Source organism: Chelonia mydas, chromosome 1 (genome assembly GCF_015237465.2).
Source record: "Chelonia mydas isolate rCheMyd1 chromosome 1, rCheMyd1.pri.v2, whole genome shotgun sequence".
NCBI classification, from domain to species: domain Eukaryota; kingdom Metazoa; phylum Chordata; order Testudines; family Cheloniidae; genus Chelonia; species Chelonia mydas.
In genome coordinates this window covers 4,691,330-4,835,508 of record NC_057849.1, presented here as the reverse complement: position 1 = coordinate 4,835,508, position 144,179 = coordinate 4,691,330, and the positions used below count along the sequence as shown (strand labels likewise).

Below are 144,179 nucleotides of genomic sequence, written 5' to 3'. Positions count from 1 at the left end.
TCCCTTCTCCTTCTGAGTCCAATACCAGGCCAGGAGAGCCCATGCAAATGCAGACTTCTTCTCCCCGGAGGCGGAAGCACAGTTTGGGGGGACAGACCCTAAAAGGGGTCATGGGGGGGTGAGCAGGGAAAGGATGGCCAGGCACCTCAAGGATTAAAGAAAGCCTCTGGGCCCAGGTAGCCCTGCCCCACTTTACCTGAAACCAGTGCCAGGCCTGGAGGGGGGAGAAAGGGAAAGAGCCTGGCTCAGTCAAGATCTAACTAGTGAGGAGGCAGGAGCTTGTCTTGGTGATCTGAGGACATGAACCAGAGCCTGCCAGCCCAGCAGCCACGGGAGCAAGTAAGCCCCCATTCCTACCCCTCTAGGTAACAAGGGGGAACCTATCGAGAGACCCCAACTAAGGGGAACCTGGATTCTTGGGGCCATGTCCCAAATTTAAGGATATGAGTAGGGAGTATCTCACAGTTCCTGGGCCAGGAACAAAGGGAAAAGGGGGAGCAGCATTTCCCCCCTTCCACCTAACCTACTCAATGATCTAGCCACTAGCTACCCAGCCCCTGGGGACCCAACTACAACCCTAATAAAAGCAAACATAATTCTGGGATGTATTAGCAGGAGTGTTGTAAGCAAGACACAAGAAGTAATTCTTCCGCTCTACTCCGCACTGATTAGACCTGAACTGGAGTATTGTTTCCAGCTCTGGGCACAACATTTCAGGAAAGATGTGGACAAATTGGAGAAAGTCCAGAGAAGAACAACAAAAATGATTAAAGGTTTAGAAAATATAACCTATGAGGGAAGATTGGAAGAATTGGGTTTGTTTAGTCTGGAAAAGAGAAGACTGAGAGAGGACATGATAACAGTTTTCAAGTACCTAAAAGCTTGTTAAAAGGAGCAGGGAGAAAAATTATTCTCCTTAACATCTGATGGTAGGGCAAGAGAGGTTTAGGTTGGACATTGGGAAAAACTTTCTAACTTTCAGGGTGGTTAACCACTGGAATAAATTGCCTAGGATGGTTGTGGAATCTCCATCATTGGAGATTTTTAAGAGCAGGTTAGATAAACACCTGTCGTGGATGGTCTATATGGTGCTTTGTTCATCATTGTAGTTGCTTTCTTTGTCTTTGGCAACCATAGCTGTAGTTCATCAATCTGATCAAGAACCATGTTCACACAGGGTCAAAAGGAAAGCCATCTTGCTTCTCAAGTTGCAGTGGGGGAGGTTTAGGTTGGATATTAGGAAAAACTTTTTCACTAGGAGGGTGGTGAAACACTGGAATGTGTTACCTAGGGAGGTGGTAGAATCTCCTTCCTTAGATATTTTAAAGGTCAGGCTTGACAAAGCCCTGGCGGGGATGATTTAGTTGGGGATTGGTCCTGCTTTGAGCAAGGGGTTGGACTAGATGACCTCCTGAGGTCCCTTCCAACCCTGATATTCTATGATTCTATCATTCTATGATCAGAAAGCACCACTATATTCTCTTGGTGTGGAAGTCAAGGAAAGGCTGAGTTACAGGGTAGGTGGGGGCTGAAGGGTGATGCTGAAATACATCAGGTGATGGTCTCAGAGAGGGAACTCAGCAATGGAGAGAGCAGTGCTTGGTGATGGAGTGATAAGATGTTAGGTGTGAGGAGCGTCTCAGACTCTCTCCACAAAGATGAGCTCAGAAACAGGGACAGAGCGCCCTTGACTGATGAGGCAGTATTCTTTCCCCTCTTGTCAGGAAGGTTTAAAGTCAATGGCCCTAGACTAGCACATTCTACTGGTGTATTTGCTCACTTTGTCACAATGGTCTTTTGTTCTGATGCCATAAACGATAGGGTTGAACATGGGGAGGAGGAGGAAATAGAGGTTGGCCAAGATGACGTGAACTTGAGGAGCGGTGCCCTGACCGAATCGCTGTGTCAGAGTGCAGAAGAGGAAGAGAGGATATGCCATCAGTATCGCACATATATGGGCTGTGCAAGTGTTAAGGAGTTTCTGGTGGGCTTCCTTGGAGGAGATTCTGAGGACAGCTCTGATGATCAGACTGTAGGACAGGGCAATGAGAGTAAGGTCTAACACTATGACAACAAATGCTATCACCAAGCTGTACATCCTGTTGACTGTGATGTTCCCACACAACATCTTTGCCACAGCCATGTGGTCGCAGTACGCATGAGGTATAATGTGGTTGGCACAGAATTGCTGTCTGCTCAGGAGCAGGGGCATGGGCAGAATGAAGAGAACAGCTCTTATCAAACACGCTATCCCTAGCTTAGCTATTCGTGCATTGGTGAGGATGGTGGCATATCTCAGAGGTTTACATATGACAAAGTGATCAAAGGCCATTGTCACAAGGATAGCTGAGTGCATCATACAACCCATGGGAATGAAGAACATCTGAGTGAGGCAACCACCCACAGTAATTCCTTTGAAATTGAACCAAATATACACAGTGCATTCGGCATAATGGAGGTAGATGTGTTGATGTTTGTGAGTGCCAGAATGCAGAGCAGCAGGTACATTGGCTTGTGCAGGGTCTGCTCTTTGCCGACAACAATCACAAGTGTGAAATTTCCCAACAGGCCAATAATGTAGAACACAAAGAAAGGAAATCCAGATATGTGGAGCTTCCATACTGGGGATCCCCATTCAAATAAGTGTTGAAGGGTCAGAGGTGGTGATGTTGAAAGCTGTCATGAGGTGGTTGATGTGTTAAATTAGCTTCAGAAATGCTCAAGGTGCCTGTAAAGGGAGAGAAGCACATTGAGAAAGGTTATACACTTTATTAAAATGGTTTGGCAAATATTTTTATAGTAATTTACAATCCAGGAAGGGGGATGAGCAGTGAGGTGGCAACATTTATAGATGGCACCACATTATTTTGGTCATAGTCAACTCCAGAGAAGTTCTCAGAGGGAGCTAACCAAGCCAGTTGAATGGGCAGCATGATGTCAGATGAAGTTCGATGTGGTGTATTCCCATTGGAGGCAAAAACTTGAACTGTTCAAACACCTAAAATGTTCTAGTCTAATGGTATGAACTCAGGCCAGGGTCCTGGGCAGCATGGTACACAGCTCTGTGAAACCCTGTTCAAAGTGCAAACATGGAGAGAAAAAAAGCAAAACATTTGGATCCAGGAGGAGTGGGATGGGGAGTCATACAGCAAATACAATACCATCAGAACTGGCAGTTGATGTTTCACCCTCCTGTGGACCCTTCTCACCCAGGATATAACAGAGCTAGAGAGTTTCATGGAAGGGCAATGAGAATGATCAAGGGCTTGGGGAAACTCTCAAATGGAGAGAGCTTGAAAAGACTGGGATTGTTACTTTATGTCATAAATATAAAGGGAAGGGTAAACACCTTTAAATCCCTCCTGGCCAGAGGAAAAAAACCCTTTCATTTGTAAAGGGTTAAGAAGCTAACACAACCTTGCTGGCACCTGACCAAAATGACCAATGAGGAGACAAGATACTTTCAAAGCTGGAGCTGGGGCGGGGGGACACAAAGTGTTCTCTCTGTCTGTGTGTTGCTTTTGCCGGGACCAGAGCAGGAATGTGGGTCAGAACTCCTGTAAAAAGTCAGTAAGCAATCTAGTTAGATATGCGTTAGATTCTGTTTTGTTTAAATGGCTGATAAAATAAGTTGTGCTGAATGGAATGTATATTCCTGTTTTTGTGTCTTTTTGTAACTTAAGGTTTTGCCTAGAGGGATTCTCTATGTTTTGAATCTGATTACCCTATAAGGTATTTACCGTCCTGATTTTACAGAGGTGATTCTTTTACTTTTTCTTCAATTAAAATTCTTCTTTTAAGAACCTGATTGCTTTTTCATCGTTCTTAAGATCCAAGGGCTTGGGTCTGTGTTCACCTATGCAAATTGGTAAGGATTTTTATCAAGCCTTCCCCAGGAAAGGGGATGTAGGGCTTGGGGGGGTTTTGGGTGGAAAGACGTTTCCAAGTGGGCTCTTTCCCTGTTATTTTTGTTAGACGCTTGGTGGTGCCAGCAATAAAGTCCAGGGACAAAAGGTAAAATAGTTTGTATCTTGGGGCAGTTTCAACCTAAGCTGGTAAAAATAAGCTTAGGGGGTTTTCATGCAGGTCCCCACATCTGTACCCTAGAGTTCAGAGTGGGGAAGGAACGTTGACACCTTACAAGGAGATGAATTAGACGGGTCATGAGAAAAGTCTATAAATTACTGACTGGTAGAGAATTGATCAAGAATGTGTTCTCCCTGTCTCATAACATAAGATGATCAAGGGGACATTGAATTAAACTGAAACGTGGCAAATTCAAAACATATAAAAAAGAATTCTTTCTGCACTCAATGCCTAATTAGACTGAGGAACTCCTTACTACGTGAGGTAGTTGAGGCCACAAGCTAATCAAGATGTTAAGTGAAAAGTATAAGCAGAGTCCCTTCTCATGTCTGAATACTGATGAAGTTTGCAGATCAAATGAAAATTACGAGACTGTAGATAATGAACAGGACAGGTCACTGATTCAGAGAAATCTCAATTGGTTGTTAAACTTGGTTTAATCAATCAATGTGTGTTCCTATATAGCCATGTAGACATCTACATATAGGAACAAAGAATGTAGGCGATGTTTACACGATGGGGGACTCTCATGGGAAGTGCAGTGACTCTGAACAAGATTCGGGGGCTTGAAGTTATAATTATCTAAACATGAGCTCCCACTTTGAATTGGTGGCCAAAAGAGCCACTGTGATCCTTGGATGATATCCAGGGGAATCTCAAAGAGAGATAGAAAAGTTACTTTACCTCTGTATTTGGCATTGGTGAGACTGCAACTGGAATCCTGTGCCCAGTTCTGGTGTCCATGATTAAAAATGGATGTTGGTACATTGAAGAGGGTTCAGAGAAGAGTCATAAGAATTAGTAAAAGATTAGAAAACCTGCCTTATAGTGACAGACTCAAAGATCTCAAGCTATTTAGTTTAAAAAAGGTGGTTATGGGGTGACTTGAAAATAGTCTATAAGTACCTACATGATGAACGGATACTTAATAATAGACTTTTCGGCCTATCATCCAGAGGTGTAATGTGATACTTTGACTGGAACTTGAAGATAAAATGTGAGGAGGAAAATGCACACCTGTGGTCCAACCTGAGATCCCCCCAGCCAGACACTTCACTTAAAGGCCTACTGGGTTTAAATTAAAACATAAAATAAATTTTATTAACTAAAAAAGATAGATTTTAAGGGATTATAAGGGATTGCAAACAGATCCAAGCAGATTTCCAGGCAAATAAACAAAAGTGGAAACTAATACAAACACACTAGTTAGAATGACTATGAATTAGCAGTTTCTTACCCTGCTTGATAATTCAAGCAGGCCAGTAGATTCAAACACCACAAGCTGCATGTGCTTTGCAGTGTGGGTTTCTCAGGTTTCCATACACAAACTAGACATCCCTTTAGTCTAGGTCCATCACTTTCCCCAGTTCAGTCTTTTTCCTCAGATGTTTTGAGCCATCCTCTTGTGTGGGGAATGAAAACCCACACGAGAGAAAAGTGATCAGGAACAGTCAGCATGGATTCACCAAGGGTAGGTCATGCCTGACTAATCTAATAGCCTTCTATGATGAGATTACTGATTCTGTGGATGAAGGGAAAGCAGTGGATGTATTGTTTCTTGACTTTAGCAAAGCTTTTGACATGGTCTCCCACAGTATTCTTGTCAGCAAGTTAAAGAAGTATGGGCTGGATGAATGCACTATAAGGTGGGTAGAAAGTTGGCTAGATTGTCGGGCTCAACGGGTAGTGATCAATGGCTCCATGTCTAGTTGGCAGCCGGTGTCAAGTGGAGTGCCCCAGGGGTCGGTCCTGGGGCCGGTTTTGTTCAATATCTTCATAAATGATCTGGAGGATGGTGTGGATTGCACTCTCAGCAAATTTGCGGATGATACTAAACTGGGAGGAGTGGTAGATACGCTGGAGGGCAGGGATAGGATACAGAGGGACCTACACAAATTGGAGGATTGGGCCAATCCTTGGGAGGATGAGGTTCCATAAGGATAAGTGCAGGGTCCTGCACTTAGGACGGAAGAACCCAATGCACCGCTACAGACTAGGGAGCAAATGGCTAGGCAGCAGTTCTGCGGAAAAGGACCTAGGGGTGACAGTGGATGAGAAGCTGGATATGAGTCAGCAGTGTGCCCTTGTTGCCAAGAAGGCCAATGGCATTTTGGGATGTATAAGTAGGGGCATAGCGAGCAGATGGAGGGGCGTGATCGTTCCCCTCTATTCGACATTGGTGAGGCCTCATCTGGAGTACTGTGTCCAGTTTTGGGCCCCGCACTACAAGAAGGACATGGATAAATTGGAGAGAGTCCAGCGAAGGGCAACAAAAATGATTAGGGGTCTGGAACACATGACTTATGAGGAGAGGCTGAGGGAACTGGGATTGTTTAGTCTGCAGAAGAGAAGAATGAGGGGGGATTTGATAGCTGCTTTCAACTACCTGAGAGGTGGTTCCAAAGAGGATGGTTCTAGACTATTCTCAGTGGTAGAAGAGGACAGGACAAGGAGTAATAGTCTCAAGTTGCAGTGGGGGAGGTTTAGGTTGGATATTAGGAAAAACTTTTTCACTAGGAGGGTGGTGAAACATTGGAATGCGTTACCTAGGGAGGTGGTAGAATCTCCTTCCTTGGAAGTTTTTAAGGTCAGGCTTGACAAAGCCCTGGCTGGGATGATTTGATTGGGGATTGGTCCTGCTTTGAGCAGGGGGTTGGACTAGATGACCTCCTGAGGTCCCTTCCAACCCTGAGATTCTATGATTCTAAGATGATGTCACTCCCTGCCTTATATAGCTTTAGCATATGGCAGGAACCATTTGTTTCAAAACTTGGTTCTCAGACCACTTTGTTGGAAAAATACAGAGTCCCCGAGATGGAGTCCAGATTTATGTAGCCTTGTAACATGCAGTTGTAGAGTCATAATGTAAACCACAAACCTCCTGGGTGTGGTGTTATCTCCCATCTAGTGGCACTGAGCCCACCGAGAGAGAGAGAGAGAGAGAGAGAAATGAATCTGCTCTACAGCCTGAGCTAAAAGTGCTTCAAAATGGATTCCTACTCCATCATTTTTCCAGGGATTGCGGTGATGCTGGCAGGTCTGTAGTTCCCCAGAACTGCTATTGTGCTATCGTGGGTTGTGCTATTGTGTGTCCGAAGTAGTAGTGTGGGGCTTCTCCTTCACCAATGTGATTCCTTCACCAGTACAAGGACCACCACACTGAACAAGGGTACAGCCACGGTGTTTCCCTACTCTGACGCCCTGGGGTCATTTCAGTGTGATGGTATTTTAGGTAGATGTGCCCTGCTGGGGTGAGAACACAGCGGTAAAGGAATCAAACAACTGCTCCATGTGTATATTATATTTGGGCTACAGTCCGTCCCCCATGCTTGGTGGCCTAATTCTTTCTTGGGAGAATATGAATGTTACAGGTTGTCACCCCTGGGGTGCAGTCTGGGTGCGGTGGGAACTGCTGTACCCATCTAACCACCCAGCTGGGTTGGCCCTTTTTCATACTTCTTTGCTGGTGATTCAGCCTCTCCAGGCCCTGGTATCACCCAACTTGACAGCAGATGATTCCAGATACTCAAAAGGCATTTTCTGAGGGCTTACCTAAGCCACCCAAGTGAAAACAGCAGACATCGGGGGTTAGAGGGCTTTCCCTTCACCCTCTCACCTGGATCTTGTCATGAAGACAGAAAGCAGGAGACCAGAAGTATGAAATACAGGCAATGCAATCTTTGTTCGAGTTAGTTCCCAGCAAGCATGTGTACCATAAATCTGACACCTTGTTTCCCAGAGTCCCAACCTCCCCCTTCCTTAGCATTACACTAATAAATGTATCCGGCCAGGTAGAAACTACACAGACAGTGTTTTTGTTCTTTGTTCACACTCACTGGCATAATAATAGCTAGATATAAGAGTATCAAATTTGAAATGGGCAAACAAGACCCAAAATTCTATCTGAAGCAAAACTACAGGCCTGAATCCTACATGATCACTAGCACTCCTAACACTCCTCCCCCCTTTTTTCCTTTTTTTTTTTCTTGGACCCTCCAGCCCAGGTGTCCTGGGAAAAAGGTGGAATGTGTCGATACTCCATTGTGCCCCTGCCCCTGCGTGGTATGATGCTCTGCAGCTTCCCTTGTACAGGCATACCGCAAGGATTCCAATTAGTGTTCAGACTTCCCATAGCAATGGGCTTGAGAAGGTTGGGGCTGGGTTGTCAGTTACACTGTGGTGGAGGGCCTACATTGCTTTATGTGTTCTCATTAGTGGTTGTGCATTATGGGTCTGTGCCCCCCTTAACCACATTGCATGATTAGTATACATCGCAATAGGCCTACAGCCAAAATGCTACACAGTAGCAATGAAGGTCCTGACCATTGTAATACTGTCCAGCATTTGGGCCCCCACCAGAAACACGGCTTCTCCTCCTTGGAGAGCGTTCAGATTCTTTTAACACCATTCTGGAGAATATATTGTAAATGTGTCCACAGAGAAAGGGGGTATTGTCCAAACCAGCTCCATGACTTGGTATGGAACCGGGTAGTACAGGTTGTACCTCTTTAATCCGGACTTCCCTAGTCCGGCAACATCCGTTTTCTGGTATCCTTTGCGACCCTGTGGGTGTTCCGGGGCTGGAGGACTTATGGGAAAAAGCCGGCAGACCTGTCCTTAGCAACTCCTCCCCTGCCCTCCCAGAGCTTTTGGAGTGCCGCATGCAGCCTTCAAGCTCAGGGAGGGAGCGGGAGGTGCGGGGACTGGGGGTGCTCGGAGGAAGGAGCGGGGCAGCTGTGGAGCCCCAAGGCCCAGGGACCAGGAGCACAGCCCGGCGGGCGGGAGCACCCCTGCCCCCAAATACCATTGCCAGCCACGGGGCTCTGCAGCTGCCCTGCTTCTTCTCCCAAACGCTACCCTGTCCTCGCTCTGTCAATGCCGGCCACTCTGCTGCCAGTGCCCCGGAGACCCGCAGCCGGCAGCAGCAGAGGGGCTGGCTTTGACCAGACCTCTCCTTGTCCTGCAAATTCCCTGGTTCGGGACTGGTCAGGTCCCGAAGGGATTGGACGAGCGAGGTAGAAACTGTATGCACTGGTTTGATTGTTCACAGGAATGAGTTCCACAGATCCATTTATGCACCATAGTGCCAATGACAGCGTGTAGGTGTGTGTGATTTGTCCAGACGCTGGTGCAACTCTATCCCCAAGTGTAATATTACAGAACTGTGTACATTCCCAAAACAAAACTACATACCCCATACACATTACAACTATTTGACCCCTTCTTGCAACAAACCATTGGGTCTGCTCCTCCATGGCCAATGGGGAGGGACACATTCAAATATTTACCTTGGACAAGCAATTATTTAACTTAATTTGTGACCAATTTATGCCATTCTTTCCTCCCCATCTATTAAACCATTAAGATTGTTGTTTCTCCCCATTTATGTATGTACTGTAGAATCATAGAATATCAGGGTTGGAAGGAACCTCAGGAGGTCATCTAGTCCAACCTCCTGCTCAAAGCAGAATCAATCCCCAACTAAATCATCCCAGCCAGGGCTTTGTCAAGCCTGACCTTAAAAACTTCCAAGGAAGGAGATTCCACCACCTCCCTAGGTAATGCATTCTAGTGCTTCACCACCCTCCTAGTGAAAACATTTTTCTTAATATCCAACCTAAACTTCCCCCACTGCCACTTGAGACCATTACTCCTTGTTCTGTCATCTGCTTCCATTGATTCCTTGAGGACCTGCTCCATGATTTTGAAATTCTGTGCAATCACATCCACTAACTCCTTTAGCACTCTTGGATGCAGCGCATCCGGCCCCAGGGACTTGTGCTCGTCCAGCTTTTCTGAATAGTCCCGAACCACTTCTTTCTCCACAGAGGGCTGGTCACCTCCTCCCCATGCTGTGCTGCCCGGTGCAGTAGTCTGGGAGCTGACCTTGTTCGTGAAGACAGAGGCAAAAAAAAGCATTGAGTACATTAGCTTTTTCCACATCCTCTCTCACTAGGTTGCCTTCCTCATTCAGTAAGGGTCCCACACTTTACTTGACTTTCTTCTTGTTGCTAACATACCTGAAGAAACCCTTCTTGTTACACTTAACATCTCTTGCTAGCTGCAACTCTAGGTGGGATTTGGCCTTCCTGATTTCACTCCTGCATCCCCGAGCAATATTTTTATACTCCTCGCTGGTCATTTGTCCAATCTTCCACTTCTTGTAAGCTTCTTTTTTGTGTTTAAGATCAGCAAGGATTTCACTGTTAAGCCAAGCTGGTCACCTGCCATATTTACTATTCTTTCTACACATCAGGATGGTTTGTCCCTGTAACCTCAATAAGGATTCTTTAAAATACAGCCAGCTCTCCTGGACTCCTTTCCCCCTCATGTTATTCTCCCAGGGGATCCTGCCCATCAGTTCCCTGAGGGAGTCAAAGTCTGCTTTTCTAAAGTCCAGGGTCCGTATTCTGCTGCTCTCCTTTCTTCCCTGTGTCAGGATCCTGAACTCGACCATCTCATGGTCACTGCCTCCCAGGTCCCCATCCACTTCAGCTTTCCCTACTAATTCTTCCCGGTTTGTGAGCAGCAGGTCAAGAAGAACTCTGCCACTAGTTGGTTCCTCCAGCACCTGCACCAGGAAATTGTCCCCTGCCCTTTCCAAAAACTTCCTGGATTGTCTGTGCACCTCTGTATTGCTCTCCCAGCAGATATCAGGGTGATTGAAGTCTCCCATAAGAACCAGGCCTGCGATCTAGTAACTTCCGTGAGCTGCAGGAAGAAAGCCTCATCCACCTCATCCCCCTCGTCCACCTCATTCCAATACAGTGGCTGGTTGCTCACCTGCTGTGGAGAAAGGGTGTCAGGAAAAATGACTCTCAAGATGTCTTTAGAGGACTGCTCCAAAGTACACTGTATTTGCAAATTTTTATATCTTCTACAAAACATATAGGTCATAGTGACCCCTACTCAATCATCACTTTTCCAAACTTTCAATAAAAATATCAGAGGCATCTAGATCCAAGGTTTTAATCTACTTATCTTCTTTCATTATCACTCATTTACTAGTCTGCCCACTCCTCCCATTCTGATGAGCAGAAACTGACAGCTAGATTTTGACCTTGAATTTAAAAACCTGCTTTCCAATTAACCCTTAGCTATGTGGTGTTTATTTTAGTAACTCATAATGGCTGAGTGAACATCATACAGTTGCTACCGGCTTGATCACATTCTGGGGTACACACCCCTCAGGGTAACAATGTTCAGTTCTCCAAAACACAGTTTCACAACGCTCAACAATAAGCTCTAGTAGGATGTCCTCATTTCCTGCAGCAGCTTTCTTCTATTAGTACTTTCCAATAGAAACATTTGTTTGTCCTCCAGGCTTCCTAAAGTATTGGGCATGGAAAACTCAGGAACATTTTAGTCACTGGATCATTGCACGTGTGATAAATAAGTTCAACACTGTAGTTTATTTCTTTTCTTTGGCTATCTGAAAGTGCAGCTTTAGTTAGTCGAACTGATCAAGAATCATGTTCACACAGGGTGTAATAGAAGAACACCTTAAATCAGAAAGCTGCAGTATATTATCTTAGTATGGAAGTCATGGAAACGCCAAGAGACAGTCATGGAGGGTTGTAAGCAGTGCTTGGTGATGGAGTGATAAGACATTACGTGTGAGGAATTTCTCAGACTATGAAATTGTACAATTTTGAGCTCAGCCAAATTGGGAGAGAGCACCCTTGATTAACAAGGAGATATCTCTTCCCAATCTTCTCATACAGGTTTAAAGTCAGTGACCCCAGCGATCATCTTCTGCAGGTGTATTTGCCCATTTTGTCACGAAGCTCTTTGGTTTTGACCCCATAAATGATTGGGTTGAGCATGGGGGGGACGAGGAAGTGGAGGTTGGCTAAGATGATGTGCACGTGGGGAGCAATGCCCTGACCGAAGCGGTGTGTTACAGTGGAGAAGAGGAAGAAAGTACAAGACATCAGCATGACACAGATGTGGGCTGTGCAGGTGTTGAGTGCTTTCCGATGAGCTTTCTTGGAGGAGATTCTGAGGATGGCTCTGGTGATCAGACTATAGGAGAAGACAACGAGCCACAGGTCTAACCCTAAGACTACAAATGTGACTACCAAGCCATACGTCCTGTTGACTGTGATATCCCCACAGGACATCTTTGCCACAGCCATGTGCTCGCAGTAGGTATGGGGGATAATGTGGTTGGCACAGAATGGCTGCCTGCTCAGGAGCAGGGGCAGGGGCAGGACGAAGAGAACAGTTCTTATCAAACCCAAAAGCCCGAGGTTAGCTATTCGTGCGTTGGTGAGGATGGTGGCGTATCTCAGAGGTTTACATATGGCAATGTAGCGATCGAAGGCCATTGTCACGAGGATGGCTGACTGCATAACAGAAACTGCATGAAGGAAGAACATCTGGGTGAGGCAGCCACCCACAGTAATGCCTCTCAAATTGGACCAAAATATACACAGGGCTTTTGGCACGACTGAGGTAGACGTGGCAATGTCTGTGAGTGCCAACATGCAGAGCAGCAGGTACATCGGCTTGTGCAGGGTCTGCTCTTTGCCTACAACAAACAGAACCATGCAATTTCCCAACAGGCAGATAATGTAGAACACAGAGAAAGGAATGGATATCCACACGTGAGCAGCTTCCAGGCCAGAGATGCCGGCAAGGATGAATGTTGAAGGGGCAGAGGGGGAGAGGTTGAAAGCTGCCATTTGGAGGTTGATGCGTCGATCAGGCTCCAAAATGCTCAACGTTCCTGTGAATCAAAAGAAACACAGTGAGGGTCTTTAAACACTTTATAACAAATAGTTATTATGAATCTAGAAAGGGGGCTGAGCAGTGAGGTGCCAACATTTACAGATGGCACCAGATTATTTAGGTCATAGTCAAGTCCGAAGAACTCCACAGAAGGAGCTAATCAAGTCAGATGAATGGATGTCACAATGACAGATGAATTTCCATGTCAATAACTGCAACTTATATGCTCATTGGAGGGAAAATATTGAACTCCTCAAACACCTTAGAAGGTTCTAATTTAAATGTATGCACTCAGGACAGGGATCTGGGCATGAAGGTACAGAGCTCTGTGAAACTCTGCTCACAGTGAAAGCATGGACAGAAACTAAGCAAAACATTCGGATCCAGAAGCAATGGGATATGGAATCATACAGAAAATTCATTGCCATGAGATCTGTCAGTCAATGTTTCTCCCTCCTATGGACTCCTCTGTGTAGTACTGGGCACCCTTCTCACACACAATATTGCAAAACTAGAGGTGTTCAGGCAAAGGCAACTAGAATGATCAAGGGCCCGGTGAAACTCATATGAAGAGAGGTTGAAAAGACTGGGGTTGTTACCTTACAAAGGAATCGAAGAAGAGGGGACATAGGAAAAGTTTATAAAATACTGACTGGTAGAGGGGAAATGGAGAATGTGTTCTCCCTGTCTCATATCAAAAGATCAAGAAGACATTCAATTAAACTGAAATGTGGCAAATTCAAAAGAGGTAAAAAAGAATGCTTTCTCCACTCAGTGCCTAATCAGACTGAGGAACTCCTTGCCACAAAAGATAGTTCAGGCCATGAACTAAGCAAGAATCAGGAAGGGTTTGGACATACACATGGATAGTGAAGCTATCCAGTTTCAATAACTACAGCTTAATGAATATTTCGGGAAGCCTAGGCCCACATATTTCAGGGGACAAGCCTATCTGCAGCTGTTAGGCATCAGGGTGATACAGTCAGGAAGGCCAAATCACCACCCACCACATGAGCCTGCAGCTAGGTTTCTTACACCTTCTTGTACAGCCCCTGGAACCGTCACTGTCAGAGAGAGAGGACACTGGACTGCATTGGAACATAGGTGTGACTCATGATTCAATTCCTATGTTGGAAAGGAGCCAAGTTTCCCCCATGGAAACAGACATTTTCATGAAATAGCACCTAACAGAAAGGGCATGAAACTACAAGGATTTGGGTATTTAGGTATACAAGCCTGCACATCTGGGAGATCATAGAAAATGTGTACAGGTCACTGATTCAGAGCAATCTGGATTGGTTGGTAAACTAGGTCGAAGCAAACAATGTGCGTTCTAATACAGCTGTGTAGGTATGTTAAGGAAAAGTTAGCACATGTGACTCCATTTTGGTTTGGGGCCCACCATTGTTTAAATGCCAGCACATCATACACCAGGAGGAGTAATCCTTAGATACTGAATCCCTGTGAAAATCCTCCTCCTTGTCTCCAGCCTGCCTTGATTCCCAGTATCTGGTTTTTGTCAGTCTCTAACTCCCTGTCTCTTGGCCTTGATGTGTGGCCTCCCATCCTGATAATAAAAATTACTGATGCATGGCTTTAGAACCATGCTGTGTAATTAACATACTGGTATAGCACGAGGAATGCAACAAGCAGGGATAGGTGGTAGATAAGACAAGGGTTTGTTTATTGGCTAAGGATTCCGATGCACGAGGGCAACATGCTTTGCTAAAAGGTATATAACCTTTGTATAATTTGCCTTCAGGGTCCCCTCCTGGCTAGCAGGGGGGCACCACGCTCGAGCGTAATAAACTTAGTGTCTTTTGGGAACTCTGCAGTTGTGGACTTTATTTTTGTGCCTCAGCCTAGATTCGAACTGTGCGTGACCTATCAGGTATAATTCGCAGCATTGGTGTGCGTGTCCTATCAGGTATAATTCGCAGCACTTGTGTGCGTGTCCTACAAGGTGTAATTCGTAGCACTTGTGTGCGTGTCCTACCAGGTGCAATTCACAGCAGTTGTGTGCGTGTCCTACAAGGTGTAATTCGTAACAGGTATCTACATCTAGGGACAAAGAATGTAGGCGATGCTTACATGATGCTGGACTCTCGTGTAAAGTTCAGTGACTCTGAACATGATTTGGGGGTGTGAAGACATAATTATCTAAACTTAGCTCCCAGCGTGAGCCTGTGGCCAAAAGAGCCACTGTGATCCTTGGATGAAACCAGGGGAATCTCAGGGAGACTAGAGACGTTATTTTAACTCTGTATTTGGCACCGGTGCACCTGCTGTTGGAATCCTGTGTCCAGTTTGGTGTCCATGATTAAAGATGGATGTTGATACATTGAAGAGGGTCCAGAGAAGAGTCACAAGAATTATTAAAGGATTCGAAAACCTGCCTTATACTGACAAACTCAAAGAGCTCAATCTATTTTGTTTAAGAAAGATGGTTAAGGGATGACTTGATAACAGTCTGTAAGTACCTACACAGGGAACAAATATTTAATAATAGGCTTTTCAGCCTCTGTACAGAGGAGTAATATGATCCAATAGCTGGAAGATGAAGTTAAAGAAATTCAGACAGGGAATAAGGCGTACATTTTTAAATGGTGAGAGTAACCATTCGAACAATTTACCAAGAGTATGTGGATTCCCCATCACTGATAATTTAAAATCAATTTTGGATATGACCCCTGGATCTCGGGTACAATTGATCCCTCTGACTCACCAACCTGGGATCCCTCTCCCAATGTCCTGTTGGGACAAACTGCAAACTGCTCCTCGTCCTACTCCTCCACCAGCATTTGTACAGGGAGCGACCCTTCCAGCTGCAGATACATGCAGGCTCTCTGACCAGCCACTGCATGAACCAATAACAGAGAGGCTACAGCCAAAATAACCACCAGCTCCCTAGCCTAGCACCCCAGAGCTGTACCATCCGGCCCTGGTCCAAACCCCGACCAATATGAATTTGTTACCCTGTTCGCTCCTCCCTCAATGTGGGGAGGACAATAAAACATATAACAAGTTTCAATAACTACAAAAGATAAATCTTAACTTATTATAAGGGATAGCAAACAGATCAAAGTAGATTACTTAGCAAATAATCAAACATGCAAACTAAGTTTAACACACAAGTTAGACTGACTATGAATTAGCAGTTTCTCACCATGATTGATGATACAAGCTGTCTGGAAGAATCTCAAGGAACAACCTGCATTTGCTTTCTGGCTTGGGTTTCTCAGGTTTCCACACACTCTTTTTTTTTTTTTTTTTTGCAGGTGTTTCCAAGAGTCCTCTTACGTGAGGAGTGAAGAACCACCCATGATGTCTCTCCCTGCCTTATATAGCTTTAGCATACGGTGGGAGCCCTTTGTTTCAAAACTTGGAAAAGTACAGGCATCCCAAAATGGAGTTCAGATTCATGTGGCCTGGTCCCATGCCTCTCACGAGAAAAATAAGCCACCCTGCCTTTCAGAAGGAGTCCAAGCCACCCAAAACAACCAATCCCGTTTTGCCTGGCATGCCTTTGCATCCATAGCACCACCGGTTGACCGCCAATACAGTCATAATGTCACCACCCCCCAAAAGACCCAGACCCGGTGATGTACCGCACCACCAGAAATGCCCCGAGTCTCTGACCAACAACAGCGGCACAGTGGCAGTCCATTTCCCCACCAGGCTTGTGGAGCCCCCACTCCAACTTTGCCATCCCCTGCCCCCTCCCCCACACAACCCCCCCACAGCCTGCATCCCCCTTGCCCCTCGCATCCCCCCCAACAGATATCCCCCCGCTGGTGCAGGGGCAACAACATCGCCAGATGTGCACCACCGGAAAGACCACTAACCACAGCTGAACTTTTAATAATAATAAAATAATAATGATAATGATAATGATAATGATAATGATATATATATATATATATATATATATATATATATATATATATATATATATATATATATATATATATAAAACCACAAGCACTGCACTACCAGCAGCCAGCCGAGTGCAGGGAAATTGCAGTCTGCTGCTTTGCAGCTGGCCAGCCTCCTGTTATCTGTACCCACCCCTGTACCAAACCAACCAACCCCCCTGTAGCTAGTAGTCCAGGCAGGAGGCAGCCCGTGGAGGGAGGGTAGGCACTGCAGGGAATGAACGCAAGAAGCCCTGCCGCAAGCAAGCACGTGCATCAATCTCATGGTGGTGACAATGACTCTCAGGGGAGAAAGGAACACAATTAATTTCCCAAACCCAAGATCACTGAGCTCCCCCTGGCAGGCCCTCGCCCCCAGGCTCTTGTTTCCCTCATTGAACTGCAGTACCCTATAAATTGGGTTGACCTGGAAAGTGGGCCTCTCCCCATTGGCCCTGGGGACTGTCAGTCTCCAGATTCTTTCTTCTGGATTTGGAGCGATTTTGCAACCGGGAGCCAATAAGACTCTCTGGTGGGGGGAAGAGAGGGGAGGAAGGAGCAGCCACTCCCAGAAGCCCAAAAGCAAGAAACAAGCCACTTAAAAAATTATGCACCCGGTCTGCTAAAAACAAGCAGAAATACTATCCTCTAGTTATAGGCTGTTCTCAGGAAGGCTCATAACTTTCTCTTAAGGCCTATTGTATTCCCTAATGGCTCAGTGACCTGAATAGGCCCATCCCAAACAGTTATCTAGGCCGAAAGCATCTTGCCTAGCGGGCGTTACCCAGGTGTAACTACATTTGAAATACAGATCTGTATTCAATATTCATAACTTCAGATACAAGAATGATACATGCACACACATAGAATTATCTTATTCAGAACTTCATATCTTTTCCAATGACATCTTACAGGACTCGCTTTGCATGAAATGCATCATAAGTATGCTAATCATATCAAAATAATATCATGAGGAAGAATACGGGGTGCAGTGTCACACAAAGATCAATGGTTCTTTCCATCGATGAAAAGTCTGAAGTTACATAATAAGAACAAGAAGGGTTGGAAACACAACTGAGTAAAGGTTGTGACCCTCAGGCTGCAGTTCTGTGCCTTGCCAGGGCAAAAACCCCTGACACCTTGTGCAAAAGCACTCAGGGCCAAAAAAGGTCCCAGCACTGGCCTAGGACCAACAATCACAAAGAAAAAATTAATGTCGCAGTGCTTCCCACCTGTCCGTGTACATGACGCTCTGTGGCGCCACGGCACCCAATACCACTCACCTGTCCCTGTACACCCTCTGCCTGACCCATAACCTCCAACGCTGTCCACCTCTCCATGTATATCTCCCTCCCTGCCCCCACAACCCTCAGTGCTGCCTGCCTGTCCGGGTACACCCCATGCCTGCCCCCACAAACCCTAGCGCTGCCCGCCTGCACATGTACATCCTGCGCTCTGCCCCACGACCCCCCAGTTCAGCCCACTTGTCCATGTAGGTCCCCCAACCCCATAACTTCCAGCCCTGCCACACCGTGATACCCCTCACCCAGGACCAAAACCAGGGGCCAGACCCCATAGCGACAGCTCCCAGGAATACCTCCTCAGACGAGGTTAAAGTCAGTGTCTGCCTGCACTGTGGAAAAGGGGGAGATCAGCCTGAACTGCCTTTCTGGGGCATAGTGAACCCCAGCAGCAGCTCAGCCTGTCCATGGAAGGAGAGAGGGACAGACCAGGGGGGAGGGAGAGAAGACATGGAGACTAGAAGGAGCCAGTGTGAGTAACTCTGCCTCAAAACAACACAAAGCTTTAACGTATGGCAGTCTGCTAGAAACCCAGACACCCCTTCCTGAGGCTGCCGATGGGGGATGGTGTGAGAGACACTCTGCTTCAATGCAGTCCACGTTATGTTACAGTCTGAGACACCCCCTGCCCCAGGAGGCCTTGTTATGCCTGTTTGGTCTGAGCATTAGGCAGGATGTGCATTCCCCATTTCACCTGATTTTAGGACTCCACGCCGCTGTGATCTGGATACTGCATGTCCCCCCGCTCTCCCCCATTGTGTGTTCCCAGATCACCCCGGTGAGATTTCCAACACTGCCTGGTTTCCGCTAAGTTAGAAACATGCTTTTCCTTTTGCTGCCTTTTGCTGCTTCTCGTCCTTTCCAGAACCAGCATGTAGACCTCTCTCTCATCCTGCAAAAATGTTTTATCCTCATTATTTCGAACCTCTAAGCCTGTGAGTTTGATATTTCCTGTCAGTTCTTCTTTGGTCCAAATGAGCTCACCCATCCATAGCGGCCACAGGACAGCTCCAGTGGAAGTCATTGGAACCTTGTGGCTGGTGAAATTCAGGTGATTCATTTAAGTCTCTGTATGTGGATTTAGGGTATAACACTGGCCGTTTTGGGAGTTTTGTTATTCATCTCAGTGGGACCAGGATTTCACTCTCAGTGTTTAACATTCAACTCCTGGCTGTGAAAATCATGGCTTTTGGTTCAGCGATAGAGAGCTCTGAAAGGGTCTTGAAGGAAATCCCCAGTTTATGTGGTGTTCTGAGAGTGGATATGAAAGATGGGGATTCCAAAACACAATCTTGTTGTGAACCTTCTGGTAACTAAACTACTCCCTATACATTTGTAGTTCCAGTTTTATCAGGTAAATCCTTTCCTGTTTCTGACAATACTGAACACTTCAAGTCACAGTACTGGTGAATTCCTGCCCAGATGATTTTTGGATTGAATCCTTGAACCCTTCCTGAGCCCTTAGCACTAACTTTAATGCAGAAAAAGTCAACTCACCAAAATCTCACTCAGCAGAGACTGGAAATCTCCTTAGGGCAGCAGGAAGGCGGAGCCCTGAGAATCATCATATGAATCTCACAGGTCTGACACTCGGCTTGCCAAACAGCAACCTTTATGATTCCCTGTACAGTCCCTGAAGACTCTCAGGTTGGCCAGGACTCCCGGACAATTCCCTCAGCTCCATCAGCAGTGGAGTGAAGAAATGATTTGCCGATCCCAGGGGTTCAGATTGTCAGGGCAAATTGAGCTTTGCAGACTGTTCAGCCTAGCAATTGACGATGGCTTGCTTTTCAGTGTGTAACGTACTGCCACCTGCACTTTATGTGGCAATGCTGCCACAAGACCAAACCCCATTTTCTATTGATCGCAGCAGCATACCGCTGCATACCACACATGAATTTCTAATGTCCATTTCATTAGCGTCCAAAAAGTCTCTGTTACCCTGGGAAGACCAAATGACATGATCATGAATCGCTGCAAGCCAAAGGACATGGAAAAGTCTTCCTTCTTCCAGGATTCTGGCATCAACAGTATGTGCCAATGTCTTTTGTGAGGTGGATACATGTCTGGCAGCACCCAACCATTGTAATAATTCATCAGATCTCTAAATCAGATAAGAATCAAATGTCACTACTGTGTTGATCTTTCAGAAATCGATGCAGAAACAGGTTGTGCTATCCTGGGTCAGAATTAACACAGTGGGAATTCTCCACTCACTGTGTGATTTCTTCACCCATCCCAGGGCCAAAATGACCTGGAGTTCATCTCACATGGAATCCCACATTTTACAAGTGAACAGCCATGGAGATTCCCTGAAATGTTGCCATGAAGCCATTTCAGTGTGGTGGTATTTTAGGTAGGTGTGCCATGCTGGGGGCATGACATGGTGGTAAAGGAATCAAACAACTGCTATACCTGGATCTTTTCTTTGGGACATAGTTCCTCCCCCATACATGTGTCACAGGGACAAATTTGGGCTCTAGAAGGTATGTGTTTGATGTTTTGTCACTCCAAGTTTTCAAACTGGGAGCCATGGAAACTCCTGCATCCTTAGAATAATAGAATATCAGGGTTTGAAGGGACCTCAGGAGGTCATCTAGTCCAACCCCCTGCTCAAAGCAGGACCAATCCCAGCTAAATCATCCCAGCCAGGGCTTTGTCAAGACTGACCTTAAAAACTTCTAAGGAAGTAGATTCCACCACCTCCGTAGGTAACGCATTCCAGTGTTTCACCACCCTCCGAGTGAAAAAGTTTTTCCTAATATCCAACCTAAACCTCCCCCACTGCAACTTGAGACCATTACTCCTCATTCTGTCATCTGCTACCACTGAGAACAGTCTAGATCCATCCTGTTTGGAACCCCCTTTCAGGTAGTTGACAGCAGCTATCAAATCCCCCCTCATTCTTCTCTTCTGCAGACTAAACAATCCCAGTTCCCTCAGCCTCTCCTCATAACTCATGTGTTCCAGACCCCTAATCATTTGTGTTGCCCTCCGCTGGACGTTTTCCAATTTTTCCACATACTTCTTGTAGTTTGGGGCCCAAAACTGGGCACAGTATTCCAGATGAGGCCTCACCAATGTTGAATAGAGGGGAACAATCACGTCCCTCGATCTGCTGGCAATGCCTCTACTTATGCAGCCTAAAATGCCATTGGCCTTCTTGCCAACAAGGGTACACTGTTGACTCATATCCAGCTTCTTGTCTACTGTAACCCCTAGGTCCTTTTCTGCACAGGGACTGAGGTGAGGCTGAGACGCCTATAGTTCCCAGGATCCTCCTTCTTCCCTTTTTTTAAAGATTGGCACTACATTAGCCTTTTTTCAGTCATCCGGGACCTTCCCCAAACCACTTAAATCCCACTTTTTGTATTTAATACAATCACTTTTTTACTTATTAATTAACCCAGAGTATGTATTAATACAGGGGGAGGGGGTCAAACAGCTATGCGTATCTCTCTATCAGTGCTATAGAGGGTGAACAGTTTATGAGTTTACCCTGTATAAGCTTTATACAGGGTAAGACAGATTTATTTGGGGTTTGGACCCCATTGGGAGCTGGGTGTCTGGGTGCTAGAGACAAGAGCACTTCTCAAGCTGTTTTCAGTTAATTCTGCAGCTTTGGGGTGCATGGATCAGACCCTGGGTCAGTGGTGGAGCAGACTAGCATGTCTGGCTCAGCAAGGCAGGGTTCTGGAGGCCTAAATTGGCAGAGAAATTGGGCTCAGAGGTAGTCTCAGCACATCAGTTGACAGTCCCAGAGGGGTCTCTGTGACCAAACCCGTCACAGAACAGCCACTTGATGTTGCACTCCACTAATGGTCTCCAACAGCTGGCACGTGTAGTGGTCTATTTGCACCCTAGCCTGATAATTGTGCAGTGGGACCTCACCCACCCATTGGAGTTCAGGTGTCCTCATCATGTTCCCTGTTAACACTTCATGTGGAGAGTACCCATGGGTAGTGCGAGTAGATCTCAGAGCCGTAAGCATGTACAAAAGCTATTGGTCCAAATCTAGCCCATGCACATCAATTAACTTTTTTAGTGCTACTTTGATAGTTTGATTGGCTTGCTCCACCTCGCCTGAACTTTGGGGATGGGCAGCTATGTGCAGACCATTGTTTAATGTTCAATGCTGCACATAATGTCCTTGTGAGTTCACCCACAAAATGTGGTCCGCTGTCAGAATTGATTTCAGCTGGAAGCCCAAACCGGGAAAATTTTGATGGTGGCTGCTGTGGCATTTTGAGTGAGGTATGCCTCCAGCCAGTGTCTGAAGATAGCCACCGTAACCAGGCAATACACGTTACCACTCCTAGACCTCAGCATGGGCTCAATGAAATCAATGTGCAGGCAGTGCCACTGCCCTTCTGACAAGTAATGATACATGGGATGTCTGATAGGCCTCGTGTCAATGTTCTTTTCTGCACATCGAAGACATGACCGGATGTGATACATCACATCTTCCTTTACAGTTGGCCACCATGCTACCCTTAAGATCCTCTCCGAGGTCTTGGGAGCTCCAAAATGTCCCTGGCTGTGAGCCAGAATAATTTGTTCTTTACGCAAACAACTGGGCATTACTAATACCGGTATATTATTATCTTGGCTCTTGAATTTGGCCAGAATGACAGAACAAGGAGTATTGGCCTCAAGTTGCAGTGGGGGAGGTTTAGGTTGGATATTAGGAAAAACTTTTTCACTAGGAGGCTGGTGAAACACTGGAATGCATTACCTAGGGAGGTGGTAGAATCTCCTTCCTTAGAAGTTTTTAAGGTTAGGCTTGACAAAGCCCTGGCTGGGATGATTTAGTTGGGGATTGGTCCTGCTTTGAGCAAGGGGTTGGACTAGATGACCTCCTGAGGTCCCTTCAAACCCTGATATTCTATGATTCTATGAGGTCTTGGTATTTTGCCACTACATTTGAGAGCTGTGGCATGACTCTATTTAATTCCCTGTAGTCTACAGCGAGTCTCCAAGTTAGGCCATCAGCCTCTTCCACAGGCCACATTGGAAGATTACAAGGGCTACTGGTAGTCATTAACATACCTTGTTGTTCAAATGATTCAATTGCCCTACTCACACTAGGAGTTGCCTCTTCTGGAAACTGATACTGTTTGAGTGGTCGGGGGTCTGGTCCTGGTATGCTGACATTCCCTTCAACTAAGCCACAGTGGAGCTTGTGTTCTATGAAGGCTTTAGGATATTTCCACAGGATGTTTTCTACGTCCGGGTCTTGGGCCGGTGGACAATAGCTCTCAGGGGCTTTAATTGTGGCTACTCAGTGTGAAGCCGGCACCATGGTTCCCATCTGATCTACATCTATTGTAGGCCATAGTTGTCGGTTGGGCAAATTGACAACCATTTGAAGTTTTCTTAATAGGTTGATTTCCAAAATTCTGATGCTAATTTACTGGCAATTTACTGTCTCCTCCTGCATAGCCTTCCACCATTTGGTGAAAAGCCACAGGAATAACAGCTACCTCTTTGCTATTGTCTAGACCAGGGATGGGCAAACTTTTTGGCCCAAGGGCAACACTGGGTTGTGAAACTGTATGGAGGGCTGGGTAGGGAAGGCTGTGCCTCCCAAAACAGCCTGGCTCCTGCCCTCTAACTGCCCCCTCCCTCTTCCCACCCCCTAACTGATTCTATGATTCTACGACTGCCCCCCTCAGAATCTTCAACCCATCCAACCCCCCCACTCCTTTTCCCCTGACCACCCTCTCTCGAAACCCCCGACCCTAACCACCCCCAAGGACTCCACCCCCATCCAACGCCCCACTGCCCCCTGTCCCCTGACTGCCCTCACCCCTATCCACACCCCTTCCCCCTGACAGGCCTCCCAGGACTCCCACTCTTATCCAACCTCCCCATTCCTTGTCCCCTGACAGCCCCCCCAAACCTCCACCCTTCAGCCCTGGTTCCCCGTTGGCACAGCTGGTCTGTGCCGACCCAGCTCCCGGTTCTGGTCTGCTCCAGCTGCAGCTCCCCAGCTCTGCCTGAGCTCTGCTTCTCTGCCTCCAGCCCAGCTCTGGTTCTTCTGGCTCAGTGCTGCTTCCCTGGCTCCAGCCCAGATCTGCCTCCTGGGCTGCTTCTCTGGTCTTCTGGATCTGGCTGGCCTGTGGTTGTCAGATTTCTACTGCATTAATAGCCCAAAGTCACTCAAAAACTAATGTAAAAGTAGCCCAATCACTTTCTTCAACCAAAGAAATCTATTTCTTGAAAAAAAAGGTTTCTTTTATTAACACATTGATCTATACATTGAGTAAAAAATGAAAGCTTTCTTTAGATGCCCAGTACAGATTTGATTAAAAGAAAAATACAAGCCCCAGCAAGAGTTGGTCCATGTGAGGATGTGACACCCTGACAAAATTTCTCGTTAAGCAGTTGTATATCCAGAGGAGGAATATGGATGTGCCCCTCTCCTATGACTATGGAGAAGCAGGATCAATGGCTGATTGCAAAGGGGGCAGGGCATTTAGGGGTAATGTATATGGGGTACGGTGTATTCTGTTGGGAATGCATGCAATCCTGCAATATAACACTAGGAGGCAAAATCCTTCCAGTATATGACCAAATTATGAACTTCTCTACACTGCCACCTGGACTATGGTGCACCAATGGATCAGTGGACTTAATCGTTGTAAACAATCGAACCAGCACCTACTACCCCATACCATACCAAGTAGTTGAACTGGTTTGGATAATACCAAATTTCACTGCAGATATTCAATGGACACACAATATGGACAAAAGTACACAAAGATTACAAGAGCAACTTGCTGCAAGTGCCAACAGTTGGATACAGTTACAATACACACTACAGGATGGTGCTGACAAACTTTTAACCCTATCAAAGGAGGAGAAGCAGTGTTTGTGGTAGTGGGCAGGATGTTGGACCATACTGCAGTGGTCAGGACTCTCGGTGTTGCTGTGGATTATAGCAGCTGGTGTATTGTTAACTGTATTTGTGTTATGTTGCATATGGAAATGATCAAGGGGGACCCACCCGCTAGCGAACAGCCACTAATTATAACCTATAACCTGTAAGTAATGTAGTAAGCCCCCCCGCCCCCCAGCCCCAGTGTAGTGGGTGTAGTGTTAGGGGAGGGGGTGTAGTGTTAGGGGAGGGATAGCTCAGTGGTTTGAGCATTGGCCTGCTAAACCCAGGGCTGTGAGTTCAATCCTTGAGGGGGCCATTTAGGGATCTGGGGCAAAAATTGGGGATTGGTCCTGCTTTGAGCTGGGGGTTGGACTAGATGACCTCCTGAGGTCCCTTCCAACCCTGATAGTCTATGATATAGATGTAAAGGCCTGTACTTTAAGAATTTAGGTATATGTTTATTATTTAGCTAGTTATAGAGATATAAAAGAAAGAATCTGTGTAAGGGCCTTCTCTTACTGTGACAGTCTGAGGCCCTGTTCTTGGGCTAAGGCCTTTGGCTAAGCCGCAGAGGCAGCCATAAGTTGGGAAGCGACCGGTCACCTCCTCACATTCCAAACTAGGCACATAGAAATGAGGCAATCTGGGGCTGTTAGGAAGGTGATCCGATCTATCACCTCCCGAGAAAGGGAAGAGCCTAGAAGATGTAAAAGGAAATTTCGTTTGATAGTTTTCTGTTTGGTAAGACCTCACTTATCAATAGACGCAGCTGGGAAACCTTTATGTCTTTATAGATGTAGTTGTGAAATCCTCACTTCTGTATTGTTTTGAAATTAGAGTTCCCACTTTGCTATTGTTTATTGGCATGGTCTCTGTCTGGTTCTGTGATTGTTTCTGTCTGCTGTATAATTAATTTTGCTGGGTGTAAACTAATTAAGGTGGTGGGATATAATTGGTTGGCTAATCATGTTACAATATGTTAGGATTGGTTAGGTAAGTAGAATGATTGGTTAAGGTATAGCTAAGAATATTACTATATAAATTAGGGGCAAACAGGAAGTAAGTTGGGATTCGAAAATAAGCAAAAAGGAACTTGAATTTAAGCTTGCTGGAAGTTCACCCCAATAAACATCGAATCGTTTGCACCTTCGGACTTCGGGTATTGTTGCTCTCTGTTCATGCGAGAAGGACCAGGGAAGTGGGAGAGAGAAGGAATAAGCTCTCTAACAGTCCACATTAGCATAAAAGCTGTGAGATGAAAAGCAAATTCAAAATCAAACATCCAGTATTGATACATGTATCTTGACTGAGTGTTAGCAAATGTTTCAAACAAAACACTGAAAGTGATGGTGTTAAAAATGGCCCCAAAATAGCCCAAAACATATGTAGTTTAAAAACAACAACATTATTGTATTTATTTCTAATAGCATTCAGTGATGGTATTGAATATTAGTCTCTAGAAGGCAACATTTCACCCTTGCTCCCGGTGTTGGAAGTAGAATGCTTCTGCTGCTGGTCATATATCAGCAGTTACCAGAGCAATCTTTTCTTTCTTTGGTGGAAAATGTTCACAACACATTTTGTGTTCTTGCCTGTATGCCCTAACATTAAGAATGTTTTCTAAAAGTTCCTCTTGCATCTTGTTGCACAGTTTAGATTTTATCAAGTTTATCTGAGAAAAAAGTCTGCAGCATTGGTAAAGTGTAGCAACAGCAATGAAAGAGCAAGCAAGCCAAGTTGACTAAAGTCTTTGTCCCCAGGAACATCCACGTGTTTGAGACCTTCAATCCAAAAGGGCTCTACTTTGTTGTTCTGAGTATGAGGCCAGTAAACTATAGGCAAACTCAACCCTGTTGCTCCAACAGTTCAAGGTCTCCACAAAACAATCACAAAAATGACATACTGGCCAATCTAGGTCATGATGGGCTGAGCACAATAGAATTTAGCACTGTAAGGGTGGGTAGGGTTGGGGGCTGACAAGCGATGCTGAAAGAAATCAGGTGATGGTCAGAGAGAGAGAATTTAGCAACAGAGAGAGCTTTGTGCAGAGCAGAGCTTTGTGATGGAGTGATAAAATTTTAGGTGTGAGGAACTTCTCAGACTGTGAACTTCCACAATGCTGAGAACAGCCAAACTAGAAGATAGCATCCTTGGTTACCAGGGAGATCTCCTTTCCCACTCTTGTCTGGCAGGTTTAAATTCAGTGGCCCCAGCTGATCACCTTCTGCAGGTGTATTTGCCCACTTTGTCACGAAGCTCTTTGGTTTTGACCCCATAAATGATAGGGTTGAGCACGGGAGGGACAAGGAAGAAGAGGTCAGCCAAGATGATGTGAACATGGGGAGGGATGGCCTGACCAAAGCGATGTGTCAGAATGGTGAAGAGGACGGACGTATAAGATGTCAGCATCACACAGATGTGGGCTGTGCAGGTATTAAGGGCTTTCTGATGGGCTTTCCTGGAGGAGATTCTTAGGACGGCCCTGGTGATCAGACTGTAGGACACGGCAATGAGCATCAGGTCTGACCCCATGACTACAAAGGCCACCATCAAGCCATATGTCCTGTTGACAGTGGTGTCCGCACACGACATCTTCACCACAGCTATGTGCTCACAGTGCGTGTGGGGGATAATGCGGTTGGCACAGAATGGCTGCCTGCTTAGAATCAGGGGCAGGGGAAGTACTAGGAGAACAGCTCTTATCAAACCCATGAGCCCTAACATAGCTATGCGTGTGTTGGTGAGGATGGTGGCGTATCTCAGAGGGTGACATATGGCAACGTAGCGATCAAAGGCCATAGCCATGAGTATGGCTGAGTGCAGAGCAGAAACCGCATGAAGGAAGAACATCTGGGTGAGGCAGCCACCCACAGTAATAACTTTTAAATTGAACCAAAATATAAACAGTGCCTTCGGCATGATGGAGGTAGTCGTGCCAATGTCTGTGAGTGCCAGCATGCAGAGCAGCAGGTACATTGGCTTGTGCAGGGTCTGCTCTTTGCCTATGACAAACAGAAGTGTGAAATTTCCCAACATTCCAATAATGTAGAATGTAGAGAAAGGGATGGACATCCATAGGTGCTCAGCTTCCAGGCCAGGGATGCCTGTTAGGATGAATGATGAAGGGACAGAGTGTGTGAGGTTGATTCCTGCCATGAGGTGGCCGATGCATCGATCAGGTTCAGAAATGCTCAAGGTGCCTGTAATGGTAGGGAAACATAATGAAGTGGGTTACATACTTTATTACACATAGTACAGTACATATTTTGTAGTTATTACCAGTCTAGAAAGGGAGATGAGCAGTGAGTTGCAAACATTTACAGATGACACCAAATTATTTAGGTCAGAGTCAAGTCCAGAGATGTCCTCACAGGGAGATCACCAAGCCAGGTGAATGGGCAGCATGATGGCAGATGAACTTGAATGTAGATACCTGCAGCGTGTATGCCCATTGGAGGGAAAAACTGGAACTCCTCAAACACCTAACAAAGTTCTAATTTAACTGTATGAACTCAGGACAGGGACCTGGGTGTTATGGTACACAGCTGCGTGACCCTTCTCACAGTGCAATCACACACAGAAATTGAACAAAATATTAGGATCCAGGAGGAGTGCAATGAAGAATCATACAGAAAATACAATGCCATGAGGTCATTGACTCAATGTTTCACTCTCCTTTAGACTCTTCTGTGTAGTACTAGGCACCCCTGTCACAGGATATTGCAGAACGAGAGGGGTTCAGGCAGGGGCAATCAGAAGATTCAAAGACCAAGGAAACTCTCATAAGGAGAGAGGTTGAAAAGACTGGGATTGTTACCTTACAATTGAGATGAATTAGGGGGGATATGAGAAAAGTCTACAAAATACATTCTGGTATAGAATAGATCAAGAATGTGTTCTCCCTGTTTCATAACACAAGATCGAGTGGACATTCAATTAAACAGAAATGTGGCAAATTCAAAAAAGATAAAAAAGGATTTTTCTTTATTCAGTGCCTAACTAGACCGAGGAACTCATTGCCACAAGAGATAGTTGAGCTGTGAACTATGTAAAAATCAGGAAGGGGAGGGACATTTGTATGGACAGTAAGACTATCCAGCTGCAATAGTTACAACTAAATACATATTTTAGAAAACCTATCCACTCACATGTTTCAGGGTAAAAAACAATCACTAGCTGTTCTGCAGCACGTGGGGCTGTCTCTATCAGAGAAGGACACTGGACCAAATGGACCACAGGTCAGATCCACGATGCAGTTCCTCTGTTGGAAAGGAGCCACGCTTCCCCCATGGAAACAGACATTATCATGCTGGTCTATGGAAGGGCACAGGGGTCTTGGTATTTAGGGCTACAGGCCTGCATCTCTGTTACTTTCCTTGGTTTTTTTGTTTGTTTGTTTTTGGTGAGACACTTTTGTGCAGGCACCCAGCTTTGTCTGAGACAGAAGATACAGTTGTTAACTTACAAGTGTAAGCAAAGTCTTGTCAGCCACTCAGTTGCTAACCCTTCCCATTCCTGAAGATAACTGAAATTTGCAGATTACACAGACATTGAGAGATTGTAAAAAATAAAGAGGACAGGTCATTGTTTCAGAGCAATCTGGATTGGTTGGGAAACTGGTTTGAAGAAACAATGTGTTCTAAAATAGCTGTGTAGATACCTACATATAGGAAAAATGAATGTAAATGATGCTTACCCGATGGGGGACACACGTGGGAAGCACCAAGACTATGTAGAAGATTTGGGGGCATGAAGGGATAATTAGCTAAACATGAGCTCCCAGTGCGACCATGTGGCCAAGGAACCAATATGATCCTTGGATATTAAGTAGGGGAATCTAAGGAGACGTAGAGAATGTATTTTAGCTCTATATTTGGTACTGGTGTGACTGCAGCTGGAATCCCCTGTCAAGTTTTGGTGTCCATGATTAAAGATGGGTGTTGATAAGTTGAAGAGGGTTCAGAGAAGAGTCAGAACAATTGATTATTAAATGATTGGAAAACCTGCCTTATACTGCATTTTGGTGACATCCTCAAGCTGGTTATGTCATCCCCCTATCCACCTACGCCTGGGTTCCTTATATCTTATTACAGCAGCACCTGGGGCTGTCACTGCCAGAGAGAGGACAATGGACTAGATGGACCATAGGTCTGATCCACGATGCCATTCCTATGTTGGAAAGGAGCTAAGATTCTCCCATGGAAAAATACATTATCATGCTGGGCTATGAATTTGCACTTGACAGAATGGGCACAAAGGGCACAAGGGTCTTGGTATTTAGGGCTACAGGCCTGTATCTCTGTTACTCCCCTTGTGTTTTTTGGTGAGACATTTTCTTGCAGACACCCAGCTTTGTCTGGGTCTATGTTCAGAAAAGAATCACAAGAATTAGTAAAAGATTAGAAAACCTGATTATAGTGATAGACTGAAAGATCTTAATCTATTTCATTTAACAAAGATGGTCAAGGGATGACTTGATAACAGTCAATAATTACCTACACGGGGAATCAATATATAATAATATGCTTTTCAGGTTCATATCCGGAGGTGTAAGAGGATTCAATGGCTGGATGTTGAAGTTAAAGGAATTCTGACTGGAAATAAGGTGGAAATTTTTAAATGGTGAGACTAATTAACCACTGGAACATGTTACCAAAGGTCTTGGTGGATTCTTCACCACTGAGAATTTTTAAATGAAGGTTGGATGTTTCTCTAAAAGATCTGCTCTAGGAATACTTTCGGGGTTATATTATACAGGCCTCTGTTAAACAGGCTAGAGAATCACAATGGTTCCTTCTGCCCTTGGAATTGCCGAATGTATCCCCAGGAGTCAGCTGGAGATATTACCCGTGCAAGCTCATGCCTGAGCTTACTGAAGGCAGTTTTTCTATTTGTGACCATGTTGCATTTAGCCCTCTGGGGAGAAAATCTCATGTGACTGCGGCCCCTTGGAAATGTATATTTCGCAGGGCTGAGGGATTCCATGAGGTACTGTATGGATGGATGCATTAGTGAAAAAAATAATGACTTGAGCCCATAAAATCTCCGGTCTGAGGAATGAATTGACAACCCTCACCATGAATGACTAATGGAGCTGTCTAGTAAATGGTCCCAGAGCATCCTGGATTGACCATCTCTGTCCTAGTGCCCCACTGTTTCAGTCAGCTACCAGTGGTTTCTGCACATGGCAGCTGTATTTATCTAGGCCCTCACTGTCCCAGAGTTGCCCGCTCTCATTATATAATGTGCAAATTTCACAGTTTGTGAGTAGTTTCTGTGTCACAGCCCTTGAAGCACCATGTGCTGTGTACTGGTGTAACAAGAGAAGCCACACAGATGCCTGCCTTTGCATTTGTCACTAGTGTGATATATCTCACCCAGAGCCGTGGGGAATATGGGGCAGCTTGGAGGTTGTAGGAGCCAGGGATGACTAGAGAGTATGGAAAAGACACTGGCAACCAGTGTGCTGTTGGAATCGGGGCAGCTTGTGATGGGGAAGGAGGATACGGACAGGGCGTCAGAGTATGATCAATGCCTCAATGTCTAGTGGGCAGCTGGTATCAAGCAGAGTGCCCCAGGTGTCAGTGCAGAGGACAAGTGCAGAGTCCTGCACTTAGGACAGAAAAATCCCATGCACCGCAACAGCCTGGGGACCAACTGGCTAAGCAGCAGTTCTGCAGAAAAGGACCTGGGGATTACAGTCGACAAGAAGCTGAATATGAGTAAGAAGTGTGCCCTTGTTGCCAAGAAGGCTAACAGCATATTGGGCTGCATTAGTAGGAGCATTGCCAGCAGATTGAGGGAAGTGATTATTCCCCTCTATTCACCACTGGTGAGGCCACATCTGGAGTATTGTGTCCAGTTTTGGGCCCTACACTACAAGAAGGATGTGCAAAAATTGGAAAGAGTCCAGCGGAGGGTAACACAAATGATTAGTTTCAGAGTAGCAGCCGTGTTAGTCTGTATTCGTAAAAAGAAAAGGAGTACTTGTGGCACCTTAGAGACTAACCAATTTATTTGAGCATAAGCTTTCGTGAGCTACAGCTCACTTCATCGGATGCATACTGTGGAAAGTGTAGAAGATCTTTTTATACACACAAAGCATGAAAAAATACCTCCCCGCACCCCACTCTCCTGCTGGTAATAGCTTATCTAAAGTGACCACTCTCCTTACAATGTGTATGATAATCAAGGTGGGCCATTTCCAGCACAAATCCAGGGTTTAACAAGAATGTCTGGGGGTGGGGGAGTAAGGAAAAAACAAGGGGAAATAGGTTACCTTGCATAATGACTTAGCCACTCCCAGTCTCTATTCAAGCCTAAGTTAATTGTATCCAATTTGCAAATGAATTCCAATTCAACAGTCTCTCGCTGGAGTCCGGATTTGAAGTTTTTTTGTTGTAATATCGCAACTTTCATGTCTGTAATCGTGTGACAAATGATTAGGGGACTGGAACACATGACTTATGAGGAGATGCTGAGGGAACTGGGATTGTTTAGTCTGCGGAAGAGAAGAATGAGGGGGGATTTGATAGCTGCTTTCAGCTCCCTGAAAGGGGGTTCCAAAGAGGATGGCTCTAGACTGTTCTCAGTAGTACCAGATGACAGAACAAGGAGCAATGGTCTCAACTAGGAGAGACCTAGGAGGTCTAGGTTGGATATTAGGAAACACTATTTCACTAGGAGGGTGGTGAAGCATTGGAATGGGTTACCTAGGGAGGTGGTGGAATCTCCATCCTTAGAGTTTTTTAAGTCCCAGCTTGACAAAGCCCTGGCTGAGATAATTTAGTTGGGGTTGATCCTGCTTTGCTCATGGGATTGGACTAGATGACCTCCTGAGTTTTCTTCCAACCCTAATATTCTATGATTCTTCTATGATGGGAGATTTAGCAGCTGAGGAGCCAAGTGTGACAGGTTGCCACCCAAGATGCCACCTGGAACTGGGGTACCACTGTGCCCGCTGATTCACCAGCCTGGGCTCCCTCTCTCAATGTGCTTCTTGGTCAAGATGCAGACCAGCTCACGGTACTTCACCTTCACCAGCATTCACACGGGCAGGGACACACCCAGATGCAGATACTTGAAGGCTCTCTGACTAGCCACTGCATAAACCAACAGTAGAGAGATTATAACCAAAATAACCACCAGTAGCCTAGGACCCCAGAGCTGTATGTCCTGCCCTGCCCTGGGCCAGAAAAGCTCACCAGATAGGAGATAAGTTTCTCCAAAGGTCTACCATTTTCCCTATTGGCTCAATGACCTGAATAGGCCCTTCCCACTCAGCTATCTAGACTGAAAGCACCTTGCCTAGTGGGCATTACTCAGGTGTAACTACATTTGAAATACTGATATGAAGACAATATTCATAATTTCAGATAAAAAATGGTACTTGCGTAGAAATAGGATAATCATATTCAGAAGATCATAACTTTTCCAATTACATCTTACATGAGCCATCTTGCATAAAATATATCATAATTATGCTATAACCATATCAAAATAATATCACTATGAAGAATATGGCATGCAGTATCACACAAAAAACAATGGCTCTTTCCACTGGGGACATGCCTGAAGTTACATAACAAAAACAATAGTTGGAAACAAAACCAAATAAAGGTTGTGACACCCAGGCTGCGGTTCTGTGCCTTGCCAGGACAAAGAGAACCCGACCCCCACCACAAACGCACACAAATGCACCCAGAGCCAAGAAAGGTCCCAGCACTGTCCTTGGATTAACAATCACAAAGCAAAAATCATTTCAGCAGCACTGCCCGCCTGCCCATGTACATTCCGCTGTCAAGGCCCACCACCCCACAGGTTTGTACACCTACCTCCCTGCCCCCAAAACCCACCTGGCTCTGTATACCCCGCTCCCACAACCCCCATCAGTGCCTGCCTGCCCATGTAGGTCCCCCATCATCACAATCTCCACCCTGCCACACAGCGATACCCCTCATCCAGGACCAAAACCAGGTGTCAGATCCCACGGCAACAGCTCACAGAAATATCTCCTCAGACTAAGTTAAATTCAGTGTCTGGCTGCACCAGGGAAAAGGGGGAGATCAGCCTGAACTGTCTCTCAGTGGGCAAAGGGAACCCCAGCAGCTGCTCGGCCTGTGCAGGGAAGGAGAGAGGGATAGACCAGATGGGAGGGAGAGAGAACATGGAGACTAAAAGGAGCCAGCATGAGAAACTCTTCCCCAAAATGACACAAAGCTTTAATGTATTGCAGCCCATTAGAAACCTGGACACCCCTTCCTGAGGCTGCTCTTCTGTGTTGGTAATTGCTGACGTTACCGCGAGGCTGTAGTGGGGTTACTCACAGGAGGAGGGATGGTCTGGATGTGGGAAGGTGTCAGAGACAATCTATTACAGTTTGATCCACATTGCGTTACAGTCTGAGACACCACCACTGCCCCAGGAGGCCTTGTTACACCTCTTTGGTCTGTGCATTAGGCAGGATATTCATTCCCTATTTCACCCAGCTTCAAGAATCTGTGCCACTGTGATCTGGATACTGCACAAACTCTCATCCCCAAAACACACACACTGTGTGTTCCTGGACCATCCCTGGTGAGATTTCCAACTTAGCATGGTTTCCTTTCCCCCAGAATCACACTTTTATTTTTCAGAGTAGCAGCCGTGTTAGTCCTCAAACTCACATGCTTAGAGGTTTAAATGAATCAGGATAACAGGTTTTTGAAGGCGAGAGAGGCATCATCTCTCTCTGCACCCCTGCATCTCTGATTCTGGAGAGGACAAGACTCACTAAAAGGAAAGAAAAAGAAAAGAAAAGGAGTACTTGTGAAGGTGCCAGAGAACTTTTTTGCAGAACTGCCGCTTAGCCAGTCGGTCCCCAGCCTGTTGCAGTACATGGGATTCCTCCTTCCTAAGGGCAGGGCTCAGCACTTGTCCTTGTTGAACCTCATCAGATTTCTTTTGGCCCAATCCTCCAATTTCTCTAGGTCACTCTAATATTTGTCTAAAATTTACAATTTAGCAAATCCAAATTTACAAGGTAAATCCCTTGGTTTTTCTGACAATACTAAACAGTTCAAGACACTGTGCTGCTGAATTCCTGCCCAGCTGGTTCTTGACTTTAACCCTGAAACCCTTCCCGAGCCCTTAGCACTAACTTTAATGCAGAAACAGGCGACTCACCACAATCCCGTTGAGCAGAGAGAAGAAATCTCCTGACAGCGACAGGAAGGCAAAGCCCTGAGAATAAGCATATGAATCTCACATGTCTGACACTCAGTGTGCTGGACAGCAAACTTTATGATTCCCCTATACAGTCCCTGCAGACTCTCAGGTTGGCCAGGAGTCCCAGACAATTCTCTCGGCTCTGTGAGAAGAGCAGAAAATTGAACCTGAGAGCCTCCCTCGGGAGTAAAGCAATTATTCTCTAATACCAGAGGCTCAGATCATTAGGGCAAAATGAGTCTTGCAGTCTCAATAGAGTGGGCTGTCATTACTGAATCCCTGGAGAGAAAAGGAAGAGCAAATTGTTAGATGTACTCATTTATTTATCAGAATTTCTGCGCTTCTGCCCATCATCATAGAATCTGAGCATCTCCTCCTCCTCCTCCAGAATGATGAGCCCTGCTCTGAATCTCTGAGAACAAGACATGCACATGGAAAGTCTCTCGCACATCCATGTTTCAAACACAGATTAGCAGGCACTCTGATCTGATAACTTCTCTCTGACAATGGGCAAAACAGATTGCCCCTCCTTAGTCATAACCCCCCATAGTGCAGTATCGTGTCATGGGCAGGAGCAGCTACCTGAGCCCCCTTCAATGATCAGCATGTGCCCTGGAACCTGTGCACTGCTAGGCTGTAATTAGAACAGGGAGGGTGGAAGGAGATGTGAGTTAGGTGCCCAATGTCCATCCACATTCAGTGGGACTCAGCCTGTTAAAGGCATAAAGGCAGTAGGCACCAATTATATTCTTGGTGTTCACAGCATCCTCTGGCTAAGAGTTCCACAGGATAGGTCCAAAGAGTTCCTTGAGGATCGGTCTATCAAGGTGTGTTAATCAGGAAGGACTGGGATAGAGTCCATAGCCTTTCTTTGCCAGAAGCTGTGAATGGGTGACAGGGGATGGATCACTTGATCATTACTTGTTCAGTTCATTCCCTCTGAAGCACCTGACATTAGCCGCTGTAAGAAAACAGGATACGGGGCTAGATGGACCTTTGATCTGACCCAGTATGGCCATTCTTATGACTAAGAGGAATATGATATAGATCTATAAAACTGTGACAGGTGTGTAGAAAGTGAATATAGAAGTGGGTTTTTTTTTATTCCTTCACATAATAAAAGAAGGTTTCAGAGTAGCAGCCGTGTTAGTCTGTATTCGCAAAAAGAAAAGGAGGACTTGTGGCACCTTAGAGACTAACCAATGTATTTGAGCATAAGCTTTCGTGAGCTACAGCTCACTTCATTGGATGCATACTGTGGAAAGTGTAGAACATCTTTTTATACACACAAAGCATGAAAAAATACCTCCCCTCACCCCACTCCCCTGCTTGTAATAGCTTATCTAAAGTGATCACTCTCCTTACAATGTGTATGATAATCAAGTTGGGCCATTTCCAGCACAAATCCAGGTTTTCGTCCCCTAACGCTTCTACTCTACTTGTGCTATATTGATGACATCTTCATCATCTGGACCCATGGAAAAGAAGCCCTTGAGGAATTCCACCATGATTTCAACAATTTCCATCCCACCATCAACCTCAGCCTGGTCCAGTCCACACAAGAGATCCACTTCCTGGACACTACAGTGCTAATAAACGATGGTCACATAAACACCACCCTATACCGGAAACCTACTGACCGCGATTCCTACCTACATGCCTCCAGCTTTCACCCTGACCACACCACACGATCCATTGTCTACAGCCAAGCTCTGCGAGACAACCACATTTGCTCCAACCCCTCAGACAGAGACAAACACCTACAAGATCTCTATCAAGCATTCTTACAACTACAATACCCACCTGCGGAAGTGAAGAAACAGATTGATAGAGCCAGAAGAGTTCCCAGAAGTCACCTACTACAGGACAGGCCTAACAAAGAAAATAACAGAACGCCACTAGCCGTCACCTTCAGCCCCCAACTAAAACCCCTCCAACGCATTATTAAGGATTTACAACCTATCCTGAAGGATGACCCAACACTCTCACAAATCTTGGGAGACAGGCCAGTCCTTGCCTACAGACAGCCCCCCAACCTGAAGCAAATACTCACCAGCAACCACATACCACACAACAGAACCACTCACCCAGGAACCTATCCTTGCAACAAAGCCCCTTGCCAACTGTGCCCACATATCTATTCAGGGGACACCATCACAGGGCCTAATAACATCAGCCACACTATCAGAGGCTCATTCACCTGCACATCCACCAATGTGATATATGCCATCATGTGCCAGCAATGCCCCTCTGCCATGTACATTGGTCAAACTGGACAGTCTCTACGTAAAAGAATAAATGGACACAAATCAGATGTCAAGAATTATAACATTCATAAACCAGTCGGAGAACACTTCAATCTCTCTGCTCACGCGATTACAGAGATGAAAGTTGCCATATTACAACAAAAAAACTTCAAAACCAGACTCCAGCGAGAGACTGTAGAATTGGAATTCATTTGCAAATTGGATACAATTAACTTAGGCTTGAATAGAGACTGGGAGTGGCTAAGTCATTATGCAAGGTAACCTATTTCCCCTTGTTTTTTCCTACCCCCCGCCTCAGACGTTCTTGTTAAACCCTGGATTTGTGCTGGAAATGGCCAATCTTGATTATCATACATATTGTAAGGAGAGTGATCACTTTAGATAAGCTAATACCAACGGGAGAGTGGGTTTGTGTGTGTGGGGGGGGGAACCTGGATTTGTGCTGGAAATGGCCCAACTTGATTATCGTACACATTGTAAGGAGAGTGATCACTTTAGATAAGCTATTACTAGCAGGAGAGTGGGATGGGGGGAGGTATTTTTTCATGCTTTGTGTGTATAAAAAGATCCTCTACACTTTCCACAGTATGCATCCGATGAAGTGAGCTGTAGCTCACGAAAGCTTATGCTCAAATAAATTGGTTAGTATCTAAGGTGCCACAAGTACTCCTTTTCTTTTTATATATACACACAGACCATGAAAAAATATACATTGTTAAGGAGAGTGATCACTTAAGATGAGCTATTACCAGCAGGAGAGTGGGATGGGGGGAGAGAAAACCTTTTGAAGTGATAATCAAGGTGGGCCATTTCCAGCACATTTCCAGGAGTTAATAAGAACACTCGAGGACCGGGGGGGGGGGGGGGGGGGGGGGTTGAGGAATAAACAAGGGGAAATAGTTTTACTTAATATAATGACTCAACCACTCCCAGTCTCTATTCAAGCCTAAGTTAATTGTATCCAATTTGCACATTAATTCCAATTCAGCAGTCTCTCTTTGGAATCTGTTTTCAAAGTTTTTTGTTGAAGGATAGTCACTTTGAGATCAGAAATCGCGTGAGCAGAGAGATTGAAGTGTTCTCCGACTGGTTTATAAATGTTATAATTCTTGGCATCTGATTTGTGTCCATTTATTCTTTTACGTAAAGACTGTCCAGTTTGACCAATGTACATGGCAGAGGGTCATTGCTGGCACATGATGGCATTTATCACTTTGGTAGATGTGCAGGTGAACGAGCCTCTGATAGTGTGGCTGATGTTATTAGGCCCTGTGATGGTGTCCCCTGAATAGGATTTCCAGGTTTATGGATCTTGGATAGCAGATAGAATACCCTAGGTCGGGGTTCCAGGGGTGTGTCTGTGCGGATTAGTTCTTGTGCTTTTTCAGGGAGTTTCTTGAGCAAATGCTGTAGTTTCTTTTGGTAACTCTCAGTGGGATCAGAGGGTAATGGCTTGTAGAAAGTGGTATTGGAGAGCTGCTGAGCAGCCTCTTGTTCATATTCCGACCTATTCATGATGACAACAGCACCTCCTTTGTCAGCCTTTTTTGATTATGATGTCAGAGTTGTACCTGAGGCTGTGGATGGCATTGTGTTCTGCACGGCTGAGGTTATGGGGCAAGTGATGCTGCTTTTCCACAATTTCAGCCCGTGCACATCGGCAGAAGCACTCTATGTAGAAGTCCAGTCTGCTGTCTAGACCTTCAGGAGGAGTCCACCTAGAATCCTTCTTTTTGTAGTGTTGGTAGGAAGGTCTCTGTGGATTAGTATGTTGTTCAGAGGTATGTTGTAAATATTCCTTTTGTCGGAGACGTCGAAAATAGGATTCTAGGTCACCACAGAACTGTATCATGTTTGTGGGGGTGGAGGGGCAGAAGGAGAGGCCCCGAGATAGGACAGATTCTTCTGCTGGGTTAAGAGTATAGTTGGATAGATTAACAATATTGCTGGTTGGGTTAAGGGAACCATTGCTGTGGCCCGTTGTAGCATGTAGTAGTTTAGATAATTTAGTGTCCCTTTTCTTTTGTAGAGAAGCAAAGTGTGTGTTGTAAATGGCTTGTCTAGTTTTAGTAAAGTCCAGCCATGAGGAAGTTCATGTCGAAGGTTGTTTTTTTATGAGAGTATCCAGTTTTGAGAGCTCATTCTTAATCTTTCCCTGTTTGCTGTAGACGATGTTGATCAGATGGTTTCGCAGTTTCTTTGAGAGCGTGTGGCACAAGCTGTCAGCATAGTCTGTGTGGTATGTAGTTTCCCAGCTGTGTCTATTGATAAGTGAGTTCTTACCAGACAGAAAACTATCAACCTAAATTTCCTTTTACATCTTCTAGGCACTTCCCTTTCTCTGGAGGTGATAGGCATTATCAGGACAGGATTGTATCCTAACGGCTCAATAGCACCTTCTTTCAATGTGACTAGTTTGGAATGTGAGGAGGTGACCGGTCACTTCCCAGCTTATGGCTGCCTCTGCTGCTTAGCCAAAGGCCTTAGCCTAAGCACAGGGCCTCAGACGGACACAGTGAGAGAAGGCCCTTACACCGGCAGACAGTGATTTTGATTCTTTCTTTTATACCTCTAACTAGCCAAGTGATAAGAATACACCTACATTCTTAAAGTACAGGCCTTTGCAGACAGGCCTGAATATCTGTATCCTAACAGGTATGCTGCTACGATCAATTGAAAATGGGTTTTAGAAATATTTACAAGACTCAGTTTGCCTTCACAATGTGAGCCCCTGTTATCAGCGAATTATTTCTTCCATCCCAGGGGAAGATCTCAAGCTGTAGTTCTCCAGGGTCTATTTTTTTACTTCTCCCAGTGGCCAGGGAGCCGAGGGAATTGTCTGGGAATCCTGGCCAACCTTAGAGTCTGTAGAGAATGTACAAGGGAATCATAAAGCTCACAGTCCAGCGCAGTGAGCATCAGACGTGAGAGATTCATGCACTGCTTCTCAGGATTCTGCCTTCCTGTCTCCATAAGGAGATTTCCTCTCTCTGCTGAGCGAGATTTCGGTGAGTCACCTGTTTCCGCATTAAAGTTAGTGCTAAGGGCTCAGGAAGCATTCAAAGGTCCAATTCAAGAACCATCTGCACAAGAATTCAGAATATGGAAACTTGGACTATTTAGTACTGTCAGAAATGCAGTGATTTACCAAGTAAAATTGGAACTGCAAATGTATTGGAAATAGTTTAGACTTTCTGTGTCCTTCTATCTGTCTCAGGAGGTTCCTGTTTGGGTTTTTGTGGATTTTCCTCTAGTTCGCTCAAGTTTTCCAATTCAGCAACTTCACTGCTCTGTTAGGCAGCCAAGGCCTCCGAAGTGAGGATCCCTGTTACCAGAGCAGATTAAAGGGTGAAATATTGACCCCAATGAAATCACCATAAATTTACATGTAGGGACTTAAATAAATGGCCTGATTTACACCAGCCATGAGCCTCCAGTGACTTCAACTTGAGTCGTCCCGTGGCCTCTAACAATGGGTGAGCTAATTTGGACCAAAGAAAAATGGACAGGAGAGTTGCTGAAATCTCAAACCCACAGGCTTAGAGGTTCAGAACAATTAGAATTACAATTATTTTGTGGGGCGGGATCTGCTCTCTCCGTGCCCTGGCATCTCTGGCTCTGGAGAGGATGGGAAGAACCAGTAAAAAGAAAAGCATGTTTCTGTTTTAGAGCAAACCAGTTGGGTTTGGAAATCTCACTGGGGGAGTTCCAGGAACGCAGTGTGTGCGTGTGCTGAGGGGATGGAAGGGACGTGCAGTATCCAGATTACAGTGGGATGGATTCCCAATGCTGGATGAAATAGAGAATGCACATCCCACCTAATGCACAGATCAGAGAGTCATGACGAGACCTCCTGGGGTAGGGGGTGTCTCAGACTGTAACGGCATTTGGATCACACTGCAGCAGATTGTTTTTGATGCCATCCCACATCCCAACCATCCCTCCTCCTGTGAAGAACCCCACTACAGTGTTGTGGTGACATCAGCAATTGCCAACATGGAAACGCAGCCTCAGGAAGGGGTGTCTGGGTTTCTAGTGGGCCACAATACGTTAAAGCTTTGTGTTACTTTGAGGAAGAGTTATTCACGCTGGCTCCTTTTAGTCTCCACGTCCTCTCTCCCTTCTGCCAGGTCTGTCCCTCTCTCCTTCCCTGCACAGGCAGAGCTGCCGCTGGGGTTCCCTTCATCCCCAGGGAGGCAGTTCAGGCTAATCTCCCCCTTTTCCCTGGTGCAGGCAGACACTGAGTTTAACCTTGTCTGAGGAGGTGTTTCTGTAGGTGTGGGGTCTGACACATGGTTTTGGTCCTGGGTGAGGGGTATCATGGTGTGGTCGGGCTGGAAGTTGTGGGGGTGGGGAACCTACATGGACAAGTAGCCAGCACTGGGGTTTCTGGGACCTGGAGCGGGGTGTTCATGGGCAGGCGGGGAGCACTGAGGGCTATGGAGGCAGGGAGGGACATTTATTGTCCCAGAGTGTGTTGCGGGGGGCGGTGTTGTCAGAATCTTTTTGTCCTGCCAAACCACAGAACTGCAACCTTTACTCAGTTTTGTTTCCAATGGTTGTTGTTGAATGTTAATTAGGTAAATTCACTGGTGAAATGCCTGATCTTTGCTCATCAGTTGAATCAATTCCCCATCATACTCTGATCCCGCTGCCCGTACTCTCCTTCCCCATCCCAGGCTGCCCTGACTCCAACAGCACGCTCGTCTCCAGTGTCTTCTCCATGGCCTCCAGTCATCCCTCTCTCCCACAATCTCCAAGTCGCCTCACACTCCCCACAACTCTTCCTCTTCAGGGGTGAGGTGCCTCCCGTCACACCTTCTCCCTTGCTGCAGGGTAATCAGTGACTGTGTCTCACTGGTCAGAAATATCAGGAGTGGTAAATGCCAAGGCAGGCATCTGGGCAGCTTCTCTTGTTACACCCATACACACCGCAGGGTGCTTCAAGGGCTGCTACACAGGAACAACTTGGAACCTGCGAGGCATGCACACTATATAATGAGAGCAGCAACTCTGGGAAATATGGGGTCTAGATAAGTACAGCTGCCTTGTGCAGGAATCCCTGGTAGCTGATGGAAAGTGTGTGCCACTGGGACGGAGACGGTAAAGAACAGATGGTCTAGTACCATTAGCCAGCCGACTCTGTTAGTCAATAATGGCAAGGGTTGTACATTTATTCCTCAGTGCCGAGATTTCGTGGCTCAAGTCATTATTTTCCTCACCTAAAATGTTCATCCATGCAGTGCATCATGGGATCCCTCAGACTCATGAAACACACAAGTAGTGTAATGCTTCAAAGGCGCCGCAGTCACATGAGAATTTCTCCCCATGGGGCTAAATTCAAAATGGTCACGAATAGAAAAAATGCCTTCAGCTGACTTCTGGAGACATGTTTGGAGATCTCAAGGTCAGAACAGACCATTGTGATCATCTTGTCTGTATAACACAGGCTTGTATAATATACCCTCAAAATTATTCCTAGGGTAGATCTTTTAGAGAAACATCCAACCTTGATTTAAACTTTCTTAGGCCTGGTCCACACTAGGGGGTGGGGGGATCAATCTAAGTTACGCAACTTCAGCAACGTGAATAATGTAGCTGAAGTCGATGTACTTAGATTGACTTACCGTGGTGTCTCCACTACGGTGAGTCGACTGCTGCCACTCCCACGCCGACTCTGCCTGTGCCTCTCGCTGAGCTGGAGTACAGGAGTTCACGGGAGAGCTCTCGGGGGTCGACTTATCACCTCTAGACTAGACGGGATAAATCGACCCCCACTGGATCGATCTCTGCCCACCGATCCGGTGGGTAGTGAAGACATAGCCTCAGTGATGAAGAATCCTCCAAGACCCTTGGTAAATTGTTCCAGTGGTTAATTACTCTCACCCTTTAAAAAATGTATACTTTATTTCAAGTGAGAATTTCTTTAACTTCGACTTCAAGACATTGGATCATTTTACACCTCTGTATGCTAGGCTGAAAGGACTATTATTAATATTTGTTCCCCGTGCAGGTACTTACAGACTGTTATCAAGCCACACCTTGACTATCTTTGTTACACGAAATAGATTGAGATCTTTGAGTCTATAACTAGGAGGCAGGTTTTCTAATATTTTACTAATTCTTGTGATTCTTCTCTGAATCCTCTTCAGTGTATCAACATCCATCTTTAATCCTGAACACCAGAACTGGACACAGAATTCCAGCAGCAGTCGCACCAGTGCCAAATACAGAGGTAAAATAACTGTGCTCCCTGTCCTTGAGATTCCCCTGGTTATCATCCCCGGATCACATTGGCTCTTTTGGCCACAGGGTCACACTGGGATCTCATGATTAGCTAATTATCCCTTCAAATCCCAAAATTTTCTTCAGAATCACTGTGCTTCCCACGATAGTCCCCCATCATGTAAGCATCGCCTACAGTCTTTGTTCCTAGATGTATATATCTACATGGCCATACTAGAATATGTATTTTTTGCTTTGACCCAGTTTACCAACCAATCCAGACTGCTCTGAATCAGTGACCTTTCCTCTTCATTATTTACCATCCCCCAATTTGAGTGTCATCAGCTAACTTCATTGATATTCATCCATGAGAAGGGTAAGCTGAATGTCTTTTCTCAGTTAATACCTGTAACTTATGTCTCAGACAAAGCTGGGTGCCGGCAAGAAAGCTTTCACCAAAAGACACAGGAGAAGTAACAGAGGTGCAGGCCTGTACCCAAAAAACAAAGATCCTTGTGACCTTCATGTCTATTCCTTTGAGCACAAGGTCATAGCCCAGAACAATAACTGATTACCTCTACCTCTGCAATACCCTGTGTGACAGGGGTGCCCAGTACTACACAGACGAGTCTAGAGGAAGGTGAAACATTGACTAAGTGACCACCTGGTATTACATTTTCAGTAGGATTCTCCATCCCACTCCTCTTGGATCCCAATATTTTCCTAATTTTCTGTCCCTGCTTGCACTGTGAGCAGGGTTTCACAGACCTGTGTACCATGATGCCCAATTCCCTGTCCTGAGTTCATAATTTAATTACAACCTTTTCAGGTGCATGAGGAGTTCATGCTTTTCCTTCCAATGGCCATACAGGTTGCTGTTATTGACCTTGAAGTTCATCTGCCACCATGCTCCCCATTCACCTGGCTTGGTTAGCTCCCTCTGACGACTTCCCTGGACTTGTCTATGAACTAAATAATCTGATGCATCTGTAAATGTTGTCATGTCACTGCTCACCCCCCTTTCTGGATTTTAAATAACTATATAATATTTACCATACCTATTTGTTATAAAGTGTGTAACCCCCCTCTCTGTGCTTCTCTCCCTTCATAGTCACCTTGAGCATTTTTGATTCCAGACAACACATCGACCACATCATGGCAGCTTTCAACCTCTCCCGCTTTGACCCTTCAACATTCTTCCTTACAGGCATCCCTGGCCTGGAAGTTGCCCATATCTGGATTTCCATCCCTTTCTCCATGTTCTATGTTATCAGCCTATTGGGAAATTTCACAGTTCTCTTTGTTGTAGGCAAAGAACAGAACCTGCACAAGCCAATGTACCTGCTGCTCTGCATGCTGGCGCTCACAGACATTGGCATGTCTACCTCCGTGGTGCCAAAGGCACTGTGTATATTTTGGTTCAATTTGAACAGCATTACTGTGGGTGGCTGCCTCACCCAGATGTTCTTCCTTCATGTGGTTTTTGCTGTACAGTCAGCCGTCCTTGTGACAATGGCCTTTGATCGCTACATTGCCATATGTAACCCTCTGAGATACTCCACCATCCTCACCAACGCACGAATAGCTAAGCTCGGGCTAGTGGGTTTGATAAGAGCTGTTCTCTTCATTCTGCCCCTGCCCCTGCTCCTGAGTAGGCAGCCATTCTGTGCCAACCGCATTATCCCCCATACGTACTGCGAGCACATGGCTGTCGCACAGATTTCATGTGGGGATACCACCGTCAACAGGATGTACGCCTTGGTGGTAGTGCTTGTATGCACTGGGTCAGACCTGACGCTCATTGCCCTGTCCTATGTTCTGATCATCAGGGCCCTCTTCAGAATATCCTCAAAGAAAACCCACCAGAAAGCCCTCAACACCTGCACAGCCCACATTTTTGTGATGTTGATGTTTTATCCTCCCTTCATCTTCTCCTCTCTGACACACCGGTATGGTCACAGCATTGCTCCCCACATTCACATCATCTTGGCCAACCTCTATTTTGTTGCCCCTCCCATGCTCAACCCTATCATTTATGGGGCCAAAACCAAAGAGCTTTGTGACAAAGTGTGCAAATACAGCTGCAGAAGGTGATCGCCTGGGACCACTGACTTTAAACCTGCATGAGAAAAGGCGGAAGGACTACCTCCCAGTTAATCAAGGGTGCTCTGTCCCAGTTTGGCTGAGCTCAGCATTGTGGAAGTCTAAGAAGCTCCTCATGTCTAACATCTTATCACTCCATCATCAGGCATAGCTCTCTCTGGTGCTCTTTCCTCTCTCTGCCCGTCACCTGCTCTCTTTCAGTATCACCCATCAGCCACCACCTCCACGCAACCTGTCACTCACCATTTCCATAACTTCTAGTCTACCAGAAGATATTGCAGTTTTCTGAAACAAGGTGGTGTTCGATTAGGGCCTGTGTGGACAGGGTTCTTAATGAGTTTGACGAACTGAAGCTTTGTTTTCTGATAGCCAAAGACAAAGAACTCAACTACAATGGTAAACTTTTAAATCATATGTACAGTGATGCAGTGAACAAAATTTATGTGATATTTCTAAGTCCAATCCATCAAAAAGCCTGGAGGAGAAACCAAATGTTTCTATCGGAAAGTGCTCATACAGCAAGACTGCTGCAGGAATTGAGGATATTCTGCTAGAGATTATTGGTGAAAGTTGTGAAATTGTGTTTTTGAGAACTGGAATGTATTACTCTGGATTTGAGGTGTGTTTACCTCACATTGAGATGAAACCTATTGCAACAAGAGGGTATACACTCAACCACTATGAATTAACACCACATAGTTCAGGGTTATTTGGAAATTTGCTGGCAGTTTCTGCTCATCAGAATAGGAGGAGTGGACAGACAAGTAAATAAGTGAGAATTGAAGAAAATAAATGGATGAAAACCTTGAGTCTAAATCCCTGTGATATTAGAAGTTTATTGTAAGTTAGGAATAGTGATGCTCCAGTGGGATCACTATGGGTTTTGTAAAAGTTATAAAAGATTAGCTTATACTGTGCACTTTGGAGCAGTCCTTTGAAGCCATCCTGACAGACCTTTTCCCTCACACCCTTTCTCCCCAACTGCTGAGCAACTGGCCACTGCGAATCTGCTGTTAATTACTCATTAATAATTACTCATCTGCTGTTAATACAATTCCAGATGTTAGGTAAATATCCGGGATGTTCTAAATCAATTGCTTATGTCTGTGTGTGCTTCAGTCTAATGAACTGTGGTGTTAGACAAGACAAAATTTCTGTGTTCCCATTGATTGATTCCTGACACTGCCTCAAGTGAAATACTTAAGTTGCCCCTGCTGGGGTTTCTGAAAAATCTGGACAACAGATTGCTGTGTTAACCAAAACATCGCTTTGGAGTCCAATAACTTAACACTTGGCACAATCAATTTTGGATTTGCTTCCAGCTGAAACTTTCAAAATACACACTAACCATTCCCATTGTCCAAGATGTGAATAGTAGGTGTCAACATTTCATTCTGGAGTTTGTGAAACAGATGAAACAGAGATTGCCACCAAATGTTCAGGAGATTGAGTCACTTGAAATACCAAGTCCTTCACGTCCTCGACTGGCTGATATCTCATTCTTGTCACTGTATTGTGCTCACTGGCCTCATGCTCAAAGCAGCCAAGTAGAGCAGTTTTTGGGTTGAAGGTCTCGAACCCATGGATGCCGCTGGGGCCAAAGACTTTAGTAAACTTGGCTTCTTTGCTCTTTCATTGCTTTTGCTAGTTTTTAGCAACACTGCGGGTGAAAGACTGTTTTCTCAGAGGAACCTGATTAAAAAAAAAACTATGCAACAAGATGCAAGAGGAATTTTAGAAAACATTCCTCACGTTAGGGCGTACAGGCAACAACACACAATCTGTTGTGAAGAGTTTGCATCAATGGAGGAAATGTTTGCACTGGTCACTGCTCTTATTCATGACAGCAGCAGAAGCATTCTATTTCCAGCAAAAACAGCCAGGATGAAATGTTGTCTTTTAACAAACTCAATCAACACGAAATATGGTGACTTTCTACCATCGTTGAATGCAATTAGAAATAAATAATATAATAATGTGATTGATGTTTTTACACTACGTAAGTTTTGAGCTCCTTTGGGGCTATTTTTAAGCACTATTAGTCATGGTTTTTTTCTTTGAAAACCTGCCAACCATCAATCGAGATATAATCAAGTTCTGGGGTTTTGACTTTGAATTTCAGTGTCATCTCATAGCCACATTTGTGGCTGTTATAAATATAAAGAATAACCACCTTTCTATATTCAGTGCTATAAAATCCCTCCTGGCCAGAGGCAAAATCCTTTCACCTGTAAAGGGTTAAGAAGCTAAGGTAACCCCGCTGGCACCTGACCTAAAATGGCCAATGAGGGGACAAGATTCTTTCAGATCCAGAGTGGGGGAAAGACTGGTGTGGAGAAGGTAAATAATATTCTAATTACTCTTTCTCATAACACAAGAACTAGGGGTCAAAAAATGAAATTAATAGGCAGCAGGTTTAAAATGAGCAAATGGAAGTATTTCTTCACACAATGCACAGTGAACCTTTGGAACTCTTTTCCAGGGGATGTTGTGAAGGATAAGACTCTTACAGGACTGAAAAAAAAGAACTAGATGAGTTCATGGAGGATCGGTCCATCAGTTGTTATTAGCCAGGATGGGCAGGGATGCAAAACCATGCTCTGAAGTGCCCCTAACCTCTGTTTGCCAGAGGTTGGGAAGGGGAATCAGGGGGTGAATCACTTTAAGATTACTTGTTCTGTTCATTCCCTCTGAAGTATCTGCTATTGGCCACTGTGGCAGGATGGAATACTGGGCTAGATGGACCATTGCTCTAACCAAAGATGCCCATTTTTATGTTCTTATAAAGAGTAAATTGTGTCAGCGGTTCCTTTTCAGAGGTTTTCATTACTGCTCTGGAGACCTGTCATGATGGGAAGGTATTTCCTGAGCCTGATGCTATTGTGAATATTTAGCTAATGCATATTACTGTATTGTTGATAGGATATAATATATCAGTGTGTATTTGCATGTAATTATATTTTGGATGTAATCAACACCAAGTTCTCTTTGGACAAATAAAGTAATTCTTGTATGGAAACTTTGTTGTGCTCAACCTTTATAAACTTCTTAGGTAAATTATTTCCAACATCTGGCCTTTCTGGTCACAAGGAATCACTTTGGTGAAGTCCTGACAGAAGGGGGGGAACAGCTGACTGAGGAGACGGAGGCTGACTCCCTGGTGAGACTCTGCTTAGAACCATCAGAATTGATAAGAATAGGGGAGGGAAAAGATGATGCTGTGGAGGACATGTCCAGACAGGTTAGCTGCCCTGTAACAACCATAGCCCTTGACAGCATCTCAGATGCATTCATCCAGGGTGTGGCTATCCTGGGCAGCAACACGATTCAGGAACGAAAAGCAGACCAGTTGATCAGTCATTCCTAAAGTTAAGAGTTTCAGTAAAATCACAGACAGATCACAGGCAAAAAAAAAAATTTATGGAAGCTCGTGGCCTGTCTGTGACTTTTACTGAAAATGGTGTTGGTGGGGTGCGGGGGACTGACAGGGAGACAATTAAAGCCAAATCAGGAAGGTGCCTCAGGACGGTGCTTCAAGCCCCCAAGGTTTCTTCTTTTGAACTGCTGTCTGGGAAGCAGCTTCAAGGTTTTCCAGACATGCTTAAAGAAACATGGAAGAGCAAAGTCCCCATTCAATGAACATAATCCAGTACATTCTTCAGTTAAGAAATAGCCCCAATTGTTTGTTGGTGTTTGCTAGAAGAATTTTACTAAATGCACAACAGGAACAAGAGAAGGCCTGTAACAAAGGGGTTCATCTAGGAGTCTTCAGACTGGGTGATTGAGAGTTATGGTTACTACCAAGCCTGCTGTTCAAATTACTGTTTCAGTGGCAGGGACTCCTTGAGGTAGCGAGGCATGTGCACCCTGTCGACTATGAGGAGCAGCACCCAGAGAAGAAAAAGGAGACACAACTAAAAACATAAAAACAGCCATACTGGGTCAGACCAATGTTCCATCTAGTCCTGAATCCTGACAGGGGCCAGTGGCAGGTGCTTCAAAGGGAAAGAACAGAACAGGGCTATTACCAAGGGATCCATCTCCTGTCACCCAGTCCAAGCATCTGACAGTCAGAGGCAAGGGTAGAATCATAGAATCATAGAATATCAGGGTTGGAAGGGACCTCATGAGGTCATCTAGTCCAACCCCCTGCTCGAAGCAGGACCAATCCCCAATTAAATCATCCCAGCCTGACCTTAAAAACTTCTAAGGAAGGAGATTCTACCACCTCCCTAGGTAACGCATTCCAGTGTTTCACCACCCTCCTAGTGAAAAAGTTTTTCCTAATATCCAACCTAAACCTCCCCCACTGCAACTTGAGACCATTACTCCTTGTCCTGTCATCTGCTACCACTGAGAACAGTCTAGAACCATCCTCTTTGGAACCCCCTTTCAGGTAGTTAAAAGCAGCGATCAAATCCCCCCTCATTCTTCTCTTCTGCAGACTAAACAATCCCAGTTCCCTCAGCATACACTCAGAACATGCAGTTGCAGAACATGCGGTTGTGTCCCTGAACATCTTGGCTAGCAGCCATTGATGGACCCATCCTCCTTGAACATATCAAGTTATTTTTGAACCCCATTGTCTTTTTGGCCTTCAAAACATCCCCTGGCAATGAGTTCCACAGGTTGACTCTGTGTTATATATAGTACTTGCTTTTCTTTGTTTTAAACCTGCTGCCTTGAGTGACGCCTGGGTCTTGTGTTATATGAAGGAGTAAACAGGACTTTTGTATTCACTTTCTCCTCACCATTCATGATTTTATAGATCCTTATCGTATCCCCTATTTGTCATCCTTTTTCCAATCTGAAAAGTACCAATGTTTTTAATCTCTGCTCAAATGGAAGCAGTTCCGTACCCCTACACATTTTTGTAGCCCTTCTCTGTACCGTCTCCATTTCTAATCTATCTGTTTTGAAATGAGGTGACCAGAACTGCATGCAGTATCCATGGTGGGGGATTGAATAGTGGCATATTTTTATATTTTGTCTTCTTATCTCTTTCTTTCCTAATGGTTTCTAACATTCTGTTTGCTTTTTTGACTGCTGCTCCACACTGAGCAGATGTATTCAGAGAATTATCTATCATGACTCCAAGATCTCTTTCTTGAGTGATAACAGCTAATTTAGACCCCTTCATTTTATATATATATATAGTTGGGAATATGTTTTCTAATGTGCTTTACTTCTATCATTTGAATCTTCCAAAAGCCTAGGTGGGGATCCTCCTAATAAATGCATTGTGATGCTGCACTCCATATTCTTCAGAGTTATAGGATTATGACATAATTATGATACATTTTGTACAAGATATGACTTGTCAGGATTGGAAAACTGTGATTTGGAGAAAAGGATTATCCTATTTGTGTGCATGTAACATTTTTGTATCTGAAGTTATGAATATTGACCATGAATCTGTTCTTCAGGTTCTCACCCCAGCCAACACACCTACCTAAAATACCACCATACTGAAATGGCTCCAGGGCAACACATCAGGGAAATTCTGTGGCTATTCCCTGGTAAAATGGGGGATACCTTCTGAGATGAACTCCAGGTCATTTTGGCCTGGGGACTGGTGAATGAATCACACGGTGAGTGGACAAATTCCATTGTACTACTTCTGATGCAGAATAGCACAACCCTATTCTGCATCCATTTGTGAAATTTCAACACAGTATTCAGATTTGATGCTTCCCCGATGCAGAGAGTAGATGAACTATGAGAACAGTTTGAGCTGCCACTTTAGACCTCACAGATGGAAACTGGCAAATACCTTTGATGCCAGAATGCTGGGAGAAGAAAGCACTTTGCGTTGCATAAATTCAAGATCACGTCATTTGGCCTCTACAGGGTGGCAGTGACTTTTCAAGGGCTAATGGAATGGATATTACAGCTGCATGGGGCGTACGCATCATTACACTGCTATGATTAATTGAAACGGTTTTTGGTCCTGTAACTTGTGGTGTCATTCCCTCACATAGTGCAGATGGCAGTACGTTACACATAGAAAAGAAAGTCATCGCCTATTGCTAGGCTAAACAGTCAGCAAGACTCAGTTTGCCCTGGCAATCTGAGCTCCTGGTATTGGTGAATCATTTCTTTGCTCCCAGGGGAGACTCTCAAACTGGAGTTCTCCGGGGTCTATTTTCTGCTCTTCCTACTGCTCACAAAGCCGAGGGAATTGGCTGGGAGTTCTGCCAACCTGAGAGGCCACAGGGACTGTACAGGGAAATCATAAAGGTCACTGTCCAGCACACTGAGTGTCACACATGAGATTCATACACTGATTCTCAGGGCTCTGCCTTCCTGTCACCAAAAGGAGATTTCCTTTCTCTGCTGAACAGGATTTTGTTGAGTTGCCTGTTTCTGCATTAAGGTTAGTGCTGAGGGCTCAGGAAGGGTGCCAGGTTTCAAGTCAGGAACATCTGGGCAGGAATTCACCATCACGGTGACGTGAACTGTGTTTTATTATCAGAAACACCAAGGGATTTACCTGGTATAATTGGAACTATAAATGTATTGGAAATAGATTAGACATATTTTTTTTAAGATCAATTTCTTGGGTCTTACTGTGTCCTTCTATTTGTCTCAGTAAGTCTCTTTCTTTGGGTGGAGTCATTTTTCCTCTGGATCGGTCAAGTTTTACAGTTCAGCAAATTCATTGTGCTGCCAGGTAATACAGCCAAAGCCTCTGCAGTGGGTCTCTGTTTCACCAGAGAGTTCACAACAAGAACTGGGCGCACAGGAGTTCACACAATGGTCAGCTTCTGTTGTCACATTCTGCCATCAGTGGACCTCTCCTTCAGACTCATTCAACACCCTAACACAATGGTGCTCTCTGTGGCAGGACCTGAAGCCGTGATTATCACAGCTCAGAGCCAAAAGTTAAACAGGTTAAAGGGTGAAATCTCGGCCCCATTGAGATCACCCTAAATCCACATGTAGGAACTTAAATAAATGGCCTGTTTACACAGACCATGAGCCTTCAGTGACTTCAACTGGAGTTGCCCCGTGGCCTCTAAGGATGGGTGAGCTCGTTTGCACCATAGAAGAACTGACATTAGAGGAGAGGGGGGGAAGGATAGCTCAGTGGTTTGAGCATTGGCCTGCTAAATCCAGGGTTGTGAATTCAATTCTTGAGGGGCCATTTGGGGATTGGTCTGCTTTGAGAAGGGGGTTGGGCTAGATGACCTCATTTGGTCCCTTCCAACCCTGATATTCTATAAGAGTTGCTAAAATCTCAAACTCACAGGCTTGGAGCAGTGGCTCCCAAACTTGCTCCGCCGCTTGTGCAGGGAAAACCCCTGGCGGGCCGGGCCAGTTTGTTTACCTGCCGCGTCTGCGGGTTCGGCCGATCGCGGCTCCCATGGCCGCAGTTCGCCGCTCCAGGCCAATGGGAGCTGCTGGAAGCAGCACGGGCCGAGGGACGTACAGGACACTTTGGGCTGGGGACTGGTGAATGAATCACACAGTGAGTGGACAAATGCCATTGTATTACTTCTGATGCAGAATAGCACAACCCGAGGGATGTACTGGCCGCCACTTCCAGCAGTTCCCATTGGCCTGGAGCAGCGAACTGCGGCCACTGGGAGCCGCGACTGGCCAAACCTGCAGACACGGCAGGTAAACGAACCGGCCCGGCCCGCCAGGGGCTTTCCCTGCACAAATTGTAGAACAAATTTGGGAACCACTGGCTTAGAGGTTCAAAACAATTTGGACAACACTATTTTCAGGGATGGGGAGGGATCTGCTTTCTCTGTGCCCCTGCATCTCTGGTTCTGGAGAGGACGAGGAGAACTAATATGCACTAAAAATAAAAGCATGTTTTTGGCTTAGAGGAAACCAGGCAGTGCTGGGAATCTCACCGAGGGAGGTCGAGGAATGCACGGTGTGTGTGTGTGCGCTTGGGGGAGGAAGGGGGAGGATGTGACAGCAAGATATGCTGTCTCTAGATCACAGAGGCACGGAGTCCTGAAACCGGGCAAATTATGGAATGCACATCTTGCCTAATACACAGACCAAAGAGGCGTAACGAGGCCAACGGGTGCCTCAGAGTACAATTGATCACACTGTATCAAACTGTCTCTGACACCTTCCCCCACCTCGACCATCCCTCCTCCTGTGAGCAACCCCACTATACCCTCGTGGAAACGTTGGAAATTGCCAACACAGAAAAGCAGCCTCAGGACGGGGTGTCTGCATTTCTAACGGACTGCAATACGTTAAAGCTTTGTGTTGTTTTGAGGAAGAGATACTCACACTGGCTCCTTTTAGTCTCCACGTCTTCTCTCCCTCCTGCCAGGTCCATCCCACTCTCCTTCCCTGCACAGACAGAGCGGCTGCTGGGTTCCCTTCGCACCCAGAAAGGCAGTCCGGGTTGACCTCCCCGTATTCCCCGATGCAGGCAGACACTGAGTTTAACCTACTTTGAGGAGACATTTCTGTGGCTCCCGCTGTGGGGTCTGGCACCTGGTTTTTGTCCTGGATGAGGGCGGGAAACACTGGGACATGTCAAGTCAGAGATAAATACAGCTGTCATGTACAGGAACATACTGGCAGCTGCCTGAAAGAGTGGGTCACTGGGACACAGACATTAAACCCAGGATGCTCTGCGAGACTTTCTAACCATCTCTATTAGTCATTCATGAAGAGGACCGTGCATACATTTTACTGTGCGGAGATTTTATGTGGTGAAATCATTATTTTTCTCACCTAAAATGTTCATGCATGCAGTGCCTTATGGGATACCACAGACTCATGAAATACACACCGTAACCATCTTTGTTAAACAAAATAGATTGAGCTCTTTGAGTCTCTCTCTATAGGGCAGGTTTTCTAATCTTTTACTAATTCCGGTGATTTTCTCTGAAACATCTACAGTGTATCAACATCCATCATTAATGGTGGACACCAGAACTGAACAGAGGAATCAAGCAGCAGTTGCACCAGTGCCAAATACAGAGGTAAAATAACTTTGCTCCCTCACCTTGAGATTCCCCTGGTTATCATCCCAGGATCACATTGGCTCTCTTGGCCACATGGTCACACTTGGAGCTCATATTTAGCTAATTACCCCTTCACACCCAAAAATCTTCCTTCAGAATTATTTGGCTTCCCACAATGTTTAAGCATCACCTGCATTCTTTGTTCCTAGATGTATATATCTACATAGCTATATTAGAAAATATATTGTCTGCTTCGACCCAGTTTACCAACCAGTTCAGATTGCTCTGAATCAGTGACCTGACCTCTTCATTATTTACTCCCCCAATTGCTGAATCATCTGCAAACATCACCAATATTCAGACATGAGAAGGGCTAGCAGCTGAGTTGCTAATACGTGTCTCTGTTTGTCAGGTAACAACTGTAACTTATATCTCCGGTAAAGCTGGGTGCCAGGAAGAAAGCGTCTCAACAAAAGAAACAGGGGAAGTAAATGAGGTGCAGGCCTGTAGCCCTAAATACCAAGATCCTTGTGCCCTTCATGCCCATTTTGTTGAACACAAAGTCATAGCCCAGCATGATAATGTCTGTTTCCATGGTGGACGCTTGGCTCCTTTCCCACATAGGCATGGCCTCGTGGGTCAGACCTTAGGTCGATCTAGTCCAGTTTCTTCTCTCTGAGAGGGACAGACACAGGTGCTGCAGAAGAAGGTGTAAAAAACCCAGCAGCAGGTGGATGGGGACAGTAACTTGATCATCTTGAGGCGTCACCCTAATGCATAACAGTTAGAGATTGTCTTGTGCCCTGAAACACCTGGATATGTATGCTTTCCAAAATATTTATTTAGCTGTAACTAATGTAACTGGATACTCACTATACATGTAAATGTCCAAATCCTTCCTGATTTTTGCTTATCTCATGGCCTAAACTACCACTTGTGGTAAGGTGTTCCTCAATCTATTTCGGCATTGAGTGAAGCAAGCATTCTTTATTTATCTGTTTTGATTTTGCCATGTTTCAGTTTAATTGAACGGCCACTTGATGTTGTGTTATGAGACACGGAGAACACATTCTCAATCTGCCCTCTAACAGTCAGTATTTTATAGACTTTTCTCATGTCCCCTCTTATTCATCTCCTTTGTAAAGGTAACAATCCCAGTCTTTTCAACCTCTCTCCATATCAGAGTTTTCCCAGGCCCTTGATCATTCTCATTGCCCTTCCCTGAACCCCTCTAGCTCTGCAATATCCTGTGTGCCCACTACGACACAAAGGCATGTAGAGGAAGGTGAAACATTGACTGACTGATCTCATGGCATTGTATTTTCTGTAGGATTCCTCATCCCACTCCTCCTGGATCTCAATGTTTTGCTTAGTTTCTGTCCCTGCTTGCACTATGAGCAGGGTTTCCCAGAGCTGTGTACCATGATGCCCAGGTCCCTGTCCTGAGCTCATAGTTTTCAATTAGAACCTCGTAATGTGTTTGAGGAGTTCAAGCTTTTCCTTCCAATAGGCATATACACTGCAGTTAGTAATATCAACGTTTATCTGCCATCATGTTGCCCATTCACTTGGTTGGTTAGCACCCTCTCAGGACTTCTCTGGACTTGAATATAACTAAAATAATCTCTATAAATGTCCCCACCTACTTCTCACCCCCCCCTTCCTAGACTGTTAATACAGTAACTGTAAAATGTTTATTTATTTTAACATGTGTAACCCGCCTCCCAGTGCTTCACTCTCTTCACAGTCACCTTGAACATTTCTGAGCCTGATCAGCACATTGAAAACTTCATGGCAGTTTTCAACCTCACCCCCTCTGGTCCTTCAACATTCCTCCTAATGGGCATCCCTGGCCTGGAAGCTGCCCATATCTGGATTTCCATCCCTTTTGCTATGTTCTACATTATCGGCTTGTTAGAAAATGTTACACTTCTGTTTGTTGTAAGCAAAGAGCAGACCCTGCACAAGCCAATGTACCTGCTGCTCTGCATGCTGGCACTCACAGACATCAGCATGTCTACCTCCATTGTGCCAAAGGCACTGTGCATATTTTGGTTCAATTTGAAAGACATTACTGTGGCTGGCTGCCTCACCCAGACTTTCTTCCTTCACGTGGTTGCTGTCATGAACTCAACCGTCCTAGTGACAATGGCCTTTGATCGCTATGTTGCCATATGTAACCCTCTGAGATACGCCACCATCCTCACCAATGCACGAATAGCTAAGTTAGGGTTTGTAGGTTTGATCAAAGCTGTTCTCTTCATTCTGCCTCTGCCCCTGCTCCTGAGGAGGCTCCCATTCTGTGCCAACCGCGTTATCCCCCACACACACTGCGAACCTATAGCTGTGGCGAAGATCTCGTGTGGGGATATTACAGTCAACAGGATGTACGGCTTGGTGATAGTGTTTGTAGTTGTCGGATTTGACTTGATGCTCATTGTCCTGTCCTACAGTCTGATCATCAGAGCCCTCCTCAGAATCAACTCCAAGAAAGCCCATCAGAAAGCCCTCAATACCTGCACAGCCCACATCTGTGTAATGCTGATGTCTTATACTCCAGGCCTCTTCTCCCCTCTCATGCACCGGTTCGGTCAGGGCATCGCTCCCCATGTTCACATCATCTTGGCCGACCTCTATTTCCTCATCCCCCCCATGCTCAACCCTATTATTTATGGGGTCAAAACCAAAGAGCTTCGTGACAAAGTGGGCAAATACACCTGCAGAATGTGATCGCCTGGGACATTGAATTTAAGTCTGTGTTACAAGAGCAGGAAAGGCTATCTTCTTGTTAATCAAGGGTGCATTGTCCCAGTTTGACTGAACCGAGCATTGTGGAGGTTCACAGTCTGAGAAGTTCCTCACACCTAATCTCTCATCACTCCATCACCAAGCACTGCTCTCTCCTTTGCTGAATTCCCTCTCTCTGACCATCACCTGACTTCTTTCAGCATCACTTGTCAGTGCCCAACCCCTAGTCCCCTCTCACGCAGCTTTTCTGTAACTGTTACATTACCAACTCTTAGCTGCTACTGCAGCTTTCTGATGCAAGGTGGCTTTCCATTAGTCTCTGTGTGAACAGGGTTCTCTCATAGGTGGCATCTCATAGGTGTGTTGCTAATGTGGACAGAATCCTGCTGGGGCTTGTCAATTTTCTTTTTAAATCAAATCTGTAGTAGGTGTGTAATGAAAGCTTTCATCTTTTATTTTATGTATAGACAAATGTGTTAATAAAAAAAAAACTTTGTTTGGAGAAAGTGATGGGGCTATTTTCAAGTGAGTTGTTAAGTGACTTTGAGCTACTAATGCAGTGGAAATCTGGCAACCCCCACCAGATCTAGAAGGGCCAGAGAAGCAGCCAAAGCTGGGCCAGAGGCAGATCAACCAAGCTCTCTGGAGGCTTTCATCTGCTTCCTGTTTGGTCTGGAACTGTTCCCTTGATTCTGGAGACATCAGTTCCTCATTGGATTGTGGACCTGGACTTGGTCCCTCTGGAAGAGATTCAGGTGATGGGACTGTTTCCTTTGACTGTGAACTGCTCTCCTCTGGGGTACTATGTTGGTGTTCAGGCTCCTTCTGAGCCTCTTGTGTAGGGTTATCTGCTGCTGCCATTGCAGGTTCGGTGGGGCCCTCTGGTGTTGGGGTTCCAAGCACTGGATTCAGTGCTGGCAATGGGTCTGGTCCTGGCTGTTCTGCAGATTCCGGTTCTGGGACTGGCTCTGTCTGGGTCTCTGGGGCTGGATCCACTACTGCTGTTGCAGACGCTGGCATGGGGTCCGGTTCCAACACCTCTGACTGGGTCCTGGTAGAAATCTCCAGAACAGAGCTAGGTGTGACAGCTTTCTTAGCCTGGCTGCTGTCGATGATTCCCACCCTCTTGGCTAGCTTCACATGATTGGCCAAGTCTTCCCTCAACAGCATGGGGGCTGGAACTTGGCTGTAGGCAAGTCAAAAGAGTTTGACTTGAAGGATTGAATCATCACTTGGACCTCTGGGTCGATTAAATTGGGGTCCACTAAGGAAGCATGGATAGCTGACACTTGTACTCCGGTATCCCTCCACGCTGTAACCTTTTTCCCGCCCACACTCACAGTTTCCCTCTGCTCTGAATGGTGTGATGGGATGATAAGGTGTCTGGAGTGTTCCTTGGGGTGTAGCTGGTGTTGGAGACCCCAGGGTATGGCCACTAGTTAAGTCGAGGGGATGGAAGGCCATAAGGGTCGAGGAAGTCTCCCTACTGTAGGCCTAAGGGCTTCTTTTCAACCCCCCTTAATAGAACTCAGGCCTGGCTGGTTTGAGTAAGCTTTTTTGCTCTTAAAACAATGTTGCAGTTGTAGATAATGCCTTATAGTGTAAGCTTTGCTGACGCCAAGTTAAACATAACAGGAGAGACAGCTACAAGGCCAGACAGGATGTGCTCGTTGTTTAAGTTGCTAGGAATGCTTGTTAGAGGTTGCAGGAAATAAACATTGTTGTAACCCATATAAGGAAGGCAGAGTATTTGTGCAAAGCTTTGATTGGCTGATGTGTAGTGCAGTAGCATTAAGGAATATAAAAGTGTGTGTAATGACCTAGAATCATAGAATATCAGGGTTGGAAGGGACCCCAGAAGGTCATCTAGTCCAACCCCCTGCTCTGACGTGCAGGATTTGAGATTTCTCTCCCTGTACCTTTCTTTGGAATTCCAAATAAACTTTTCTGCTTCTCCACCCCGTTGTTTTTATTGTGTGACGCACAACGGTAAACGAACCCCTGCTGTTGTTTTGCCTCTGGGCACTGGGTGCCGGCAACACTGTGGCCTTGGGCTGCCCCCGGTAGTAAGGTGTGGTCTGGGGGTGTCCCTTCTGGTATCAGCTCCAACTGTGACCCGGGTTGTTTCTCTCTCCTCCTTCCACCCGTTTTGTTCCGGTTTGTCCTGCATCTGTCGCGGTCTGTGACTGCTCGTATTGATCAGCATAAGAAGCAAGACTTCCTGCTGAGTCCATTTTCTGATCCGATAAACACTGTTTTATATCCTCCTTGGACATATTCAGGAATTGCTCCTCTATCTTCAAATCCCACATTCCTCCAAAGCTAGTTACATCCCATCCTTTGAGCCATTTATCAAACAGATCTGTCATCTGATTTACATGAGCCACATTAGTTAGTCCAGGCCCTCTCTTAAGGGTTCGAAATTTTACTCTGTAAGTTTCAGGTGTAACTTGAAATTGTTTTAAAACCAAATCCTTGAACTTATCATAGTCAGAAGCCTCATCAATAGGCATCTTATTGAATATGTCCAGAGCTCTTCCAGTCAATGTTGTGATCAATGCGGTCATTTTGTTAGCATCAGGAATTTGATGGAGTGTGCACAGTCTCTCAAAGGTGAGAAAATATTCAGAAATATCACTGGATTGGTCATACTGTGGACATAGTCGCTCCCATTTGTGGATTGTTGTGGAAAGATAGTTAGGGTTATATTCTTCTGAGCCCTTACCTTCTCTATCTCCAGTGCGTGCTTCCTCTCCTTTTCCATCTCCTCCATTTCTTTTTCTTTTGCCTCCATAGCTCCCTGGTGGGCAGCCTCCTGGGCTTTCTTTCCCTCTCTCACAGCCTCCATAGCTCTCTGGTGCGCAGCCTCCTCTGCCTCCTTATGGAGTAGATTTATTTGACCAGTCTCTGGTGTTCCTTTTCTCTCTCTTCTACTTCCCGTCTGTCTAACTCCAGTTTCTTTGGGCATTGCTTTCTGTCATCTTAACCTCTCTGTTTTTAACCTGCTATACCCGAGAGTTAGAAAGAAAAAAAAAACTAACTTGTAAATTTGCTGTGCTCTAACCTGATACGTTTGTCTCTGATAGCTGTTCTCAGCCTACAGAAAAATCCTTTTGTTATGGAGCTGCTCTGTCCGCAGGCAGAGAGACCGAATCTGCAGCTGCAATCACCTTGTACAAAACCTTTTAAAATCCTGCTGTGCTCCTGGTTCAAAATGATCCCACCGCTCTGCCACCATGTCAAGGTTCCTTCCCCACTCTGAACTCTAGGTTACAGATGTGGGGACCCGCATGAAAAACCCCCTAAACTTATTTCTACCAGCTTAGGTTAAAACTTCCCCAAGGCACAAAGTCTTTTCCCTTGGATTAGGTAAAACGCTGCCACCACCAAGCAATTTAGACAACGAATAGGGAAAGGACCACTTGGAGTTCCTATTCATAGAATCATAGAATCATAGAATATCAGGGTTGGAAGGGACCTCAGGAGGTCATTTAGTCCAACCCCCTGCTCAAAGCAGGACCAATCCCCAATCAAATCATCCCAGCCAGGGCTTTGTCAAGCCTGACCTTAAAAACTTCCAAGGAAGGAGATTCTACCACCTCCCTAGGTAACGCATTCCAGTGTTTCACCACCCTCCTAGTGAAAAAGTTTTTCCTAATATCCAACCTAAACCTCCCCCACTGCAACTTGAGACCATTACTCCTTGTCCTGTCCTCTTCTACCACTGAGAATAGTCTAGAACCATCCTCTCTGGAACCACCTCTCAGGGAGTTGAAAGCAGCTATCAAATCCCCCCTCATTCTTCTCTTCTGCAGACTAAACAATCCCAGTTCCCTCAGCCTCTCCTCATAAGTCATGTGTTCCAGACCCCTAATCATTTTTGTTGCTCTTCGCTGGACTCTCTCCAATTTATCCACATCCTTCCTGTAGGGTGGGGCCCAAAACTGGACACAGTACTCCAGATGAGGCCTCACCAATGTCGAATAGAGGGGAATGATCACGTCCCTCGATCTGCTCGCTATGCCCCTACTTCTACATCCCAAAATGCCATTGGCCTTCTTGGCAACAAGGGCACACTGCTGACTCATATCCAGCTTCTCGTCCACTGTAACCCCTAGGTCCTTTTCCGCAGAACTGCTGCCTAGTCATTCGATCCCTAGTCTGTAGCTGTGCATTGGGTTCTTCCGTCCTAAGTGCAGGACCCTGCACTTATCCTTATTGAACCTCATCAGGTTTCTTTTGGCCCAATCCTCCAATTTGTGTAGGTCCCTCTGTATCCTATCCCTCCCCTCCAGCGTATCTACCACTCCTCCCACTTTAGTATCATCCACAAATTTGCTGAGAGTGCAATCCACACCGTCCTCCAGATCATTTATGAAGATATTGAACAAAACCGGCCCGAGGACCTACCCTTGGGGCACTCCACTTGACACTGGCTGCCAACTAGACATGGAGCCATTGATCACTACCCGTTGAGCCCGACAATCTAGCCAACTTTCTACCCACCTTACAGTGCATTCATCCAGCCCATACTTCTTTAACTTGTTGACAAGAATACTGTGGGAGACCATGTCAAAAGCTTTGTTAAAGTCAAGAAACAATACATCCACTGCTTTCCCTTCATCCACAGAACCAGTAATCTCATCATAGAAGGCGATTAGATTAGTCAGGCATGATCTACCCTTGGTGAATCCATGCTGACTGTTCCTGATCACTTTCCTCTCGTGTAAGTGATTCAGGATTGATTCCTTGAGGACCTGCTCCATGATTTTTCTGGGTACTGAGGTGAGGCTGACTGGCCTGTAGTTCCCAGGATCCTCCTTCTTCCCTTTTGTAAAGATTGGCATTACATTAGCCTTTCTGCATTGATTTTGGAAAGATCAACACAGTATTGAAATTTCATGCTGATCGATCCAGAGACTAGAATATCGATTAGAACAGTTCAGAGATGATAGATAGATATCCTCTTTAGACTGCACAAAGGGATACTCGGAAGCACCTTTGATTTCAGAATCCTGAGAGAAGAAAGCCTTTTCGATGCCCTTCGGCTTGCATCAGTTCATCATCCTGTCATTTGGCCTCTACAAGGTGGCAATGAATGTCAGAGGCTAATGGACTGGATATTACAACTGCCTGGGCGATATAAAGTGGTACGCTGCTATGATGAATTGAAAACAGGCTTTGCTCCCATATCTTGTGGCAGCATTCCCACACATAGGGCAGATGGCAGGACATTAAAGAGCCACATACATTGCTAGGCTGAAATGTCTGCAAGACACAGTTTGCCCTGACCATCTGAGCCCCTGTTATCCGCAAATTCTTTCTTCACTCCCAGGGGAAGCTCTCAGGCTGAAGTTCTCCGGGGTTTATTTTTTTACTCTTCCAACTGTTCATGGAGCTGAGGGAATTGTTTGGGAGTCCTGGCCAATCTGAGCATCAGGGACTTCACAGGGAAATGATAAAGGTCACTGCCCAGCACTCTGAGTGTCAGAGATGTGAGATTCATACACTGATTCTCAGGGCTCTGCCTCCCTGTCGCTGTAAGTTTATTTCCTCTCTCTGCCAAGCAGGATTTTGGTGAGTTGCCTGTTTCTGCATTAAAGTTAGTGGTTAGGGCTCAGGAAGGGTTCCAGGTTGATGTCACGAACCATCTGGGCAGGAATTCACCAATACAGTGACTTAAATTGTTTAGCATTATCAGAAAGACCAAGTGATTTAGCAGGTACAATTGGAACATGTATTGGAAATAGTTTAGAAAAATATTTGTTTTTAAGATCATTTCCTTGTCTCTTAATGTGTCCTTCTATCTGTTCTAGTAGCTTTCTTTTTTTGGGGTGCTGTAGTTTTTTCTCTGATTTGCTCAGGTTTTCCAATTCAGCAACTTTACTACCCTATTAGGAAGTGCAGCCAAAGCCTCTGCAGTGGTTATCTCTGTTACCAGAGGCTTAATCACAGGAATTGGTCACACACTGGCCAGATTCTGCTCTCACATTCTGCCTTCAGTGGGTCACTCCAAATTGACACTGGCCCCCCTGAAAGCAAAATCAGGGCCCATGTGTTTTGGAATCCACATCTCTCATACCAGGTCTCAGAATGCTACATAAACTGGGGTTCGGGGGGAGGGTCCTTCATACTCTTTCAGCACCCTAACAGAATAGCTTTCTCTGTAGCCTGACCAGGAAATCTGTAATTTCCGCGCTCAGAACCAAAAGTTAAACAGTTTAAAGGGAGAAATTTTGGCCCATTGAGATGACCCTATATTCACGTGTAGGGACTTAAATAAATGGTCTGATTTACAACAGCTGTGATCCTCCAGTGACTTTAACTGGAGGTGTCCTGTGACCTCTAAGGACTGGTGAGCTCATTTGGATGAAAGAAGAACTGACAGGAGAGTTGCTCAAATATTAAACCCACTGGCTTAGAGGTTCAGAACAATTAGAAGAACAATTCTTTTTGTGCGGGGGGAGAGGGGTCTGCTCTCTCTGTACCCCTGTATCTCTGGTTCTGGAGAGGAAGAGAAGAATCAAAAGGCAGTAAAGAGAAAAGCATGTTTCTGGCTCAGAGGAAACCTGGCGGGGTTGAAAATGTCACCGGGGGAGACCCAGGTCTGTGTGTGCGTATGGGGGGACGAGGACGTGCAATATCCAGATCACAGTGGCACTGTAGCAGATTGTCTCTGACACCACCCCACATCTGGACCATCCTTCCTCCTGTTAGGAACCACACTACTGCTTCATAGTAACATCATCAATTGCTAACATGGAAAAGCAGCCTCAGGAAGGGGTGTCCGCGTTTCTAACGGGCTGCAGTACGTTAATGCTTTGTGTCATTTTGAAGAGGAGTGGCTCACACTGGCTCCTTTTAATCTTCCTGTCCTCTTTCCCTACCGCCAGGTCTGCCCCATTGTCCTTCCCTGCACAGGCTGAGCTGCTGGTGGGGTTTCCTTTGTCTCCCAGAAAGGCAGTCCAGGCTGATCTCCCCCTTTTCCGCAGTGCAGGCCGACGCTGAGTTTAACCTTCGTCTGAGGAGCTCTTTCTGTGAGCTGTCATTGTAGGGTCTGGCACCTGGTTTTGGTCTTGGGTAAGGGGTAGAACAGTGTGACAGGGCTGAAAGTTGTGGAGTGGGGAACCTACATGAACAAGTGGCCAGCACTGGGGGTTCTGGGGATGGAGCGGGGGGTACATGGGCAGGCGGGGAGCACTGAGGGTTATGGGGCAAGGAGCAGGGTTTACATCAACAGGCAGGCTGCACTGGAGTTTGTGAGGGCATGGCGGGACCTTTCTTTGTCCGGAGTGTATTTTGGGGTGGGTGTCAGAGTCTCTTTCTCTTGCCAAACCACAGAACTGCAGTCCAGGTGTCACAAAGATTACTCAGCTTGCTTCCCAATTGCTGTTGTTGAATGTTAATTACGTAACTTCAATTGATCTTCCTACTGGTGAAGTGACTGATCTTTGCTCTTCAGCTGGATCAATCTCCCATCAGACTCTGACCCTCCCCCCCGTCTGTATCTTCTTCCCCAGCTCCAATTCCAACTGCGCCGATTCCAACAGGACGCTGGTCACTAGTGTCTTCTCCGTGCTCCCCAGACCTCCCTGGCTCCCACCACCTCTGAGCTGCCCCACGCTCCCCACAACTCCTCCCCCGCTGTGGGTGAGGGGCCTCTAATCACACCTGTAGAGCTTCTCTTGTTACACCCATACTCACTGCAGGGTGCTTCAAAAACTGCTACACGGGAACAACTGGCAATTTGAGAAGTATCCACGTTACATAATGAGAGCGGAAACTATGGGAAATGTGAGGGCCTAGATCAATGCAGCTGTCATGTGCAGGAGCCCCTGAAGGCTGACTGAAAAAGTGCGCCACTTGGACAGAGACAGTAAAGAAAGGATGCTCTGGGACCATTTGCCAGCCACTCCTCTTAGTCATTAATAGCAAGGGTTGTACATTTATTCCTCAGTGCAGAGATTTCGTGGCTCAAGTCATAATTATAATAATTATAATTAAATATAATAAAAAACATAATCAACTCACCTAAAATATTCATCCATGCAGTGCCTCATGGGATCCCACAGCCTCATCAAATATTCAACCAACGTAACACTTCCAAGGCGTTGCAGTCTAATGACCATTTGTCTGTATGGGGCTAAATTCAGCATGGTCACAAATAGAAAAAAATGCCTTCAGTAATTTCAGGCACTAACTTTCAGGCAAAATACCTCCAGCTGACTCATGGGGACATGCTCATAGATTCCAAGGTGAGATGGGACTATTGCACTCTTCTTGCCTGTATAACACAGGCCTGAGAATTTCCCAGAAGAGAAGAGATCCCAGAAGTCACCTACTACAGGACAGTCTTAACAAAGAAAATAACAGAACGCCACTAGCCGTCACCTTCAGCCCCCAACTAAAACCCCTCCAACGCATTATTAAGGATCTACAACCTATCCTGAAGGATGACCCAACACTCTCACAGATCTTGGGAGACAGGCCAGTCCTTGCCTACAGACAGCCCCCTAACCTGAAGCAAATACTCTCCAGCAACCACACACCACATAACAGAACCACTCACCCAGGAACCTATCCTTGCAACAAAGCCTGTTGCCAACTGTGCCCACATATCTATTCAGGGGACACCATCACAGGGCCTAATAACATCAGCCACAGTATCAGAGGCTCGTTCACCTGCACATCCACCAATGTGATATATGCCATCATGTGCCAGCAATGCCCCTCTGCCATGTACATTGGTCAAACTGGACAGTCTCTATGTAAAAGAATAAATGGACACAAATCAGATGTCAAGAATTATAACATTCATAAACCAGTTGGAGAACACTTCAATCTCTCTGCTCACGCGATTACAGAGATGAAAGTTGCGATATTACAACAAAAACAAATTCAAAACCAGACTCCAGCGAGAGACTGCTGAATTGGAATTCATTAGCAAATTGGATACAATTAACTTAGGCTTGAATAGAGACTGGGAGTGACTAAGTCATTATGCAAGGTAACCTATTTCCCCTTGTTTTTTCCTCCCCCCGCCACCCCCCAGACGTTCTTGTTAAATCCTGGATTTGTGCTGGAAATGGCCCACCTTGATTATCATACACATTGTAAGGAGAGTGGTCACTTTAGATAAGCTATTACCAGCAGGAGAGTGGGGTGGGGGGAGAGAAAACCCTTTGTAGTGGTAAACACCCATTTTTTCATGCTTTGTGTGTATAAAAAGATCTTCTATACTTTCCACAGTATGCATCCGATGAAGTGAGCTGTAGCTCACGAAAGCTTATGTTCAAATAAATTGGTTAGTCTCTAAGGTGCCACAAGTACTCCTTTTCTTTTTGCGAATACAGACTAACACAGCTGTTACTCTGAAAAGGGTCACACTAGGAGCTCATGTTTATCTATTTATCCCTTCTCACCCCAAAATATTCTTCAAAATCATTTTGTTTCCCACGATAGTCCTCCGTCGCGTTAGCGTTGCCTACATTCCTATATATCGACATAGCTATATTAGAACATGCATTGTTTGCTTCGACCCAGTTCACAAAACAATCCAGATTGCTCTGAAACACTGAACTGTCTGCTTCATTATTTACCATCCCCCAATTTCTCTTTCATTGTCAAATCTCATCAATATTCAGGCATGAGAAGGATAAGCAGATGAAAGTCTCTGCTTACACTTGTCAGTTAACACCTGCAACTTATGTCTCAGGCAAAGCTGGATGCCTGCAAGAAAGTCTCTCACCAAAAGAAACAAGGAAAGTAAGAGAGGTGCTGCCTTTAGCCCTAAATACCAAGACCTTTGTGCCCTTCATGCCCATTCTGTTAAGCACAAGGTCATAGCCCAGCATGATAAAATAATGTCTTTCCATGGTGGAGACTTGGCTCCTCTCCAACATAGACATGGCCTTGTGAATCAGACCTATGGTCAATCAAGTTGAATTTCTTCTCTCCAACAGTGACAGCCCCAAATCTGCAGTAGTAGGTGGATGGGGTGGAATGACTTGACCATCAAGAGTCTGTGACCCTACTGCCTAACAACTAAAGTTCCGCGTGTGCTCTTTTTTGGATAGGCTTTAGAAAATACTTATTTAGCTCTCACTATTGCCACTGGAAAGTCTCACTATCCATGGAAATGTCCAAACTCTTCCTTATTCTTGCTTATCTCATGGCCTCAACTACTTCTTCAGGTAAGGCGTTCCTCAGTCTATTTAGGCACTGTCATAAATATAAAGGGAAGGGTAAACCCCTTCAAAATCCCTCCTGGCCAGAGGAAAAATCCTCTCACCTGTAAAGGGTTAAGAAGCTAAAGGTAACCTCGCTGGCACCTGACCAAAATGACCAATGAGGAGACAAGATACTTTCAAACGCTGGGAGGAGGGAGAGAAACAAAGGGTCTGTGTCTGTCTGTATGATGCTTTTGCCGGAGACAGAACAGGAATGGAGTCTTAGAACTTAGTAAGTAATCTAGCTAGGTATGCGTTAGATTATGATTTCTTTAAATGGCTGAGAAAATAGTTGTGCTGAATAGAATGACTATTCCTGTCTGTGTGTCTTTTGTGTAACTTAAGGTTTTGCCTAGAGGGATTCTCTATGTTTTGAATCTAATTACCCTGTAAGGTATCTACCATCCTGATTTTACAGAGGTGATTCTTTTCTTTTTACTTCTATTAAAAGTCTTCTTGTAAGAAAACTGAATGCTTTTTCATTGTTCTAAGATCCAAGGGTTTGGGTCTGTGGTCACCTATGCAAATTGGTGAGGGTTTTTACCAAACCTTGCCCAGGAAGTGGGATGCAAGGGTTGGGAGGATTTTGGGGGGAAAGACTTGTCCAAACTACATTTCCCAGTAAACCCAGATAAAGTTTGGTGGTGGCAGTGGAAATCCAAGGGTAAAATAATTTTGTACCTTGGGGAAGTTTTAAGCTAAGCTGGTAAAAGTAAGCTTAGGAGGTTTTCATGCAGGTCCCCACATCTGTACCCTAGAGTTCAGAGTGGGGAAGGAACCTTGACAGGCACTGAGTGAAGAAAGCATTCTTTATTCATCTATTGTGGTTTTTCCACATTTCAGTTGAACTGAATGTCCACTAGATCTTGTTTTATGAGACAGGGAGACACATTCTTGATCGGCTCTCTACCAGTCAATATTTTATAGACTTTTCTCATGTCCCCTCTTATTCATGTCATTTGTAAGGCAAGAATCCAAGTCTTTACCACCTCTCTCCGTATGACATTTTCCCCTGTCCCTTGGGCATTCTCGTTGCCCTTCCCAGAACCCCCACTATTCCTGCAATATACTGTGTGAGAAGGGTGCACAGTAGGAGTCCAGAGGAGGGTAAAACATTGACTGACTGATCTCATTGCATTATATTTTCTGTATGATTTCCCATCCCACTCCTCCTGGATTTCAGTGTTTTGCTGAGTTTCTGTCCATGCTTGCACTGAGAGCAGGGTTTCACATGGTTTTGTTTCCTCCATTTGAGGACTTCTCTACACTTGACTATAATCAAAATAATCATGTATCAACTATAAATGTTCTCACCTCACTTCTCAACCCCCTTTCTTGATTATTAATAACTATCAAATATTTACCCAACTATTTGTTATAAAGTGTGTAACCCCCCTCTCTCTTTTCCTCTGTCTTCACAGGCACCTTGAACATTTCTGAGCCCGATTGAAAAATTGAGAACTTCATGACAGCTTTCAACCTCACCCCCTCTGACCCTTCAACATTTATCTTAATGGGCATCCCTGGCCTGGAAGATACTCATATGTGGATTTCCATCCCATTCACAATGATCTACATTACCGGCCTTTTGGAAAATTTCATGCTTCTATTTGTTGTAAGCAAAGAGCAGACCCTACACAAGCCAATGTACCTACTGCTCTGCATGCTGGCACTCACAGATATCACCACGTCTACCTCTGTTGTGCCAAAAGCACTGTGCATATTTTGGTTCGATCTGAAAACCATTACTGTGCGTGGCTGCCTCACCCAGTCATTCTTCCTTCCCTTGGTTGCTGTTATGCACTCAAACATACTCGTGACAATGGCCTTTGATCGCTATGTTGCCATATGTAACCCTCTGAGATATACCATCATCCTCACCAAAGGACGAGTAGCTATGCTAGGGCTTCTAGGTTTGATCAAATCTGTTCTCTTCGTCCTGCCTCTGCCCTTGCTCCTGACCAGGCTGCCATTCTGTGCAAACCACATTATTCCCCACACACACTGTGAACCTATAGCTGTGGCAAAGATATCGTGTGGGGACATCAGAGTGAACAGCATGTATGGCTTGGTGATACTCTTTCTAATCATCGGGTTAGACCCGATGCTTATTGCCCTGTCCTATGGTCTGATCATCAGGGCCGTCCTCAGAATCTCCTCCAATGAAGTCCACCAAAAAGCACTCAACACCTGCACAGCCCACATCTGTGTGATACTGATATACTATACTCCTGGCTTCTTCTCCAGTCTGGCACACCATTTTGGTCAGGGCATCGCTCCCCACGTTCACATCATCTTGGGTGACCTCTATCTCCTCATCCCTCCCATGCTCAACCCTATCATTTATGGGATCAAAACCAAAGAGCTTCGTGACAAATTGTGCAAATACACCTGCAGATGGTGATCACCTGAGACACTGATGTTAGGCCTTGTGACAAGAAGGGAAAGGCTATCTCCTCCTTAATCAAGGGTGCTGTGTCCCAGTTTGGCTGAGCTCAGCATTGTGGAAGTTCAGTCTGAGAAGTTCCTCACACCTAGTGTCTTATCACTCCATCACCAAGCACGGCTCTCTCCATTTTGAGTTCCCTCTCTCTGACCATTTCCTGCCCTCTTTCATTGTCACCCATCAGCCCCCAACCCCCACACACTCTCTCACTTAGCCTTTCCATGGCTCTGACACTATCAGGTTGTGAGGGGTTAGATCACAGAAACCCCTTTGGAAATTGCCACCTGATGTGTTGAGACTACCCCTGAGCCCGTTTCCCCCGGCAGCTTGGGACTCCAGTACCCTGCCTTATTTGAGCCAGACATGCTGGCCTGTTGCAAACACAGACCCAGGTCTGAACAACGTCCCCCAAAAGCTGCAGACTTAACTGAAAACAGCTTAAGAAGAGCTCCTGTCTCCAACACTCAGATGCCCAGCTCCCAATGGGGTCCAAACCCTAAATACATCTTTTTTACCCAGTATAAAGCTTATACAGGGTAAACTCATAAATTGTTCACCCTCTATAACATTGATAGAGAGATATGCAAGGCTATTTCCTCCCCCTTCCCCCCTGCCCCCAGTATTAATACACACTCTGGGTTAATTAACAAATAAAAAGTGATTTTATTAAATACAAAAAGTAGGATTTAAGTGATTCCAAGTAGTAACAGACAGAATATAGTAAATTACCAAACAAAATAAAATAAAAGACAAGTTTATGCCTGATACAGTAAGAAAGTGATTAAAGATGAAACCTCACCCTCAGAGATGTTCCAGTAGGCTTCTTTTACAGACTGTGCTCCTTGTAGTCTGGGTCCAGCAATCACTCACACCCCGTGGTTACTGTTCTTTGTTCCAGTTTCTTTCAGGTATCCTTTGGGGGTGGAGAGGCTATTTCTTGAGCCAGCTGAAGACAAAGTGGACGGATCTCCCAGGGGTATAAATAGATTTTCTCTTGTCTCTTGTGGACACCCCTCCCTCCTCCTGTGTAGAATCCCAGCTCCAAGATGGAGTTTTGGAGTCACATGTGCAAGTCACATGTCCATGAATGACTCAGAACTTATAGGTAGCAGGCATGGTTCACATGCTACCTTGAATGTCCTTAGGTAGACTTTTTTATATGGATTGGAGCCTTCCAGGATCTATTGTCCATTAAGTGTTTCCTCATAGGGCACTTAACTTGAAAATTCCTTTCTATAGGAGCTACCAAATGCCTTACTAAGGCTACTTAAAATCAAACAAGTACACAGCCAATATTCAAAACTTCAAATACAAAAACGATATATGCGTACAAATAGGCTGAATAGATTCAGTAGACCATAACCTTTGCATATGTTACATGACATATGTAGCATCAGAGATATTTCATTTCATTATCTGGCCAAATTACACACATCTACACACTGCGTTGGTGCATGAATGGATCTGTGGAACTCATTGTTGTGAACAATTGAAGCAGTGCTTACTACCTGATTCCATACCAAGACATTACGCTGGTTTAGGACAATACCCCATTCCAATTTGGATATTCAATGGACTCATGATATTAACAAAAACCTGCAAAACCTGCAGGCGCAGCTTGATGGAGCAGCCAACAATTGAACACATTTACAATATATTCCCCAGAATGGTGTTAAAAGAATCTTAACCCTGTCCAAAGACGAGAAGCAGTGCTTCGGGTGGTGGCCCAGATGACGGACAACATTACAATGGCCAGGGCTCAAAGTGTAAGTGTGGATTATTATGGCTATTGGCCTATTATTACGTATACTAATTCTGCAATGTGTACTGCTGTGGTTAAGGAGGGCACAGATCCATAAAGCACAACTGCTAATTGTAACCCATAAAGTGATGTAGGCCCTCCACCACAGTCTAGCAGATTACCGGGACCCAACCTTCTCAGGCCCATTGCTACGGGAAGTCTGGGACTCAAATTGGAATCCTTGCAGTATGCCCGTAGGGGGGACAGTGCAGAACCGCATACTGTATAGGGGACAGTGGGGCAAATGGAGCATGGACACATTCCACCTCGAGCAGGAAATGCGCCACCATGTGGCCTATGCCTTTCCCGGGACAGGAGGGTCCCAGAAGAAAAGAGAAACAAAAATCAGGTGGAGTGTTAGAAGTGTTTGTGACAATGTAAGACTCATGCTTGTAACATAAATAAGCATCACATTGCCTGCACTTGGGACTTCTGGTCTTCTGCTCTCTCTGTGTGACAAGAATCAGGTGAAAGGGTGAAGGAAAAGCCCTCTGACACCGGACGTCTGCTGTTTGTACTTGGGTGGCTTAGGTAAGCCTGCAGGTAGCTCAGTTTGGGTGTCAGAGTAACAGCCGTGTTAGTCTGTATTCGCAAAAAGAAAAGGAGAACTTGCGGCACCTTAGAGACTAACCAATTTATTTGAGCATAAGCTTTCGTGAGCTACAGCTCACTTCATCAGATGCATACTGTGGAAAGTATAGAAGATCTTATTATATACACACAAAAAGCATGAAAAAATACCTCCTCCGACCCCACTCTCCTGCTGGTAATAGCTTATCTAAAATGATCACTCTCCTTACAATGTGTATGATAGTGGCACCATCTGCTGTCGTTTTGGGAGATAGAGCATGAATCACCAGCAAAACAGTGTGAACAAGGGCCAGCACTGCTGGGTTATTAGAGGGGTGCAGCAATTCCCATGGCTCCCACTGCACCCCGGGGGTGACAACTCATACCGTTCGGAGCCCAAATTAGGCCCCCAGGCACCTGTGACAGGAGCATGGGGGAGGGACTGCAGACCAAAAAAAAGATCCAGATATAGCAGTAATTTGATTCCTTGGCCACTGTGTTCTCGCCCCAACAGGGCAGAACTAATTAAAATACCACCACACTCAAATGGCCCCAGGGCAAAACATCAGGCAAAGGCTGTGGCTGTATCTCCCATAAAATGTGGCATACCTTCTGAGATGAACTCGAGGTCATTTTGTCCCTGGGAGTGGTGAAGGAATCACAGAGTGAGTGGATTCAGAGTAGCAGCCGTGTTAGTCTGTATCCGCAAAAAGAAAAGGAGGACTTGTGGCACCTTAGAGACTAACAAATTTATCTGAGCGTAAGCTTCTGTGAGGTACAGCTCACTTCATCGGACGCATCCGAAAGCTTATGCTCAAATAAATTTGTTAGTCTCTAGAGTGAGTGGAGAAATCCCATGGTACCAATTTTGCTGCTGGATAGGAAAAAAAAAACATTTCTACATTGATTTTGGAAGCATCAACACAGTATTGAACTTTCATGCTTATCGATCCAGAGACTAGAAGATCGATTAGAACAGTTCAGAGATGATAGATAGATATCCTCTTTAGACTGCACAAGGGGATACTGGGAAGCACCTTTGATCTCAGAATCCTGAGAGAAGAAAGCCTTTTCCATGCCCTTTGGATTGCATCAATTCAAGATCCTGTCATTTGGCCTCTACAGGGTGGCAAAGAATTTCAGGGGCTAATGGACTGGATATTACAACTGTCTGGGCGATATAAAGTGGTACGCTGCAATGATCAATTGAAAACAGGCTTTGGTCCTGTATCTTTTGGCAGCATTCCCACACATAGTGAAGGTGGCAGGACATTAAAGAGCCACAGACATTGCTAGGCTGAAATGTCTGCAAGACTCAGTTTGCCCTGACCATCTGAGCCCCTGTTATCCGCAAATTCTTTCTTCACTCCCAGAGGAAGCTCTCAGGCTGAAATTCTCCCAGGTCTATTTTTTTACCCTTCCCCCTGCTCATGGAGCTGAGGGAATTGTTTGGGAGTCCTGGCCAATCTGAGCATCTGCAGGGATGGTTCAGGGAAATGATAAATGATTATTTGGGAGTCCTGGCCAATCAAGGCGTCTGCAGGGACCGTACAGGGAAATGATAAAGGTCACTGCCCAGCACGCTGAGTGTCAGAGATGTGAGATTCATACACTGATTCTCAGGGCTCTGCCTTCCTATCGCTGTCCGTTTATTTCCTCTCTCTGCTGAGCTGGATTTTGGTGAGTTGCCTGTTTCTGCATTAGAGTTCGCGGTAAGGGCTCAGGAAGCGTTTCAGCGTTCAAGTCAAGAACCATCTGGTCAGCAGTTCAGCAGGACAGAGACTTGCACTCTTTAGTATTGTCAGTAACACCAAGGGATTTACATGGGAAAATTGGAACTACAAATGTTTTGGAAATAGTTTAGAAAAATATTTGTTTTTAAGATCAGTTCCTTGTTACTGTGTCTTTATATCTGTTTGAGTACCTTTCTTTTTTGGGGTGCTGTAGTTTTTTCTTTGATTTGCTCAAGTTTTCCAATTCAGCAACTTTACTACCCTATTAGGAAGTGCAGCCAAAGCCTCTGCAGTGGTTATCTCTGTTACCAGAGGCTTAATCACAGGAATTGGTCACACACTGGCCAGATTCTGCTCTCACATTCTGCCTTCAGTGGGTCACTCCAAATTGACACTGGCCTCCCTAAAAGCAAAATCAGTGCCCACGTGTTTTGGAATCCACATCTCTCATACCGGGTCTCAGAATGCTACATAAACTGGGGTGGGAGGGGGGTCCTTCAGACTCTTTCAGCACCCTAACAGAATAGCGCTCTCTGTAGCAGGACGAGTGTCTTTAATTTCCTCAGCTCAGAGCTGAAAGATAAACAGGGGAAAGGGTGAAATTTTGGCCTGTTGACATGACGCTACATTCACATGTAGGGACTTAAATAAATGGTCTGATTTACAACAACTGTGATCCTCCAGTGACTTCAACTGGAGGTGTCCTGTGGCCTCTATGGATGGTTTGCTCGTTTGGACCAAAGAAGAACTGACAGGAGAGTTGCTCAAATCTCAAACCCACAGGGTTAGAGGTTCAGAACAACTAGAAGAACAATTCTTTTTGTGCGGGGGAGAGGGGTCTGCTTTCTCTGTACCCCTGCATCTCTGGTTCTGGAGAAGATGAGAAGAACCAAAAGGCAGTAAAGAGAAAAGCATGTTTCTGGCTCAGAGGAAACCTGGCGGGGTTGAAAATCTCACCGGGGGAGACCCAGGTCCCTGGGTGGAGAGAGAAACCAAGCAGCTACAACATCTCCTGTAAATATACCTGGAATAATCCATCTAAACCACAGAAATTGTAAGTAGGCAAGGAAATGCTTTAGGTTATCTTTTCTTTTATCATTAGCCTGTAAAGTTACCTTCCATCCTGATTTTGGAATTGTGATTCTTTTACTCTTTTCTTTATAATAAAGTTCTTCTTTGAAGAACCTGATTGATCTAATGTGTCCTGAAGACAAAGGGTCTGCTTTGTACTCACATTGCTAAGGCAATTCATTGGTATGTTATTCTCAAGCCTCCCCAGGCAAGGGGGTGAAGGGCCGTGGGAGATATTTTGGGGGAAGGGGGATTCCAAGTGACCCGTCCCTGAATTTTTGCTTAAATCACTTGGTGGTGGTAGAAATACCATCTAAGGCTGAGGAAAGGAATTTGTGCCTTGGGGAAGTTTTAACCAAAGCTGGTAGAATATAAGCTTAGAGGGCCTTTCATGTACCCCAGAATTTAGATGTGTGTGTGTGGGGGGAACCCTGACAGAGTCCCTGAACATTTTGGCTAAAACCAGCTCTTTATTAATTTCCTTGCGTGAGCCCTGGTTCTTGCATTAAGTGAAGGAGTAAAGAAGACTTCTGAATACACTTTCTCCATACCATTCACAATACATAAGATGTCTATCACATCCTGTCTTTGTCCAAGCTGAAAAGTCACAGTCTTTTAAATCTCTCCTCAGATGGAAACTGTTCTATACCCCTAATCTTTTCTGTTGCCCTTCTCTGTACCTTTTCCATTTCAAATATATCTTTTTTGAGATGAGGAGACCAGAACGGCATTCAGTATTCACCATGTGGGATTTACATAGTGGCATTATTGTCTGTTCTGTCTTCTTATCTCTCACTGTCCTCGTGGTTCCCAGCATTCTATTAGCTTTTCTGATTGCTGTGGTATATTGAGCAGATGTTTTCAGAGAACAATCTACGATGACCCCCAGATCTCCTTCTTGAGTGTTAAGACCTGATTTAGACCCCATCATTTGGTATGTATATTTGGAATCATGTTTTCTACTGTGGTTTACTGCTATCATTTGAATCTTTTAAAAACCTAGCAGGGGATCCTCCTTAGACCCTCAATGTGACACTGAACATCATATTCTTTATAGTTGTATGATTATGAACCTAAGAACATAAGAATGGCCATACTGGGTCATACCGAAGATCCATATAGCCCTGTATCCTGTCTTCTGACAGTAGCCAGTGCCAGGTTCTCCAGAGGGAATGAACAGAACAGGTAATCAGCAAGTGACCCATTCCCTGTCACTCATTGCCAGCTTCTGGCAAACAGAATTTTTGAATTCCTCCATGAATGTATCTGGTTCCTTTTTGAACCCTGTTATGGTCTTGGCCTTCACAACATTCTCTGGCAAGGAGTTCCACAGGTTGACAGGGCACTTGGTGAGGAAATACTTCCTTTTATTTCTTTTAAACCTTCTGCCTATTCATTTCATTGGGTGACCCCTAGTTCTTGTGTTATGGGAAGTAGTAAACAACACTTCCTTATCTACTTTCTCTACACCAGTCATGATTTTATAGACCTCAATCATATCTCCCCTTAGCCATCTCTTTTCCAAGCGGAAGAGCCCTAGTCTTATTAATCTCTCTTCTATTTTACAAGTTAGGACTTGTCAGGTGTCATCTGAAAAGTTAGGATTTGCTGAAAATGATTATCCTGTTTGAGTGAATGTGTCATTTTTGTATATGATGTGATGAATATTCACTATGTGCCTGTATTTCAAATGTAGTTACTTCTCAGTGACACCCATTAAGCAAAATGATTCCAGTCTAGAAAGCTGATGGTGAAGAACTATTCAGGGTAATTCACCATTAGGGGAAACAATTAGACATCGGAAAGCTTATCTCTCACCTGGTGAGTCTTCCTGAGAATACTCCAAACAGTCTTTGGACCGAGGAGCACATGCAAGGGCATGTGACCGAACCACATGACACTGACACTGACATTTTGGGTACCTGTATTTATCCACAAAGTGAGCAGGGAACTCTTTGGAATGAAGGATTCCTGCCATATGTTTAATCTATATAAGGTGGGGTGTGGCTGCATCTAGTTGTCTCACTCCTCACACAAGAGAACTGGAAACATCTGAGGAACAAAGACGGAACTGGGGGAAGTGCTGATCCCAGGCCAAAAAGGATTTCTGACCTGTGAATGGGAACCTCCTGGAGTGCTTCTTGTATCACCAGCCAGGGTGAGAAATTGTTGATTCATAGTCAATCTATCTAATACCTCAGGCTTAGTTTCAGTTTTCTTTATTTGCTATGTAACCTGCTTTGATCTCTTTGCTATCACTTATAAACATTTCAAATATATATTTCCGTAGTTAAATTTCTTTTGTGATTTATCTAAACCACTCTGCCTATCTGCAAAGTTTCTGGGGAAAATCTCAGCTTTTTTAACACAGGCTGTAGAATAGCCTTTCCACATCAAGGGGAGGGCGAAATCTACCAATGAGCCGACAATGTAGACCCCTCCAGAATGCATAGTATTATGGGTTTATACTCCGTAGGCAGTGTGAACTTGGGGAGCATGGAAATTGGCTGATGTCCTCCATTTGTACTTGGGTTCCTTAGGTTAGCTCTCCGGTAGCTCCATTTGGGTGTGTATCGCCATCTACTGTTGTGTTGGGTGAAAACAAGACCTGGAGAGACACAATCACCAGCAAAGCAGTGTGAAAAAGGGCCAGCCCACCTGGGTGGTTAGAGGGGTGCATCAGTTCCCATGGCTCCCATACTGAACCCCAGGGTGACAACTAGTCACACTCATACCCTCCAGAGCCCAAATTAGTTCTCCTGGCCCCTGTGACTCAAGCATGTTGGAGGGACTGCAGCCTAAACAAAAAATCCACATGTTGCAGTTATTTGATTCCTTTACCACAATGTTCTCACCCCAGCAGGGCACACCCACCTAAAATACCACCATTCTGAAATGGCTGCTGGACATCAGATCAGGGAAACTCCATAGCTGTTCCCTCATAAAATGTGGGATACCATGTGTGATGAACTCCAGGTCATTTTGGCCGGGGGACTGGTGAAGGAATCACACAGTGAGTGGAGAAGCCCCTTTGTGTTAGTTCTAACCCAGGATAGCATAACCTGTTTCTGCATCGATTTCTGAATGATCAACACAGTATTGAAATTTGATGCTTATCCGATGCAGAGAGTAGAGCTATTTGAAGAGTTGGGACCTGCCAAATCTATATCCACTTTAGATCTCACATAGGGATATTGGCAAGTATCTTTTATGCCAGATTCCTCGGTGAAGAAAGCCTTTTCCACCCAGTGGACTTGCTTCGGTTCATGATTAAGGCATTTGGCCTCCACAGTGTGGCGATGAATTTCAGAGGCTGATGGACTGGATAGTCCAACTTCATGGGGGATATGCAGTGGAACATCTCTCTAATTAATTGAAAATTATATTTGGTACCATGTCTTGTGGCAGCATTCCCACCCATAGTGCGGATGGCAGTATATTACATGCCAGAAAAAAAAGCCTCCATCAATTGCTAGGCTGAACAGTCTGCACGACTCTGCTTGCCCTGTTAATCTGAGCCCTTGGTATCAGCGAATTATTTCTTCACTCTCAAGGGAAACTCTCAAGCTGTAGTTCTCCAGAGTCTAGTTTCTGCTCCTCCCACTGCTCATGGAGCCAAGGAAATTGACTGGAAGTCCTGGCCAACCAGAGAGTCCACAGGGACTGTAGAGGGGAACCATAAAGCGCACTGTCCAGGATAGACAGTTTCAGACATGTTGGATTCATAGGCTGATTCTCAGGGCTCTGCGTTCCTTTCACGGTAAGGAGATTTCCAGTCTCTGCTGAGCAGTATTTTGGTGAGCTGCTTGTTTCTGCATTAAAGTTATAGTTAAGGGCACAGGAAGGATTTCAGGGTTGAAGTCAAGAACCATCTGGGTAGGAATTCACCAGCTCAAGGAACTTGAAGTGTTTATATTGTCAGAAACACCAAGGATTTTCCTAGTGAACTTGGAACTACAAATGTTTTGGAAATAGTTTAGGTAAACATTTGTTTTTAAGAGCAGTTCTTTGTCTCGTTCTGTCTCCTTCTGTCTGTCTTAGTAGTTTCCTTTTTGGGGGGTTGTGTGGTTTTTCCTCTCATTCGTTCAACTCTTCCAATTCAGCAACTTGACTGCACTATTAGGAAGTGCAGCCAAACCTCTGCAGTGGGTATCTGTGTTACCAGAAGATTTACAACAAGAATGGGTGACACACTGGCCAGATTCTCCTCTTACATTCTGCTTTCAGTAGCTCACTCCAGATTGACGCTGGTCTCCCTGAGAGCTAAGTAAGAACCCATGTATTTTGCAAGCCCCATCTTTCACGTCTGGTCTCAGAACGTCACATGAACTGGGGGTTCCTTCAGACTCGTACAGCACCCTAATAGAATAGTGGTTTCTGTAGCAGGACCCGACGCTCTGATTTTCACAGCTCGAAGCTGAATTTTAAACTCTTCCCATTGAGTTCAAGGGAAAAACTCCTAACATGGTCCGGATTTCACCTTAAATCCACATGTAGGGACTTAAATAAAGGACCTGATTTACACCAGCCATGAGAGTCCAGTGATTTCAACTGGAGTCATCCTGTCGCCTCTAAGGACGAGCTCTTTTGGACCAAAGAAGAACTGGCAGGAGAGTTGCTGAAATCTCAGACTCACAGGCTTAAAGGTTGAAAACAATTAGGATTATAATATTTTGGTCTGGGGGAAGAGGGGTCGGCTCCCTCTCTGCGCCAACACTTCTGGGTCTGGAGAGGATGAGAAGCACCGAAAAAGCGGTGAAAATTAAAGCATGTTTCTGTCTTAGAGGCAGTGTTGGAAATATCATTGGGATAACTCAAGGAATGCACAGTGCGTGTGTGTGTGTGTGTGTGTGTGTGCGCGCACATGCAGATGCACACACGGGGGGGAGAGGGATGGGAGAGTGACACGCAGCATCCTGCTCTCAATGCACGGAGTTCTGAAACTTTGTGAAATAGGGAATGGACATCTTGCCTAATGCAGAGACGGAAGAGGCTTAACGAGGCCTCCTGGGGCAGGGGGATGTGTGTATCTCAGATTGTAACATAACATGGACCACACACTTGCAGATTGATTCTGACACCTTTCCCATCCCTCCTCCGTGAGCAGCCCCACTACAATCTTGTGAAAACATCAGCATTTTTCAGCATGAAAAGCAGTCTCTGGAAGGTATGTCTGGGTTTCTAACAGGCTGCAATACATTAAAACTTTGTGTTGTTTTGAGGAAGAGTTACTCATGCTGGTTCCATTTAATCTGCACAACGTCTCTCCCTCCTGCAGGCAACTCTGGGACATGTCAGGGCCTAGATAAATACAGGTGCCATGTGCAGGAACCACTGGTAGCTGCCTGAAAGAGTAGGTCACTGCGGCACAGACGTTAAACCCAGGATGTTCTGCGAGCACTTACGAGCCAGTTCTGTTAGTCATTCGTCGGGAGGGTTGTACATACATTCTGCTGTGCAGAGATATTATGTGGTCAAATCATTATTTTTCTCACCTAAATGTTCATCCATGCAGTGCCTCACAGGACACTTAAGGCTCATGAAATACACACCTGGTGTGACATTTCCAAGGCACATGAGAATTACTCCTCATCGGGAAAAATGTAACACAGTCATGAATAGACAAAATGCCTTCAGTAAGCTCAGGCGTGAGCCTGCAGGCACAATCTTGATCATCTCAACTGTACAGAATAGGCCTGTAAAACACAGCCCTGAGAATTTCCCCGAAATTGTTGCTAGAGCAGATCTTTTAGAGAAACATCCAACCCTGATTTAAAAATGCTCAGTGATGGAGAATCCACCGAGACCCTTGGTAAATTGTTCCAATGGTTATATACTCTCACCGATAAAAAAGGTACATCTTATTTCCAGTCCCAATTTCTTAAACTTCAACTTCCAGCCAATCATGTTCCACCTGTGTATGCAAAGTTGAAAAGCCTATTATTAAATATTGCTTCCCTGTGCAGGTATGTAAAGACTGTTATCAAGTCACCCCTTAACCATCTTTGTTAAACTAAATAAATTGAGCTCTTTGAGTCTATGACTATAAGGAAGGTTTTCTAATTTTCAGTAATTCTTGTGACTCTTCTCGGAAGCTTCTTCAGTGTATCAACATCCATCTTGAATTGTGGACACCAGAACTGGACACAATTTTACAGCAGCAGTTGTGCCAGTGCCACATACAGAGGCAAAATCATGTTTTTATCTCTCATTGAGATTCCTCTTGTTACCATCCCAGGATCACATTGGCCACAGGACCACACTGGGAGATCATCATGAACAGGTCGGATTATGGATTATCTGGCTATGTGGTCTCTCTCCTCAGACTCTACGCTACTAGCACTCCTAGCTACCTTTGAGACACCACCGCCTTCCTGAGGAAACTACAATCCATCGGTGATCTTCCTGAAAACACCATCCTGGCCACTATGGATGTAAAAGCCCTCTACACCGATATTCCACACAAAGATGGACTACAAGCCATCGGGAACAGTAACCGTGAAGAGGCCATGTCACACCTGGTGGCTGAGCTTTGTGACTTTGTCCTCACCTACAACCATTTCAGATTTAGGGACAATTGATACCTTCAAGTCAGTGGCACTGCTGTGCGTACCCGCATGGCCCCACAGGATGACAACATTTTTATGGCTGACCTAGATCAAATCTTCCTCGGCTCTCATACCCTAGCACCTCTCCTCTACTTGCGGTATATTGATGACATCTTCATCATATGGACCCACAGGAAGGAGGCCCTTGAAGAATTCACCAGGATGTCAACAATTTCCACCCAACCATCAACATCAGCCTGGACCAGTCCACATAAGAGATCCACTTCCTGGATATTACAGTGCAAATAAGTGATGGCCACATAAATACCACCTAATACCAGAAACCTACTGACTGCTATACTTACCTACATGCCTCCAGCTTCCATCCAGGACACATCACATGATCCATTGTCTGCAGCCAAGCCCTTAGATACAACCGCATTTGCTCCAATCCCTCCAAGAGAGACAAACACCTACACAGTCTTCAAGGACTCTTAAAACTATAATACCAACCTGGGGAAGTGACGAAACAGATTGACAGAGCCAGCCAGGTACCCAGAAGTCACCTACTACAGGACAGGCCCAACAAGGAAAATAACAGAACACCACTGGCCATCACCTGCAGCCCGCAGCTAAAATCTCTCCAGCGCATCATCAACGATCTACAACCTACCCTGGAAAATGGTCCCTCACTCTCACAGACCTTGGAAGGCAGGCCAGTCATCACTTACAGACAGCCCCCCAACTTGAAGCAAATACTCACCAGCAACTACACACCACACCACAGAAACACTAACCCAGGAACCAATCCCTGCAATAAACCCCGTTGCCAACTCTGTCTACTCTAGGGACATCATCATAGGACCCAAGCATAAAAGACACACCATCAAGGGCTCATTCACTTGCCCATATACTAATGTGATATATGCCATCCTGTGGCAGCAATGCCCCTCTGCCAAGTACATTGGCCAAACTGGACAGTCTCTACATAAAAGAATAAATGGACAGAAATGAGACATCAGGAATGGTAACTTTAAAAGTGGCCATCCTTCAAGAAAAAAAAAACTTCAGAAACAGACTTCAAAGAGAAACTGCAGACATGCAATTCATTTGCAAACATAACACCATTAATTTGGGCTTGAATTGGGACTGGGAGTGGGCCACATCCACCCTGACTCTTTTGGCCTTGTCAACACTGGTTCTCCACTTGTAAGGTAACTCCCTTCCTTTCATGTGCCAGGATATTTATGCCTGTATCTATAATTTCCACTCCATGCATCTGATGAAGGGGGCTTTTTGCCCATGAAAGCTTATGCCCAAATAAATCTGTTAGTCTTTAAGGTGCCACCTGACTCCTCATTGTTTTTGTGGATACAGACTAACACGGCTACTTCTCTGATACTGTTTAGCCAATTATCCCTTCATGCCCCAAATATTGTTCAATCCCACAAGAGTCCCCATCGTGTAAACTTCACCTAAATTCTTTGTTCCTGGATGTATATATCTACGTGGCCATATTAGAACATATATTTTTTGCTTTGACCTAGTTTACCAGCCAATCCAGATTACTCTGAATCAGTGACCTGACCTCTTCATTATTTACCATCCTCCAATTGTTGTATCATCTGCAAACTTCATCAATATCCAGACATGAGAATGGATAGTATCTGAGTTGGTGACTTACACTTGTCGGTTAACACCTGCAACTTATAACTCAGACAAAGCTGTCTGTCACCAAAAGAAACAGGGGAAGTAACAGAGATGCAGGCCTGTTGGCCTAAATAACAAAGACCCTTGCACCCTTTATGCCCGTTCTGTTCAGCACAAAGTCATAGGCCAGCATGATAATGACTGTTTCCATGGTGGACACTTGGCTCCTTTCCAACATAGGAATGGCAGAGTGAAATAAACCTATGGTCGATCTAATCCAGTGTCCTCCTTCTGAGAGTGACAGCCTCAGGTACTGCAGAAGAAGGTGTAATAAACTTACCAGTAGGTAGATGGGGGGGGGGGGTGACTTAACCATCAAGAGGCTGTGACCCTAGTGCCTAACAGCTAGAGATTGGCTTGTGACCTGAAACATGTGGATGTATAGGCTTTCCAAAATATTTATTTAGCTCTCACTATTGTCACTGGAAAGTCTCATTATCCACGTAAATGTCCAAACTCTTGCTGATTCTTGCTTACCTCATGGCCTCAACTACCTCTTCAGGTAAGGCGTTCCTCAGTCTATTTTGACATTGAGTGTAGAAAGCATTCTTTATTTATCTATTTTCATTTTGCCACATTTCCGTAGAATTGAATGTCCACTTGATCTTGTTTTATAAGACAAGGGAGAACGCATTCTTGATAATCTCTCTACCAGTCAGACTATTATAGACTTTTCGCGTGCCCACTATCATTCATCTTCTTTGTAAAGTAACAAATCCAACATTTTCAACCTCTCCCCTTATGAGAGTTGCCCTGAGCCCTTAATTATTCTCTTTGCCCTTTCCTGATGCCCTCTAGTTCTGCAATATCCAGCGTGAGAAGGGTGCCCAGTCAGACACAGGGGAGTCCAGAGGAGGGTGAAACACTGAATGATTGATCTGATGACATTGTATTTTCTGTATGATTTCCCACCCCACTCCTCCTGGATTCCAAAGTTTTGCTGAGTTTCTGTCTGTGCTTGCACTGAGAGCAGGGTTTCTCATGGCTTGGTTAGCTCCATCTCAGGACTTCTCTGGACTTCACTATAACCAAAATAATCTTGTGTCGTCTGTAAATGTTACCACCTCACTTCTCGCTCCCCTTTATAGACTGTTAATAACAATAAAATATTTACCCTATTATTTGTTATAAAGTGTGTAACCCCCCTCGCTGTGCTTCTCTCTCTTCACAGGAACCTGGAGCATTTCTGAGCCTGATTGACACACTGAGAACTTCATGGCACCTTTCAACCTCACCGCCTCTAACACTTCAACATTCATCCTAATGGGCATCCCTGGCCTGGAAGCTGCCTATGTCTGGATTTCCATCCCTTTCACAATGTTCTACATTATTGGCCTGTTGGGAAATGTTATGCTTCTGTATGTTGTAAGCAAAGAGCAGACCCTGCACAAGCCGATGTACCTGCTGCTATGCATGCTGGTGCTAACAGACATCGCCACATCTACCGCCGTTGTGCCGAAGACATTGTTTATATTTTGGTTCAATTTCAAAGGCATTACTGTGGGTGGCTGCCTCACCCAGATTTTCTTCCTTTCCATGGTTTCTGTTATGCACTCAGCCATCCTTGTGACAATGGCCTTTGACCGCTATGTTGCCATATGTAACCCTCTGAGATACGCCACCATCCTCAGCAAAGGAAAAATAGCTAAGCTAGGGCTTCTATGTTTGATCAAAGCTGTTCTCTTCATTCTGCCTATGACCCTGCTCCTGAGCAGGCTGCCATTCTGTGCCAACCACATTATCCCCAACACGTTCTGTGAACCTATAGCTTTGGTGAAGTTATCATGTGGGGACATCACACTCCACAGGACATATAGCTTGGTGATAATGTTTGTAGTCAGCGTGTTAGACCTGTCACTCATTGTCCTGTCCTATGGTCTGATCATCAGGGCCGTCCTCAGAATCTCCTCCAAGAAAGCCCACCAGAAAGCCCTCAACACCTGCACAACCCACATCTGTGTGATGCTGACGTATTATACTCCAGGCCTCTTTGTCAACCTAACACGCTGTTTTGGTCAGGGTATTGCTTCCCACGTTCACATCATCTTGGCCAACCTCTATCTCCTCATCTCCCCCATGCTCAACCTTGTAATTTATGGGGTGAAATCCAAAGAGCTTCGTGACAAATTGGGCAAATACACCTGCAGAATGTGATCACCTGGGGCATGAAGGGTGCTCTGCCCCAGTTTGTCTGAGCTCAGCATTGTAGAGGTTCGCAGTCTGAGAAGTTCCTCACACCTAATGTCTTATCACCACATCACCCAACAGGGCTCTCTCTGCTGCTGAGTTCCCTCTCTCTTGCCATCACCTCACCTCTTTTAGCATCTCCTCTTAGCCCGCAAACCCACACACCCTATCATGTGGCCTTTCCATAACTCTTGGACTACCAGAAGACACTACTGCTTTCTGATGCAATGTGGCTATGCCTTACTCCCTGTATGAAAAAGGTTCTTTATCAGTTTGATGAACAGAAACTCCAATTTGAGACAGGCGAAGAGAAAAGTAAGAAACTACAATGCTGAACTTCTTTATCATTTGTACAGTGATCCGGTGAATGACATTTACCTGATTTTTTTTTTACTTCCAATCCGTCAGGAAACCTGGAGTATAAACCAAATAAAGGCTAACCGCAGCAAACTAATTCAACAGAAAATGTGGACACTGACTACCGTCACTGAATGCAATTAGACATAAATAATATAATAATGCTATTGTTTTGCATTACAAATGTTTTGGGTGACTTTGGGACTATGTTTAATGCCGTTGGGACACTGGGAAACAAGGTTTTGTGGTGTCCAATTTATGGAACACATGCTTGCTGGACGCTAAAATGAATAAGCATCACATTACCTGCACTTGGGACTTCTGGTCTTCTACTCTCTCTCTCTGTGACAAGAATCAGGTGAGAGGCTGAAGGAAAAGCCCTCTGACACCGGATGTCTGCTGTTTGTACTTGGGTGGCTTAGGTAAGCCTGCAGGTAGCTCAGTTTGGGTGTGTGGCAACATCTGCTGTCTTTTTGGGAGATAACAGAGCACGAATCACCAGCAAAACAGTGTGAACAAGGGCCAGCCCTGCTGGGTGATCAGAGGGGTGCGGCAATTCCCATGGCTCCTACTACACCCTGGGGTAACAACCCATCAAACTCATACCGTTCGGAGCTCAAATTAGGCCCCCAGGGACCTGTTACACAGGCATGGGGAAGGGACTGTAGACTGAACAAAAGATCCAGATAAAGCAGTTATTTAGTTCCTTTTCTACTGTGTTCTCACCCCAGCAGGGCATACCTGCCTTAAAAACACCACATTGATTTTGGAAAGATCAACGCAGTATTGAAATTTCATGCTGATCGATCCAGAGACTAGAAGATCGATTAGAACAGTTCAGAGATGATAGATATATATCCTCTTTAGACTGCACAAAGGGATACTCAGAAGCACCATGATGTCAGAATCCTGAGAGAAGAAAGCCTTTTCCATGCCCTTCGGCTAGCATCAGTTCAACATCCTGTCATTTGGCCTCTACAGGGTGGCAATGAATTTCAGAGGCTAATGGACTGGATATTACAACTGTCTGGGCGTTATAAAGTGGTACGCTGCTATGATCAATTGAAAACAGGCTTTGGTCCTGTATCTTTTGGCAGCATTCCCACACATAGTGAACGTGGCAGGACATTAAAGAGCCCTAGACATTGCTAGGCTGAAATGTCTGCAAGACACAGTTTGCCCTGACCATCTGAGCCCCTGTTATCTGTAAATTCTTTCTTCACTCCCAGGGGAAGCTCTCAGGCTGAAGTTCTCCGGGGTCTATTTTTTTTACTCTTTCCACTGCTCATGGAGCTGAGGGAATTATTTGGGAGTCCTGGCCAATCAAAGCGTCTGCAGAGACCGTACAGGGAAATGATAAAGGTCACTGCCCAGCACTCTGAGTGTCAGAGATGTGAGATTCATACACTGATTCTCAGGGCTCTGCCGCCCTGTCACTGTAAGTTTATTTCCTTTCTCTGCTGAGCAGGATTTGGGTGAGTTGCCTGTTTCTGCATTAAAGTTAGTGGTTAGGGCTCAGAAAGGGTTCAAGGTTCATGTCACAAAGCATCTGGGCAGGAATTTACCAGTACAGTGACTTAAATTGTTTAGCATTATCAGAAAGACCAAGTGATTTAGTAGGTAAAATTGGAAGTATAATTGTATTGGAAATAGTTTAGACAAATATTTGTTTTTAAGATCAGTTCCTCGTCTCTTATTGTGTCCTTCTATCTGTTTGAGTAGCTTTCTCTTTTAGGGTGCTGTAGTTTTTTCTCTGATTTGCTCAAGTTTTCCAATTCAGCAATTACAGTACCCTGTTGGGAAGTGCAGCCAAGGCCTCTGCAGTGGGTGTCTCTGTTAACACAAGAATGGGTCACACACTGGTCAGATTCTGCTTGCACATTCTGTGCTCAGTGGGTCACTCCAAATTGACACTGGCCTCCATGAAAGCAAAATCAGTGCCCATGTCTATTGGAATCCATATCTTTCATACCTGGTCTCAGCAGGACACATAAACTTGGTGGTTCCTTCAGACACTTTCAACACCCTAAGAGAATAGCACTCTCTCCAGCCTGACCAGTATCTGTAATTTCCACAGTTCCGAGATGAAAGTTAAACAGGTTAAAGGGTGAAATTTTGGCCCATTGAGATATACCCTATATTCACAGGTAGGGACTTAAATAAATGACCTGATTTACAACAACCGTGGTCCTCCAGTGACTTCAGCCGCAGACGTTCTGTGGCCTCTATGGATGGGTGAGCTCATTTGGACCAAAGAAGAACTGACAGGAAAGTTGCTCAAATCTTAAACCCACAGGCTTAGAGGATCAGAACAATTAGAAGAACAATTATTTTTGTTGGGGGCAGAGAGGGGTCTGTTCTCTCCGTACCCCTGCATCTCTGCTTCTGGAGAGGAAGAGAAGAATCAAAAGGCAGTAAAGAGAAAAGCATGTTTCTGGCTCAGAAGAAACCAGGTGGGGTTGGAAATCTCACTGTGGCAGATCCAGGTCTGTGTGTGCGTATGGGGGGACGAGGACGTGCAATATCCAGATCACAGTGGCACTGTAGCAGATTGTCTCTGACACCACCCCACATCTGGACCATCCTTCCTCCTGTTAGGAACCACACTACTGCCTCATAGTAACATCATCAATTGCTAACATGGAAAAGCAGCCTCAGGAAGGGGTGTCCGCGTTTCTAACGGGCTGCAGTACGTTAATGCTTTGTGTCATTTTGAAGAGGAGTGGCTCACACTGGCTCCTTTTAATCTTCCTGTCCTCTTTCCCTACCGCCAGGTCTGTCCTGCTCTCCTTCCCTGCACAGGCTGAGCTGCTGGTGGGGTTTCCTTTGTCTCCCAGAAAGGCAGTCCAGGCTGATCTCCCCCTTTTCCGCAGTGCAGGCCGACACTGAGTTTAACCTTCGTCTGAGGAGCTCTTTCTGTGAGCTGTCATTGTAGGGTCTGGCACCTGGTTTTGGTCTTGGGTAAGGGGTATAACTGTGTGATAGGGCTGAAAGTTGTGGGGTGGGGAACCTACATGAACAAGTGGCCAGTACTGGGGGTTCTGGGGATGGAGCAGGGGGTACATGGGCAGGCGGGGAGCACTGAGGTTATGGGGCAAGGAGCAGGGTTTACATCAACAGGCAGGCTGCACTGGAGTTTGTGAGGGCATGGCGGGACCTTTCTTTGTCCGGAGTGTATTTTGGGGTGGGTGTCAGAGTCTCTTTCTCTTGCCAAACCACAGAACTGCAGTCCAGATGTCACAAGGATTACTCAGCTTGCTTCCCAATTGCTGTTGTTGAACATTAATTATGTAACTTCAATTGATCTTCCTACTGGTGAAGTGACTGATCTTTGCTCTTCAGCTGGATCAATCTCCCATCAGACTCTGACTCCCCCCCCCCCCCGGTCTAAATCTGCTTCCCCATCTCATGCTGCCCTGATTCCAAGAGCACGCTGGTCACCAGTGTCTTCTCCGTGCTCCCCAGCCCTCCCTGGCTCCCACAACCTCTGAGCCGCCCCACGCTCCCCACAACTCCTCCCCTGCTGGGGGTGAGGGGCCTCTAATCACACCTGTAGAGCTTCTCTTGTTACACCCATACTCACTGCAGGGTGCTTCAAAAACTGCTACACGGGAACAACTGGCAATTTGAGAAGTATCCACATTACATAATGAGAGCAGTAACTATGGGAAATGTGAAGGCCTAGATCAATGCAGCTGTCATGTGCAGGAGCCCCTGAAGGCTGACTGAAAAAGTGCGCCACCTGGACAGAGACAGTAAAGAAAGGATGCTCTGGGACCATTTGCCAGCCACTCCTCTTAGTCATTAATAGCAAGGGTTGTACATTTATTCCTCAGCGCAGAGATTTCGTGGACACGAGAACTGGACAGAGGATTCCAGCAGCTGTCACATGAGTGCCAAATACAGAGGTAAAATAACTTTGCTCCCTTACCTTGATATCCCCCTCTTTATCATCCCAGGATCACATGGGCTGGTTTGAGCACAGGGTCACACTGGGAGCTCATGTTTAGCTAATTATCCTTTCTCACCCCAAAATCTTCTTCAGAATCATTGTGTTTCTCAAGATAATCCCCAATCGTGTTAGCATCACCTACATTCTTTGTTCCTAGATTCATATATAGACCTGTATATGACGGGTTGGACCACAGAAACCCCCTTGGGGCTGCCAACTGGTGTGCCAAGACTAATTCTGCTCCTGCTTTCCTGCGCTGCCAGCTTGGGACTTCAGTTCCCTGCCTGGTTTGAACCAGACCCGCTAGCCTGCTGCTACCCCAAACCCAGGTCTTAACCATGTCCCCTAACAGCTGTAGGCTAAACTGAAAGCAGCTTAATAATTGTACCTGTCTTTGACCCTCAGATGCCCAAATCCCAATGGGGTCTAAACCCCAAATAAATCTGTTTTACTATGTCTAAAGTAGTAACAGACAGAACAAAGTGAATTACCAAGCAAAATAAAACAAAACACGCATGCCTATGCCTAATACAGATAAAATCTCACCCTCACAGATGTTTCAATCAGTTTCTTTCTCAGATTGGACGCCTTTCTAGACTGGGCGCAATCCTTTCCCCTGGTACAGTCCTTGTTCTATCTCAGGTGGTAACTAGTGGATTTGTCATGACTGCAGCCCCCTTTTTTCTGTTCCACCATCTTATATAGCTTTGGCACAAGGCTGGAATCTTTTGTCTCCCTGGGTCCCCACCCCTCCTTCTAAATGGAAAAGCACCAGGTTTAAGATGGATTTCAATACCAGGTGACATGGTCACATTTCCTGTGAGACCCCAAGCCTTCATTCCTCGGAGCCTGACTCACAGGAAGGCCTGCAAACAGAGCCATCCACAGTCAGTTGTCCTGGTTAATGGGAGCCATCAAGATTCCAAACCACCATTAATGGCCCATACTTTGCCTCATTACAATAGGCCCTCAGAGTTATATTTCACATTTCTAGTTGCAGATACAAGAGTGATACATTTATACAAATACAATGACCACACTCATTAGATTATAAACTTTGTAATGATACCTTACAAGAGACCTTTTGCATGAAGCATATTTTAGTTACCTTATATTCACACTCATCAGCATATTTTCATAAAATCATATAGAGTGCAATGTCACACTGTATCCCTAAATACTATGACCCTTGTGCCCTTCATGCCCATTCTGTTGAGCACAAGGTCATAGCCCAGCATGATAACATCTGTTTCCATGGTGGACACTTGGCTCCTCGTGAACATAGATATGGTCTTGTGAGTCAGACCTATGGTCAATCAAGTCCAGTTTCTTGTCTCCGACAGTGACAGCCCCACGTACTGCAGAAGGTGTAAAAAACCCAGTAGTAGGTGGATTGGGTGGGATGAATTGACCATCAAGAGGCTGTGACCCTAACGCCTAACAACTAAAGATTCACTTTTGCTCTGAAACACATGGCTGTATAGGCTTTCAAAAATATTTATTTAGGTCTAACTATTGTCACTGGAAAGTCTCACTATCCATGGAAATGTCCAAACTCTTCCTGCTTCTTGCTTATCTCATATCCTCAACTACCTCTTGTGGTAAGGAGTTCCTCAGTCTGTTTAGGCATTGAGTGAAGAAAGCATTCTTTATCTATCTATTTTGATTCTGCCACATTTCAATTTAATTGAATGTCTACTTGATCTTGTTTTATGAGACAGGGAGACACATTATCGCTCAGATCTCTACCAGTCAGTATTTTATAGACTTTCCTCATGTTCCTTCTTATTCATCTCCTTTGTAAGGCAACAATCCAAGGCTTTACAACCTCTCTCCATATGCCAGTTTCCCCTGACCCTTGATCATTCTCATTGCCCTTCCGAGAAACCCCTATTTCTGCAATATCCTGTGTGAGAAGGGTGCACAGTACGACAGAGAGGAGTCCAGAGGAGGGTGAAACTTGACTGGCTGATCTCATGTGATTGTATTTTCTTTATGATTTCCCAATCCCACTCCTCCTGGATTCGAGTGTTTTGCTGAGTTTCTCTCCATGCTTGCACTGAAAGCAGGGTGTCACATGGCTTGGTTTGCTCCATCTGAGGACTTCTATAGACTTGAGTATAATCCGAATAATAATTATGTCATCTATAAATTTTGGCACCTCACTTCTCGCCCCCCTTTCTTGAGTATTAATAACTATAAAATATTTACCTTACTATTTCTTATAAAGTGTGTAACCCCCCTCGCTGTGCTTCTCTCTCGTCACAGGCGGTTTGAACATTTCTGAGCCCAATCGACATACTGAGAAATTCATGGCAGCTTTCAACCTCACGCCCTATGACCCTTCAACATTCATCTTAATGGGCATCCCTGGCCTGGAAGCTGCCCATGTCTGGATTTCCATCCCTTTTGCAATGTTCTACATTATTGGCCTCTTGGAAAATTTCATGCTTCTGTATGTTGTAAGCAAAGAGCTGACACTGCAAAAGCCGATGTACCTGCTGCTCTGCATGCTGGCGCTGACAGAGATCACCACCTCTACGTCCGTTGTGCCAAAAGCACTGTGCATATTTTGGTTCAATTTGAAAACCATTACTGTGGCTGGCTGCCTCACCCAGTCGTTCTTCCTTCCCATGGTTACTGTTATGCACTCAACTATCCTCATGACAATGGCCTTCGATCGCTACGTTGCCATTTGTAACCCTCTGAGATATACCATCATCCTCACCAAAGGACGAGTAGCTAAACTAGGGCTTCTAGGTTTGATTAAATCCATTCTCTTTGTTCTGCCTCTGCCCTTGCTCCTGACCAGGCTGCAATTCTGTGCAAACCGCATTGTCCCCCACACACACTGCGAACCTATAGCTGTGGCAAAGATATCGTGTGGGGACATCACAGTGAACAGCATATATGGCTTGGTGATACTGTTTCTAGTCATTGGTCTAGACCTGACACTCATTGCCCTGTCTTATGGTCTGATCATCAAGGCCGTCCTCACAATCTCCTCCAACAGAGCCCACCATAAAGCCCTCAACACCTGCATAGCCCATGTCTGCGTGATGCTGACATATTATACTCCCAGCCTCTTCTACCACCTAACACAACGTTTTGTAAAGGACATTGCTCCGCACGTTCACATCATCTTTGCTGACCTCTATCTTCTCATCCCTCCTATACTCAACCCTATCATTTATGGGGTCAAAACCAAAGAGCTTCGTGAGAAATTGGGCAAATACACCTGCAGATGGTGATCATCTGGGCCACTGATTTTAAACTCTTGTGACAAGAGGGGAAAGGCTATCTCCTCCTTAATCAAGGGTGCTCTGTCCCAGTTTGGCTGAGCTCAGCATTGTGGAAGTTCAGTCTGAGAAGTTCCTCACACCGAACATCTTATCACTCCATCACCAAGCACAGCTCTCTCCACTGCTGAGTTCCCTCTCTCGGACCAACGGCTGACCTCTTTTTTTGTCACCACCAGCACGCAACCCCCACACAGCCTGTCCCTCGGCCTTTCCGTGGCTCTGACACTACCAGGTAGCTTTCCCTTAGTCCCTGTGTGAACAAGGATCTTTATCAGTTTGATGAACAGAAGCTGCAATTTGAAGAGAAAAATAAGAAACTAAAATTTTCAACTTCTTTATCAATTTTACAGTAATCCGGTGACTGAAACATACCTGATTTTCTTTACTTCTAATCTTTCAGGAAACCTGGGGGATAAACCACAGGCAGACTGTAACAAACTAATTCAATGCAAAATGTGGACATTGACTACCGTCACTGAATGGAATTAGAAGTAAAAATATAATTATGCTTTTGCTGTTTTTTCATTACAAATGATTTGGGCTACTTCTGGGCTCTGTTTAATGCTACCATTTGCCATGTTTGGTTTGAATCACCTGCCATCCATCAATCGGGATGCAAGCACCAGTACTGGAGTTCTGATTTTGACTGAATTGTCATCTCATAGATGTGTTGCTAATGTGGACAAAAGGCTGCTCAGGCTTGTAGCTTTTTTTTTTTAATCAAATCTGTAGTAGGTATGTAACAAAAGCTTTCATTTATTATTTTATGTATAGAGAAATGTGTTAATATAAATAAGTTTGTTTCAAGAAATAGATTGGGCTACTTTCAGGTGAGTTTTTAAGTGACTTTGATCTACTAATGCAGTGGAAATCTGGCAATGCCAGCCAGATGCAGAAGTGCCAGAGAAGCAGGCCCTAAGGCAGAGCTCAGGGGCTATAGCTGGAGCTGACTAGAACTGTAAGATGGGGCAGCACAGACCAGATGTGTCAACAGGAGCCAGGGCAGAGCTAGAGTGGGGAACTTTGGGGCCAGAGCCAGTATAGTGGATGCCAACTATGGCGCAAGTAACACTGCACCCGAGAAAAATATGTAGCTGGGGAGAATAAGGTAGGGCAATGGAATGAGACCCCAGGACAGGGAAACGTGGCCTGATAGGAGGGTCTTGAAGGTCAGACATGGGGGGCGGTGACATGAACCCAAAGTGAGGGTGGATCCTTGGAAGAAGGGCCCTGCCACCTAATATCTTTGGGCTCTGATGCCTTTCTCTAGAGCTTGGGGGTGCCAATTGCAGTATCTTGTGGATATCTTCATGATACAAACTCCCTCTCCTAGCCATCTTTAAAAGTGGAATAGCTCACGAGATCACTTTATCAAAGATCTTCACTGGGCTACCATGGTAACACCCTGATAGGATGCACAGAGGCACAGCTATTGTCTCAGGCTCCCTGCAAACAACTGAATGCAAAAGGCATAATGATATAAATGGGGTATGTGAGTTGGGTGCTCGGCAGTCTAGGTACAATGCTATACCTGTACTATTTGGCTTAGGATGGGGCAAGTTCCTTTGCAAATAGAAGCACTAAAGACTTCAGAGGTTTTTCTTTTTTTAAATTGTAGCTGGGATTGTGGCACATGTGATAGGAAGAGGGCCTGAAACATAAGCCCTTGTAGCAGAGGCCTGGTGTGAGGCCTGCACCTATAAGACAAAGTTAAGTGTGAGCAAGAGGATCACTCACAGAATCTGGCAAGAACAGGGCTGATACTGCAGAAAGACATGCTCCGAAGTAGTTACGTATAAGAATATAGACACAAACACATTCCAGAAAGCTGGGACTAGAACACCTCTTCACAAAACATATTCCTCAATGAGAACAAGAACACTCTGTTCCACCTTGAGGACAGTGGATAGAGATGTTTTGATTGAACCAACATGTGAAAGGTAATGTGCGGTCCCTGGGTATGTCAGAGGATGACATCCTGGTACGTCAGAAGCAATATGTAACTTGTTTGTACTGGGGTATAAAAAGTATCTCAGAGGACATGTCTTTGTCTTGCCTAAGAGATGGTGGACAGTCCTGACACAAACTGAGCCAGTCCATTGCAATGGGCATACATGTATTAGTGTATTTGTACTGGTGGAGCCAGAATATTTAGGACCGCGCTTCGTTGACAATAAATCTGAGCCAATTCCTTCTCTGCGAGCCAAGTCTGTAGATTTATCGGGAAGATCGGTCTGAGCTGGCTGTATGGCCTATCTGGCCAGAGTCAGTACAGCACAAAGAAAGAACATACACACGCAGCCAAACATCTGTCAAGAGCACACAACATGTGCCTTCTAGACAATCGGTCCAGCTCACTGAAGCACATCAAATGGGCCCAACTGGAGTTTTGGTCTTCAGAACTTGGAATCAGTGTCCAACATGGCTCTTAACGTCATCAAAGCATCAGAACCTCAAAAAGGCATCAAGTTGCTCCATAATTCCCACCTTTGTTCCTGTGCGTCTTGTCCCGAGCACTGGGAACCTCACAACATACCCCAGCCAAACGCACAATCCCCTCACAAAAGAACCACACACATGCTGAGTGGGCAGAGGAAATTGTGCCAACAGGGACAGTTGCAGGCCAGAATTGGTGGAAGCCTCATTTCCACCTTATACCTAAAACCCTGCTAGCAACAAAAATTTCATCCATACAGTGGATGGGTCTGGAGTGGGTGCATGAAGGAGGCAGCCAGACCTGTCACTGATGACCAGCGCTGGCAATTCACCTTGTGCAGTTTAGGCAGAGCTACCAAGGAGAGTGACCAAATGCCTTGCTCCATATTTTACTCCTCACAAGCAAGGAAACACCCCTTAAAGCACCAAACAGAACTGAATAAGTATCACAGGGTCTCAGATTCTCAGCAGAGACTTTAGGGCTCTGAGTTACATCCCACATTGTTTGATGTCTTTTCAGGATTTTTCTGAAAGTGATTCACAGAGTGAAACCTTGGAGCTATTGCATGTAAAACCCTGACAAAGAAATGTTAATAGATTCCCATTCAGTTTCAAGGATAGACTACCTCTAGACAGTAGAATAGTACCCTTGGGATAAGAGTGTCAGCTAGCTGTTATTAAGTGGTGTCATAAATATAAAGGGGAGGGTAACCACCTTTCTGTATACAGTGCTATAAAATCCCTCCTGACTGGAGGCATAGTTCTTTTACCTGTAAAGGGTTAAGAAGCTAAGGTAACCTGGCTGGCACCTGACCCAAAATGACCAAAGAGGGGACAAGATACTTTCAGATCTGGAGGTGGGGAAAAGGCTTTTGTCTGTCTGTCTGTGTGATACCTTTGCTGGGATCAGATCAAGGATGCAAGCCCTCCAACTCCTGTAAAGTTAGGAAGTAATCTAGCTAGAAAGTGCTTTAGGTTTTCTTTATTTTGGCTTGTAAATTCGCTGTGCTGGAGGAAATGTGTATTCCTGTTTTAGTGTCTTTTTGTAACTTAAGGTTTTGCCTAGAGGGATTCTCTATGTTTTGAATCTGACTGCATGTAAGATTATTATGGGATACCGGGAGGAAGCACGAGCAGGAGAATGCAGAAGAGGAGGGCTCCTGCCTCATACTAAGAAAGCAGGACAAACAGCAAGTTACCTCAAGTTCCTATACCCAAATGCAAGAAGCCTGGGAAACAAGCCGGGAGAACTGGAAAGGACAGGCAGGGCAGAAAAGGTGGGGGAGTTGCATTGTATGTAAGAGAGCAATATGACTGCTCAGAGCTCTGGTATGAAACTGCAGAAAAACCTGAGAGTCTCTGGATTAAGTTTAGAAGCATGAGCAACAAGGGTGATGTCCTGGTGGGAGTCTGCTATAGACCACGGACCAGGGGGATGAGGTGGATGCGGCTTTCTTCCGGCAACTCACAGAAGTTACTAGATCACAAGCCCCGATTCTCATGGGAGACTTCAATCACCCTGATATCTGCTGGGAGAACACTACAGCAGTGCACAGACAATCCAGGAAGTTTTTGGAAAGTGTAGGGGACAATTTCCTGGTGCAAGTGCTGGAGGAACCAACTAGGGGCAGAGCTGTTCTTGACCTGCTGCTCACAAAGTGGGAAGAATTAGTAGGGGAAGCAAAAGTGGATGGGAACCTGGGAGGCAGTGACCATGAGATGGTCGAGTTCAGGATCCTGACACGGAAGAAAGGAGAGCAGCAGAATACGGACCCTAGACTTCAGAAAAGCAGACTTGGACTCCCTCAGGGAACTGATGGGCAGGATCCCCTGGGAGAATAACATGAGGGGGAAAGGAGTCCAGGAGAGTTGGCTGTATTTTAAAGAATCCTTATTGAGGTTACGGGGACAAACCATCCAGATGTGTAGAAAAATAGTAAATATGGCAGGCGACCAGCTTGGCTTCACAGTGAAATCCTTGCTGATCTTAAACACAAAAAAGAAGCTTACAAGAAGTGGAAGATTGGACAAATGACCAGGGAAGAGTATAAAAATATTGCTCGGAAATGCAGGAGTGAAATCAGGAAGGCCAAATCACAGATGGAGTTGCAGCTAGCACGAGACGGTAAGAATAACAAGAAGGGTTTCTTCAGGTATGTTAGCAACAAGAAGAAAGTCAAGGAAAGTGTGGGCCCCTTACTGAATGAGGGAGGCAACCTAGTGAGAGAGGATGTGGAAAAAGCTAATGTACTCAATGCTTTTTTTGTCTCTGTCTTCACGAACAAGGTAAGCTCTCAGATTGCTGCACAGGACAGCACAGCATGGGGAGGAGGCAACCAGACCTCTGTGGAGAAAGGAGTGGTTCGGGACTATTTAGAAAACCTGAACGTGCATAAGTCCATGGGGCCGGATGCATTGCATCTGAGAGTGCTAAAGGAGTTGGCGGATGTGATTGCAGAGCCATTGGCCATTGTCTTTGAAAATTCATGGCGATCGGAGGAGGTCACGGATGACTGGAAAAAGGCTAATGTAGTGGCCAGCTTTAAAAAAGGGAAGAAGGAGGATCCTGGGAAATACAGGCCAGTCAGCCTCACCTCAGACCCTGGAAAAATCATGGAGCAAGTCCTCAAGGAATCAAATCTGAAGCACTTAGAAGAGAGGAAAGTGATCAAGAACAGTCAGCGTGGATTCACCAAGGGCAAGTCATGCCTGACTAATCTAATTGCCTTCTATGATGAGATAACTGGCTCTGTGGATGGGAGGAAATCAGTGGACGTGTTGTTCCTTGACTTTAGCAAAGCTTTTGACATGGTCTCCCACAGTATTCTTGCCAGCAAGTTAAAGAATTGTGGGCTGGATGAATGGATGATAAGGTGGATAGAAAGTTGGCTAGATTGTCGGGCTCAATGGGTAGTGATCAATGGCTCCATGTCTAGTTAGCAGCCGGTATCAAGTGGAGTGCCCAAGGGTCGGTCCTCGGGCCAGTTTTGTTCAATATCTTCATTAATGATCTGGAGGATGGCGTGGATTGCACCCTCAACAAGTTTGCAGATGACATTAAACTGGGAGGAGAGGTAGATACACTGGAAGGTAGGGATAGGATACAGAGGGCCCTAGAGAAATTAGAGGATTGGGCCAAAATAAATCTGATGAGGTTCAACAAGGACATGTGCAGAGTCCTGCACTTAGGACGGAAGAATCCCATGCATCACTATAGACTAGGGACCAAATGTCTAGGCAGCAGTTCTGTAGAAAAGGACCTAGGGGTTACAATGGATGAGAAGCTGGATATGTTGTGCTGTGTGCTGTTGTTGCCAAGAAGGCCAATGGCATTTTGGGATGTATAAGTAGGGACATTGCCAGCAGATCGAGGGACGTGATTGTTCCCCTCTTTTTGGCATTGGTGAGGCCTCATCTGGAATACTGTGTCCATTTTTGGGCCCCACACTACAAGGAGGGTGTGGAAAAATTGGAAAACGTCCAGCAGAGGACAACAAAATGATTAGGTGACTGGAACACATGACTTATAGAATCATAGACTCATAGAATATCAGGGTTGGAAGGGACCTCAGGAGTAATGATCCCAGGCTTTTTAACCTCTCTCCATAGGAGAGTTTCCCCGGGCCATTGATCATTCTCATTGCCCTTCCCAGAATCCCCCTACTTCTGCAATATCCTGTGTGAGAAGGGTGCCAAGTAAAACACAGAGGAGTAGAGAAGAGGGTGAAACTTGACTGACTGATCTCATGGCATTGAATTTTCTGTATGATTCCTCATCCCACTCCTCCTAGATTCCAATGTTTTGAGTTTCTCTTCAAGCTTGCACTGGGAGCAGGGTGTCACATGGCTTGGTTTGCTCCATCTGAGGACTTCTATGGACTTAACTATAACCAAAATAATCTTGTGTCATCTCTAAATGTTGCCACCTCACTTCTTACCCCCCATTCTTGACCGTTAATAACTATAAAATATTTACCCTACTATTTGTTATAAAGTGTGTAACCCCCCTCGCTGTGCTTCTCTCTATTCACAGGCACCTTGAACATTTCTGAGCCCAATCGAAAAAGTGAGAACTTCACGGCAGCTTTCAACCTCACCCCCTCTGACCCTTCATCATTCATCCTAACGGGCATTCCTGGCCTAGAATCTGCTCATGTGTGGATTTCCATCCCTTTCACAATGATCTACATTATTGGCCTTTTGGAAAATTTCATGCTTCTGTATGTTGTAAGCAAAGAGCAGACCCTACACAAGCCAATGTACCTGCTGCTATGCATGCTGGCACTCACAGATATCACCACGTCTACCTCTGTTGTGCCAAAAGCACTGTGCATATTTTGGTACGATTTGAAAACCATTACTGTGCGTGGCTACCTCACCCAATCTTTCTTCCTTCACTCAGTTGCTGTTATGCATTCAACCATCCTCATGACAATGGCCTTCGATCGCTACATTGCCATCTGTAACCCTCTGAAACACACCACCATCCTCACCAAAGGACAAGTTGCTAAACTAGGGCTTCTAGGTTTGATCAAATCTGTTCTCTTTGTTCTGCCTCTGCTCCTGCTCCTGAGCAGGCTGCCATTCTGTTCCAATCGCGTTATTCCCCACACACGCTGTGAACCCATAGCTGTGGCGAAGATATCGTGTGGGGACGTCAGAGTGAACAGCATATATGGATTGGTGTTACTGTTTCTAGTCATGGGGTTAGACCTGACTCTCATTGCCCTGTCCTATGGTCTCATCATAAAGGCCGTCCTCAGAATCTCCTCCAACCAAGCCCACCAAAAAGCCCTCAATACCTGCACAGCCCACATCTCTGTGGTGCTGATGTATTATACTCCCAGCCTTTTCTCCCACCTAACACACCGTTTTGGTCAGGACATTGCTCTGCACGTTCACATCATCTTTGCTGACCTCTATCTCCTCATCCCTCCCATGCTCAACCCTATCATTTATGGGATCAAAAGCAAAGAGCTTCTTGAGAAATTGTGGAAATACACCTGCAGATGGTGATCACCTGGGCCACTGATTTTAAACCCTTGTGACAAGAGGGGAAAGGCTATCTCCTCCTTAATCAAGGGTGCTCTGTCCCAGTTTGGCTGAGCTCAGCATTGTGAAAGTTCAGTCTGAGAAGTTCCTCACACCGAACATCTTATCATTCCATCACCAAGCACAGCTCTCTCCGTTGCTGAGTTCCCTCTCTCTGACCATCACCTGACTTCTTTCATTGTCACCCACCAGCCCTCAACCCCCACACAGCCTGTCCCTCGGCCTTTCCGTGGCTCTAATGCTACCAGAAGATAATGCAGCTTTCTGATGCAAGATGGCTTTCCCTTAGTCCCTCTGTGAACTGGGTTCTTTATCAGTTTGATGAACAGAAGCTGCAATTTGAGAAAGGCGAAGAGAAAATTAAGAAACTAAATGGTCCACTTTTTTATCATTTGTACAGTGATTAAATTTACCTGATTTTTTTTATTTCCAGTGCTTCAGGAAACCTGGCAGATAAATCAAATAAAGGCTGTCTGTAGAAAACTAATTCAACACAAATTGTGGACATTGACTACCATCACTGAATGGAATTAGAAATAAATAATGTAACAACGCTATTGTTTTTTCATTACAAATGTTTTGGGCTACCTTTGGGCTATTTTTAATGCCATCATTTGCCATTTTTTGTTTGAAACACTTGCCAACCCTCAATCGGGATACAAGTACCCTTACTGGGGTTTTGATACTGAATTTGATTGTCATCTCATAGATGTGTTGCTAATGTGGACAAAATCCTGCTGGGGCTTGTAGCTTGTTTTTTGCTTGTTTGTTTGTTTTTAATCAAATCTGTAGTACGTATGTAATGAAAACTTTCATTTGTTATTTTATGGTTAGATGAATGTGTTAATAAAAACCACTTTGTTTGAAGAAAGTGATCGGGCTATTTTTTCGTGAGTAGTTAAGTGATTTGGGCTACTAATGCTGTGAAAATCTGGCAGCCCCAGGCAGATCCAGAAGGTCCAGAGAAGCAGCCCGCAAGGCCAAGCTGGGTTGGAGTCAGGGAAGCAGCACCCAGCCAGAAGAGCCAGAGGCAATGCTGAGGCAGAGTGGGGAGCTGCAGCAGGAGCAGACCAGAACTGGAAGATGGGGCAGCACAGACCAGCTGTGCCAACAGGAGCCAGGGATGAGCTAGAGTGGGCAACTTCGGGGCCAGAGTGGACACCGACTATGCCACAAGTAACACTGCAGCTAAGCGCAATATGCAGCTGGGGAGAGTAAGGTGGGAGGGGCAATGGGATGAGGCCAGCACAGGGGGATGTTGCCTGACAGGAGGGCACTGAAGTTCGGACATGGGGGGCGGGGACATGAACCCAATATGAGGGTGGATGCTGGGGAAAAGGGCCCTGCAACCTAAAGTCTGTGGGCTCTGCTGCCCTTCTGTAGCACTTGGGGGATGCCACTTGCCGTCTCTTGTGAATATCTTCATTATACAAATTCCCCCCCCCGCCCCGTGCCATCTTTACAAGGGGAATAACCCACAAGGTCACTGTTTCAATGATCTTCACTGGGTCTCCATGGTAACACTCCAATAGGATGCACAGGGGCACAGCAACTGTGTCAGTCTCCCTGGAAACAGCTGAAGGACAAAGGCAGAAATGATGGAAGCTGTGGCATGCATGTTAGGTCCTGGTCAGTCAAGGTACAATTCTATACCTGTTCTACTAAGCTCATGATGAGGCAAATTCCCCTGCAAATAGAAGCACTAAAGACTTTACAGCCATTTTTTTTTTCAATATTAGCTGGGCTTGTGGTGCCTTTGGTAGGTAGAGGGCCTGAAACAGAAGCCCTTGTACCAGAGGCCTAGTGTGATGCCTGAGGCCTGGGCTAAAATAATCAAAACTTTGCAGCTATAAAGCAAAGTTAAGTGTGAGCAAGAGGCAGGCTCACAGAATCTGGCAAGAACAGGGCTTGTATTGCAAAAACACACATTCCTAAATAGTGCTAGGCACAAGAATATAGACACAAACACATTCCAGAAAGGCGGTACTAGAACACCCCGATACCAAACACATTCCTCAAAGAGAACAGGAACACGCTGATCCATCTTAAGGATAAGGTTAGGGATAACAGCATTATGGGTAGAGATGTTTTGATTGAACCAACATGTACAAGGTAATGTGCGGTTCCTGGATATGTCAGCGGGTGGCACCCTAATACTTCAGAGGGTGGCATCCTGATACATTAGGAGCAACATGTAACTTGTTTGTACTGGGATATAAATATGTATCTCAGAGGACGTGTCTTTGTCTGGCTTTGGGGATAATGGAAAGCCCTGCCATGAACTGAGTTAGTCCATTGCAATGGTTATACATGTGTTCTTAACAATTTAGCAGGACATTAGGACCCACCTGATTGTCAATAAACCTGAGCAAATTCCTTCTCTATGAGCCGAGTCTGTGGATTTATTGGGCAGTTCGGTGGGAGCTGGCAGTATGACCTATCTGGCCAGAGTCATACAGCACACAGAGAGAAGATACACACACAGCCAAACATCTGTCAACAGCACACAACATGTAACTTCTAGACAATCAGCCCAGCTCACTGAGGCACATCAAATGGGCCCAACTGCAATTTTGGTCTTCAGAACTTGGAATCAGTGTCCAGGATGAACATGGCTCAGAACCTTATCAAGGCATCAGAACGTCAACAAGGCATCAAATCCCTCCACAACTACAACCTTTGAGCCCATGCGTCTTGTCCCCATCATTGGGAACCTCCAAACCCACGATCACACCACACTACCTCCCGAAGTCGCACACTTGCTCTGTGGGAAGAGGAAATTATGCCCAGAGGGGCTGCTTCAGGCCAGAATTGGGGCAAGTGTCATTTCCACATTATACCTAAAACCCTGCTAGCAATGAAGGTTTCATCCATACAATGGATGGGTCTTGAGTGGGTGCATGAAGGAGGCAGCCAGGACTGTCACTGATGACCAGAACTGGCAATTCACCTTGAGCAGTTTAGGCAGAGCTACCAAGGAGGGTGCCCAAATGCCTTGTCCATATTTTACTCCTCATAAGCAAATAAATACTCATTAAAGCATCAGAGAGACTTGGAGAAGCACCACAGGATCTCAGATTCCCAGCAGAGAATGTAAGCCTCTGAGTTGGATCCCAAATTGTTAGAACAGAGCTTGGTGATTTTTCATAGCACTTGGACCATCCACATCCCATCTCAGCAGGATGCTGTGCTGGACAACTGTACTGGATGCGGGATTTGGGGCAATATTATGTATAACTCTCTTATGCTCCCACATGTCCTGCACCTCAGCTTCGTTCTTTGCTGGAGCCCAGGACAGAGCTCTGTCTTTTCAGAATTTTTCAGAAAGCATTTCACACAGTGAAACCTTGGGGATATTGTATGTAAAACCCTGACAAACAGATGTTAATAGTTCCCAGTCAGTCTCAAGGAGAGTCTACCGTACATCCATTGATGGAGCTTCTCTACATCTTAGGAAGGAAAGAAGGATGGATGATGGTCAAATACAAGTAGGATCTGATAAGAGACAGTCAAATGAAAAAGAGTACCATAGTGAATGGCAATGAAAATGGGGTAGGTTCAGAAGCTTAAATAGAAAAAGAACAAGTTAAAAATTACTTAGATATGTTAGATGTCTTCAAGTCACCAGGGCCTGATGAAATGCATCCTAGAATACTCAAGGATCTGACTGAGGAGATATCTGAGCCATTAGTGATTATGTTTGAAAAGTCATGGATGATGGGGGAGATTTCAGAAGACTGGAAAAGGGAAAATGTATTGTCCATCTATGAAAAGAGAAATAAGGACTACGTATTGATCTACAGACCAGTCAAGAACAAATTATGTCAAACCAAACGTATAGCTTTCTTTGACAGGGTAAGAATCCTTGTGGATAGTGGGGAAGTGGTAGATGTCATATATCTAGACTTTAGTAAGGCTTTTGATACAATCTCACATTACCTTCTCATTAACAAACTAGGGACATTCTTTTTTATTCACTTCCCTGTATTCAAGTCACACCTCCTGTCTCCTGTTGTGCTCTGTGAACTGTTCTATTTATTTCTTTAATCTGATTTACCAATTCCATGCAAGTATTTTTGCTGCTTTTCCCATCTGTGCACTTACTTGCCCCGTTCTGACAGGCACCAGTCTAGGACCCAGGTTAGGGTTTACCAGAACCTGGCTTTTATAAGGTCATGGTTGCAATGCAGTGGACCCTGTTTCATCTTTTAATTTTGCTCAGGCCACCTTTAACATTTCTGTCCACTTTCTTCAGGCATAGGGTAGCTACCTGAAGCGTGCTGTAGACCACAAATATTTATAATAGGGGACCGCGCATCTCTTTTTTGTAAATTTCTTACAGCTTTTTCCAGTATTTTATTGTGTTCCTGTGCTTGCTGTCTCTGGACTGCTTGCCACCCTGTCAGGAGAGCAGGAGCATTCAAAGGCTCTATGGTTTCTTCTGCTTCTTTTATTTCTTTGTTTGTGTTTCTTGCCCCACCCGTTTTGTAGTGTGTTCTCTTAACCATTTAAGAGCCATGGTTATAGTTTGCAATATTCTACTATTCAAGGCTACAGTCTCTACCCTAGCCTGACAAATGACATTACATGTTTCTTCCCTACTATATTTTAAAATCCATATTGACCTCTTTTGCTAGCAACCCAGCACATCCATACCTTACTACACTCTGTGGGGATTTTTAGGGAGGGGATGGGGTGTTCCCTAGCTCATGGTTTTCTGTCATGTTAGATCACAATTCCTTCAGAGGTACAGCTCACTTACCTACTAGATCAGCTGTCAGATTCACCAATGTCATCAGATGTCACCAATGTGGTGCTCTGCTCTGTCAAATGTTGCTAACCATTTGCCTGCATGCATGTGCTCCCTCTGTGTGCTGCCCTAACTCTGCACAGATAGCTGGCACAGAAGACCCTGAGAGAACCCCCAATGATAAAGGTATGAAGGCACCCGGCCGGGCTTATTGCCAAATAAAGCACAGTAGTAGCACCTGGCAGACTCTACAAAGATACTAAGAATGCGAGCCCTCTGACAATGGACTCAGCTCAATCAGTGGCGGGACATTCCCCTGCCCCCTAGGCTGGACAAAGTTGGTCCCTCAGAGGTGCATCTTTATACACAGATAAAAAAAAGTTACACATCACTCCTGACATATCAGGGTGCCACCTTTTGATGTATCAAAGTGCCACCCATTACCTTGTACTTGTTGGTTCGATCAAAATATCCCTGTCCATCATGCTGTCATCCTGACTTTATCCTTAGGATAGGTCAGTATGTTCTTGTTATCCATGGGGAGTGTGCTGGTATCGGGATGTTCTAGGACCACTGTGGAATGTGTTTACATGACTTGTGCCTAGTACCTCTTAGGTATGTGTGTTTCTGCAACATCAGCCCTATCCTTGCCAGATTCTGTGGGCAGGGCCTGCCACTTGCTCACAGCTTAACTTTCCTTTATATTAGCAAAGTTGTGGCTACTTTAGTCCAGTCCTTAGGCCTCTGATACAAGGGCTTATGTTTCAGGCTCTCTTCCTACTACAGTAGGAATACAGGGCAAAAAAGATGATTCTGCAGAGGACACTTCCAGCCAGGTCAGTGGGCTGTCCAGAATGCATTCACCTTGGGAGTGGATATCCTGGCCCACAACCCAGTTTTATTCAGGAACTATTAGCAGACCAGATAAACAGTCGTGCCTAAGGTTAAGATTTTGTCACATTTACTTTTAGTAAAAGTCACAGACAGGTCACAGGCAATAAATAAAAATGCATGGAAGTGCATGACCTATTTGTCAGTTCTACTAAAAGTAATGGGGGTGGTGGAATGACAAAGGGGTTATAAAAGCCCAGTCTGGACAATGAGAGCCTGAGATTCTCTTTCTGAAGGGAGAAGGTACAATCGCACCTGCTGCAGTGGCTAATAGCTCCGTGGCCCTCAACACAGTCTCTGCATCTCAGAGTTCCAGAGCCCCTGATGCAGTCCCAGTGTCAGAGAGCTCTGGGACCCTCCATGGCAACTCGGAGCTATGGGTCCCTCCACCGCCCAAGGTCGCTGAAAATTACTGGGGCCTTGACCACCAATGGCAGCTGAGAACTCATGGGCCCCCATGCCTCACGACTCAGGGCAGAAATGGAAAATGTCACTAAGGTCTTTGAAAGTCATGGAATCCATAACATCCATGACAAAATTGTATCCTACATCATGCCTGTGAACAACTCACTGTGGTGAATGGGGAAGTGGTGGAAACCCAGTAACTGAGGCAGTAGCCACACTTCGGGCAGGAAGCACAACAGTAGCTGACTTGCTCTAGACAGTGAAGTTGTACACCCCTTGGGCTAAGAGTATAAGCTAGCTGTTAAGTGCTGAAGGCTGAAATGGCATCGCCTCGGTAACGTTGTTCAGGCTGCTCAGGGCTTCTGTCTTTTTGGAGCCCCAGTGATATCACTATTAGCAGGTAAGGAAACCTGCTAATATAGGAGACCTCAATGTTACTCAGAATGAAAGACCACAGTCATGGTTCATTGACAAAGGCACCCAGCCAGATTTATTGCCCTCTAGGCATAGTGCTAGCACCCTGGCTATGAGCCAAATGAGCAAATGAGCTTATGAAATTCTTCTACGGGATGGTAATACCCCAAGAAATCCTTATTCATCAAGCACCTAACTTCACTTTACAACTAATGAAAGAACTGTGCGATCTACTGAGGGTAACGACATTAAGAACTGAAGGGTTGGTAGAGCGATTGCAGAGAACTTTGATGGTGGCATTAAAGAAGTTTATAGCCTCAAATTCCAAATGCTGGGAGCAAATTTAGCTCCACCTCATTTTTTCTATTAGTCAGATGCTCTCTTTGAACAGCTGGGAAGCAGCCTCGAGGCTTTCTAGACTTGCTTGGAGAAAAAATGGAAGAGCAAAGACCCCTGACATTGAACACATTCCAGTACATTCTTCAGTTAAGAAATGGCCTCAAGACTTTGTGGGTGTTTGCTATAAGAATTTTGCTAAATGCATAACAGGTGTCAGAGAAGGCCTATAACAAAGGGGTCCAGCTGCGAGTGTTCAGACTGGTGATTGAGTGTTATAGTTACTACCAAGTTTGCTGTTCATATGAATGGTTCAATGGCAGAGACCCTTGGAGGTAGTGAGGCATGTGGGCCCTGCTGACTATAAGGTCCAGCACACAGAGAAGAAAAAGGAAACTCAGATGAGAACATAAGAATGACCATACTGCATCAGACCAATGATCCATCTAGTCCAGTACCCTGTTTTCTGACAGGGACCATTGCTGGGTGCTTCAGAGGGAAAGAACAGAACAGGGCCATTATTGAGGGATCCCTCTCCTGTCATCCAGTCCCAATATCTGGCAGTCAGAGGCTGGGTGGCATCCCTGAACATTTTGGCTAAAACCACCTGCTAATTAATTTCCTTGGGTGACCCCTGGTTCTTGCATTAAGTGAAGGAGTAAACAAGACTTATGAATTCACTTTCTCCACACCATTCACAATTTATAAGATGTCTATCATATCCCCTCTTTTCCAAGCTGAAAAGTCCCAATTTTCTCAACCTCTCCTCAGGTGGCAGCTGTTCCATACTGCTATTCATTTTTGTTGCCCTTCTTTGTATCTTTTCCATTTCAAATATATCTTTTTTGAGATGAGGAGACCAGAACGGCATTCCGTATTCACTGTGTGGGATTTACAAAGTCACATTATTGTATGTTCTGTCTTCTTATCTGTCACTTTCCTAGTGGTTCCCAGCATTCTAATAGCTTTTTTGACTATTGCAACTTTTCTGATTGAGCAGATGTTTTCAGAAAACAATATAGAAGACCCCCAGATTTAATTTAGACCCATCATTTGGTATGTATATTTGGAATAATGTTTTTTTAATGTGGTTTACTGCTATCATTTGAATCTTTTAAAAGCCTAGAAGGGGATCCTCTTCATAACCTCAATGTGACACTGAACACCATATTTTTCATACTTGAATGATTAGGATATAATTATGACATAATTATCATACATTATGTATGAGATATATCTTCTCACATGTAATCTGAAAAGTTATGATTTACTGAAAATAATTATCCTATTTGTGTGCTTGTGTCATTTTTGTTTATGATGTGATGAATATTAACTATGTGTCTGTATTTCAAATGTAATTACATCTCAGAGACACCCTGTTAAGTGTCCTTCCCCACTCTGAACTTTAGGGTACAGATGTGGGGACCTGCATGAAAGACCCCCTAAGCTTATTTTTACCAGCTTAGGTTAAAAACTTCCACAAGGTACAAACTTTGCCTTGTTCTTGAACTGTATGCTGCTACCACCAAGCGTCTTACACAAAGACCAGGGAAAGAGCCTACTTGGAGATGTCTTCCCCCAAAATATCCCTCCAAGCCCTACACCCCCTTTCCTGGGGAAGGCTTGATAAGAATCCTTACTAATTTGTACAGGTGAACACAAACCCAAACCCTTGGATCTTAAGAACAATGAAAAATCAATCAGGTTCTTAAAAGAAGAATTTTAATTAAAGAAAAGTAAAATAATCACCTCTGTAAAATTAGGATGGTAAATACCTTACAGGGTAATCAGATTTAAAACATAGAGAATCCCTTTAGGCAAAACCTTAAATTACAAAAAGACACAAAAACAGGAATATACATTCCATTCAGCACAGCTTATTTTACCAGCCATTAAACAAAAGGAAATTTAACGCATTTTTAGCTAGATTACTTACTAACTAACAGGGGTTGTGAGGCTGCATTCCTGATCTGTTCCAGGCAAAAGCATCAGCCAGACAGGCAGACCCTTTGTTCCCGCCCCCTCCAGATTTGAAAGTATCTTGTTCTCTTATTGGTCATTTTGGGTCAGGTGCCAGCTAGGTTAGCTTAGCTTCTTAACCCTTTACAGGTGAAAGGGTTTTGCTTCTGGCCAGGAGGGATTTTATAGCACTGCATAAAGAAAGGTGGTTACTCTTCCCTTTATATTTATGACACATCCATTAAGCAAAATGCTTCCACTCTAGACAGCTTGTGGTGAAGATCCTATTCAGGGCAATCCACCATTAGAGGAAACAATTGGCCATAGGAGAAGCTTATCTCCCACTTGGTGAGGCTTCCAGAGAATACTACAGACGGTCTTTGGATAATGCCTGCTATGACCCAGGAGCACATGCAAGGGCATGTGATCAGACCACATGACACTGAACTCCATTTTGAGTACCTGTATTTTTCCACAAAGTGACCTGGAAACTGTTTTTGGAACAAAGGATTCCTGCCATATGTTAAATCTATGTAAGCTGGGGTGTGACTGAATCTAGTGGTCTCTTCGTCACTCTCCTCAAGAGAACGGGGACAGCTGAGGAACAAAGACTGAACTGGGGGAAGTGCTGGTCCCAGGCCAAAAGGTTTTCTAACTTGTGTATGGAAACTTCATAGGGTGCCGTGCTTCTTGTATCACCAGCCAGGGTGAGAAATTGATGTAACCTCTTTGATCTCTTTGCTATCACTTATAATCATTTCAAATAAATATATATATAATCTGTAGTTAAATTTCTTTTTTGATTTATCTAAACCAATGTGCCTTTGAGTGAAGTTTCTGGGGAAAATCTCAGCTTGTTTAACACAGGCTGTTGAATATCCTTCCCACATCGAGGAGAGGATGAAATCTACCAATTAGCTTACAATGTACAGACCCCTCCAGAGTGCAAAACAGTATTATGGGTTTATACTCCAGGAGGAAGTGTGAACTTGGGGAGCGTGGAAATTGGCTGATGTCCTCCATTTGTACTTGGGTTGATTAGGTGAGCTCTCTGTAGCTCCATTAGGGTGTGTGGTGCCGTCTATCATTGTGGTGTGTGATAACAAGACCTGGAGAGACACAATGACCAGCAAAGCAGTGTGGAAAGGGACCAGCTCAGCTGGGTGGTTAGAGGGATGCATCAGTTCCCACAGCTCCCAGACTGTACCCTGGGGTGACAACCAGTCACATTCATACCCTCCAGAGCCCAAATTAGTTCCCCCGGCACCTGTGACTTAAGCATGGGGGAGGGACTGCAGCCTAAAGAAAAGATCCAGATGTGACAGTTATTTGATTCCTTTACCACTATGTTCTCACCTTACCTGGGCACACCCACCTAAAATACCACTATACTGAAATGGCTGCTGGGCATCAGATCAGGGAAACTCTGTAGCTGTTCCTCATAAAATGTGGGATACCATGTAAGATGAACTCCATGTCACTTTGGCCCTGGAACTGGTGAAGGAATCACACAGTGAGTGGAGAAGACACATTGTGTTAGTTCTGATTCAGGATAGCATAACCTGTTTCTGCATCAATCTCTTAAAGATCAACACAGCATTGAAATTTCATGCTTTTCCGATACAGAGATTAGAACTATTTGAAGAGTTGGAACCTGCCAAATATATATCCAGTGTAGATCTTACAAAAGGATATTGGCAAATACCTTTTGTTAGAGGCTTATTCCTTCACCCGCTTACTTCCCTGGTCCTTCTCACATGAACAGAGAGCAACAATACCCGAAGTCCAAAGGTGCAAACAATTCAATGTTTATTGGGGTGAACTTCCAGCAAGCATGATTCCAGTTTCCTTCCTTAGTGTCCCCCTTCCCAGCTCTGACACCACAGAGCCTTACCTGTATCCCTGTTACCATTCCTGCCCTTAGCAAAACATGATTCCAATTTCCCCAGCCTCATTCCTCGTTCCCATTCCCCCCTTTAGAAAAACATGGTTCCAATTCCCCACCCCCATTCCCTGTTCCCATTCCCCCCACTACTTCCTGATTGACTGCAGACTATATAGTAAAACTTGAGTTCGGCTTAGCTATACCTTAACCAATCATTTTCCTGAAATTTAACTAACCAATCCTAACATATTGTAACATGATTATTTAACCAATTATATGCCACCACCTTAATTAGTTTAGACCCAGCAAAATTAATTATACAGCAGACAGAAACAATCACAGAACCAGACAGAGATTATACAGACAAACAATGGCAAAGTGGGAACTATAATGACAAAACAATACAGAAGTGAGGATTTCGCATCCCAGCTATTGATAAGTGAGTTCTTGCCAGACAGGATGCTATCAAACTAAGTTTCCTTTTACATTTTCTAGGCACTTCCCTTTCTCTGGGGGCGATAGGCACTATCAGGACAGGATTGTATCCTAACAGCCCCATAGCACCTTCTTTCAATGGAACTAGTTTGGAATGTAAGGAGGTGACCGGTCGCTTCCCAGCTTATGGCTGCCTCTGCCGCTTAGCCAGAGATCTTAGCCCAAGAACAGGGCCTCAGACTGTCACAGTGAGAGAAGGCCCTTACACCGGCAGACAGTGATTTTGAGTCTTTCTTTTATACCTCTAGAACTAGCTAAGTGACAAGAATACACTTAAAATCTTAGAGTACAGGCCTTTACAGACACCTTTTATCCAGATTCCTGGGTGAAGAAAGCCTTTTCCACAGAATGGGCTAGCATCAATTCTGGATCAATTATTTGGCCTCCACACTGTGGCAATGAATTTCAGAAGCTAATGGACTGGATATTACAACTTCATGTGTGATATGCAGTAGTACATTGCTATGATTACCTGAAAATGATGTTTGGTCCCATATCTTGTGGCAGCATTCCTACACATAGTGCAGATGGCAGTAAATTACACAGAAAAAATATAGGCCACCATCAATTGTGAGGCTTAAGAGTCTGGAAGACTGTGTTTGCCTTACAATCTGATCCCTTAGTATCGTCAAATTATTTCTTCACTCCCAGGGGAAGCTCTCAAGCTGTAGTTCTCCAGGGTCTATTTTCTGCTTCTTCTGCTGCTCATGGAGACGAGGGAATTGTCTGGGAATCCTGGCCAACCAGAGAATCTGCAGGGACTGTACAGGAGAATCTTAAAGGTCACTATCCAGCATAGACAGTTTCAAACATGCGAGATTCATATGATGATTCCCAGGGTGAAATGTTCCTGTCACAGTAAGGAGATTTCCACTCTCTGTTAAGCGGGATTTTGGTGAGTAGATTTATTCTGCATTAAAGTTATAGTTAAGGTTACATGAAGGGTTCCAGGGTTCAAGTCAAGAACCATTTAAACAGGAATTCACCAGCACAAGCATCTTGAAGTGTTTAGTATTGTCAGAAACACTAAGGGGTTTTCCTGATAAGCTTGGAACTACAAATGTTTTGAAAATAGTTTATACAAATGTTTGTTTCTAAGATCAATTCCTCGTCTCTTACTTTGTCCTTCTATCCGTTTGTGTAGCTTCCTCTTTGGGGCTGTGCGGTTTTTCCTCTGATTTGCTCAAGTCTTCCAATTCAGGAACTTGACTGCACTATTAGGAAGTACAGCCAAACCTCTGCCGTGGGTATCTGTGTTACCAGAGGGTTCACAACAAGAATGGGCTGCACAATGGGCAGATTCTGAGAGCTATATCTGGGCCCCTGTGTGTTTTGAAATCCCCTCTTTCATTCCCAGTCTCAGAACACCACATGAACTGGGGGTTTCCTTCAGACTCTTTCAGCAACTCAGCAGAATTGTGCTGTCTGTGGCAGGACCCCAAGCCATGATTTCCACAGCTCGGAGTTGAAAGTTAATCACTAAAGGCGAATCTGGTTTCACTGTGTTCAATGGAAAAACTCCCCACAGAGCCAGGAGCACACCCTAAATCTACATTTAGCGACTTAAATAAATGGCCTGATTTATCCTGAACATGAGCCTCCAGTGATTTCAACTGGAGTCATCCTGTGCCCTCTAAGGATGGGTGAGCTCGTTTGGACCAAAAAGAACTGACAGGAGAGTTGCCAAAATCTCAAACTCATAGGTTTAGAGGTTCAGAACAATTAGGATTATGATTTTTTTTTGCAGGGGGAGGACAAGAAGCACCCAAAAGCAGTGAAAATAAAAGCATGTTTCTGTCTTAGAGGCAGAGTTGGAAATATCACCTGGGTAGTTCAAGCAATGCACAGTGTGTGGAGGGTCGGGAGGGAGGGGAGAGAGACATGCAGTATTCAGATCACATTGGCACCGAGTTCTGAAGCTTTGTGAAATAGGGAATAGACATCCTGCCTGATGCAGAGACCAAAGAAGCGTAATGAGACCTTCTGGGTAGGGTGTGTGTGCATGTCTCAGATTGTAACATAACATGGACCTCACTGCTCCAAATTGATTCTGACACTTTCCCCTATCCAGACGATCCTTCCTCCCATGAGCAGCCCCACTACAATCTCGTAGAAACATCAGCAATTGCCTGCACAGAAAAGCAGCCTCAGAAAGGTATGTCCGGGTTTTTAATGGGCTGCAGTATGTTAAAGCTTTGTATCTTTTTGAAGAAGAATCATAGAATCATAGAACTGGGAGGGACCTTGAGAGGTCATCTAGTCCAATCCCCTGCACTCATGTCAGGACCAGCAACATTTAGACCATCCCTGATAGGTCTTTGTCTAACCTGCTCTTAAAAATCTCCAATGATGGGGATTCCACAACCTCCCTAGGCAATTTATTCCAGTGCCTAACCACCCTGACAGTTCGCAAGTTTTTTCCTAATGCCCAATCTAAACCTCCCTTGCTGCAATTTAAACCCATTACTTCTTGTCCTATTATCAGAGGGGTTAAGGAGAATAATTTTCCTCCCTGCTCCTTGTAACAGCCTTTAGGTATTTGAAAACTGTTATCATGTCCCCTCTCAGTCTTCTCTTCCCCAGATTATACAAACCCAGTTCTTTCAATCTTCCCTCATAGGTCATGTTTTCTAGAACTTTAATAATTTTTGTTGCTCCTCTCTGGACCTTCTCCAGTTTGTCCACATCTTTCCTGAAATGTGGTGCCCAGAACTGGACACAATACTCCAATTGAGGCCTAATCAGCATGGAGTAGAGTGGAAGAATTACTTCTTGTGAGTTGCTCACAACATTCCTGCTAATACATTCTGTATGTGTATGTGTACATTCTGGCTCCTTTTAGTCTCAGCGTCCTCTCTCCCTCCCACCGAGTTTTTCCCTTTCTCATACACTGCACAGACTGAGCTGTTGCTGGGGTTCCCTTCACCCCTGGAGATGCAGTTCAGGCTGATCTCCCCCTTTTACCTGGTGCAGGCAGACACTGAGTTTAACCTAGTCTGAAGAGGTATTTCTGTGAACAGTTGCTGTGCGATCTGGAACCTGGTTTTCATCCTGGGTGAGGGGTCTCATTGTGTGGCAGGGCTGGAAGTTTTGAGAAGTGGGGATGTACATGGGCAAGTGGACAGCACTGGTAGTTGTGGGCCAGGGAGCAGGGTGTACTCAGGCAGACAGGAAGTGCTGGGGTTGTGGGGGCAAGTACAGGCTGTACAGAGACACGCGAACAGCGCTGGGGTTGTGGGGGCACTCAGTGGCATGTACATGGATAGGTGGGCAGTGCTGCTGAAATTAAATTATTCTTGTTTATTGCTAGTCCAATGCCAGCGCTGGGACCTTTCCTGGCACTGAGTTCATTTGGGGGATCTCAGGATCTCTTTACCCTGGAAAGCCACAGAACTGCAGCCTGGGTGTCACAAGCTTTACTCAGTTTTGTTTCTATTTTTTTTTTTATTGTTGTTGTTGTTATGTGACTTCAGGCATTTCATCGGTGGAAAGATGGGTCATATAAGATGCCATTGGAGAAGTTAATATTTTCTGATAATGATTATCCTATTTGTGTGCATGTATCATTTTTGTATCTGAAGTTATGAATATTGAGTATGTATTTGTATTTCAAATGTATTTACACCTGGGTAACGTCCATTACGCAAGATATTTTCAGTCTAGATAGCTGGATGGGAAGGGTCTATCCAGGGCAATGAGCCATTGGGGAAAACAATAGGCCCCAGGAAAAATGTATCTCCCACCTGGTGAGCCTTCCTGAGAAAGCTTCAGACAGCCTATGACTACTGTAATCCATGATTCTACAAGGGCTTCTGACAGTGCCCACATAAAACTGGACTTTATCTTAGGTTAGGGTCTCAGGACTGTTACCACAAATAGGTGTGAAAACCAAGTTTTGAAACGAAGGGTTACTTTCATATGCTAATGGTATATAAGGCAGGGAGTGACATCATCACTAGCTCTTCACTCCCAACACAAGAGGACTCCTGGAAACACCTGAGGAACAAAGAGTGAACTGGGGGAAGTGCTGGATACAGGTTAATGAGATATCTAGCCTGTGTATGGAAACCTGAGAAACCCAAGCTTCAAAGTAAATGAATATTAATAGAATCGTGGAATCACAGAACTAGAAGGGACCTCGAGACCTCATCAAGTCAAGTCCCTGAACTCATTGCAGGTCCAAGCACCATCTAGACAATCCCTGACAGGTCTTTGTCTAACCTGCTCTTAAAAATCTCCAGTGATGGAGATTCCACAACCTCCCTATGCAATTTATTCCAGTGCCTAACCACCCTGACAGTTAGCAAGTTTTTCCTAATGTCCAACCTAAACCTCCCTTGCTGTAATTTAAGCCCATTCCTTCTTGTCCTATCCTCAGAGGTTAAGGAGAATATTCTGTCTCCCTCCTTCTTGTAACAACCTGTTAGGTACTTACAAACTGTTATCATACTCCTCTCAGTCTTCTCTTCTCCAGACTAAACAAACCCAGTTCTTTCAATCTTCCCTCATAGGTCATGTTTTTTTAGAACTTTAATCATGGTTGTTGCTCTTCTCTGGACTTTCTCCAATTTGTCCATATCTTTCCTGAAATGTGGTGCCCAGAACTGCACACAATACTCCAATTGAGGGCTAATCAGCATGGAGTAGAGTGGAAGAAATACTTCTTGTGTCTTGCTTTCCTTCTAATACATTCCAGAATGATATTGGCTTTTCTTGCAATAGCATTACACGGTTGACTCATATTTAACTTTTGGTCCACTAAGACTCCTAGATCCCTTTCCACAGTACTCCTTCCTAGGCAGTCATTTCCCATTTTGTATGTGCACAACTGATTGTTCTTTACTAAGTGGAGTACTTTGCATTTCTCTTTATTGAATCTTGTTCTATTTACGTGAGATAATTTCTCCAGTTTCTCCAGATGATTTTGAATTTTCATCCTATGCGCCAAAGCACTTGCAACCCCTCCCAGCTTGGTATCATCAGCAAATTTTATAAGTGTACTCTCTATATTGTCTAAATCATTGATGAAGACATTGAAAAGAACTGGACCAAGAACTGATCCCTGAGGAACCCCACTTGATATGTGCTTTCAGAATGGTTGTGAACCATTGATAACTGCTCTCTGGGAATGGTTATCCAATCAGTTAGGCACCCAACTTATACTACCTACATCTAGGTTGTATTTCCCTAGTTGCTTAATGAGAAGGTCATATGAGACTGTATCAAAAGCCTTACTAAAGTCTAGATATACCACATCCACCACTTTCCCCCTATCCACAGGGCTTGTTACCCTGTCAAAGAAAGCGATCAGGCTGGTTTGACATGATCTGTTCTTGACAAATCCATGCTGACTATCAATTATCACCTTATTATTTTCTAGATATTCGCAAATTGATTCCTTAATTATTTGCTCCATTACCTTACCTGGTACAGAAGTTAAACTGAGTAGTCTGAACTTCTCTGGGTTGCACTTATTTCCCTTTTTGTAGATAAGAACTATATGTGCCCTTTTCCAGTCTTCTGGAATCTCTCCCATCTTCCATGACTTTTCAGAGATGATAGCTAATGGTTCAGAAATCTCCTCAGAGAATCTGACACACTGCTTTTATCATTAATCAAGTTGAGAAATAGCTAATTCATAGTCAATCAAGCTAGTGTGTTTGTTGTTGTTTATTTCCTACATAATCAACTTTGATCTGTGTGCTATACCTTATAATCACTTAAAATCTATCTTTTGTAGTTAATAAATTTGTTTTATATTTTAATCTAAACCCAGGTTGCCTTTAGGTGAAGGCGTTACCAAAAGTGTGAATTGTCCTCCCCACACTGAAGAAGGGGCGAACCGGGTAAGAAATTCATACTGGTCAGAGTCTGGACCAGGGCAGGACAGTAAAGCTCTGGGGTTCTAGGCTTGGGAGCTGGTGGTTATCTTGGCTGTAGTCTCTCTATTGTTGGTTCATGCAATGGCTGGTCAGGGAGCCTTCATATAATTGCAGCTGGGTGTGTCCCTGCCTGTGGGAATGTTGGTGGAGGTGCAGGACTGGGAGAGGGTCTGCAACTTGTCCCAGCAACACAATGAGAGAGGGAGCCCAGGCTGGTGAATCAGTGGGCTCAGTGGTTCTCCAGTTCCAGGTGGAACCTTGCAGAGAACACATCACACTTTGCTCCTCAGCTGCTTCATTCTGCTGTCATATTCGGACCCCCTGTTCATACTCTCTTTCCCCATCTTAGGCTGCCCCCATTCCAACTCGAGAGCTGCCATCATGCAACCCATTCACCTGGCGTGGTTAGCTCCCTCTCAGGATTTCTCTGGACGAGACTATGACCTAAATTTTCTGTTGCCCTCTGTACCTCTTGCCATCTCATTGTTCAACCACCTTTCTAGATTTTAATAACTATAAAATATTTACTATGTTATTGATTATTAATTGTGTAACCCCCTTCCTGTTCTTCTTTCCCTTCAAGGGCACCTTTAGCATTTCTGAGCCCAATCGACACCTCAACCACCTCATGGACATTTTCAACCTCACCTCCTCTGACCCTTCAACATTCATCCTAATGGGCATCCCTGGTCTGGAACCTGCCCATGTCTGGATTTCCATCCCTTTTGCTACGTTCTACATTATTGGCCTGTTGGGAAATTTCATGGTTCTCTTTGTTGTAGGTAAAGAGGAGACCCTGCATAAGCCAATGTACCTGTTGCTCTGCATGCTGGCACTCACAGAAATTGGAACATCTACCTCCATCATGCCAAAGGCACTGTATATATTTTGGTTCAATTTGAAAGGCATTACTGTGGGAGGCTGCCTCACCCAGATGTTCTTCCTTCATGCGGGTAGTATGATGCACTCAGCTGTCCTCTTGACAATGGCCTTTGATCGCTATGTTGCCATATGTAATCCTCTGAGATACACCACCATCCTCACCAATTCACGAATAGCTAAGCTAGGTCTAGTGGGTTTGTTGAGAGCTGTTCTCTTCATTCTGCCCCTGCCCCTGCTCCTGAGTAGGCTCCCATTCTGTGCCAACCATGTTATCCCCCATACATACTGTGATCATATGGCTGTGGCAAAGATGTCATGTGGAGACATCACAGTCAACATAACATACGGCTTGGTGACAGCATTTGTAGTCATGGGGTTAGACCTGATGCTCATTGCCCTGTCCTACATTCTGATCATCAGGGCCGTCCTCAGAATCTCCTCCAAGACAGACTACCAGAAAGCCCTCAACACATGCACAGCTCACCTCTGTGTGATGCTGATGTCTTATCCTGTAGGCCTCTTCTCCACAATGATACACCGGATTGGTGAAGGCATCGCTCCCCATGTTCACATCATCTTGGCAAACCTCTATCCCCTCATTCCCCTCATGCTCAACCCTATCGTTTATGGGGTCAAAAACAAAGAGCTTCATGGCAAAGTGGGCAAATACATCTACAGAATGTGCTCACATTGGGACACTGACTTTAAATTTGCGTGAAAAGAAGGGGAAAGATATCTCCTTGATAATCAAGGGTGCTCTGTCCAAATTTGGTTGAGCTCAGCATTGTGGAAGTTCAGAGCCTAAGAAACTCCATCACCAAGCATTGTGTTCTGAGTTGTTGAATTCCCTCTCTGACCATCCCCCAATCACTTTCAATGTCACCCATCAGCCCCCACATCCACACACTGTCACTCAGCCTTTCAGTCACTTCCAGACCACCAGAAGATACTGCAGTTTTCTTAAACAAGGTGGCTTTCCATAAGAATCTGCATAATCCTGGGCCCAGCTGTGCTGGGGTTTCAAGGACTCTGCTGCACAGGAGAGTGGAGGGGTGTCCTTGAGTTCAGGTGGACCTCTGGGTAAAGGGACTAGGAGTGGGGACTCAGACCCTTTCACTAGCTGATTCCCCTGGGGTAGTGCAGAAGCTAGGAAAGAAGCAAGACACAATAGTTCCCCACTTTTATTAGGGAAGTGGGACAAACTGAAAGGCTTGATTTCAATGACATGTAAACAGATGTGTAACTTGTGACATCTTCATATAAATGATAAAAGCTGTTGTATGTAACTTTGGGGAGCGCACTTTCAGCATAAGGTGAAAATAACATCGCTGCACAAGATGGCTTCCCAGAGACTGTATTGTGTAAAATCTTTTCCCAGTACTATTTTATTATGAGGCTGGAGGAGTAAACTTGACATTGTTTATTTGGCCTTTTGAACATATTTCATAACAAATGAAAGCTTGGTGAAGCAATTGAGTACACAATTCATCACCAATCAGAATGAATTACTTCTTCCTCTCAGATTTTGGTATTTAAACACAATGAAGGCATCCCTAGAAATAATTCTCCTGAGCCAAAATGCTGAAAAAGTTTCAGAATCTTCAGTATTAAAGAAATCAATGGAATATTTTAGTTTTGTTTTTCTCATTGTGCTCCAGAGAAAGATTCCGGAAACAATGAATGCTGTTTCAAAATTGCTAGAATCCACAGACACAGACCCATGCAAAGCAGCAATATTACTTCCCAAAACCTCTAAACTTGTAGCTACATTTCAAATTGAGTTCAAAGAAGCAAAATGCTCAGCAAGGAAATTATCAGGAAAACGGGGCAGACAATTCAAGTCTGAAGAGATGTGCTTGAGAAAGGCAAAAATGCAAGGGAGCAGCTCATTTTGTGCCAGAGAGGAGAGCAGACCTGCTACCAGCAGCTCCAGGAGAGATGAACTGAGGGAAGGCAGAATCTCCCTCTGAACAACTGCCCAAAGATCGCTCTCTGAGGGAAGGGAGAGCCTGCTGCAGGGACAGCCTAAGAGGGAAGCACTAATCTCTCATATGAATGCTGGACTTGACTGATCTCCCTTTTTTTTTTTTTTTTTTTTTTTTGGTGTTTGGACTACCCCAGGAGGGGAGAGCCCTTAGACTGAGCTGGCCCTAGGAGGTTGGGTCATACCCCAAACTGAGTCAACAGTGTGCCCCCTGTTGCCAAGAAGGCCAATGGCATTTTGGGCTGTATAAGCAGGGGCATTGCCAGCAGATCGAGGGACGTGATCGTTCCCCTCTATTCGACATTGGTGAGGCCTCATCTGGAATACTGTGTCCAGTTTTGGGCCCCACACTACAAGAAGGATGTGAAAAAATTGGAAAGCGTCCAGTGGAGGGCAACAAAAATGATTAGGGGACTGGAACACATGATTTATGAGGAGAGGCTGAGGGAACTGGGATTGTTTAGTCTGCAGAAGAGAAGAATGAGGGGGCATTTGAAAGCTGCTTTCAGCTATCTGAAAGGGGGTTCCAAAGAGGTTGGATTTAGACTGTTCTCAGTGGTAGCAGTTGACAGAATGAGGAGTAATGGTCTCAAGTTGCAGTCAGGGAGGTCTAGGTTGGATATTAGGAAACACTTTTTCCCTAGAAGAGTGGTGAAAAGCTGGAATGCGTTACCTAGGGAAGTGGTGGAATCTCCTTCCTTTGAAGTTTTTAAGGTCAGGCTTGACAAAGCCCTGTCTGGGATGATTTAGTTGGGGATTGGTCCTGCTTTGAACAGGGGGATGGACTAGATGACCTCTTGAGGTACCTTCCAACCTTGATATTCTATGATTCTATGATACCCCAGAAGGAGGCCGTTGTTGCCCAAGAGGAAGGGAGAATGACCTCACTATATGCAGCCAACAGAAAGTGCCACGGGGTGAGCACCCTTCACGCTACCTTTCTCCAGATAGAGACCTTGGGACATGCATTGGGATGTGGTAGGAAGTGGCCCAGGGATTACATAGGCAGTGGGTATAATAAGCCAGGGGAGGATAAACTTCCCTGTGGTGCTGCTGCCGACCCACTGCCTTTGAGAGAGGGAAACCCATGTCCCGAAACATGCTCCATCTCTTCCTGTCCCTTATCCGCCCCTCCACCAAGGCCCCCGCTGCTTCTCACTGAATCATTCCTCTCCTTCCCCAAGAGGAAGCCAAAGCCCAGTACTTGCCGAGTCTCTCCCTCCTCCACCCAACTGTTTCCTCAGTCACCATTGTGTCCACTGAATCTCGACTCCCTCCTCCTCTTCTCTACCCCCTCCTATGTGCCCTCCCAGATCACTGACTCTCCTCTACTCCACCTACTTCTCCACGATCCCTCACTGAGTACTTACATTCCTCCACCACCCTCCCTTCCACTCACTGAGTCCTTCCACTCCTCCACCTCCCTCCCTGCCTCTCAGTGAGTCCTTCCACTCCTCCACCTCCCTCCCTGCCTCTCACTGGGTCCTTCCACTCCTCCACCTCCCTCCCTGCCTCTCACTGGGTCCTCCCACTCCTCCACCACCCAACCCGCCTCTCACTGAGTCCTTCCACTCCTCCACCACCCAACCCGCCTCTCAGAGTCCTTCCACTCCTCCACCACCCAACCCGCCTCCCACTGAGTCCTTCCACTCCTCCACCTCCCTCCCTGCCTCTCACTGAGTCCTTCCACTCCTCCACCACCCAACCCGCCTCTCAGAGTCCTTCCACTCCTCCACCACCCAACCCGCCTCTCACTGAGTCCTTCCACTCCTCCACCTCCCTCCCTGCCTCTCACTGAGTCCTTCCACTCCTCCACCTCCCTCCCTACCTCTCACTGAGTCCTTCCACTCCTCCACCTCCCTACCTGACACTCACTGAGTCCTTCCACTCCTCCACCTCCCTCCCTGCCTCTCACTGAGTCCTTCCACTCCTCCATCTCCCTACCTGACACTCACTGAGTCCTTCCACTCCTCCATCTCCCTACCTGACACTCACTGAGTCCTTCCACTCCTCCACCTCCCTCCCTGCCTCTCACTGAGTCCTTCCACTCCTCCACCACCCAACCCGCCTCTCAGAGTCCTTCCACTCCTCCACCACCAAACCCGCCTCTCACTGAGTCCTTCCACTCCTCCACCTCCCTTCCTGCCTCTCACTGAGTCCTTCCACTCCTCCACCTCCCTACCTGACACTCACTGAGTCCTTCCACTCCTCCACCTCCCTCCCTCCCTCTCACTGAGTCCTTCCACTCCTCCACCACCCAACCCGCCTCTCACTGATTCCTTCCACTCCTCCACCAACCAACCCGCCTCTCACTGATTCCTTCCACTCCTCCACCACCCAACCCGCCTCTCACTGAGTCCTTTGACTCCTCCACCTCCCTCCCTGCCTCTCACTGAGTCCTTCCACTCCTCCACCACCCGTCCTTCCACTCCTCCACCACCCTCCCTTCCACTCACTGAGTCCTTCCACTCCTTCAACTCCCTCCCTGCCGCTCACTGAGTCCTTCCACTCCTCCACCACCCAACCCGCCTCTCACTGAGTCCTTCCACTCCTCCACCTCCCTCCCTGCCTCTCACTGGGTCCTTCCACTCCTCCACCTTCCTCCCTGCCTCTCACTGAGTCCTTCCACTCCTCCACCTCCCTCCCTGCCTCTCACTGAGTCCTTCCACTCCTCCACCTCCCTCCCCGCCTCTCACTGAGTCCTTCCACTCCTCCACCACCCTCCCTGCCACTCACTGAGTCCTTCCACTCCTCCACCACCCAACCCGCCTCTCACTGAGTCCTTCCACTCCTCCACCTCCCTCCCTGCCTCTCACTGGGTCCTTCCACTCCTCCACCTCCCTCCCTGCCACTCACTGAGTCCTTCCACTCCTCCACCACCCAACCCGCCTCTCACTGAGTCCTTCCACTCCTCCACCTCCCTCCCTGCCTCTCACTGAGTCCTTCCACGCCTCCACGTCCCTACCTGACACTCACTGAGTCCTTCCACTCCTCCACCTCCCTCCCTGCCTCTCACTGAGTCCTTCCACTCTTCCACTACCCAACCCGCCTCTCACTGGGTCCTTCCACTCCTCCAGATCCCTCCCCGCCTCTCACTGAGTCCTTCCACTCCTCCACCACCCTGCCTGCCACTCACTGAGTCCTTCCACTCCTCCACCACCCAACCCACCTCTCACTGAGTCCTTCCACTCCTCCATCTCCCTCCCTGCCTCTCACTGAGTCCTTCCACTCCTCCACCTCCCTACCTGACACTCACTGAGTCCTTCCACTCCTCCATCACCCAACCCGAAACTCACTGAGTCCTTCCACTCCTCCACCTCCCTCCCTGCCTCTCACTGAGTCCTTCCACTCCTCCACCTCCCTACCTGACACTCACTGAGTCCTTCCACTCCTCCACCTCCCTCCCTGCCTCTCACGGAGTCCTTCCACTCCTCCACCACCCAACCCGCCTCTCACTGATTCCTTCCACTCCTCCACCACCGAACCCACCTCTCACTGATTCCTTCCACTCCTCCACCACCCAACCCACCTCTCACTGATTCCTTCCACTCCTCCACCACCCAACCTGCCTCTCACTGAGTCCTTCGACTCCTCCACCTCCCTCCCTGCCTCTCACTGAGTCCTTCCACTCCTCCACCACCCGTCCTTCCACTCCTCCACCACCCTCCCTTCCACTCACTGAGTCCTTCCACTCCTTCAACTCCCTCTCTGCCGCTCACTGAGTCCTTCCACTCCTCCACCACCCAACCCGCCTCTCACTGAGTCCTTCCACTCCTCCACCTCCCTCCCTGCCTCTCACTGGGTCCTTCCACTCCTCCACCTCCCTCCCTGCCTCTCACTGGGTCCTTCCACTCCTCCACCTCCCTCCCTGCCTCTCACTGAGTCCTTCCACTCCTCCACCTCCCTCCCTGCCTCTCACTGAGTCCTTCCACTCCTCCACCTCCCTCCCTGCCTCTCACTGAGTCCTTCCACTCCTCCACCACCCAACCCGCCTCTCACTGAGTCCTTCCACTCCTCCACCTCCCTCCCTGCCTCTCACTGGGTCCTTCCACTCCTCCACCTCCCTCCCCGCCTCTCACTGAGTCCTTCCACTCCTCCACCACCCTCCCTGCCACTCACTGAGTCCTTCCACTCCTCCACCACCCAACCCGCCTCTCACTGAGTCCTTCCACTCCTCCACCTCCCTCCCTGCCTCTCACTGGGTCCTTCCACTCCTCCACCTCCCTCCCTGCCACTCACTGAGTCCTTCCACTCCTCCACCACCCAACCCGCCTCTCACTGAGTCCTTCCACTCCTCCACCTCCCTCCCTGCCTCTCACTGAGTCCTTCCACGCCTCCACGTCCCTACCTGACACTCACTGAGTCCTTCCACTCCTCCAGATCCCTCCCCGCCTCTCACTGAGTCCTTCCACTCCTCCACCACCCTCCCTGCCTCTCACTGGGTCCTTCCACTCCTCCACCTCCCTCCCTGCCTCTCACTGAGTCCTTCCACTCTTCCACTACCCAACCCGCCTCTCACTGGGTCCTTCCACTCCTCCAGATCCCTCCCCGCCTCTCACTGAGTCCTTCCACTCCTCCACCACCCTCCCTGCCTCTCACTGGGTCCTTCCACTCCTCCACCTTCCTCCCTGCCTCTCACTGGGTCCTTCCACTCCTCCACCTCCCTCCCTGCCTCTCACTGAGTCCTTCCACTCCTCCACCTCCCTCCCTGCCTCTCACTGAGTCCTTCCACTCCTCCACCTCCCTCCCTGCCTCTCACTGAGTCCTTCCACTCCTCCACCACCCAACCCGCCTCTCACTGAGTCCTTCCACTCCTCCACCTCCCTCCCTGCCTCTCACTGGGTCCTTCCACTCCTCCACCTTCCTCCCCGCCTCTCACTGAGTCCTTCCACTCCTCCACCACCCTCCCTGCCACTCACTGAGTCCTTCCACTCCTCCACCACCCAACCCGCCTCTCACTGAGTCCTTCCACTCCTCCACCTCCCTCCCTGCCTCTCACTGGGTCCTTCCACTCCTCCACCTCCCTCCCTGCCACTCACTGAGTCCTTCCACTCCTCCACCACCCAACCCGCCTCTCACTGAGTCCTTCCACTCCTCCACCTCCCTCCCTGCCTCTCACTGAGTCCTTCCACGCCTCCACGTCCCTACCTGACACTCACTGAGTCCTTCCACTCCTCCACCTCCCTCCCTGCCTCTCACTGAGTCCTTCCACTCTTCCACTACCCAACCCGCCTCTCACTGGGTCCTTCCACTCCTCCAGATCCCTCCCCGCCTCTCACTGAGTCCTTCCACTCCTCCACCACCCTGCCTGCCACTCACTGAGTCCTTCCACTCCTCCACCACCCAACCCACCTCTCACTGAGTCCTTCCACTCCTCCATCTCCCTCCCTGCCTCTCACTGAGTCCTTCCACTCCTCCACCTCCCTACCTGACACTCACTGAGTCCTTCCACTCCTCCATCACCCAACCCGAAACTCACTGAGTCCTTCCACTCCTCCACCTCCCTCCCTGCCTCTCACTGAGTCCTTCCACTCCTCCACCTCCCTACCTGACACTCACTGAGTCCTTCCACTCCTCCACCTCCCTCCCTGCCTCTCACGGAGTCCTTCCACTCCTCCACCACCCAACCCGCCTCTCACTGATTCCTTCCACTCCTCCACCACCGAACCCACCTCTCACTGATTCCTTCCACTCCTCCACCACCCAACCCACCTCTCACTGATTCCTTCCACTCCTCCACCACCCAACCTGCCTCTCACTGAGTCCTTCGACTCCTCCACCTCCCTCCCTGCCTCTCACTGAGTCCTTCCACTCCTCCACCACCCGTCCTTCCACTCCTCCACCACCCTCCCTTCCACTCACTGAGTCCTTCCACTCCTTCAACTCCCTCTCTGCCGCTCACTGAGTCCTTCCACTCCTCCACCACCCAACCCGCCTCTCACTGAGTCCTTCCACTCCTCCACCTCCCTCCCTGCCTCTCACTGGGTCCTTCCACTCCTCCACCTTCCTCCCTGCCTCTCACTGGGTCCTTCCACTCCTCCACCTCCCTCCCTGCCTCTCACTGAGTCCTTCCACTCCTCCACCTCCCTCCCTGCCTCTCACTGAGTCCTTCCACTCCTCCACCTCCCTCCCTGCCTCTCACTGAGTCCTTCCACTCCTCCACCACCCAACCCGCCTCTCACTGAGTCCTTCCACTCCTCCACCTCCCTCCCTGCCTCTCACTGGGTCCTTCCACTCCTCCACCTTCCTCCCTGCCTCTCACTGGGTCCTTCCACTCCTCCACCTCCCTCCCTGCCTCTCACTGAGTCCTTCCACTCCTCCACCTCCCTCCCTGCCTCTCACTGAGTCCTTCCACTCCTCCACCTCCCTCCCTGCCTCTCACTGAGTCCTTCCACTCCTCCACCACCCAACCCGCCTCTCACTGAGTCCTTCCACTCCTCCACCACCCAACCCGCCTCTCACTGAGTCCTTCCAGTCCTCCACCACCCAACCCGCCTCTCACTGAGTCCTTCCACTCCTCCACCTCCCTCCCTGCCTCTCACTGAGTCCTTCCACTCCTCCACCACCCAACCCGCCTCTCACTGAGTCCTTCCACTCCTCCACCTCCCTCCCTGCCTCTCACTGAGTCCTTCCACTCCTCCACCACCAAACCCGCCTCTCACTGAGTCCTTCCACTCCTTCAACTCCCTCCCTGCTGCTCACTGATTCCTTCCACTCCTCCACCACCCAACCCGCCTCTCACTGAGTCCTTCGACTCCTCCACCTCCCTCCCTGCCTCTCACTGAGTCCTTCCACTCCTCCACCACCCGTCCTTCCACTCCTCCACCACCCTCCCTTCCACTCACTGCGTCCTTCCACTCCTCCACCTCCCTTCCTACCGCTCACTGATTCCTTCCACTCCTCCACCACCCAACCCGCCTCTCACTGAGTCCTTCCACTCCTCCACCTCCCTCCCTGCCTCTCACTGAGTCCTTCCACTCCTCCACCTCCCTACCTGACACTCACTGAGTCCTTCCATTCCTCCACCTCCCTCCCTGCCTCTCACTGATTCCTTCCACTCCTCCACCACCCAACCCGCCTCTCACTGAGTCCTTCGACTCCTCCCCCTCCCTCCCTTCCTCTCACTGAGTCCTTCCACTCCTCCACCAACCTCCCTTCCACTCACTGAATCCTTCCACTCCTTCAACTCCCTCCCTGCCGCTCACTGAGTCCTTCCACTCCTCCACCACCCAACCCGCCTCTCACTGAGTCCTTCCACTCCTCCACCTCCCTCCCTGCCTCTCACTGAGTCCTTCCACTCCTCCACCTCCCTCCCTGCCTCTCACTGAGTCTTTCCACTCCCCCACCACCCAACCCGCCTCTCACTGAGTCCTTCCACTCCTCCACCTCCCTCCCTGCCTCTCACTGGGTCCTTCCACTCCTCCACCTTCCTCCCTGCCTCTCACTGAGTCCTTCCACTCCTCCACCTCCCTGCCTGCCTCTCACTGAGTCCTTCCACTCCTCCACCTACCTCCCTGCCTCTCACTGAGTCCTTCCACTACTCCACCACCCAACCCGCCTCTCACTGAGTACTTCCACTACTCCACCAGCCAACCCGCCTCTCACTGAGTCCTTCCACTCCTCCACCACCCAACCCGCCTCTCACTGAGTCCTTCCACTCCTCCTCCTCCTCCCTCCCTGCCTCTCACTGAGTCCTTCCACTCCTCCACCACCCAACCCGCCTCTCACTGAGTCCTTCCACTCCTCCACCACCCAACCCGCCTCTCACTGAGTCCTTCCACTCCTCCACCACCCGTCCTTCCACTCCTCCACCACCCTCCCTTCCACTCACTGAGTCCTTCCACTTCTTCAACTCCCTCCCTGCCGCTCACTGAGTCCTTCCACTCCTCCACCACCCAAACCGCCTCTCACTGAGTCCTTCCACTCCTCCACCTCCCTCACTGCCTCTCACTGGGTCCTTCCACTCCTCCACCTACCTCCCTGCCTCTCACTGAGTCCTTCCACTCCTCCACCTCCCTCCCTGCCTCTCACTGAGTCCTTCTACTCCTCCACCACCCAACCCGCCTCTCACTGAGTCCTTCCACTCCTCCACCTCCCTCCCTGCCTCTCACTAGGTCCTTCCACTCCTCCACCTCCCTCCCTGCCACTCACTGAGTCCTTCCACTCCTCCACCTCCCTCCCTGCCTCTCACTGAGTCCTTCCACTCCTCCATCTCCCTCCCTGCCTCTCACTGAGTCCTTCCACTCCTCCACTTCCCTCCCTGCCTCTCACTGAGTCCTTCCACTCCTCCACCTCCCTCCCTGCCTCTCACTGGGTCCTTCCACTCTTCCACTACCCAACCCGCCTCTCACTGGGTCCTTCCACTCCTCCACATCCCTTCCCGCCTCTCACTGAGTCCTTCCACTCCTCCACCACCCTCCCTGCCACTCACTGAGTCCTTCCACTCCTCCACCACCCAACCCGCCTCTCACTGAGTCCTTCCACTCCTCAACCTCCCTCCCTGCCTCTCACTGGGTCCTTCCACTCCTCCACCTCCCTCCCTGTCGCTCACTGAGTCCTTCCAGTCCTCCACCACCCAACCCGCCTCTCACTGAGTCCTTCCACTCCTCCACCTCCCTCCCTGCCTCTCACTGAGTCCTTCCACTCCTCCACCTCCCTCCCTGCCTCTCACTGAGTCCTTCCACTCCTCCACCTCCCTCCCTGCCGCTCACTGAGTCCTTCCACTCCTCCACCTCCCTCCCTGCCTCTCACTGAGTCCTTCCACTCCTCCACCACCCAACCCGCCTCTCACTGAGTCTTTCCACTCCTCCACTTCCCTCCCTGCCTCTCACTGAGTCCTTCCACTACTCCACAACCCAATCCGCCTCTCACTGAGTCCTTCCACTCCTCCACCTCCCTCCCTGCCTCTCACTGAGTCCTTCCACTCCTCCACCACCCAACCCGCCTCTCACTGAGTCCTTCCACTCCTCCACCTCCCTCCCTGCCTCTCACTGAGTCCTTCCACTCCTCCACCACCCTCCCTTCCACTCACTGAGTCCTTCCACTCTTCCACCACCCTCCCTTCCACTCACTGAGTCCTTCCACTCCTCCACCACCCAACACGCCTCTCACTCAGTCCTTCCACTCCTCCACCTCCCTCCCTGCCTCTCACTGAGTCCTTCCACTCCTCCCAAACCTTCCCTTCCACTCAATGAGTCCTTCCACTCCTCCACCACCCGTCCTTCCACTCCTCCACCACCCTCCCTTCCACTCACTGAGTCCTTCCACTCCTCCACCTCCCTCCCTGCCGCTCACTGAGTCCTTCCACTCCTCCACCACCCAACCCGCCTCTCACTGAATCCTTCCACTCCTCCACCTCCCTCCCTGCCTCTCACTGCAGTCCTTCCACTCCTCCACCACCCTCCCTGCCTCTCACTGAGTCCTTCTACTCCTCCACCACCAAACCCGCCTCTCACTGAGTCCTTCCACTCCTCCACCTCCCTCCCTGCCTGCTTCTCACTGAGTCCTTCCACTCCTCCACCACCCTCCCTGCCGCTCACTGAGTCCTTCCACTCCTCCACCTCCCTCCCTCCCTGCCACTCACTGAGTCCTTCCACTCCTCCACCTCCCTCCCTGCCTCTCACTGAGTCCTTCCACTCCTCCACCACCGAACCCGCCTCTCACTGAGTCCTTCCACTCCTCCACCTCCCTCCCTGCCTCTCACTGAGTCCGTCCACTCCTCCACCTCCCTCGCTGCCTCTCACTGAGTCCTTCCACTCCTCCACCACCCAACCCGCCTCTCACTGAGTCCTTCCACTCCTCCACCTCCCTCCCTGCCACTCACTGAGTCCTTCCACTCCTCCACCTCCCTCCCTGCCTCTCACTAAGTCCTTCCACTCCTCCACCTCCCTCGCTGCCTCTCACTGAGTCCTTCCACTCCTCCACCACCCAACCCGCCTCTCACTGAGTCCTTCCACTCCTCAACCTCCCTCCCTGCCTCTCACTGGGTCCTTCCACTCCTCCACTTCCCTCCCTGCCTCTCACTGAGTCCTTCCACTCCTCCACCTCCCTCCCTGCCTCTCACTGGGTCCTTCCACTCTTCCACTACCCAACCCGCCTCTCACTGGGTCCTTCCACTCCTCCACATCCCTTCCCGCCTCTCACTGAGTCCTTCCACTCCTCCACCACCCTCCCTGCCACTCACTGAGTCCTTCCACTCCTCCACCACCCAACCCGCCTCTCACTGAGTCCTTCCACTCCTCAACCTCCCTCCCTGCCTCTCACTGGGTCCTTCCACTCCTCCACCTCCCTCCCTGTCGCTCACTGAGTCCTTCCAGTCCTCCACCACCCAACCCGCCTCTCACTGAGTCCTTCCACTCCTCCACCTCCCTCCCTGCCTCTCACTGAGTCCTTCCACTCCTCCACCTCCCTCCCTGCCTCTCACTGAGTCCTTCCACTCCTCCACCTCCCTCCCTGCCGCTCACTGAGTCCTTCCACTCCTCCACCTCCCTCCCTGCCTCTCACTGAGTCCTTCCACTCCTCCACCACCCAACCCGCCTCTCACTGAGTCTTTCCACTCCTCCACTTCCCTCCCTGCCTCTCACTGAGTCCTTCCACTACTCCACAACCCAATCCGCCTCTCACTGAGTCCTTCCACTCCTCCACCTCCCTCCCTGCCTCTCACTGAGTCCTTCCACTCCTCCACCACCCAACCCGCCTCTCACTGAGTCCTTCCACTCCTCCACCTCCCTCCCTGCCTCTCACTGAGTCCTTCCACTCCTCCACCACCCTCCCTTCCACTCACTGAGTCCTTCCACTCTTCCACCACCCTCCCTTCCACTCACTGAGTCCTTCCACTCCTCCACCACCCAACACGCCTCTCACTCAGTCCTTCCACTCCTCCACCTCCCTCCCTGCCTCTCACTGAGTCCTTCCACTCCTCCAAAACCTTCCCTTCCACTCAATGAGTCCTTCCACTCCTCCACCACCCGTCCTTCCACTCCTCCACCACCCTCCCTTCCACTCACTGAGTCCTTCCACTACTCCACCTCCCTCCCTGCCGCTCACTGAGTCCTTCCACTCCTCCACCTCCCTCCCTGCCTGCTTCTCACTGAGTCCTTCCACTCCTCCACCACCCTCCCTGCCGCTCACTGAGTCCTTCCACTCCTCCACCTCCCTCCCTCCCTGCCACTCACTGAGTCCTTCCACTCCTCCACCTCCCTCCCTGCCTCTCACTGAGTCCTTCCACTCCTCCACCACCGAACCCGCCTCTCACTGAGTCCTTCCACTCCTCCACCTCCCTCCCTGCCTCTCACTGAGTCCGTCCACTCCTCCACCTCCCTCCCTGCCTCTCACTGAGTCCGTCCACTCCTCCACCTCCCTCCCTGCCTCTCACTGAGTCCGTCCACTCCTCCACCTCCCTCCCTGCCTCTCACTGAGTCCTTCCACTCCTCCACCACCAAACCCACCTCTCACTGAGTCCTTCCACTCCTCCACCACCAAACCCGCCTCTCACTGAGTCCTTCCACTCCTCCACCTCCCTCCCTTCCTGCCTCTCACTGAGTCCTTTCACTCCTCCACCACCCGTCCTTCCACTCCTCCACCACCCTCCCTTCCACTCACTGAGTCCTTCCACTCCTCCACCTCCCTCCCTGCCTCTCACTGAGTCCTTCCACTCCTCCACCACCCAACCCGCCTCTCACTGAGTCCTTGCACTCCTCCACCTCCCTCCCTGCCTCTCAGTGGGTCCTTCCACTGCTCCACCTCCCTCCCTGCCGCTCACTGAGTCCTTCCACTCCTCCACCACCCAACCCGCCTCTGACTGAGTCCTTCCACTCATCCACCTCCCTCCCTGCCTCTCACTGAGTCCTTCCACTCCTCCACCTCCCTCCCTGACTCTCACTGGGTCCTTCCACTCCTCCACCTCCCTCCCTGCCTCTCACTGAGTCCTTCCACTCCTCCACCTCCCTCCCTGCCTCTCACTGAGTCCTTCCACTCCTCCACCTCCCTCCCTGCCTCTCACTGAGTCCTTCCACTCCTCCACCACCCAACCCGCCTCTCACTGAGTCCTTCCACTCCTCCACCTCCCTCCCTGCCTGCTTCTCACTGAGTCCTTCCACTCCTCCACCACCCAACCCGCCTCTCACTGTGTCCTTCCACTCCTCCACCACCCTCCCTTCCACTCACTGAGTCCTTCCACTCCTCCACCTCCCTCCCTGCCGCTCACTGAGTCCTTCCACTCCTCCACCACCCAACCCGCCTCTCACTGAATCCTTCCACTCCTCCACCTCCCTCCCTGCCTCTCACTGCAGTCCTTCCACTCCTCCACCACCCTCCCTGCCTCTCACTGAGTCCTTCTACTCCTCCACCACCAAACCCGCCTCTCACTGAGTCCTTCCACTCCTCCACCTCCCTCCCTGCCTGCTTCTCACTGAGTCCTTCCACTCCTCCACCACCCTCCCTGCCGCTCACTGAGTCCTTCCACTCCTCCACCTCCCTCCCTCCCTGCCACTCACTGAGTCCTTCCACTCCTCCACCTCCCTCCCTGCCTCTCACTGAGTCCTTCCACTCCTCCACCACCCAACCCGCCTCTCACTGAGTCCTTCCACTCCTCCACCTCCCTCCCTGCCTCTCACTGAGTCCGTCCACTCCTCCACCTCCCTCCCTGCCTCTCACTGAGTCCGTCCACTCCTCCACCTCCCTCCCTGCCTCTCACTGAGTCCGTCCACTCCTCCACCTCCCTCCCTGCCTCTCACTGAGTCCTTCCACTCCTCCACCACCAAACCCACCTCTCACTGAGTCCTTCCACTCCTCCACCACCAAACCCGCCTCTCACTGAGTCCTTCCACTCCTCCACCTCCCTCCCTTCCTGCCTCTCACTGAGTCCTTTCACTCCTCCACCACCCGTCCTTCCACTCCTCCACCACCCTCCCTTCCACTCACTGAGTCCTTCCAGTCCTCCACCTCCCTCCCTGCCTCTCACTGAGTCCTTCCACTCCTCCACCACCCAACCCGCCTCTCACTGAGTCCTTGCACTCCTCCACCTCCCTCCCTGCCTCTCAGTGGGTCCTTCCACTGCTCCACCTCCCTCCCTGCCGCTCACTGAGTCCTTCCACTCCTCCACCACCCAACCCGCCTCTGACTGAGTCCTTCCACTCATCCACCTCCCTCCCTGCCTCTCACTGAGTCCTTCCACTCCTCCACCTCCCTCCCTGACTCTCACTGGGTCCTTCCACTCCTCCACCTCCCTCCCTGCCTCTCACTGAGTCCTTCCACTCCTCCACCTCCCTCCCTGCCTCTCACTGAGTCCTTCCACTCCTCCACCTCCCTCCCTGCCTCTCACTGAGTCCTTCCACTCCTCCACCACCCAACCCGCCTCTCACTGAGTCCTTCCACTCCTCCACCTCCCTCCCTGCCTGCTTCTCACTGAATCCTTCCACTCCTCCACCACCCAACCCGCCTCTCACTGTGTCCTTCCACTCCTCCACCACCCTCCCTTCCACTCACTGAGTCCTTCCATTCCTCCACCACCGAACCCGCCTCTCACTGAGTCCTTCCACTCTTCCACGACCCAACCCGCCTCTCACTGAGTCCTTCCACTCCTCCACCTCCCTCCCTGCCTCTCACTGGGTCCTTCCAATCCTCAACCTCCCTCCCTGCCTCTCAATGGGTCCTTCCACTCCTCCACCTCCCTCCCTGCCGCTCACTGAGTCCTTCCACTCCTCCACCTCCCTCCCCGCCTCTCACTGAGTCCTTCCACTCCTCCACCTCCCTCCCTGCCTCTCACTGAGTCCTTCCACTCCTCCACCACCCAACCCGCCTCTCAATGAGTCCTTCCACTCCTCCACCTCCCTCTCTGCCTCTCATTGAGTCCTTCCATTCCTCCACCACCCAACCCGCCTCTCACTGTGTCCTTCCACTCCTCCACCTCCCTCCCTGCCTGCCTCTGACTGAGTCCTTCCACTCCTCCACCTCCCTCCCTGCCTCTCACTGCGTCCTTCCACTCCTCCACCTCCCTCCCTGCCTCTCACTGCGTCCTTCCACTCCTCCACCTCCCTCCCTGCCTCTCACTGAGTCCTTCCACTCCTCCACCTCCCTCCCTGCTTCTCACTGAGTCCTTCCACTCCTCCACCTCCCTCCCTGCCTCTCACTGGGTCCTTCCACTCCTCCACCTCCCTCCCTGCCGCTCACTGAGTCCTTCCACTCCTCCACCTCCCTCCCCACCTCTCACTGAGTCCTTCCACTCCTCCACCTCCCTCCCTGCCTCTCACTGAGTCCTTCCACTCCTCCACCACCCAACCCGACTCTCAATGAGTCCTTCCACTCCTCCATCTCCCTCTCTGCCTCTCATTGAGTCCTTCCACTCTTCCACCACCCAACCCTCCTCTCATTGAGTCCTTCCACTCCTCCAACACCCTGCCTTCCACTCACTGAGTCCTTCCACTCCTCCACCACCCAACCCGCCTCTCACTGAGTCCTTCCACTCCTCCACCTCCCTCCCTGCCTCTCACTGGGTCCTTCCACTCCTCCACCTCCCTCCCTGCCGCTCACTGAGTCCTTCCACTCCTCCACCTCCCTCCCTGCCTGCCTCTGACTGAGTCCTTCCACTCCTCCACCACCCGTCCTTCCACTCCTCCACCACCCTCCCTGCCGCTCACTGAGTCCTTCCACTCCTCCACCTCCCTTCCTGCCGCTCACTGAGTCCTTCCACCCCTCCACCTCGCTCCCTGCCTGCCTCTGACTGAGTCCTTCCACTCCTCCACCTCCCTCCCTGACTCTCATTGCGTCCTTCCACTCCTCCACCTCCCTCCCTGCCTCTCACTGAGTCCTTCCACTCCTCCACCTCCCTCCCTGCCTCTCACTGAGTCCTTCCACTCCTCCACCTCCCTCCCTGCCTCTCACTGAGTCCTTCCACTCCTCCACCTCCCTCCCTGCCTCTCACTTAGTCCTTCCACTCCTCCACCTCCCTTCCTCCCTGCCTCTCACTGAGTCCTTCCTCTCCTCCACCACGAAACCCGCCTCTCACTGAGTCTTTCCACTCCTCCACCTCCCTCCCTGCCGCTCACTGAGTCCTTCCACTCCTCCACCTACCTCCCCGCCTCTCACTGAGTCCTTCCACTCCTCCACCTCCCTCCCTGCCGCTCACTGAGTCCTTCCACTCTTCCACCACCCAACCCGCTTCTCACTGAGTCCTTCCACTCCTCCACCTCCCTCCCCGCCTCTCACTGAGTCCTTCCACTCCTCCACCTCCCTCCCTGCCTCTCACTTAGTCCTTCCACTGCTCCACCTCCCTCCCTGCCGCTCACTGAGTCCTTCCACTCCTCCACCTCCCTCCCCGCCTCTCACTGAGTCCTTCCACTCCTCCACCTCTTTCTTGCCGCTCACTGAGTCCTTCCACTCTTCCACCACCCAACCCGCTTCTCACTGAGTCCTTCCACTCCTCCACCTCCCTTCCTGCCGCTCACTGAGTCCTTCCACTCCTCCACCTCCCTCCCTGCCTCTCACTGGGTCCTTCCAATCCTCCACCTCCCTCCCTGCCTCTCACTGGGTCCTTCCACTCCTCCACCTCCCTCCCTGCCGCTCACTGAGTCCTTCCACTCCTCCACCTCCCTCCCCGCCTCTCACTGAGTCCTTCCACTCCTCCACCTCCCTCCCTGCCTCTCACTGAGTCCTTCCACTCCTCCACCACCCAACCCGCCTCTCAATGAGTCCTTCCACTCCTCCACCTGCCTCTCTGCCTCTCATTGAGTCCTTCCATTCCTCCACCACCCAACCCGCCTCTCACTGTGTCCTTCCACTCCTCCACCTCCCTCCCTGCCTGCCTCTGACTGAGTCCTTCCACTCCTCCACCTCCCTCCCTGCCTCTCACTGCGTCCTTCCACTCCTCCACCTCCCTCCCTGCCTCTCACTGCGTCCTTCCACTCCTCCACCTCCCTCCCTGCCTCTCACTGAGTCCTTCCACTCCTCCACCTCCCTCCCTGCCTCTCACTGAGTCCTTCCACTCCTCCACCTCCCTCCCTGCCTCTCACTGGGTCCTTCCACTCCTCCACCTCCCTCCCTGCCGCTCACTGAGTCCTTCCACTCCTCCACCTCCCTCCCCGCATCTCACTGAGTCCTTCCACTCCTCCACCTCCCTCCCTGCCTCTCACTGAGTCCTTCCACTCCTCCACCACCCAACCCGACTCTCAATGAGTCCTTCCACTCCTCCACCTCCCTCTCTGCCTCTCATTGAGTCCTTCCACTCTTCCACCACCCAACCCTCCTCTCATTGAGTCCTTCCACTCCTCCAACACCCTGCCTTCCACTCACTGAGTCCTTCCACTCCTCCACCACCCAACCCGCCTCTCACTGAGTCCTTCCACTCCTCCACCTCCCTCCCTGCCTGATTCTCACTGAGTCCTTCCACTCCTCCACCACCCAACCCGCCTCTCACTGTGTCCTTCCACTCCTCCACCACCCTCCCTTCCACTCACTGAGTCCTTCCATTCCTCCACCACCCTCCCTTCCACTCACTGAGTCCTTCCCATCCTCCACCACCCTCCCTTCCATTCACTGAGTCCTTCCACTCCTCCACCACCCAACCCGCCTCACACTGAGTCCTTCCACTCCTCCACCTCCCTCCCCGCCTCTCACTGAGTCCTTCCACTCCTCCACCACCCAACCCGCCTCTAACTGAATCCTTCCACTCCTCCACCTCCCTCCCCGCCTCTCACTGGGTCCTTCCACACCTCCACCTCCCTCCCCGCCTCTCACTGAGTCCTTCCACTCCTCCACCTCCCTCCCCGCCTCTCACTGGGTCCTTCCACTCCTCCACCACCCTCCCTGCCACTCACTGAGTCCTTCCACTCCTCCACCACCCAACCCGCCTCTCACTGGATCCTTCCACTCCTCCACCACCCAACCCGCCTCTCAGAGTCCTTCCACTCCTACACCACCCAACCCGCCTCTCACTGAGTCCTTCCACTCCTCCACCTCCCTCCCTGCCTCTAACTTAGTCCTTCCACTCTTCCACCACCCAACCCGCCTCTCACTGGGTCCTTCCACTCCTCCACCTCCCTCCCTGCCTCTCACTGATTCCTTCCACTCCTCCACCACCCAACCCGCCTCTCACTGTTTCCTTCCACTCTTCCTCCACCCAACCCGCCTCTCACGGGGTCCTTCCACTCCTCCCCCTCCCTCCCTTCCTCTCACTGAGTCCTTCCACCCCTCCACCACCCAACCCGCCTCTCACTGGATCCTTCCACTCCTCCACCTCCCTCCCTGCCTCTCACTGAGTCCTGCCACTCCTCCACCTCCCTCCCTGCCACTCACTGAGTCCTTCCACTCCTCCACCACTCAACACACCTCTCACTGAGTCCTTCCAGTCCTCCACCACCCAACCCGCCTCTCACTGAGTCCTTCCACTCCTCCACCACCCTCCCTGCCGCTCACTGAGTCCTTCCACTCCTCCACCACCCTCCCTGCCGCTCACTGAGTCCTTCCACTCCTCCACCACCCAACCCGCCTCTCACTGAGTCCTTCCACTCCTCCACCACCCAACCCGCCTCTCACTGAGTCCTTCCACTCCTCCACCTCCCTCCCCGCCTCTCACTGAGTCCTTCCACTCCTCCACCACCCAACCCGCCTCTCACTGGGTCCTTCCACTCCTCCACCTCCCTCCCTGCCTCTCACTGAGTCCTTCCACTCCTCCACCACCCAACCCGCCTCTCACTGAGTCCTTCCACTCCTCCTCCTCCTCCCTCCCTGCCTCTCACTGAGTCCTTCCACTCCTCCACCTCCCTCCCTGCCTCTCACTGAGTCCCTCCAGTCCTCCACCACCCAACCCGTCTCTCACTGAGTCCTTCCACTCCTCCACCTCCCTCCCTGCCTGCCTGCCTCTCACTGAGTCCCTCCACTCCTCCACCACCCGTCCTTCCACTCCTCCACCACCCTCCCTGCCTCTCACTGAGTCCTTCCACTCCTCCACCTCCCTCCCTGCCTCTCACTGAGTCCTTCCACTCCTCCACCACCCAACCCGCCTCTCACTGAGTCCTTCCATTCCTCCACCTCCCTCCCTCCCTGCCTCTCACTGAGTCCTTCCACTCCTCCACCTCCCTCCCTGCCTCTCACTGAGTCCCTCCAGTCCTCCACCACCCAACCCGTCTCTCACTGAGTCCTTCCACTCCTCCACCTCCCTCCCTGCCTGCCTGCCTCTCACTGAGTCCCTCCACTCCTCCACCACCCGTCCTTCCACTCCTCCACCACCCTCCCTGCCTCTCACTGAGTCCTTCCACTCCTCCACCACCCTCCCTGCCTCTCACTGGGTCCTTCCACTCCTCCACCACCCAACCCGCCTCTCACTGGGTCCTTCTACTCCTCCACCACCCAACCCACCTCTCACTGGGTCCTTCCACTCCTCCACCTCCCTCCCTGCCTCTCATTGAGTCGTTCCACTCCTCCACCACCCAACCCGCCTCTCAGAGTCCTTCCACTCCTACACCACCCAACCCGCCTCTCACTGAGTCCTTCCACTCCTCCACCTCCCTCCCTGCCTCTCACTGAGTCCTTCCACTCTTCCACCACCCAACCCGCCTCTCTCTGGGTCCTTCCATTCCTCCATCTCTCTCCCCGCCTCTCCCTGAGTCCTTCCACTCCTCCACCTCCCTCCCCGCCTCTCCCTGAGTCCTTCCACTCCTCCACCTCCCTCCCCGCCTCTCCCTGAGTCCTTCCACTCCTCCATCTCTCTCCCTGCCTCTCACTGAGTCCTTCCATTCTTCCACCACCCAACCCGCCTCTCACTGAGTCCTTCCAGTCCTCCACCACCCAACCCGCCTCTCACTGAGTCCTTCCACTCCTCCACCACCCAACCCGCCTCTCACTGAGTCCTTCCACTCCTCCACCTCCCTCCCCGCCTCTCACTGAGTCCTTCCACTCCTCCACCACCCAACCCACCTCTCACTGGGTCCTTCCACTCCTCCACCTCCGTCCCTGCCTCTCACTGAGTCCTTCCACTCCTCCACCACCCAACCCGCCTCTCACTGAGTCCTTCCACTCCTCCTCCTCCTCCCTCCCTGCCTCTCACTGAGTCCTTCCACTCTTCCACCACCCAACCCGCCTCTCACTGGGTCCTTCCACTCCTCCACCTCCCTCCCTCCCTGCCTCTCACTGAGTCCTTCCACTCCTCCACCTCCCTCCCTGCCTCTCACTGAGTCCCTCCAGTCCTCCACCACCCAACCCGTCTCTCACTGAGTCCTTCCACTCCTCCACCTCCCTCCCTGCCTGCCTGCCTCTCACTGAGTCCCTCCACTCCTCCACCACCCGTCCTTCCACTCCTCCACCACCCTCCCTGCCTCTCACTGAGTCCTTCCACTCCTCCACCACCCTCCCTGCCTCTCACTGGGTCCTTCCACTCCTCCACCACCCAACCCGCCTCTCACTGTTTCCTTCTACTCCTCCACCACCCAACCCGCCTCTCACTGGGTCCTTCCACTCCTCCACCTCCCTCCCTGCCTCTCATTGAGTCGTTCCACTCCTCCACCACCCAACCCGCCTCTCACTGAGTCCTTCCACTCCTACACCACCCAACCCGCCTCTCACTGAGTCCTTCCACTCCTCCACCTCCCTCCCTGCCTCTCACTGAGTCCTTCCACTCTTCCACCACCCAACCCGCCTCTCTCTGGGTCCTTCCACTCCTCCATCTCTCTCCCCGCCTCTCCCTGAGTCCTTCCACTCCTCCACCTCCCTCCCCGCCTCTCCCTGAGTCCTTCCACTCCTCCACCTCCCTCCCCGCCTCTCACTGAGTCCTTCCACTCCTCCACCTCCCTCCCCGCCTCTCACTGAGTCCTTCCACTCCTCCACCACCCAACCCGCCTCTCACTGAATCCTTCCACTCTTCCTCCACCCAACCCGCCTCTCACGGGGTCCTTCCACTCCTCCCCCTCCCTCCCTGCCTCTCACTGAGTCCTTCCACTCCTCCACCACCCTCCCTGCCACTCACTGAGTCCTTCCACCCCTCCACCACCCAACCCGCCTCTCACTGGATCCTTCCACTCCTCCACCTCCCTCCCTGCCACTCACTGAGTCCTTCCACTCCTCCACCACCCAACACACCTCTCAGAGTCCTTCCACTCCTCCACCACCCAACCCGCCTCTCACTGAGTCCTTCCACTCCTCCACCTCCCTCCCCGCCTCTCACTGGGTCCTTCCACTCCTCCACCTCCCTCCCCACCTCTCACTGGGTCCTTCCACTCCTCCCCCTCACTCCCCGCCTCTCACTGGGTCCTTCCATTCCTCCACCACCCAACCGGCCTCTCACTGGGTCCTTCCACTCCTCCACCACCCTCCCCGCCACTCACTGGGTCCTTCCACTCCTCCACCTCCCTCCCCGCCTCTCACTGGGTCCTTCCACTCCTCCACCTCCCTCCCCGCCTCTCACTGGGTCCTTCCACTCCTCCCCCTCCCTCCCCGCCTCTCACTGGGTCCTTCCACTCCTCCCCCTCCCTCCCCGCCTCTCACTGGGTCCTTCCACTCCTCCCCCTCCCTCCCCGCCTCTCACTGGGTCCTTCCACTCCTCCCCCTCCCTCCCCGCCTCTCACTTGGTCCTTCCACTCCTCCCCCTCCCTCCCCGCCTCTCACTGAGTCCTTCCACTCCTCCCCCTCCTTCCCTGCCTCTCACTGGGTCCTTCCACTCCTCCACCTCCCTCCCCGCCTCTCACTGAGTCCTTCCACTCCTCCACCACCCTCCCTGCCACTCACTGAGTCCTTCCACTCCTCCACCACCCTCCCTGCCACTCACTGAATCCTTCCACTCCTCCACCACCCAACCCGCCTCTCACTGAGTCCTTCCACTCCTCCACCACCCAACCCGCCTCTCACTGAGTCCTTCCACTCCTCCACCACCCAACCCGCCTCTCACTGGGTCCTTCCATTCCTCCACCACCCAACCCGCCTCTCACTGTGTCCTTCCACTCCTCCACCACCCTCCCTGCCGCTCACTGAGTCCTTCCACTCCTCCACCACCCAACCCGCCTCTCACTGAGTCCTTCCACTCCTCCACCTCCCTCCCCGCCTCTCACTGAGTCCTTCCACTCCTCCACCACCCAACCCGCTTCTCACTTGGTCCTTCCACTCCTCCACCTCCCTCCCCGCCTCTCACTTGGTCCTTCCACTCTTCCCCCTCCCTCCCCGCCTCTCACTGGGTCCTTCCACTCCTCCCCCTCCCTCCCCGCCTCTCACTGGGTCCTTCCACTCCTCCCCCTCCCTCCCTGCCTCTCACTGGGTCCTTCCACTCCTCCACCTCCCTCCCTGCCTCTCACTGGGTCCTTCCACTCCTCCACCTCCCTCCCTCCCCGCCTCTCACTGGGTCCTTCCACTCCTCCACCTCCCTCCCCGCCTCTCTCTGGGTCCTCCACTCCTCCCCCTCCCTCCCTGCCTCTCACTGGGTCCTTCCACTCCTCCACCACCCAACCCGCCTCTCACTGGGTCCTTCTACTCCTCCACCACCCTCCCTGCCGCTCACTGAGTCCTTCCACTCCTCCATCTCTCTCCCTGCCTCTCACTGAGTCCTTCCACTCCTCCACCACCCAACCCGCCTCTCACTGGGTCCTTCCACTCCTCCACCTCCCTCCCTGCCTCTCACTGAGTCCTTCCACTCCTCCACCTCCCTCCCTGCCACTCACTGAGTCCTTCCACTCGTCCACCACCCAACCCGCTTCTCAGAGTCCTTCCACTCCTCCACCACCCAACCCGCTTCTCAGAGTCCTTCCACTCCTCCACCACCCAACCCGCCTCTCAGAGTCCTTCCACTCCTCCACCTCCCTCCCCGCCTCTCACTGAGTCCTTCCACTCCTCCACCTCCCTCCCTGCCTCTCGCTGAGACCTTCCACTCCTCCACCTCCCTCCCTGCCTCTCGCTGAGTCCTTCCACTCCTCCACCACCCAACCCGCCTCTCGCTGAGTCCTTCCACTCCTCCACCACCCAACCCGCCTCTCGCTGAGTCCTTCCACTCCTCCACCACCCAACCCGCCTCTCGCTGAGTCCTTCCACTCCTCCACCACCCAACCCGCCTCTCGCTGAGTCCTTCCACTCCTCCACCTCCCTCCCCGCCTCTCGCTGAGTCCTTCCACTCCTCCACCACCCAACCCGCCTCTCGCTGAGTCCTTCCACTCCTCCACCACCCAACCCGCCTCTCGCTGAGTCCTTCCACTCCTCCACCACCCAACCCGCCTCTCGCTGAGTCCTTCCACTCTTTCACCTCCCTGTCTGCCACTCTCTGTGTCCCTCCTATCCTCCACTCTCCTCTTCCTCCCCACCCACCATGGCACTCGGTGAGCCCAACACCTTTCTCCCCTCCACCTTCTCCTCTGTGGTGTCCCCCGAACTTCTGCTCCCTGAGTCCATACTCCCCTCCATTCCCCCTCCCCTGTGTCCCTTGCCCAAAACCTGCTGAGTCCCTGCTGAGCTATACCCTGACCCCACCTGACGTCTGAGTACTTTTCCATTGGCCACTAGCCAGTGAAATACAGAACGACATTTAACAGTGGACCCTGGCCTCCTGACCCCCATTCCAGCCCCCTTAGCTGAGTTGATCCAGCATAAGCAGGCACAGCAGTGGGAGGAGTTACACAGCTGGGCCAGGTATAGGAGCCAGACATCAACCAAAGAACAGAGGCATGCAAATGCCATAGGTGACTAAGTGGCACAAAGTCCAAAGAAGAAGAGAAAGTGAACTAGGAACATTAGAATAAACAAAGTTATGTCTTGGTGTTTCTCATTTACATTGGAATATTAGAAGACATTTTTATTTTTAGAGTACATTGAGTAGTCAGAGGCTGTTTTCTGACTTCCTTGCAGACAGTTTTCCAGTGGTTTGAGAGACTCTTCATTCACTGAACACAGAGTTAGAACTGGAAAATACAGGGGAAAAGCTTCAGAAATACATACAATCTGTCATACACAATCAATATTCTGAAAGGTAGAATTCTTTTAAAAAAATCTAAAGAATGGGCTCTGTAGTGGCACAGGTGTAAAATTCTCAGAAGATGGCGTTATATGAAAACAGAGACTATGATTCAAGAATCACCAAGGCACAGCTTTACCTGGCTAACCAAGGAATTGCATTGCAAGGGCAGGATGAGAGAGAAGTATCAGGAAACTGTGGAAACTTTCTGGAACTAAGCAATTTGCTTTCATAGTATGAGGAATCATTAAAAGAAAACAGTAACAAAAACAAACAAAAAAACCCAGAGTGGGTTCTCTCAATCTCACAAGCCAGTCAACTCAAAACAAGTTTTTACAAGTTGCTGCTGATATTGTGAAAAGCAGACTAGTTCTAAAAGTTCAGGGGAATGGGTTTTGTAGTTTTCTTTTTGAAGAAGAAGAATGCAATTTTAGAGTTGAAGAAATGACAGTCTCTCTTCAGAGACTCAGAAACTCTGGAAAGAAAGGAACAATTCCTAGGATTTCTTGATTGTTCTGAATGAGGGGATGCCGGTGACATCTATCATAATATTAAGCAGTTCTCACAAGAATCTGG

General features: G+C 47.5%; 9 protein-coding genes across 9 annotated transcripts; 7 read left to right on the top strand and 2 right to left on the bottom strand.

Annotated features, from left to right (window-relative positions):
- Positions 1-11,834: 11,834 nt before the first annotated feature.
- LOC119565273 (putative olfactory receptor 52P1) lies at positions 11,835-12,773 on the bottom strand. The gene has a single exon (XM_037889773.1). It carries the CDS (start codon positions 12,771-12,773, stop codon positions 11,835-11,837), a length of 939 nt encoding a protein of 312 aa, XP_037745701.1.
- Positions 12,774-27,134: 14,361 nt separating this feature from the next.
- LOC102936331 (putative olfactory receptor 52P1) lies at positions 27,135-28,073 on the bottom strand. Its single transcript, XM_007052977.2, has one exon. It carries the CDS (start codon positions 28,071-28,073, stop codon positions 27,135-27,137), a length of 939 nt encoding a protein of 312 aa, XP_007053039.1.
- A 16,697-nt stretch (positions 28,074-44,770) lies between these two features.
- Positions 44,771-45,709, top strand: LOC102936097 (olfactory receptor 52D1). Its single transcript, XM_007052976.2, has one exon. It carries the CDS (start codon positions 44,771-44,773, stop codon positions 45,707-45,709), a length of 939 nt encoding a protein of 312 aa, XP_007053038.2.
- A 10,745-nt stretch (positions 45,710-56,454) lies between these two features.
- LOC102935872 (olfactory receptor 52N4) lies at positions 56,455-57,393 on the top strand. Its single transcript, XM_007052975.2, has one exon. The coding sequence runs from the start codon at positions 56,455-56,457 to the stop codon at positions 57,391-57,393; it is 939 nt and encodes a 312-aa protein (XP_007053037.2).
- Positions 57,394-69,105: 11,712 nt separating this feature from the next.
- On the top strand, positions 69,106-70,044 carry LOC119565272 (olfactory receptor 52B2-like). The gene has a single exon (XM_037889771.1). The coding sequence runs from the start codon at positions 69,106-69,108 to the stop codon at positions 70,042-70,044; it is 939 nt and encodes a 312-aa protein (XP_037745699.1).
- Positions 70,045-84,734: 14,690 nt separating this feature from the next.
- Positions 84,735-85,673, top strand: LOC119565270 (olfactory receptor 52B2-like). Its single transcript, XM_037889768.1, has one exon. It carries the CDS (start codon positions 84,735-84,737, stop codon positions 85,671-85,673), a length of 939 nt encoding a protein of 312 aa, XP_037745696.1.
- A 6,654-nt stretch (positions 85,674-92,327) lies between these two features.
- LOC122462433 (olfactory receptor 52D1-like) lies at positions 92,328-93,266 on the top strand. The gene has a single exon (XM_043525568.1). It carries the CDS (start codon positions 92,328-92,330, stop codon positions 93,264-93,266), a length of 939 nt encoding a protein of 312 aa, XP_043381503.1.
- A 4,587-nt stretch (positions 93,267-97,853) lies between these two features.
- Positions 97,854-100,769, top strand: LOC122462432 (olfactory receptor 52D1-like). Its single transcript, XM_043525560.1, has 2 exons — positions 97,854-97,878; positions 99,787-100,769. Exons 1-2 carry the CDS (start codon positions 97,854-97,856, stop codon positions 100,767-100,769), a joined length of 1,008 nt encoding a protein of 335 aa, XP_043381495.1.
- Positions 100,770-118,450: 17,681 nt separating this feature from the next.
- LOC102934973 (putative olfactory receptor 52P1) lies at positions 118,451-119,422 on the top strand. Its single transcript, XM_027818938.1, has one exon. It carries the CDS (start codon positions 118,451-118,453, stop codon positions 119,420-119,422), a length of 972 nt encoding a protein of 323 aa, XP_027674739.1.
- The last annotated feature ends 24,757 nt before the right edge of the window (positions 119,423-144,179 follow it).

Excerpts from the sequence above, each read along its gene's own strand:
- LOC102934973 (XM_027818938.1), top strand. The coding sequence starts at position 118,451 with ATGGACATTTTCAACCTCACCTCCTCTGACCCTTCAACATTCATCCTA.
- LOC119565273 (XM_037889773.1), bottom strand. The coding sequence starts at position 12,773 with ATGGCAGCTTTCAACCTCTCCCCCTCTGCCCCTTCAACATTCATCCTT.
- LOC102936097 (XM_007052976.2), top strand. The coding sequence starts at position 44,771 with ATGGCAGCTTTCAACCTCTCCCGCTTTGACCCTTCAACATTCTTCCTT.
- LOC102936331 (XM_007052977.2), bottom strand. The coding sequence starts at position 28,073 with ATGGCAGGAATCAACCTCACACACTCTGTCCCTTCATCATTCATCCTA.
- LOC119565270 (XM_037889768.1), top strand. The coding sequence starts at position 84,735 with ATGGCACCTTTCAACCTCACCGCCTCTAACACTTCAACATTCATCCTA.
- LOC122462432 (XM_043525560.1), top strand. The coding sequence starts at position 97,854 with ATGGAGTTGCAGCTAGCACGAGACG. Across the intron at positions 97,879-99,786 it reads GTTGCAGCTAGCACGAGACG|GCACCTTGAACATTTCTGAG; the intron begins GTAAGAATAACA and ends CTCTATTCACAG.
- LOC119565272 (XM_037889771.1), top strand. The coding sequence starts at position 69,106 with ATGACAGCTTTCAACCTCACCCCCTCTGACCCTTCAACATTTATCTTA.
- LOC102935872 (XM_007052975.2), top strand. The coding sequence starts at position 56,455 with ATGGCAGTTTTCAACCTCACCCCCTCTGGTCCTTCAACATTCCTCCTA.
- LOC122462433 (XM_043525568.1), top strand. The coding sequence starts at position 92,328 with ATGGCAGCTTTCAACCTCACGCCCTATGACCCTTCAACATTCATCTTA.